Source organism: Hakea prostrata, chromosome 7 (assembly GCF_041222555.1).
Source record: "Hakea prostrata isolate BN-2017 chromosome 7, UWA_Hpros_2, whole genome shotgun sequence".
In the NCBI taxonomy this organism is placed as follows: domain Eukaryota; kingdom Viridiplantae; phylum Streptophyta; class Magnoliopsida; order Proteales; family Proteaceae; genus Hakea; species Hakea prostrata.
Window position 1 is genome coordinate 72,823,506 of NC_142606.1, and position 144,179 is coordinate 72,967,684.

The 144,179-nt window shown below is 38.9% G+C and overlaps 5 protein-coding genes and 1 pseudogene across 6 annotated transcripts; 4 read left to right on the top strand and 2 right to left on the bottom strand.

The window, feature by feature from the left end:
- Positions 1-3,959: 3,959 nt before the first annotated feature.
- Positions 3,960-25,659, bottom strand: LOC149012024 (alanine aminotransferase 2-like). 2 transcript variants are annotated; one of them, XM_089160487.1, is made up of 15 exons: positions 25,300-25,659; positions 24,421-24,471; positions 21,318-21,368; positions 20,508-20,573; positions 20,362-20,423; positions 8,563-8,641; positions 8,371-8,475; positions 8,137-8,247; positions 7,829-7,966; positions 7,608-7,682; positions 7,217-7,337; positions 6,891-7,045; positions 6,551-6,625; positions 5,135-5,338; positions 3,960-4,133 (listed from the first exon to the last, which is right to left on the bottom strand). In XM_089160487.1, the coding sequence occupies exons 1-15, from the start codon at positions 25,492-25,494 to the stop codon at positions 4,017-4,019; spliced, it is 1,605 nt and encodes a 534-aa protein (XP_089016613.1). In that variant the 5' UTR covers positions 25,495-25,659; the 3' UTR covers positions 3,960-4,016. The 2 variants fall into 2 exon arrangements, with proteins under 2 accessions (XP_089016613.1, XP_089016611.1); XM_089160485.1 differs by having other exon boundaries at positions 8,137-8,475.
- Positions 25,660-48,137: 22,478 nt separating this feature from the next.
- Positions 48,138-69,971, top strand: LOC149012025 (binding protein). Its single transcript, XM_089160526.1, has 10 exons — positions 48,138-48,286; positions 48,885-49,043; positions 53,934-54,059; positions 54,174-54,302; positions 60,199-60,314; positions 60,557-60,638; positions 63,809-63,868; positions 63,990-64,097; positions 68,089-68,134; positions 68,677-69,971. Exons 3-10 carry the CDS (start codon positions 53,988-53,990, stop codon positions 68,874-68,876), a joined length of 813 nt encoding a protein of 270 aa, XP_089016652.1. The 5' UTR covers positions 48,138-48,286; positions 48,885-49,043; positions 53,934-53,987; the 3' UTR covers positions 68,877-69,971.
- A 13,232-nt stretch (positions 69,972-83,203) lies between these two features.
- PME1 (pectin methylesterase 1) lies at positions 83,204-86,010 on the bottom strand. Its single transcript, XM_089164320.1, has 2 exons — positions 84,758-86,010; positions 83,204-84,159 (listed from the first exon to the last, which is right to left on the bottom strand). The coding sequence occupies exons 1-2, from the start codon at positions 85,818-85,820 to the stop codon at positions 83,477-83,479; spliced, it is 1,746 nt and encodes a 581-aa protein (XP_089020446.1). The 5' UTR covers positions 85,821-86,010; the 3' UTR covers positions 83,204-83,476.
- A 17,049-nt stretch (positions 86,011-103,059) lies between these two features.
- Positions 103,060-105,296, top strand: LOC149012027 (putative pectinesterase/pectinesterase inhibitor 46). The gene is made up of 2 exons (XM_089163187.1): positions 103,060-104,269; positions 104,383-105,296. Exons 1-2 carry the CDS (start codon positions 103,192-103,194, stop codon positions 105,060-105,062), a joined length of 1,758 nt encoding a protein of 585 aa, XP_089019313.1. The 5' UTR covers positions 103,060-103,191; the 3' UTR covers positions 105,063-105,296.
- Positions 105,297-111,794: 6,498 nt separating this feature from the next.
- Positions 111,795-114,258, top strand: LOC149012028 (putative pectinesterase/pectinesterase inhibitor 24). The gene is made up of 2 exons (XM_089162190.1): positions 111,795-113,037; positions 113,168-114,258. The coding sequence occupies exons 1-2, from the start codon at positions 111,963-111,965 to the stop codon at positions 113,845-113,847; spliced, it is 1,755 nt and encodes a 584-aa protein (XP_089018316.1). The 5' UTR covers positions 111,795-111,962; the 3' UTR covers positions 113,848-114,258.
- Positions 114,259-138,742: 24,484 nt separating this feature from the next.
- Positions 138,743-140,613, top strand: LOC149012029 (putative pectinesterase/pectinesterase inhibitor 24 pseudogene; annotated as a pseudogene).
- Positions 140,614-144,179: the final 3,566 nt, after the last annotated feature.

The following is a 144,179-nucleotide window of genomic DNA, read 5'->3' on the forward strand; positions in this document are numbered from 1 at the left end:
GGAGTGCTAACGCCATGACAAGTGAGCAAGACAATCTTATATGATCATTTATTAATTTATGTTCTATCTCATGTTATCATGCTTGATGTATCTTGTGTAATTGTTGTTGTAGGATATGCATGCATGGTTAGTAACATGAATTTATATTGTATTTGATACTTTGTTATTTACTTTTAGTTACAATTATGATTATGATATGATGGGAATTGGAGGATAATGCATATATGCATGGAAGTTAATATCAATTTCACCGAATTTTAGTGGTTTCGATTCATAGCAAACCAAAACTGTGAGCAAACTGCGAACTGCCAAGTTATCGGCGATTTTCCTACGGATGGCAAATTTTTGGCAAAATTTCAGCGAATTTTCAAGGATCGGTACATACTACAACACTCTAAAGTTCTTGCTTCCCACAATCTTTGATATCTTTCTTTGATCCTTTCTTCCTGTAACACCCACGCACACAAACTCTACCGGTGAGGAAAGTTTCATAAGGAGAATAATAGGATGGATTCCCCAACAGGTGATCAAACCTATCAGAACCAAGATTCGGCTCATACAAAATCTTGGGGACAACATTGAAGAATTAAAAAAGGTCAGCAAAGAAGCTAGATGGCAGGAGAAAAACCGAATGAGAAAGACTGGAAGATGCAAAGAAGAGGAAGGTGTTGGAGCATCTGCAGATGTAGAACGATGGTTGAGTCACGCCATACTGACCCATAAACTTCGCTGGAGCCATCGTCCCAAAACACTAAACTTCATCCTTGCAACAAAATGAAGAAAATGCAAAAATCTCAAAAATGTGTTTTGCCTTTTTCTTCTAATCCATCAGACGCAAGGTGTCTTTTCAATTTTCATCTCTCAACTATTAAATGCAGTTTCATCCATCCATTCGTTTTGTCCTATATTTCACGTGTTAGTTTCAGATTTAATATTTAATGTATAAAAAACCTTGGGAGCCGGACATTTCAGATTTCAAATATTTAATAGAAAAAATTACCTTAGGACTTGGGAGCCGAACCTGCTGGATAATATTAAATTATTAATCACATTCACATCAAGCGAACTTAACCATTTTTATCGGTGAAATTTGCCAAAATTTCGCACATTGCATATTTGTATATTCTACCCGGAATTGTGGGTTCGCTCTCTGCTCTCTTGGTACCTTGCACCTCATATAGATTTTATATGCACATGCTCTAAGTGTCTAAGCGCTATGGTTAAAAATTCATATCATGCCATCACCTTTTCGGCAAGGGTATTGAAGCCAGCTTGACCCGTGCAACGGTGCTAAGTTGTGGACGCCCAATATCCTATTGGAGTAAGTGAGGGGACATGAGGTAGCATGCATATTATACGTGAATGACCATAGGGTTAAGGGAGGCATAGATCGAGTTGGTTGGTGTCATAGGATGCGACTTTTCCTAGATAGATAAGGATATCAGGCTAAGTTGGTTGGTGTCATAGGAAGGAGATCCGAATCTAGCATGACATGAAGACATAGATGACCTCTTGCATTCGACTAGGAAGTTCCCTAGCACACGCCAAATCTCATGCCAATAGTCGTGGTGAGAGAGTGTGGCCTTAATCCCTAGCTATAACACCCAATTCGGTTGGTGTCATTGGTGTTGGTGTCGTGTTAGACTTCCCAAAGGAGGCTGGGGCTATGTCTTAATGCGTATCTACTTAGATAGATATTAGCATAGTTAGATTCATAGGAGCATACTCGCATTTATACTACATCTTTACATTTCATTTGCACTTCATAACCTTATACATGTGTTAAATACGTGCTATATAATATTGTTAATTTCAATAAGTTCATTGGAACTCATCCCTTGTGGAAACTCTTTTTAGATTCTTTGACAGGTTATGAGAACACCATATTCCCAGAGAGTTCAACGCCATTGGAGCTCTATGGGGGACTGATAGGAGAAGACACCGAGGCACATGGAGGAGAATGGATTGTTTCTATGGAGTTCAGCCATTTTGAGAGTCGGGTAAACTTGGTTGGAAACCTTATTGCCTTAGTTGGGATTATTTATATATCTTTTATTTGGTTGTTAGACAGTATCACTAATCACACACACTTAAAACTTAACTTTTTATGGATATGATAACTCTTTTAGACTTTCGCTGACTTTGAATTTATTTTGGATAACGGTAATAACATTATATTTAATGCATTTTTAAAAGGTTTGCTCTTTGATTATGTTATTGTATATGATGTGGTTATGGATTAACCGTAAACCAAGGTCCTTGTAGTTATTGATCACATCCACGGGTATTCGAGTAAGTCTGATACCATTTTGGTGGGGTGTTAACAACCCCACCCAATTGACCCCCCCCCCACCCCACCTCTATTTTTCACAAAGAAGGGATCTTTTGGGGGTGGTTTGTCCGTGGCACTTTCACACCACTTAGTACACCCTAAAAGAGGCTCTTACCCGGATTTGAGGACCTTCCAACCCCATCTTCCATGAGCTCTTAATCCATCTTCTCAGTCCATTTGGAGTCATGTCAGATCTACTTCCACAATTCAACAAAATGCTAGATTCATCATCAACACCATCCGTATCCTTAGGCTCTACTTCCAATCCAATGGTCTCCACCTGGATGGCCCACAACTGCTTTCTATTTGCATTTTGTGTTCTTGGACCTACAAGTAAAGTCTCGAGTTAAGATCCCAGGAGATTTTCACATAGAGTATTCACTCTATCATGAGTCTCTCATACCTCAAAGTTGATCCTTGGAAGATTTGGAATCCACCAGTCATTCCAAGGGTTGATGCTTCTTCCATTGCCTAGGAGTGTAAAAACCCCCTCCTCTTATAAAATTTCTAGCTGATAAAATAGCTATCATCCCCATGAAGCATTTGCTTTGATTTTCGAAGGATGCATGTTTTAAATGTTTTTCGGTGATTCAATTCTTCCAGAAAGATCGGAGTCTGTAGAATAAAATGCCCAGGCTTTACGAGATAATAGGGCCAAATGCATCCTGCGAAGGTTCTTATAGTTCAAACCACCGTTTCATTTTGAAGAGCGGATTGTATTCCAATCGACTGTGTAAACCGACTCAAAAGGAACTCTGATTTAGAGAATCCAGAAACTGTAGAGAAGGCGGCACTTTAAAAGCAGCTGAAAAAGTAATAAGCTATCGTGGTTCCAGCAGTACTCAAAAGCTTTGCTTTCCAACATTGTATTCTTGCTAAAACTTTGTATCAAATTCTTATAATGTTGCTTTCCAAACTCTCCACCGATCAATGGAATTCCCAAATTATGAAGAGGTGGTAGTAATGTCAAATTTGTTGGATAGTAATCTTTTCATCAGACCTTATGAAGAGGTACTAGTAATGTTGAATTTATAAATCTCAAATCTATAGTTCATAAAATTAACTGTTTAGTTAGCCTAAATCTTTAAAATGAAATCTATATATTCATCCTAAAAAAAAACATTTATGAAGTCATGGTTTAAATATTTAGCGCTTTTAGAGTAGGAATGAAATCTCTAGATTTCACCTCAATACCCATAAATCTACAGATTCGCATTTTTAGGTGTAAAAAGATGAATCTCTAAATTTCATGAATCTAAGGATTCACACAACCAAACAAGTATAAATCTCCCATTTGTAAATTCAGAGATTTAAAATCTCTTGATTCATGTAACCAAAAAGGCCCCTAGGTGGTTTAATTGATCCCAAATGGCAAAACGATCGCTTGAATAATCTACACTCCATTATCCAACTCAAAGTTAGGAAATCAATCATAGTTTCTTACCAACCAAAAAAAAAAAAAAAAAATCTTAGTTTTGCTCACCTTTCAACTCATCCCTGCCCTTATTTCACCTGCTAGCATGGTATCATTTGCAAAATTGCTAAAGTTATACAAGTTTTTCTCCATAAAAATAGAAAAACAAAACACAAAACACAAAATGCAAGTACCAAAAATCTGACATTATTGCTCCAGATTTCTATCAGCCATCTTCCCAGTTAAAAGAATTTCACTCGGAAGACCCACTCAATCACGGAACTCTCCCATGAACCCTTGGTGGAAGGCTGTCAAACGGGAAACAACTGCTGGAATCTTTTCTTCCTGCGGCAGAATTGTGCACCTAAAGTGCCATGTACCAGGAACCTGACAAAGCAGAACAAATGCATTGGTCAAAAATTCAAAGGCAGCCAACCTCTTAAAATAAACCCTAGGCTTCCTATAACACTTGTAAACTAAGATACTTTGAACAAAGAAACCATTAGGGACACCAAAAAAAATGTCACCCCAAATTAAAACCCTTTAACCTGGTAGGGCGTCTTATGATGCATGCTAATAAAGCTTGAAGATTTTATGCCCCACAAGCTGGCAAGTCTTTAGGCACCCATCAACAAAGAACAAACCCAGCAGTTTCACTTAACTTTAGGTGCTAAGCACAATTGAAGGACCCAGTCTGGGGCTGTTAAGGACATTTACATTTTATTATCCTTATCAGAAGCTGGGATGGGCCATAAAGAAATAAGAGAGATCCTTGATAGTGAAAAAAGCTCCATGGCCAACGCCCCCCATGTGACAAGTAATGTTTCCCTTAACCCAAAATAAATAAAAAACACAAGCAACATTTCCATAGGACAAATGAGCGATAATGGGGCTTGCCAGATTCGAACCCACAAAATGCCAACTTAGACTGGTGACTGGACAAAGGCTTCCTTCTATTATGCTACCAACTCCTTGGCTTAAAGCCATTAACCTATGCCTTGTGAGGCTTCACTAAGTGTTGCTGGTATAGACACACTACTTTCTATTTTGAATTACTTCACTTCTTGTAATAATAGTAGCTTTTGTCCCTTTTCTTTTGGGGGCTCAGACTTGCAATAAGATACAGCAATGAGACTGACTGGCATGTTTCAAGCATCAACATGATATTAAACAAACTAAATATGGTTTACCTCTAAACACCCTCCCACACACTAGAATAATGCCTTTTATCCAAATCACTAAACTCGGCAATCAACCAAACAAATTACGATGAAAAGTTTGGGGATTTCTTTTTGGGTTTTGCCAGGTGGGGTTTTGGGTGGGGAGGTCAAACAGCCATATGAGAAAGACAACAAACAAAACAATGATCAAGATTCAAAAATGTTCACCTGCCCAAAGCCAGATCCAGGAACAACAACAATTCCAGTAGCCTCAAGGAGACGGCGAGCATAGAACGCATCTGGAGCTGTTTTTGCTGCCTCAGCAGCTTCTATTGCTTTTCCAGGTAAATGCAGGCGAGGAAATAGATACATTGCACCTTCTGCTTTGTTGCATGAAATACCTTCTAAACTGTTGAGAGCATCTTCCAGAGTCTGCACCAGGGATAGAGGAAAGAAACTAAATATTAGATCATGAGATCACGGCATTAGATCATTCATCTGGCTTCCTACCATCCAAACAAACCATAATGGAGGGTTGCACAATGTTTTCAAGGAATGGCTAGGCCTATTGGTTTGACAGTTCGATCATTTACCACCACGGCTTGACTCATGCATTTTACATCACACTGTTGTCTGCAGATGGACTGTTGGAACTCATGGCTGGACCATTCAAAAGCTAGACAGTTGGGCCCCAAGTACTCTGAAGATAACCGCAAGGGTAAATATTGTGATGTGAGGGCCAAAAACTACTGCTCATTGTTCAAATGACTTGTTGGAGCTTAAACAGCAACTTGGTCTCTGGATGAACTTAAGCAACGGATCTTGGTGAAATAAAAATAAATAATGAAACATTATTTAACACATCTTGGGCCAAAAACTCATGCTCATTGTTGGTACCAAGAACCTTGAAACCTCTGTTGTCAACGTATGAAGAGTGATTTTTTAGTCTCCAAAATTTTTAAGAAAAAACAAGCAACCAACTGAAGGAAAGAAATAAACCAAAGCATCATCAGAACCAAAACAGAAACTAATAGAGCTGTTGATCTTTTTATTTTTCACATAGACACAAACGAGCATGAACTGAATGACATGTGAAACTTCTGAAATGAACAATCGATGTTCAGAATCACTATCTGAAAACACGTGTTTCAGTTTTTGGTAGAAGAAAATATCATAACCCTGGCAGGCAATTACATGGAACAGATAATGAAAGTTTATTTTACTCCATGCTTTATCATAACCCTGCAGGGATGTCTTGGTAAAGACACTTTCCAAGATAAAACCTAAGGGTAATACTGAATTATACAAAGTTTTGACCAACTTCAACCAAAATTCACACATTTTGGTTGGTTCAACCCATAAATACTGAATTTCAACTAGTTTGACAGTTTCAATCAGCCTAGTTTCAGTAGCTTTGAGGAAGTTTTGAATAGTTTCAACCAAATCACCCGTTGAGTTTCATGAAGGGAAAAATAAAAAGGAGAAACAGGTTTCAAACCAAGTTTAAGTCAAATACTCAGGGAATCTTGGTTTTGGCCAGGGTCAAAAACCAAGATTTGGACTCTTCCAGTTCAAAAATATTAAAATATGAACCCACATATTTTCCTCTGGGAATCTTTTATAAAATTTACTTGTTTAGCTAACCTTAGCACGTCTTGCTAACGATGAGAGAATTCCATCTTTCTCAGCAGAAAAAGATTCAAATGACTCGTCTCCAACCTGCAGAGGATGCTTTCTATTAGTGACACATCTAAAATGTAGTTAAAGTGCAAACTTGAGCATGGAAGAAGCTGATCCCTTAAGTAAGAAACTCAAACTTCCATAAATATGAGGAAACTTGACTAACTAGAAACCTCATCACATGGGAAAATTTGATGAACTGGAGTCTGCTATTCATTTACAACAATAAAGCTGGCACTATGGTAGCGATCATGGTAGTAACTTCCAAGCCTCTATATGCATGTATATATAAACAGAGTACTACCTTTGGAGGGTTCATGACAAGGCTTGCAAGAATCTGACCAGAGATGTTTGAGCATAGGTTTACAGATGCCACTTTGTAAATCTGTTCCCTTACATCAGTTCCAAAACCAGTGACCTCCATGTAACCTCCTCTCTTACCACACTCTCCATAAAATCCTGAAGTAGAAAATCAAATCAGGTAATTTAATTCTTAAGAGGGTGGAGAGAGAGAGAAAAAGAAACGAAAAAAAAAATCTTCCTTCAATTATTTAACCTTCTGATCAGTCTGAAAGATGGAGAGAGAGAGAGAGAGAGAGAGAGAGAGAGAGAGAGAGAGAGAGAACATACCTTTAGAAACTGACTGGAATGACACTAAAGAAAGATCTTCCTCACCATACCCCAATGACCTAGATATCTTCTTGAATGAGTGAAACTTCTTCTCAGGAACATAAACATTTTCTTGGTATACCTGTGAAAGTTGGAAGTCAATAATAAATGCTTTGTTCAGAACTCAAGTAAAAAGTACATTTCTTGCTGAGGCGACCAAGCAAAAAAATAACTCATTTATCAGCTTGATAAGACTGGTATAGTCCCAGAATCCGAACTTCAAGAACAATGTCAAAATGCAGTTTACAGAAGGTGGCAACCAAGCAAACAATCAACTCATCCATTAAAGGCAGCAAATAAGAACTGGAAATATAACTGTAAGGATTTGACACCCTTTGTAGCTACTACCCACCTCATCTGCAAGGAGAACAAGACCTTCTTTCTTGCAGAATTCCACAATTTCCCGCTGATTGTCCTCAGCAAGAACCTGAAGAATGAAACAAACAAGATAACTCAAAAACTGATTAAACAGGGAGAAACTATACAACTAAACAAAACCAAACGAAGCTTCTGTAAGGAAATTTTCTCCATGTTTTGCAGCATGAAAATAAATAGATAAATGTCATATCTTACCTGTCCTGTTGGGTTGCCTGGATTTATCACCACTAATGATCTAACAGTAATACCCTTGGACCTGGCACCTTCTAATTGGCGCTTAAGCTCTGGTATCTCCAAACCCCAGCCTGACGCTTCATCAAGATAGTAAGGCACCTAAGAAGACCAAAGCAAGTTTATCCTGTTATTTTCCTCCTTTAAGTAAATATAGAACTGATGTTACAGAAGGTTGTTTTCACAAACGGCTCAGTCTAGGGTTTGATATCAACCCAGCCAAACAAGAGTAATCTGACTAACAAATTCTATGCATTTCTGGAAAAACATACAAGAGTGCCACCATGAAGGGCAATTGAAGCAGAGTACAGAGGATACTGAGGGATGGGGCATAGAATGCCATCTTTCTCCGACCTTATCAATAACTGCATCATCATATGTACCTGAAAAGAAAAAGAAGAAAAAAAAAAAAAAAAGGAAGCAAGAAAGCAAGAAAATATTAAATAAAGTACCCTTGATGTGGTCCAAATGGCAGGAAACAAGAAGAGTGAAGATTTGAACTTTACTGCAGGGCTTGCACCATCAGTTAAGAAAATATCATTTGGATCAGCAGGAAAACCATCACGAGCCGCAATTCCAGCTGCAATTGAATCACGTAAGCCCTTGATACCCTGACATTGGAAGAGAAGGTTCCTTAGACTTTGTGTCATGAATAATTCATCAATAACTAATCATGCAGCCGGCTGTGATGTCAGTACCTGACTGTGGCTATATGCACCTGTTGCTCTTCCTGGAATTTGATCTAGAATCTGCCAAGCTCGCTCTATGGAATCCGCACTGCAACAATGCATATGAAAAAATGAAATTATGAAAGGTAGTAGACATAATATTTTTATTCAAACGAGAAAGTATGACCCTACATAGTTGCCAGAATATCACTTTACATTTATCAGATTACTATGGAAGCTTCTACATAGTGATCTAGAATCTAAATAATAGGGACTAGCAAAAGAGGGGATGTTACAATTGAAAGTTGGAATTGCAAATGGGATGGTCATTTATTTTTGGAGTTCCCAACTGGTTTTAATAACAAGCCACTCACCAGACTGCTAAAGAAACAGCCAGACCATCAGGAATGGATGTGGCATTTATCACTTATACCATGCAGACTTAACTTGGATCTAATGTATTTCAAACTCGTCTAGTCTTCTTTGAGAAATGACAACTCATACAGTTGCAATCTCAAAGTATCCATTCAACAACCCAACTCATGATTCTGACAAGATCTGCAAACTATGTGTAGAATCTTCTGCACACCCTCAAACAAAATGTATGGCCTCACAGATGCATCTATTTTTTACTTCATATATTCCTGAAATGTAAGTTCTACATGGATGATATCTTTTTGCGAACACTAATTTGTGTGGCATGCAAATTCCTTCCCATGATGGCAACATGGTAAACCCTCTCTCATAAAATATTTACAGATAGATTTTGAATAAATCTTGAGTGGCATTTGTTTGTCGGAATGTGTGACATCCTTTTAAGTTGAGCAGATAAACCAAGGCAAGGGGCCCCGGGGGCCGCCCCCCCCGGGCCTTTGGGGGGCCCCCCCCCCGCGGGGGAAGGACCCCCCCCCCCCCCCCCCCCCGGGGGAACAACGTTTGGCGAGAATGGCTTATTGATCCATGATCTCAAGCCCTTTATTTATAATAAAGTGGAAAGTAGACTATTACAAGGAATAGAAATTTACATGAATGCAAACTCTAATTTAACTCCTATACAAACTCTTATTAGACTCCTAATAGAATCCAACACTCCCCCTCAAGTTGAGGCATGGATATCACACATGTCCAACTTGACCAAAAAAGTATAAAACATCTGTCCAAGTAAACATCTGCAATTTGATCTTTAAACTTATAGATTATGTCTGCCTTATAGACTTCCATTTGATTTGTTCTCATCTTTACTGCAACTTTATGTCTCCAAGGAAGAACGCCCAAGTAAAAAGTAGAAACTTCAAATGTTGAGAAGACTAAATTTCCGCACAAATCGAGGAAAATATATTTTGGGGTAACAATAGCTAGGGTAAAACAGCCAAAGTGAAAGTTTTGATTTGTAGCAATGTTAGATCTTTAAAGGGAAAGTTTGCCAAGGGACAATCTCCAAAGGTAGGGGAAAATTTGTCAAGATAAGTGACAATCTCCAAAGGTAATAGAGATCAAGTTCTGCAAGGCCAAGCGACAAGTCTTTTGCAAGGTTAGATCTGCGAAGGGAAGATGTCAAGTTAAGGGGCAAATCTCCGGGGTTAACGAGAGATCAAGTTCCGCACGAGTCAAAAGATAGATCTATAGCAATGTTAGATCTCCAAAGTGGAAGATTGCGAGGGTAAGGGACAAACTTTCAAAGGGTAGAAGATTGCGAAGGTAAGGGACAAACTTTCAAAGGTAACAAAGATCAAATTCTGCATAAGGAAGTCTACATGAAAGGCTTTGAATTGTAGACATCTTCAATCTCCCCCTCACGTGTAGCGTTACACGTGGGAAGATAATAACAAAGGAAATTCCAACGGGGAAACTTGGAAAGGAAGAAATTGTAATGGTAAGATAAAAGTATCGGGAAAACAAATCTAGAGAAAATGACAAAATTTGAAAGGGGCTGACCAAGCCTACGGTGCCACTAATGAAGGTCGATATTACCGAATGGACCGGATTAGAAGATGTAGTCAAAGCATAAGTAGATCCTCCAATCGGCTCGAGCAAATAAAGTCCATTTACCACGACCAATCTCCTTCCCCAGATCCTGAAGTAGCTAGGTAGGAGTTGGTAGGGGTAGTAGAGGAAACGATGGGAGGGACGGGAGAGAAGCGAAAACGCGAGAGGAACCCCGCGAAAAACCAACGCGAGAGGGGTGGTGGAAAGCGACGAAAGATTAGCCGTTTCCGCTGTGATGCCAAAATCAGGAGGCTCCAGCAGTCAACAATTCCTTGGTATGATATGGTTTGTGAGGTGCTCAACTGAAATCTCAGCCGGATCAGATTTAGTGCGACAAGAAAGCGATTTCTCCATAATAGGAGTATGAAGCATGACTAACGACGACCCCACCGAACAAGAGCAAAGAGCAGGTAGGAAAGGAGAACGACAAGACGCACTGATCGACGACACGCAAACGCCAGAAGTCAATACGAACTTATCAATGATCAATGCGCCACACACGGATTAGTGGGGGAAATCCCATAATGATCCAACCGCCAAAGAGATCAACTCGGAAAAGTGGGAAGAGTGGGAGCCAGAAGCTGAGCCAAAAAGGAATAGCAATGTTTGGTAGTAGCCTTCAAATTTGGGCTGAGTATCAAGTAATAGGTAACCCGGGCAATATTTGGATGCATGGAACAAAAGGAAGACATAATAAGAGAGTCGGAAAATCGAAAACACGGAGGGGGATAGAGTGCGAATGATCCAATAGTCTGGAAAGGGAAGGGAGAGAGATCAAGTAATTTGTGCAGTCAAATCTTAGAAAGAGAATGAAAAGTGGAAAAAATCGGATCGTGGGAGCGATAGGATCATGAGATAGTTGTCATGTTGACAAAATTATCTGAGGACTTCACGAAGGAAAGGAGAAGAAAGAAAAACAAAGACACCCGAAGAAAAAGCCGAAAAAGGAAGCAAAAAACTGAACAACAAAACAAAAGCCGAAAGCAAAACAAAAAAAAAAAACAAAAAAAAAAAAGAAAAAAGAAAAAAGAAACAAAAAAAAAGAAAAAAAACAAAAAGAACAAAAAACAAAAACCGAGGCAGAGCAAGGAGAAAGCCCGGGAAGAACAAAGGGAACCAATCGAAGGTGGATGACTAACCAAGCTCAAAATCGCAGGCCGGATGAAGAATCAGACAGAAAAAATTGGGAGGAGAAGGGAAGGGGAAGGGAGGAAAAGAGAGAGAACGTCTTCTTTCCGGGGGCGACCAAGATGGGAAAACGCCTAGAACCGAAGATTGGCGATGGGTTGAAAAAAATCAGAAGAAGAAGAAGGAGGCGCCCCAAACAAAGGCCGAGCCAGGAAATAAATGGGAAGGATATCCAATCAGCCTTTATAAAAAGTGGAAAGTAGACATACAAGGAATAAGTTCGAATGCAAACAATCTAATCCTATACAAACTCTTATTAGCTCCTAGATATATTATTTGGGCTACAATTCCTTGGATTTACTTCATAATTGGCCTATTTGATGAGCCCAAAATATGGGTCGAAAGTAGAAAAACAGGATTTATTTAATTAGTTTAGCTAGAGTCTTGTTCTGAGTCTATTTCTTTTATTATTTCACTTTCCTAGTCAGTTCACACCTAGTAGGTTAACAATTGGATTAAACCTTTCCTCTTTCAGTATAGGAGTCTATATTGGAGTTAGTTTCCAATTTTGAGTTGTTTAGTACTATGACAGCTAATGTGGCTATAAATAGATGTAATTGCTCAGTTAAGGATGAATTAATGAATTAAATTTTGAATTTTGTATATTGCTGCCAGTAAGGTTTGATCACATGACATCTTTCCTCTCCCTCTCCGTCACATGCCGATTTCTTCTCCTCCTTGCTACTTGAACTTCTAACAAGATCATCAGCATTTAATCTATTGCTCTCTTTTGAAACTGTAAGTTGATCATCCCCATACATCATTATTAACTTCTCTCCAAGTTTCACCAATTCCAATAACTTTTCATTCCCATATCTCAAGAATCTAGACCATTCCATTACTCTAAATTTCTCCAGAGGTATTCAACCGCCATAACCTATGTTCTTATGTATCCTTATCAACTACACCAAAATCTTAAACCCTAGGCCCTTATTTTTTGAGTTGAAACCCTGGAAAGCTGGCCCTAATTGAACCCCTTCAATCTAAGGCTGCATCACTGCCTAGAATAATCTCCCAAGCTGCAACGAATTGGATGTTGGACTGTGGAGGTATTAAGTTTCTTGATTTTGGAGGGAAGTTGGTGATAAAAACAAGATTAACCAGATTTGGATATTGGCTAGTCTATTTGGGCTGAAAACAGGGTTGGGAGTAGTGTGTATGGAGTTGGATGCAATTTGGGGTGAAACTGATGGATAATCGTTGAGATATAGCTCTTTCTGATGTGAACAGTAAAGAAAGGCTTGAACCAGGGAATGGGGGTCCAAAAGAAAAAATAATAATAAAATAAATAAATAAAAAGAAGAAGAGAGAGAGGATGAGAAGGGGCATTTTGACCTGATTGGAGCCTTGTAAATGGACAAATACAGATGTATACTGAAGGTTGAACTCTAAACTTCAACCAGCTGCAACTGTCTGGGCTTGATTTCACTTAGAACCCTTCTCAGCCTTTGATGGATCTTCAACACTTGATTGACAGAACCAGAACTTACTAATTAACACAAGAGGAATTACTCGACGAGGAGCTTCTCTTATTCAATACTCAGTCCGATCTCTCCGCATTGAGTGGAGGGGACTTTTTATATGAACTAGGGGCTGGAATCCCTAATAGGACTTGAATTCCCAATTTGATTCGAACTTGACTTAATCTACTGATGATGCTGTCTCAATTGGAGACTTCCAACAAGGCAACACACTTTTAAAATCTTCAATAAAATCATCCCAAAAACAGATTTCAGAACTAGGTTGGATGGGGTATTTTGGATGCTATTTTAAGGATTGGTATGCAGGTCAGAAGGATGAATGGGGTGAAATTTGACTAAATCTAATGGCTGGTTTGAGTGTCCTAAATTTGATAAGAGTTTGAATCCTAGTAGGACTCCTATGGTAATTGGGTGTAAATGACTTGGACAGAGGTGACCTTGGAGGAATGTAGACTTAATAGGAAGGAAGGGTTCCTCCAAGCAAGGTTTGAAGTATCCCACGATACCATACGATACTAGCCGATACGTATCCATATTTGACCCAATCGATACGATACATCTCGATATGTCTCTCCATTGAATTACAGCAAAATACATTATTCAGAGCGATACAATACACGATACAAGACGATACGTCTCTTAAAATCACCTGACCGATACGATACTTTAAACCTTGCCTCCAAGTATGAGCAACTCCAATGGTTAGATTGACTCAGATCTCTGACATTGAAAATTGGGTGTGTTGAAAAATTCAAACAACAAGAAACCTTGTGATGTGAATAGAGAACCCCCCCCCCCGGGCTGAACCCTAATGTGAGCCCCAAGACCCACCAAAACATGCTGGCTGGACCCTATTCCAGGGATACTTTGGTCATTTTTCCAGCCCCTTTTAAGGCTCAAGAAGGGTCTGGTTAGAAATCCCTCAATCCAAGGGTTATGGATCTATTTTTTTTTTTTTTTAAATTTGGTAGTACTTTGTGAGTTATGAAAGAGTCCCAGTCCGTTTTGATTCTTATTTGAGTTGTATTTGAGTGGATTTCCACTAGTTAAGTTGTAGATAAGATAAGACTCTTTTAGAAGAAGGGTTCTTTTCTTTTAGGAGTTTGCCTTTAATTGGAACTTATCTTTGTTAAGTGGTTGTCGTTTATTTAGGTAGGGAGTCTTTTCCTACAGAGGACTCTTATAGATAAGTCAGTCTTTTATTTTAGTTGAGTTTGAGTCAAGTTCTTCTTTCTTTGTTAAGGCTATAAATAAGCTTCATTGCTCATTGTAATTCTTCAGTTTTGGAATGAATAAACTTTGAGAGTTTGTGGAACACAAGGTTGTGGTTCTCCTTAGAAGGGCCACTGAGGATTTTGAAGAATTCTCCATTACAACCAGCAGTCTACAAGCAGTCAACAAGCAACCATCAATCACTCACAGCAGCCCCAAGTATAGAATCATCCCCACCCCTCCCCTGCCTCCTCTTTCATTTGCACCCCTCCCTCCCCCTTTCCCCTCTTGCACAGGCCAAGAAAACCCACCTCTCCCCATTGCGTCCTTGCATCCTCTCTCCCCTTTCTCTCCAGTCCCAGCAAGACCCCAACCCTTCTTTCACCTCCTCCCACACCCGCAAGATACCCCTGCCCCTTCCCTGTTCTGCACAACAAAACCCCAATTCCCAGACCTCTGCAGGCCCTAGAACCCTTCCCCCTTAGGCATCCCCTCCACCTTCCTGCAACCCTACTACTCCCTTTCCCAAACCTGTCCAGCCCCTGTGAATCCCCCTAGAAACCCTCTCTCCATTTGATTCTCTGTTCTAACAGAAAACCAGAAACCCTTCAGGAATTCTCTGCAACTTATTCAAACTTCTGAAAACCCTAGACTACCGCAACTCAGATCATCACTAGCATTTCGGATCACTAAAACAAGGTCTGAAACACAAAGGCAGCAAAGTACAGCTATTCTCCCACCCTAGCCGAAATACCCTAAACCTAGTTTTCTGATTGTTGTTAAAAGTCAGATCTAAGTTCACATTACAGCAGGGTTTCAAAGTTCTAGGTAGGAAACCCATTCTCTTAACTGGAAATTCCCATGCAGCCTTAGATTTAGGAAAATTCTCATATTACCCTTAACCCTAAATCTGGGGTTCCATAACCTGTCCCAACTAAACTGGTCGGCCACATAGACCCTTGCCTTCCAATCAACTCTATTTGAAGCCATATTAGATACAAAACCTAAGCTATGCGTTCCTTTCTCACCACTTCTCTAAAGGTTATCTTAGGTGTACCCCTAGTTTTTTTAACTCCTTCAATCTAGATTAGATCACTTCTCTGTACAAAGGCAATTAAAAGGCCACCGTTGAAAGTGGTTGTACAACCTCATTTTTACGTAGCTTACCATTTATCGGAGCTACTTCCGATACCAGCTCTAGTATGATCATTCCTTAATCTTTATCTTATCTTTCCTAGTTTTTACATCATCCAACTTAGCATCCTCTTTTTTGCTGCACTAACAGCCCACCACTATGCATCATGCATTATAGCTGGTCGTATGATGGTCCTATAGAAATTTCTTTTGAGCTTTAAAGGAACATAGTCATCACACAAGACCCTAGATGCACCTCACCACTTCATTCACCCCATTTTAATTATTTGGGAAACGTGATCCTCTATATCATATTTTTTATTTATAATTGAGCCAAGGTACCTAAAATAATCGCTTTGTAGAATCTCCTTTTTACCAAGTTTCACCACCGCATATCCATCCAATCATGATTAAAGTAATAAACTAGATATTCCATCTTCATTCTACTTAGTTTACAACCTTTTCATTCTAAAGTTGCAATCCGTGATTCTAACTTGGTAGTAATCCCTACTTGTAATCCCTACTTGTTGGGAAATCCAAAAATTCAAGGGGGAAAAAACCAAAGAAAATGGGAAAAAATGTGATGTCAAAGGGGAATGGAGTGTGGGCTGCCACATACCAGGATGGTGGAGCCAGGATTGAACATGGGGGGATCAAATAATGAAAGCCCGGATCACCTCCCCGTCGAGCAAGCACTAACAACTTTTCACCACACATTGTGTGTGGCCCATGTAGGACCCACTGTGGATCCCAACTTTGAATTATTTTATCATATTCAGACGTGGAGCCCACATTAAAAATATAGGTAAATTATTAGGAAGACTAAAATATAGGTAACACAACTATAGGCAAATTATTAAAAATATATTGTAATAAAGCATGGGGGCTAAAATTGTACGATTAGATTTTTTTTAAACATTTAAAACTTTAAAAAATCCTAAATAGTGGTTACTAAATTTAGGAGTAAATTATTGAGAAAAACAATTTTAAGGAAAAAAGGAAGTAGGACAATTAAGGAGAACAAGATGTAGAAGTGGAGAAGAAAGAAAGAGAAAATACTCAAACAAGAGAAGAAAGAAAGAAGGCAAGGGAGAAATTGTGGGAGAATTTGCAGGAGAAAACTCCGGTTACTAAAAATGGGAAAAACAATCAATTTCCATAAATTAAAGGGGGGGAAATTCAATGGTCATGATTAGATTTGATGAAATCAATGGTTGAAATTCCAAAGGTCCAACTAATGTATTAACACACACATCCTGCTATCACCTTCCTAAGAATATTTTAGGTAGTTAAACTTAAGATTGAAATTGTTATTAGGAGGGATCAAAATTTTGGGAGAAAGTTTAGGGATTCATGAGTTAGTTTCTAATTAGGTTTTAAATTGGCAATTCCTTTAAAATAGGGTTTTAATTGTAACCCTTGGATAATTATTGAGAATGATCTTTACGACTTTACCCTTAAAATTCATTTCTAATATTTTTTTTTCCTTTTTTTTTTTTTTTTTGGTGGGGGGGACAAATAATGTATTTCACACATGGAAAAAGAAAATCAAGGGAAAACATAAAGAGAATATAAGAATTTTTAGAAAAATCGAGGGGGGCCAAGCAACCCCTCTGGGCCCTTGAAGAGCTCCGCCCTTGCTTGTGAAGCATTGGATTGAATGGAGATCGAGTTTTTAGGTTGTCAATTCAACCGTAGCAAGAATCTAAGCTTGGTTTCCCCGTAGACCTTTACTATTTTTCAAACTTGAACCTTTCAAGTTGGAAAACTTTATTAATAATCTCAATGGTTCCCCATTCTAATTGATGGATGGATACTCAATAATCTCACAAAAAGAAGTCCTACTGAAAATTAGGACTTAGAAACTGACTTAAACTGGAAGAACAGCTAACCCACCTCTACTTAACTAAGACTTGGATGCTTAAACTGAAATAAAAACATCAGAAAAGAAGATTAGGCCCTTATAACTTATGTTAGGCAAAATTACATAATTAAAGCAATTAATTGAACTATTTTCATACTTAGGCTAGGGATATAACTTTTAGGCCTATGGCCACATAACCTATTGGAAAAGAGCCCAAAACCCATTATATCAAACCTAGGTTGATTTCAAAGGAAACAGCCCACTTTGGTGCTGGACCTATATCAACTCTCTCTATCTTGAAAAATTCCATTCGAGACCTATTAAAAAAAGCCCAACACCCATACTATCAAACCTAGGTTGATTTCAAAGAAAAACGGCCTACGTTGGTGCTGGACCTATATCAACTCTCTCCATCTTGAAAAATTGCATCCTCAAATTTAGCTGGTCATGTGGAGGGAGTAACATACGCGTGACAGCCTTGAGTAGGCAAAAACTCTGGCAATGTAGGAACACTAGGAATGGAGTCTTTAACCCTAGGAGCTTTCTCTTAATGAAGCATAAGAGACTGCAAAAGCCAATGTGAGTATGTCCAAATCAGCACCCATTCTCTTGATATCATCATTCATCACAACTTCAATCGGTACTATAGCCTTGATCATGTCTTCGTGAACCCCTATAGTAATGTCTTAAGCTTTGTCCGCCTTACCTGCTTCAACTTGAGCTTCTTCACTAGTTTCTTCTATGAGCTGTAAGGGAGAGTTGTTACCCTTGCATGCACACTCTCCAAGACAGACAGTTGAACATCAACTTATGAGATTGCAGCTTCTTGTCCAGCTTGTAGTGCCATGCCTTGGCCATCTCCTTTTTGGGCTGTTCAAACATTAATATAATGGCTGATTCATCCATGCTCTTATACCACCACTTTGATGCCTCAATTGGGAATCCCGACAAGGCAGCAGATTTCCAAGACCATATATGCAACTGGCATTTTAAAGGGGTATTTTGGGTACTTCCAATGCTTGGATATAAAAGAACTTCATGGGATTGGTATGCATGTCCTAAGGATGATAGAGTATGAAATTTGGCTAAATCTAATGGCTGGTTTGAGAGTCCTAAATTTGATAGGAGTAGGACTCCTATGGTTAAAATATCTAGAGGACTTGGATGGAGGTGTAGCTCAGGGGCAGTGTAGACTTAATAGGGAGCAAGGATTTCTCAAGTTTAAGCCAATTCCAATGTTCAGATTGGCGTAGATTTGACCTTGAATTTGTGTGCATTGGGAAATCCAATTATTCAGAAAAATAATAAAAAATTAGGAAAAATGTGATATTGGAGGGAATGTAGTGTACGCTGCTCGATACCTAGATGGGGGAGCCTTGTGGAGCTTTAGATTGAATGCAGAAGGAATTTGTAAGACGTTAATTCAGCCATAGCAAGAATCTAGGCTCAACTTCACCATAGACCTTAATTGTTTTTCAATCTTGGACCTCCTGAGTTAAATAAACACAGCTGCAACAGTAACACTCCCTAACAGGACTCAAAACTGAGACTAACTTTATAATAATCTCGAATGTTCACCATTCTGACTGATGGGGGGCTATTTATAGCCGTAAATAAAAAAGTCCTACTGCAATTAGGACTTAGAAACAGACTTAAACCAGGACAGCAGCTAACATACTCTACATAACTAAGTCTCGGATGCTTAAAACTGAAATAAAGACAAAAGAAAAGACTATTCTGCCCTTATAATCTTAGTTAGGCAGAATTTAAATAATTAAAGCCCCTAACTTTTATGCCCATGGCCACACAAACTTATTGAACTAAGGCCCGACATCCATATCTATCAACCCTACGTTGAAATCAAAGGAAAATGACCCAATTCAGTGTTGGATCTACATTACTTGAGGTTTAGACCTGTACAAGGACTGAATTAAAATAAATAATACCACAAGTCTAAAAGGGAAAGAAAAAGAAAATTCAAATGTCCCAAGAAGACTTCTACTTTACTTAGGACTCTCATTTTACTAAGGACTCTTACTTGACTAATCCTAGGATGTTCAAATTACAAAACATGAGTAGGACTAGCCTTCTCGTAAAACTTGAGCTACAACAAAGGGAATCCCTCTCTAATTGGGACCCCTAACTGGACTAGGATTCTTTCATATCTTAATAACGACCAACTCAAGTAACATAACAACATTAGGACTAGAATCCTAATAAACATCTGGTCCTTCTTAGGTCAAGTTGGATTGTTCCAAGAGCACCAAATATGACCATAATCCCCCATGCTGACCGAACTTTCCTGAGCTACAAGCAGGGCCGCAGGGTATTAACCTCCCTGGCCCTTCTTTGTGTGGTTCTGGATCTGGTTACATCAATTACATAGCCAGTAAACCCTAGGTTCGGTTCAACTTTCATTGGATTTTGATATTCCAATGTTTCCCCAAACCTGTCTAAAGAAATGTACCCCATATCACACACACTCCCACCCCCCCCCCCCCCCAAAAAAAAATCCACCTAAACCATCCAATTTGGAACCATTTATCCCATCCATTCTTTCATCTGCATCTCTAACCACAGAAGTTGTCAAAGCAAACCCATAAGCCCACATTGCAAAACCCTCTCATAGGCATGGCCAAACCTACCCTAACCCCACATCCAGAATCAGAAAAAAGGGAGAAATTAGCCTCGAAAATCCACCTAAACCATTCCATTGAGAACAATTTATCCATCCATTCTGACATCTCCATTTCTAAGAATCTAAATACAAAACCATGAAGGCTAACCCATTAAAGCCCACATTGCAAAAACTCGCTCATATGCCATTACCAAAAATACCCTAAACCCTTAAAGTTTGCACCTAGAATTATTTCAGATACAAGATCTTGGCAGTTGATCCTCATTTGATTCATACTACATGACAACTAGTCCTAAGCATATCTCTGAGGAATTCTTTCAACATACCTGAACAAGCCTTGTGTTTCACTTTTGTCCAAAATGGCTGGGTGATCACACAACGCAAGAACCTGATAGACAAAGGATGCCTAATGTTAAGCATTGGTCAAAAAGGATCCACAAACAACAACTGCAATGAAATGCAATTAACTTACCTCACGGAAGAAGGTAATTGGCTGCTGACCAAGAGACTGTGGGTTCCCAATGTTGCAGTAAAGTATCTGCAAAAGAAAAATCTTAGTCAAGCAGAGAACAAATATACTTACATGTACCAGAAACAGAGTCCATGTACAATTTAATGCAATCTCCTTTAACTGGGGATGGCCTTTTCTTCCTGAAACGTAGCCAACTTATTCCCCATTTGGGCCAGGTACGGCCCCCTGTACAACCAGTTGGGCTGGTGGCAGGTCAACATGGTGGGTTCTCAAGGCAAGTATATGACACAAAGAAATGGTTTGTGGGCTGCATTAAGGTCACAAGGGAGTAAAAATGTTCAAGACTTGCTAACAAGTTACAATGTTTTCATTCACACCACAAACATTTGTAAAGAACACAAAAAAAGAGTAAGCATATTCCAGAACGTTCATAATCCAGCTTTCCAGGCCAGGCCATCAACTCAACCATCCTTGAATGGAGATTCCATTAACAAAGTGAATAGGCTTAATTGGAAGTGTGACATTAAGTTCACCATCACTTCTTGTAAAAAGTGTAAGTTGCACAGTTTAGAAAGTTCGGATGCCACAAATTCAGCCTTTGCTTCATCCGTCAGCAATTTGTTTCATCACTACTCATAAGAACATAATGCTGGATTCATTTTATAACCCCAGCACTGGAATTTGCCATAAAATTACCTAGAGGGTACATATATAATCTACAAGATCTTCAGGCTGAGATCTATCCAGTAAAAATTCCACTTGCATAAACCACTTTTGATGAAAAGTAATAAGGATAAAAAATGAACCCACCTCATCAAATGGATGAGAACCTGACTTTGTTTGTAATTCTTCTTGTAAACGCTGTAAAAAAGTAATTCAAGAGAGCTCTCTATAAGATGAACTTGATATTAAGAAACGTATCTCAGGTAACAGATCAGTACATCTAAAGTTAACATTGCAAATATGATATATCCAAACTTCAAGGGGATAAACAACCCTTTTCTCTATATACTTATAGCCATATCATTTAGCTAAACATGTGTAAAGCCTAGATAAAAATTCACACCTAAATTCAGAATGGACCCAGGAAGAAGTTCCATTTATTTTCAAGTGTTGGACACATAACTAGGTAAATACTTCTTAACTAATAGAAACAGTGAAACACTTAAATATACTAAATTTTTTTCCGTCACGAGTCACAACAGATGGATTTACCAAGATAATCTACTTGGGGTACCAATGAATCACAATTAGACCCACCAATCTGATGTCCAACATTGTGTATAGCACAACCATCCCTACAGTTCACCAGCTGGGAATATTTGCACATTTGTTTCCCTTGGTGACTATGGAATTGTAAAGACAAAATTACAAAACAAAAATAAAGTAGATCCCAGTTTGAGATTTAGAAGGCAGGTTTTTTACGCATGTTCTACAAGTTACCTAACCATTAATGCTATCACTTTATAACTGAAAGAAGAAAACTCAGCACAGGAAATGGCTTTTGTTCTAATCGATATGTCCTGATCTAGATTGATCCAACACCAAAACACCTTCCCATACAAAAGGATTTGGCCCATACCTACATGACTCTGGTAGAACATATAAAGCCAACAAAAATCATTCAATGGTTCAGGCTTCAGACTCTGCAGCCTTTCAAGGAGTGGGGTCAAGTGACTCAAACCTGCTAGTTTAAATAATGTCAAAGATACGGTATGTGCTCATACTTTCTGCAATGCACAATTCAATGAACAAGAACTGTAGGCCTTTTAGATCCCCAGGAAACTATTAATTAAAAGGGTCAGAGGTAATTGTTATCAGCAAACAAGGTTCATTATACAAAAGGCCTGTAAGAGAGCTGCATGTGAGTACTAAATCCCTGATTTATTCCGTATAGGAAAACAGAATCTTATCCTGCATGGATCAAGGAGGTGATACCATGCCACCAAGAACTGTTTGTCTTTTCTATCCCAATAAACTATAACTAAAAGATTCAGAAGAAAGAGATTTACTATAGAAGACCTAAAGAAAGAATTGCTACAAGTCCTAATCACCCATCTTACTCCATATAGGGAAAATGAACCTTATTCTTATCTGTTTAGTCAACCAAAATGCAGTTTCCCCATGTATTGGTTCCAATCACCAAAAACACACACACACAACCAAAAAAAAAAAACATGTTTTCACTAAATTAAAATTTCTTCAGAAGATCCATAGAAACAAGGGAAGGAAAAACACGAGATTCTACTTAAACAAAGTATCCACCATCATTTTCCTCATTTTTGGTATGTGTGGAGACAAAATTGCATTATATGGAAAAACTTCATATACCAGCAAACTAAAAAATCATTTTTCTCGAATCAGCTTATTCTTCTTACCATCAGCAACATCCTTGATTAGCAAATAGCCAACATTTTTGGAACCTGTCATCTAATGTTTTCCCCCAAAAAGGAAAAAAAACTAAAAATGGCCCCCGTCCGGGCCCAAAAACCCCCCCCCAAAACCCCCAAAAAAAAAAATTTCCCGCCCTTGGGGCAAAAAAAAAACAAAAAAAAGAATATTTGACCGAAACAGAAATTTCGACCTTGCAAAAGGCCGAAATTTCGACGTTTCGGTCGAAATTTCGATCGAAACTGGATACTTTTTCTGAAAATTAGAACTTCAATTTCGGGCCTCATATGGACTCAAAATGATTTGGATTCTTGTATACTACCTATTTCAAGCATAATAAACACAATGGAACTAGTATTTTGTAAAAAACAAAACTATTGAAAATTTATCATTCAAGTATACTAACAAATGACTGGTTCCGACAAGTGCAAACTGTATTGCATACATGCATAGAATCAACAACATACATGAATTGTTTGGTAGAATGGTTACATATACAACAAGTCAACAAAATAAAATGACCGGCTAGATCAAGTGATGGTGTCTCAAATATATAAAGCTAAAGCCTATATAACATATATACATAAAATAAAAATACATAATTTTAGAAAATAATTATTATAATAAAAAATGAAAAATGGTAGCAAATAATAAAAAGATAAGTTTAACAAAACACAATTATAGATCATAGTCCTAGGCTAAACAATATTAATTTCAAGGCAATACAAGATCATTTAAGGCATGAACAAAACAAAAATAAAAAAAGGGAAGTTTGGAACGTGGGTGTGGCTCATGCTTCACATTCTATTGTTGCTGGAGTTTCCTTTGTAGCTGTTGTGGCTTAGGAGGGTTTGGAGGCTAAAAATGAGCAAAGTGGGTTTGAAGGCGAAGGAGTAGTGAAAATTAGGTGAAAATGGGATAGAAATCAACAAAAACTAAGGAAAAACAAGTTGGAATGCTGATATGTCGAAATTTAGGTCGAAATGGTCGAAATTTCGGTCGAAATGGTCGAAATCTCCGAAATTTCGGTCGAAATTTGATACTTTTCCGAAATAATTGAAATTTCGTTTCGTTTTTTAAAAATGCAGACATTTCGACCGAAATTTCGACAATTTCGGTCGAATTTTCTTCTATGGAAACATCCATGCATACACTTTTTCATATTCAAGAATTCTTAATCACCGCTCCTACCCATTTTCCATTTTAACTTCTGAATTGTCCTCTCAATACTTGCCACCATAAATTCTTTACAGATACAGGAAATTTTATTATCTTTTCATTCATTTCTTTTAAAGTTTCTTCTTATAATAACATTTATAAGATCATGCAAACATCCATAGAATTTGTAAACCAATGTACCCATGGCATGGTTGCCATTGAGTTGCTGTATTGGACAACAAATGGCACTTGAACATATGCATACTTTTTTTGCGGAAATTCATACAAATGTACGTTTGAATATGATGGAAATAAACCTAAAAAGAAGCAACTCAGATAACTAGGTCTAGTAATAGCACGATACCTGGGCATGGGTGACAATCTCTCCACGGACAGCATACTCACATTTTAAAACCTGAAAGGCGGAACAAACTATCAAAAATATATATATAATTAAAAATTAAAAATTATGAATGTATTGGCTAAATCACCCCATACCAGGCTCACTAATCACAAGTTGTTCCAACAGAACTTGAGAAATGGACAGGTAGAGAAAACGAATCAGATTTGAAACTGAAACAAGCTCCACCATATCCAAAGCCAGCTCTCAAAATCCAATTCTTCAGGCGTTTACCTTTGTGAGAACTGACCACAGGATATTAGGATTCGATTGTGAAGCTCACTGGTACACTTAACTGTAATCAAGTAACTCACAAATTTTTTTTCTTCTTTTTCCCCTTAATATGTAAAGGGGGCTACAGTTGCAGCAGCACCGACAAACGCGGTGAAGCTAAGCACTTACAATCCATTAAAAATGAAGAAAAAAACTGAAATAAGCATCCAAAAGAAATAACCAAACGTCGCAAATAAACAAGGGAATCCGTCTCCCCGCACGCCAAAACAAACGAAAAAGAGTAATCTTGGGCCAATTAATATGGTCAGAGACTCAGATATCACGTCAATATATTCGAAACGAAAACCCCCAATCCAAGTACACACAAATGAATTACATGCGTAAATTCACAAGACGACCAGAGGATCTCGAACAAATGTAATCAAAATAAAAGGGGAAAATCTTTCAGAGACTTCCATATATTTGCAACCAGAAACAAGAACAATCTAAGCCTCTCAAGTCGAAGTTTGAAACACAACAAAAGGAACCAAATGAAGGATATAACGAAAATTTGCATTTAACCGGATTCCGCCCTGAACACCTGTAATAAAGCAATGGACATTTTAATACCTTCGGATTGATAGTCTGAGAAGTAACCGGAGTATTGGATTGAGTCGACGACATGACGGAGGAGGATGAGGAGGAAGAAGAAGACGAAGACGAGGAGGAATCAGGAGATGAAGAGAAGCGCTGCGAAGAGGAAAAGGACCGTCGACTGACAGATGCGACCAAACTTTTAGATCTCTCTGCCACGAATTTTCGCATCCTAGCTTATATAAAGAGACGGATATGATGGCAGTGATAAAAACAAGAGGATAGCCGAGTACGACTTCCGATAGCCTCGAAACGCCGCTAAGCGCCACCCACAGGAAGTTACTTTACGTTCCTACCTGCTTACCTTTCCAGTCCTACCCAACCTTTCCAGTCCTCCCCAACTCGGCAGACTATAAAATCTCAATTAATTAATTATTAATTATAAGAAAATAGGGTCAAAAAATTAAATTGAAGATAATAATAAAAAGAATAGGAAAATGACTAGATATGGATCTAACACGAAAAGCTCACCCGTGTGGGACATGTCTTTTTTTGTTTGGTGCGCATGTGGGACATGTCCATTACCGTCCAAATCGCCCAAGCCGACAGAACGGAATTGTAGGCATGCAACGTGACGTGAACCCACACGCTAATACAATACAATAAGTCAATAACTATACCTGGTGGTTCCCAAAAAAAAACCCCCCCCCCCCCCCCCTTTTTGCCGGGGCGTGCGGGGCGGGGGGCCCGGGCCCCGCCGCCCTGGCTTTCGTCGCCCCCCCCCCCCCAAAAAAAGAGGGGGTGGGGGGGGGGGGGGGGGGGGGGGGGGGAGAGGACCCCCCCCCCGCCCCCCCCCCCCCCCCCCCCCCCCCCCCCCCCCCCCTTTCTCTTTTTTTTTTTTTTTTTCCCGAGCGGCGGGGGGGGGGGGGGGGCCCCACCCCGCGGGCTTTTTTTTGAACAAAGCTGAAGTTATAATAAGCTCTCAAGCCGCAGACCTGAGGCAAGCAAAGAAGGATTTACAATGCAAGCTGGTGGGGATGTACACCAGGACCTATTAAGCTGAAAGACCCTAGAGCCCCTGGCAAGATAGTCTGCCTGGGCATTTAAAGATCTACTAATAAAACTAAACCTAATAAAGGAAAAAGCTGTTGATAGCTTTAAAATATCCAGAATAATACCGTTACTTGGCCAATCCAACGATTGCACCTGGCCATTTAAGGCCTTAACGGCAGGCAAGCAGTCAGAGAATATAACCACCTGGGAGATCCTAAGATCCAAAATACAAAAGATGGCGTCTCTAATCGCCTCAAGCTCCATGATAAGAGCGGAGAAACCAAAACAAAACAAAGTTTTTGCAACTACAAAATTGCCCGTAGGGCTCCACAAAATACAACTTCTCCCAGCATGCTTAGAAGAGGAGTCCCAAGCTGCATCAACGAACATGCTAAAGCTGGTTCGAGGGATTGGAGACTCTACATGAACATCACTCGGATTAGAAGAAGAAACCTGCACAACATCACCTTTGGCCAATTCCACATCGCAAAGCAATCTGTTACAAGAGTTCATAGAGTCAAGAAGAGAGAATGATTTACCATTAAACAAAATGTTATTTCTATTAATCCGGATCACTGACAAATGATGCTGCATAGAGTAAGAACATAACCCTTTTGATTTAATGATGCAAACCTAGCTTCCATGAAATCTAACCACTCATGTAAAGAATTGCCATTAAACTCAGAAGAATCAAGACGCAACATAGAAGCTCTCCAAATTTGCTTTGCAAAATCACAGAAAAATAAAACATGGTTAACAGATTCAATTTGTACTTTACCATGATATGAGCACAACAAACAAAGAGGAGATTGAGAGCAATTTCTATCAAACAGAGCTTTTTGAGTTGCAATACCTTCATGAGCAGCTCTCCACATAAAATTTTTTATTTTGGGCAAAGTATTGATGTTCCATATCCTACCCCAATTAACATTTGTAGAGGAGCTAGGGGAATTTAATTGCCCTTCGAGAGAGTTTCTAATCAGATAATATGCAGATTTTACTCTAAACCTACCATTTTTTTCTTCTTTCCAAACCCAGAAATCATCAACTTCCATATTTGATAACGGAATTGATAAGATAGCAATTTTCTCAGTGGAGGTGAAGAGAGCATTTAAAAGATCATGCTTCCAGCATTTTTCTCTCCAGTCTATGAGTTCTCCAACAAAGATAGGTCCCATATCAACCTGAGGTAGAGAGGGGAAAGGAGAAGACAAGTGAGGGATCCACGGGTCCCCAAAAATTCGGGTTGAAAAGCCATTACCAATACCCCTAAGTAATCCTCTCTTGAGAACATCTCTCCCAGCTAAGACGCTTTTCCAACCCCAAGATCCTCTTTTAGAAGACTGAGCATCCAGAAAATTTACATCCTTAAAATATTTACTTTTGAAAGTTTTGGCCCAAAGGGAATTTGGTTGGGTAAGCAATCTCCATCCTTGTTTCGCCAATAAGGCTTTGTTGAAAGAATGAAAATCCCTAAACCCAATTCCCCCTTGATTTTTGGAGCAGCATAACTTGTCCCACTTAATCCAGCAAATTCCAGTGTTTTCATTGTTTCTCCACCAGAATCTCCTGATAAGACTAGTTAACTTGTTGCTCAAATCTTTGGGAAGGAGGAAATTTGATAAAGTGTACGTGGGGAGGGCAGAAGCCACTGCTTTAATTAAGACTTCTTTCCCTGCCTGCGAAAGAAGCTTTTCCTTCCAACCATCAAGTTTTGACTGAAGCCTGTCATACACATATGCGAATACCTGGCTTTTGGATTTTCCGATGCTTGATGGTAAGCCCAGATATATCCCATGAGAAGACACTTCTTTTATATTAATGGTTTGAGTGATGTGTAATCTAGTAAGATGAGGAACTTTCTTACTAAACAAAATGGAAGATTTTGAACTGTTTATATGTTGTCCCGATGCTTCCTCATAATCATTGAGAATTTTTGCAAGGATGCACATATTCTCTGTTTTTGCAGGGGCAAAGATCATGCAGTCATCCGCGAAAAAAAGATGATTTATCTCAGGGGCAGATCGGGCAACTTTGAAGCCAGGGAAACGAGGTATCCCAGTAGAGCAAGACAACCTTCTAGAAAGAACTTCATGACACAAAATAAAAATATAAGGGCTCAGCGGACACCCTTGCCTAAGCCCTCTAAAAGGAGTTATCTTGTTCGAAAGCTGCCCATTAATTTTAATGTGATATTCAACAGTGGAGATGCACTGAAGAATCCAATGGACCCATTTGAAGTCAAAGCCTAAAAATCTCAAAGTGTCTCCAATGAAACACCATTCCATTTTATCATAAGCTTTGCATAGATCAAGTTTAAGTGCCATAAACCCTCCTTTTGAATTTGAATGCTTCATGAAGTGAAGGCACTCATGAGCCAAGTAAATATTGTCGGAGATAGCTCTACCAGGGACAAAAGCACTCTGAGTCTCACTAATAAGAGAAGAGAGGATCGGCTTTAGCCTGTTTGCTAGGCATTTAGCAATGATTTTATAAGGAACAGTGCAAAGGCTGATAGGTCGGAAATCACTCACCATCTGAGGATTCTTCTTCTTAGGAATAAGAGTTATGATGGTTTTGTTTAGGCTTTTTAGAAGAAAACCCTCTTTGAAAAAATGCTGGACAGCATGAATAAGATCTGACCCTACCGTGTCCCAGTTTCTATGATAAAACCTAGCTGGCATGCCATCATAGCCAGGAGCTTTGTTACCCTTCATTTGAAAAAGAGCATCTTTTATTTCTTCAGCCGAAAACTCCCTACAAAGCCTGTCATTTTCTGTGCTAGCTATGCAAGGCTGAATTATTGATGTGAAATTGTGAGGAGATTGGGGATTTGAAGAGGTGAAAAGATCCCTAAAGAAACCATTGATTTCTAGAGATATTTCACTTTCAGAATTTAACCATTGGCCACTTTGGGTTTTCAGCTTAAAGATCCCATTGCGATGTCTCCTGTGACTCGCAACCGAATGAAAAAAGGAGGTATTCTTGTCCCCCTCTTTAAGCCAATTAACTCTAGATCTTTGATGCCAGTACATTTCTTCTTCCTTCATCAGCAAAGCCATTTTGTTAGATAATTCCAATTCAGAAAGGGCTTGCTGACTTGAAGGATTGGATTTTTGGATTATTTCTAATTTCTCTTGGCATTTTTTGATTTCTCTAGAAGCAACAGAGACTGAGATTTTGCTCCAGGACATCAAAGTTTTTGAGCAGTGGTAAATTTTCTGTTGAAAAACATAAGCAGGGGATCCATGGAGATTTGTAGACCAACCCATGCTAATTTGATCTTGAAGATCACTATACCCTTCCCACTTGTTTTCATACATGAACCTCATGGGAACTCTTTTTTGTTTTTGAAGAGTGACATCCACAGGAGAATGATCAGATCCCACCATGGCTAACTTATGAGCACTGATATCCCTAAAGGCATTTAACAACAAAGAGTTGCAAAAAACTTTGTCCAAGTCTTCTTTAATAAGAGCTTTGCCTTTCCTTTTGTTAGACCACGAAAAAGGAGGCCCCGAACATTTAAGCTCGAAGAGATTACAATCAGAAATTGTGTTCCTAAACTTATCAATTTGTCTTAAGGGCCTAGGATTCCCACCCCATTTCTCCTCATTACTAAGAATTTCATTGAAATCACCTAGCACTAGCCAAGGAGTAGAGACAGTTCTACTAAGCTGAGCTAATTCATCCCAATTTCTAGATCTATTTTCCAATTTAGGATCCCCATAAACCAAAGTAATTCTAAATTCAACATTGATAGAATTAACATTAACAATCATGTCAACAAAATTAACTGAAGCTGAAAGAAGAGTTAAAGAGACCATACCATTCCAAAAGAGTGCAGTTCCACCTGATTTCCCAATAGGATCTAGCACAAAGCTATCAGAAAAGCCAATTGATGATGAAATTCTATTCATAACTGATTCAGGTTGCTTAGTTTCCAGTAGGAGCACTAGGCAAGGTCGAGAAGATTTGCAAATGTTTTGCAAGTATTGTTTTGTCAGGGGTCGACCACTCCCTTGACAATTCCAGCAGATTAGCTTCATTTATCACCTGGGGGCTGATTAAGGGCAGCCTTCCTCACCCTGTTTGCCGAGGTCTCTTGGTTTATTGTTGCTTTTTGGAGCAGAGAGGAGTTTGCAAGAAAAACTTGTGTAGTGTTGCGAGCCTGCCTAGCCTGGTTCTTCATTTTCCGGGGAACAAAGGAACTAGAAGAATTCTGCAAATTAGCCCTAACTACCATATCAGAAATTCTGAGTTTTTTAAAATGAGATGATATTTGCAATTCCTCTGCCTGTTTCCTTTTATTTTTACCATCAAAATGATCACCACCAAAGCCTGTAGAGGGTAACTCTTCAATGGTAACACCTGAATGGGGAAGACACTGCTCACTATGCTCAGTTGTAACAATCACAATTTTTTGGGCTACTGTTATGGAGTTTGAAAGATCAGGGATATCAGACAAGGATTCCTTTGACTCAGTATGTGAGATTAACTGAGAATTCTCAGAAGTACGAGCCAAACAATTATAAGACGAAGAACCTGCAGAGGACTCCTCATTTAACTCTTGCGCAGAAACATCTTCCATCACATTAGGATCCAAAGAACCCGAAGAACGAAAACCTGAAATACTATCTAAAATCTTCTTAATGCTAGAAGCCAAAGAGCTATTGTAAGACAAAGCCAGAAAGCATACAGGAGGAAAGTCGGGAAAATCCGATCCTGGGGTACCTTCACCCCAATAGGAGCAAGATAGGTTTAAATTTTTATTAAAGTCCATTACAGCCTCAAGAATTTTAAGAGCCCATGGGCCATAAAACAGATGGGCTTTGTCCAAAACAAGTATAGAAGAGCTTGTAAAGTAACTTGGGCCCAAATGGGCCACACTAGAGTTATCAAAATTGTTAAACATACCTGGAAGCTGACAAGGATCAGGCCCACTTATTAGGGCAACACTGGCTTGCTGAGTCATAAGCTGATGTGGAAGTGATAAGGTGTTAACCACGCTAACCAGCGGCGCCGGAGGAAGATTGCGGATAACTCTGAAAGTCCCAGGGATTGATAGCACCGGAGAAGAGACCTCAACCAAGTCAGAAATGAGAGTCTGTATTCGAGGTGGGAGCAAGATCTGCCGCTCTCCCACAGATAGAGGGACCAGGAGATTTGATTCAATAAGAATGACTTTTGCCAACAGGTATTGAAGATCTTTTAGAGGCAAACGACAAGCTTTACTACCAACCCTCATCCAATCACCAAATTCAGAGTTGCAAACCTGAAGAGTTAGCTCATCAGGGATAGACGAGAAAATGGGTAGGCCTCTATCAATAATTTGTTGTTTCAACTTGCAGAGACGGGCCTCATGACCAATGATTCCACAAAAAAAACAAAATTGAGGCATTTTCACAAACTGAAGATCAATCCAGAATCTTTCTCCATCCTGAATACCAGCCCTAAATCCTGGACGGAAAGGCTGCAAAACATTTCTCTCAACCTTCATACACATCGGTTTCCATAAGGTTCTCAGATTAATAGTCATATTAACAGATTTGAAACGCCCAGCTTTACTCCCTATCTGAGAAGCATATTCCTTCTTATACAGATGAGGAGGAACATTTAGAGCTTGCACTTCAACTTCAAAACTATCAAACGAGTATCTCTCTGTAGGCACCTGCGGGTTCCATTTCTTGAGCAGCAAAAGATTATTTTTCACCAGCCACGGCCCTCTGTTAAGAGCAAGATGTACCTCAGCTGAAGACGCAAGCTTGATTAGGAAGATATTTTCCATAGGTTGAGTGACTTCTATGTGGTGGTTTAGACTCCAAGCTGCTATCATTGATTTAGCCACAGTAGCCTCCGAGACACTTCTAGAGGTGAACAGTTTTCCTATAACAACCGTGGACCAAACATCCCTACACAAAGCATTTTGCGAATTTTCCGGAGGGTCAGGGGGTAAAATGAGGTCAGGCAAAATCAACTCATCCATATCTTGCGGTAGCTCCACTTCCATCTGTAGAAAACTTTTTGCACAAATCCAAGAAGAAGTCAACAGAAGATAAAGGTATTAAAGATGAAATCAGGTAGTTGGATAAAGTAAATGGGAAGAAGACAAAAAGATAAAGTTCCTTGTTAAAGCCAAGGTCATGTGATCCCTTGGAGAAGTTTCCAAGAACCTAAATACATAATTTACTCCTGAGCACAAAGAAGGTAATATTTTAAGAGATTGAAGAAGCACAAAAACCAGTGAATATCTTAATGTATAAGGCCTAAGTGACTGGACGGAGGCTTTTCTTTACCCCTCACAGGAGGGATTTACCCTCACAGACTAGCTGGAGGGAGAGATATAGTGCCAAGGTTTGGCCGGACGATCACTTATTCCAGTGAAAATTGCTTACCAGTATGTAAGAGAATCGAACCTCACACAGAGAAATGAGGAAAACGATCGGAAACCTTAACGAGAGGAAGCGGCGGATCCGGGGGGGGGGGGGGGGGGGGGGGGGGGGGGAAAAGGATTCTTTTACCCAATAAAGAGAGGAAAAAAAAACTAATATATGGCAATCCATTTCATTTTTAGGTTTTTGTTAGTGACTATGTGGATATCCTCAATCCGGTGACACATGTAAGACACCAATCCAATGGTAATAAAAAAAGATAGTATTTTAATATACTCGATCAATTAAAGAAAGTCCTAAAATTCACAAAGAAACACCTCAGTAACAATAGAATTCACAACATAAAACCCAAAAACCCCGTCAACAAATAAGATTTTGCGATTCAGAAACCCTAGCCGACTACACCACCTTGTACATCCAGGTTGCAGCAGTTAGATCTTCAATTACTCTGTATTTAATTTGGTGTTTGGTTTTCCATGGACTCACAATCTGTAGGTTAAATTAAAGTTCTATTATAAATATGTTTAAAACTTATATTATATAAATATCTGTTTTAATTGTGTCTTTTATCCATGGTTTTATTTAGTCCCACATCGGATTGAGATGATCTGATTATATGGTTTATATATAGTAAGGGCCCATGTATTATTAATTTGTGCGACACGAACCGAGCCTGAATCCTGTTGTGACCCTACCATAATTATATATATATATATATATATATATATATATATATATAATATATATATATATATATATATATATATATATATATATATATATATATATATATGACTTGGGCTTTGATGCCCATTTTGTCATGGGCCCTATTCTGGAAAGCCCGCTGCTGGGTGATTACCCTTTCACCCACAACCTTCTTGGAGGGAGTTGAGCTGAAAGGTACCCTCACAAAGAGAGGTGATCTTACCCTTTCACCCACAGCCTTTGGAGCTCTATATAAACCCATTTCCGAGTTCATTCTAAGAACTTAATTACCTCCTCCTCTTTCTTTCTCCTAGTTGTTCTATCAAACACTGAACATTACTTGATACACCTTAAGTAACCTTTATGAGGTGCAACCTTAAAGGTTGGGCTGACTAATCTTGGGGTGAAGACACTGTAGAACCCGTATTGCACAAATCGGGGTGTCTAAATACCTTAAAGAAAGCACATTTGGTACGTTTCAGCTCTCAAATAGAATTGTAAGATCAAGTGTATTTGCAGATTCCTCAACAACGTTTCAACAAGTTCATGTACAAGTTTCATTGTCAAGTCATCATGTTCATAAATTCAGGAGGGATAATTAGAAAATCAATGTGTAGACAGCATGTTAATGGACAATCTCAGAGCTAATAATAGAATTGGCAACAATATAGATTAAATGATTATGCATTGTTTTTTACCACATAATCGTTAACACTTCTTTTCAGGAGAGGGTGTGACCTTCAAAATCCTAGAAACAACTAAAGAAAAATAAGACAAAAATACCCGAAATAAATAGAGGGTTGCATGTTTGATGCCACCAATTTGCAACCTTTGTTGCATCACACAGGAGACAAGCACAAGAAACCCCTGATCAACCATTTTGGTAATTCACATTGAGAAATTAGAGGGGTTTAGTTTCGTTCGTTAGATTAGGGTTTCGAGTCTTCTTACAGATAAAGACAAGTTCTTTTTAAATATACAAACAAACCATTGCAAGGAATGATGACTTCAAAGTTTATGATTTCGTTTTATCGAAGTTAAAGGTTTTGGTTGATGTGGTGAAAAATGGATTGATTTTGTGAATTTGAAAAATATCAAGGATGGAAAGTTGTAATACCGAAAAACATTAAAATATACGAAAATCCCACCAAACAAATATGGATTGTTCTTACTTCCTTGGACAAGTGTCATACTCTAGACTGCGCAGACAGATATCGGCATAGCTGCGACTAAATCCCATTTCATATATGTTTGAGTGTGTTTTGGTTGGATTTTTATTAGCATTGTTGTAGCCAATGGTGTAGATTATGCCACGTAGTCAAAATAATATCTAAATTCTAACAGTACAGAATAAAGTGGTGAGGTTTAGTTGTAAATACAATATTTTATCTTTATATTTTAATTTACTAATTTACAAAATTAAACCACTCCATTTACCCGACTATCACATCTCTGTTTCGGTAAGTTTGTCTTCCTCGAGCGAATGTGTTTGTAGTGGTAACTGTGACTGGCTCTGAACGACGTCACCGGCATGTCTCTCACTCCGAAGTTTTTATTTTTTTCTTCTTCTACCTAGTTTTGTACTTGACCACCGGAATCTGATCGACATAGAAGCCAAAGGATTTTTTTTTTTTTCTATATTTGATGGGTGTTTACATTTGACTCCAGATGTCCAATTTTCTAGTATGATGCACTTTCTTACAGATGTTCCAAAATCTGCAATAGGCTATTCCATTAATTTGTTTTATTACTTTTTCTATTAGAAGATATATGACGCAATTGAAATATCTCACTGGGTTTTAAAATTAGGGCAAGGCAAGAAAAATGTAACACTTCGTGGGTGTGAGAGTGATGTAAGGTTTTTGAAATAGTGGATTTTTTTTTCTCTCTAGTGGATATAGGCAAGGTTTTAGCGAACCACGTTAATTCCTATTATGTATTTTGTTTGTGTTTCTTCTTTATTCATGGTTATGCATACGTATCCCTAACAAGTGGTATTAGAGCAAGGTTCAATGGATCGTTGCCAAAGGTGTGCGAAGATCCAGAAAATAGAGGATAGGTACCAAGAGAACAGGAAGGCTTCGACGGATTGATCGAAGATACGACTAGAATCATGAGGGTTTTTTTTTTCTTGTGCTTTGATCGGATTGGATCGGTGGAAAAAAAAAAAAGGGAAGGACGATCTTAATCAAGATCATGGAAAGACGATTGTCGGTGGTTAATCGGATTAGCGATTGGCCGTCGATTGGTTTTTTTAAGTTTTTTAACTTTTTCTTTATGGCTTTGATGTAATGATTATTACATTGTTTGTGAATATTAATTTGATTAAAAAAAGCCCAAGGCAAATGAAACCAGGGGCAAAGGTATATAGGACCACCGAGAGGAGACAGCGGCGACCAGCGCCCACCCCCCCCGAACGCAGGTGGAAATCCTTCCTAGTTTGCTCTCCATTAATCCCGATTGGGTGTAGATATTATCCCCCCGGATGTGATCCGGTAAATTTGGTGGTGGCGGCGGGTCAGACTTCCTGCTAATACTCAAGTAAGGGAAGGCGAATCCGTAATGATTTTCCCATCAATTAATTGAATTGAATTACTTTTGATGTATTACCAACAGTTTTGAAGAAGAAGGGGGGGGGAAGTTGAAAAAGTGGAACATAAGAAGAAGAAAAAAACAAAGAAAGTTCGGTTAGAGAAAAGATAAAAAAGTTGTTTCCATAGGATTTTGTGTGAAGGTATTTTGTATAGAGTTAAGTGTTCCTAAGGTTTTTGGGCGTTCTAAACACAGTGGAAGTGACGGATCGAGGAGATTTTGCTCCATTGGTATTGATTTTGTAAGTTTATATGGAGCTCAACGGACAGGTCTTTTAGGTTGATGACGAGTATGAAGGGTACAAATCAGATGGCGGTGAAGAGTTCTAATTTCTCCATAGAACTTTTTAATGGCCATAACGATTTCACCTTGTGGCAACAACGGGTGAAGAACATCTTTACGCGGGAATGGACTATTAAGGCTCTCGAAACAAAATCCAGAAAAGCCAGAGGCGATGAAGGAAGATGAGTGGCAAGAGTTGAGGGATCTAGCAAATAATACGATCCAATTGTATCTTGCGGATAATGATATTCGTGAAGTCATCGGAGTGGCGGATCCGAAGGAAGTCTGGGAAAAACTGGAGAGCAAGTACAAGTCCAAGTCGTTGACAAATCGGTTGTTTTAAAAAAAACAGTTATATGGCATTCGATTGTCAGATGGAGCAATTTTTGACAAGCACCTGGATGAGTTCAATAGGATTTTGACATAGTTGTCGGCTTTTGATGAGGAGATCAAGGAGGAAGACAAGGCGTTACTCTTGTTGGCATCATTGTTTCAGTCATTTGATCACATTGTGACCACATTACTTTTTGGTAAGGACACTTTGAAACTTGATGATGTTATTACTGCATTGCTAATGAATGAAACACGGTGGAAAAATAGCGGTGATAAGGAGTCGGATGAAAGTAGTGCCTTAGTTGTAAGGGGTGGTCATAGTAGAGGAAGATCAAATGGGAGAATGGAGGGGTCTAACAAGTCAAGGGGTTGCTCAAAGTTTGTTGATCACAAAGTAAACTTGTTACTATTACAAAGAGGAAGGTCATATAAATAAAGATTGTTAAAGGCGTAAGGAGGATAGGAAAAGGAAGTATGGGGAGAGTGATGAATCATGTATTGTTGTCTTATGGAGCGATGATGGAGGAGATGATGTCCTTATGACTTCATCATTAAGTTTGGATATTTCACATTGGATTTTAGACTTTGGGTGTTCTTTTCACAGGTACAGTCAGGAATCAGTTTGCTACATATCATGCATGTGAAGGGGGTATTGTCAAGATGGCAAATAATGCGGAAAGCCGGGGTTGTCGGAGTTGGAACTCTGCGGATTTGTATGTTTGATGGGATTGTGCGAACTTTGACTGGGGTTAGACATGTGCCAGATCTAAGGAAGAATCTGATTTCATTGAGTATTCTAGATTCTAAAGGTTTCAAATGGTCATCTAAAGGTGGAGTTCTCAAGGTTTAAAGGGGATCCATGGTTGTGATGCGAGGAAAGATGATTAGTAAGTTGTACAGGCTTGCAGCTTGCAGGGAATGTTAAAACAGGTGGAGCTCCAGATGACACTTTGGCAAGGGGTACAGGTAGATAGAATTTGCAGGTTGTTCAGGGCCAAAACAAGGGCAAATGTTAAAAAAAGCAATTGACTTTTGCTTTGTATTTGATGAGTGGAAGTGATCTCTCAGAGTTGGCTGTGACAGAAGGACAGGTGGAGCCACATCACGTCGTATAGTGGCGATGAGCTATACAAGACACCCCAAGAGGAGGGTGTGCGTCGTGCTGGTATAGTGATGGCGGTAACAAAAGCATCCCTGGAGGGGATGTGGGCCATGCGGTAAGGTGTGGTGGATACACAGAGACTAGTGATTGCAGAGAGACATCATCAACAATTTTCTTTAAGGTGGTTTGCAGAATTCAAGCCAAGGTGGAGATTGTTGGGTTCGAATGTCTTGTATTATGTGAGTCTATGTAATTGTAGTTTTAGTTGTATTTGTAATTGGAATAGAGTTTTGGTCAATTACTAGTATTGGGTTAAAGTTGTAATTATATTGGGATTAGGGTTTTAGGCTTTCCTATAAATAATCTTTGTGGGATAACCTATATGTATCAATCCCTATAGGGGATTGAGGAACCCATCCAGGTGATAGGGATTGGGGCAAGGCAAGCAAATGATAGCACTTTGTGGGTGTGAAAGTGGTGTAAGGTTTTTGAAATAGTGATTTTTTTGATCTCTCTGGTGGACGTAGGCAATGTTTTGCCGAACCACGTTAAATTTTTCTTATGTATTTTGCTTGTGTTTCTTCTTTGTTCATGGTTGTGCATCTGTATCCCTAACAAAAATTTCTCCCATGGGCTTCAGTAATCTGATTAAGCTTGCTTTCTTGTTAGATCAATCTCAATGCTTCGGTGGGCAAATTTCAAGTGATAGTTTTTTTTTGAGTAAATATCAATTACCTCCCCTTTTAGCTGGACAAATAGCACTTACACCCCCTCTTAGTTGGATAATATCACTTACCTCCCCTCTTACCTAGCAAATATATCAAACACCTCCCCTCTGTTAACTTTCTCGGTTAAATTTAACTTTTAGCATTAAATATTTTTCTAAAACTATTTTTTATTTCAGACCATTAAATACCCTTGGTTAAAAACAACTCCCCTCTTAACTACCCTTGGTTAAAAATATTTTTTTATTTCAAACATTAAATTATCAAAATCACCCTAACAGTGAAAATACTAAATTACCCTCAATTAAAATAATTGTTAAAAAACCAAAGCAGCATAATTAAAACCCAAATTATCTTTAATTATTAAAAGTCCAACATACTTTTTTTTTTTAAATTTATCAAACAATTAAAAAAACCCAAAATAGTAGTATGTGTTTAATTTTATCAACATACCTTTTTTTTTTTTCAATTGCATTTCTAATTTACTTGATAATAGTATGCCTTTTTTTTTAATTGTTTCATCAAATTAAAAAAAAAAAAAAGTATGTTGGGCTTTTAATAATTAAAGATAATTTGGTTTTTAATTATGGTGTTTTGGTTTATAATAATTATTTTAATTGAGGGTAATTTAGTATTTTAACTGTTATGGTGATTACGGTAATTTAGGATTTAAAATAAAAAATATTTTCAGCAAGGGTAGTTTGGGGTTTAGAAAAATATTTAACGGTAAAAGTTAAATTTACCAAAAAAATTAACAGAGGGGAGGTGTTTGATATATTTGCTAGGTAAGAGGGGAGGTAAGTGATATTTAACCTTTTTTTTTTATCGATTGGTTGTTAGCGTTAAGTATTTTTTGCCCCCTCTTATTTGCAAGCATGCTTTAATTTCTTTGATTTAGTAGAAAGAACTACATAACTAAGTAGATCTGCAAACCCGAGAGATAAACTGAACGACGATTCTTGAAGAAGATGAATCACCAAGGCCTAACCATCGACTAGGGTATGGAAGAAGTTGATGGTTATGGAAGAAACGTCAATTATGAAGAATCAAACTCTAGAGATTTGAGAGGGGTAAATGGAGGGGAGGGGTTTCATTTTGTAAATTAATAAACTATCAAACCTTTAAAATGTAAATATTTTGTATTTATAACTAAACTTCACCACTTGATTTTGCACCATTCGATTTTATTTTGATTACGTGGCATAATCTACATCATTGGCTGCATGTTGCAGCAGTTGCTGCTGCAAATAAAATTCCGTCTTGGTTTCTACCATAAATTTTTTTTGGGTGTTCTGGTTGAGGTTGGTGGACGGTCAGCAACCGTCACGACTTACAACCTTCTCAATAAAACACACTTAGGTCTGTCGAGGATTTGACCGACTTGATAATGACATATACCAATGGAAGAGCCATAGTTATTTGATTCCAACCTTTTGGTTGCCTTCGATTTTGAAGTTCTCATTGATCTATGTCGTTTACACCTACTCACATATCAACAAAGCTATCATAATTTTGAAATGATACTAAGAATCCAATTCTGTCGATAAATGCCATAATACATGCACCTTTTCACTATCTTCTTTTAATGGTGCATGTCTATTTATACTGTTGTTGTTGTTCATCAGTTGAATAACAAAATTGCTACTACTTTTTGCTCTATCATCTCTCTCCCAAAATTCAAATCAAATGGCCAGCTTCAGAGGAGCTCGAATTAAGATATGAGCATGCACTAACCCAATATAGGAGGGGTGGTAACCTTTGACAATGTTACATTTTCAATTTTTTAGTTTTTTTTTTTGGTGGACACAATGTTACATTTCTGTTGAATCTTGCACACTATTGGCCTTGGAAAATATACATCATCATTTGACAAGAGTCCAAGAAACAAAATTATGTTAAGACCCCCTAACAAGTTTTGATATATTCAATTTCATTTCTATCCTCTCGAGTTTCCAGAGATGGGTGAAGCATATATATGGGAAGGCTCCTAATGTGGTGGAGTTCAAACTTTATTTGATGGTTTGTAGTATTTTGGAAGAAAAAAATCGGCCGTTATTTAGGTAGCTACCAAAGGTAGAGCTATGACTTAATATCTGGAGGGGCTAAATAAATATTAAAGAGTTCCTCCCAAAAATATTCTAAAAATAAAATATAAAAAGAAAAAACTACTAGGCATCAATTCAAACCCAGCATTAGTTTCTGATGAAAACAAGGATAAGTGAAAAGCCACAAAAACACAATGACCTTTATACCCACCATCTTAATTGTTAAAAATTTTATACACTAGGCACTAGGAGATGGGGGGGGGGGGCAAGTAGTGATTTTCCACACATGAAAAGAGGGTTAGAAGAATAATTTCAAAAAATATAAAGAGCAAATGAAATTTTCAAAAAATTGGGGAGGGGGAGGAGAGCCACGGCCCCCTTGGCCCCAAGGGATCTCTGTCCTTGGTAGCTACTTTTGTTTATGGCTGATGGAATGACTATTTCCCTCCGTTCATTTTTAGTTTGTTGGGGTTCTGTATTTTCAAGGATTCTATTTGATTGATTGCCAACAAGGATTCCTGCTTAGGTCAACCAAGTTTCTTTGGATGTTAACTTTATGTTGTATTTTCTTTAAGTTGTGAAGGGGATCTTTTTTTCTAGGCACTACTTAATATGCTCTTATAATTTTTGTTGTTCAATTAACAATTTGAATTTGATTATCTAATACATGGCATTCCATAAGAATACCTAAATAATACCAAAAAGAGTTTTTTACATGTGGGACTTTCTAGTAGAGGATAAATTAATGTTGGGTCTCCTTAGTGCAATAAATTATGTATGAATGTTTTTTCAAATTTCAAACCTGGATGGAGCAAAATATCCCTCAGGTTATTTAATACATAAAATACTCCCAATACATTATTGTTTTCAACCATGGTGAATGAATCACCCATCATCTTCTTTCACCCTGCCTGAACCATTGTGGGAACCATAATCGAAAAGCACCCTACAACAAAAGAAAATAATGTAGACTTGGTAGATTCTGAAGGTCGATGCCATATTAGTTTATAGACTTTGAACAATTGATTTTTAATGTTGAAAAAAAATGAAAGAGAGCCAAAACTAACATTATTCATAGGGGAGATTGTAATGCCCCACATCTCATTATACAATTATTTTAAGGTTGTACTAGTATGTTCTAAATCCCCTAAATTACGTAAATAATTAGTAATATTTGAACCACCAATCCATAACCAAGTCGTATACATTTCCATCCATTGGTCTCTTATACGGCGAAGTTAGACTGAACTGATGACACACAAAAAAAATCAACGCAATTTTTTGAACTTAGGAATATTAATATTCGCATCCCTGAGTGGGCTCTGCGTAAGAAATCAGAGTGGGACCAACAAGCCCATGAGGAGGCCATTAATTAGTTAATTAAACATATACGTAGATATATTATATATACATATTAATGATATTTTAAAGGTGACAGAATTTGGTAAAGGAAGGAGAAGGTGGCACATCCTACGATCCCCTTCTGTCTTCACCTTCCACCTGCATAGGTAATGTGGGATGTTGGAAAAAGAGATAGAGAGAGAGAAAGAGGAAAGCAACCCTGTAGGCTTTCAAATAAAAGAGGAGAGAGAGAGAGAGAGAGAGAGAGAGAGAGAGAGAGAGAGGAAAGCAACTCTGTAGGCTTTCAAATAAAAGATGAGAGAGAACAAAGAGAGAAAGAGAGGGGAAGCCTTGTTTGGTTCCCCCATATTCTAAAATAGCTGATAATCATTTAGAGTGCATGAAAAGGGCGTGCTCTAATTGATCCGGGATCAAGAAATGTGCCCGGAACAAGAACATGTAAGTAAACGGGTAATATTCACTTGTTAATATGAAACCTATCTTATTTATTTCACTTATGCGATCTATGTGTGCGATATGTTGCTTTCAAATAAAATAGAAGTGCATGGAATTGAATGATAGTTGAAGTACCTGATTGAAACATTTGAATCGAAATGCTAGTAACATTCCTAAACCGTTAAACTAGGAATAAGAAATGATGTTTATGCTTGTTATATTCAAATTTGCATGTTTCTTTATTTAAAGGATGATATTGTATTGATAATTGTATGAATTGTGACATGCCTTTGTTTGATAATGTTAAGTGATAATTAAAGTGAAAGAGGTACAATGAAATGGAAGAGATATAGTAATGCAAGGTTGAAATTGAACATAAAAAAATAAAAGAAAGGGGATGAAATAATAAGAACAATAAATAAATAAAATGTTAATGGCTTCTGTAAGACTTAGTTCCTAGTGTACCCAAATGGGAAGGTATGATGCGAGACTAAAAAGTGGAAAAAGATAATGATAGCCTTGTGCCAAGAGACCGAAAAGATAATCTCCTAATGAGAACCTCTAAGACTGAGGTCACTTGTGTGGTTTAGACTGAGGGTGTTATCTCTTCAGGTAGAGCTTAGGTTTGGGTTACTAAAGAAAAAAAAAAAAAAAAGGAACATGAAATAAAAACTTAAATGCAGTCATGACACTTTGGTGTGGTAAATGGACGCATGTGGATTTATCTGGTTTGCTTACGTGGTTGACTATATCGCTTATTGGGCTCATAAAGTTCATTATTGTAAATGATAACAAATCCCCAGATAATGAAAAGGGCAACAGTGCTACTATCCAATAACACAATTAAAGCATAGGATGGGAATTTCTTTTTGCAATTGACGTTTTATTAAACTAAATTGTGGGATGTGTGTGAATATGTATATATATATATTGAAGTTGTATGTGTTTAACAAGGCAATATGTGAAAACTTATATGTATAAAACTAGACTATGGATTGTATAAACTTGTTAGGAATCAAACTATCAAATATGTTAGTCAATTTGGACCTCTATTATGCTTAGTTTATCATTATTTATTGTGGCTCTTTAACAGGTTGATACTAAAGGGAACTATCACATGCCTTGATTAGGTACTTGTAATGACCCCACCAAGTCTTAAGTACCGAGGTCATGATAGAAATGGTTGGTTTCTAGTTTATGCACTGCTCAATTGAAAGCAATAATTCTTATGTTGACCCAACAAAAATCTTTCTCTGTCCAAACTCATTTGACCTTTTTCCAAGAGGATCCAAATAACTCCTAATTCTTGAGCTAAAGTCCTTGATATTGATCCTTGCTCTTTTGACTTCTTTGGTGGCAATAGTTGCTGAATGAAGATGAACTAAGAATCCGGATCTTCTCCCCGTCGGGGGAGTACTCTGTGCTCCCCCATGGCTTCCTGACCACAAAACCCAGTGGGTCCCACTGGTGGAGAAAAAGTTTTTTTTAAATTTTTTTTCCAAAAAGTGTTTTTCATCGTGGGCCCCACTGATATTTGTGGTCAGGAAGCGTCGAGGGAGCACTTTGTGCTCCCCTGTCGAGGTCGCTGATCCAGACTCATGAACTAATGTTTTGCCCATCTCAGTTGTCTTTCTCTCTGCAAACATAACTCAAATTTTAGAAGTAAAAGAACCCAAAAGAAGCCCATCTTAGAAAGAGCAAAATATTTCATTTCATGGAAACCCAGATGCTACGCACCTCGATTTTCTTTCTCTCTTCTAATTGAACTCGCAATTTCATAAATAGAAGAACCTAGAAGAAGCACATCTCTGGAAGAGTAAAAAACTTCAATCGATGGAAACCCAACAACCAACAAGTTGTTTGATGACTTCCCAAGCGATACATCACCAATGGTAATAGTGGTGGAAGTGGCAGTGTACTATTGAAACGATTTGAGAACATCATAGGAGGTCAGAGTTCGAATCCCCTCGGGGTCAGGGGCGAAGCTCCGCCTATATTAATTATATAAAAAGCGCCTTGAGGATGTAGTCGTGGTGCACGCAAGCTGGCCCGGATGAACCTCATTCCAAAAAAAAACGATTTGAGAACGTCAGTGCAATAGACAAACGCTTGTGCTTCATTTCTTATGAATAGCATAGGAGTAAACGGGCACCAAGACCTAGTGGATTCCAAAAGACGATGCCATATTATTTTGTTTTCGTCAATTTACTACTATTTTATTTCTTCTCTTCTAATTTCTATTATTGCATTTGGTTAGTTTACATGTCTCCAATTGGTCTGTTGCATCAAATGTGAAGGATATTAGAATCGCAACTTCTATCGATGTCACTATTAGGTTTTGATCCCTCTATTGAGCCCCCTATAACGGTCATCCATCTTGCGCAATCTTCTGCTTTGGTTCGTCCTCTCCAGACGTGAAACCCTTTACTTTAGGAGCACATCGACCTGGGGCTGGGCCGGTGGTGGTGGTGGTCCATTTTCTTCCTTTTATCGGGGGGTGGGGGTGGGGGTGGTTGTTTCAGTAGGGTGGTTTTTGGTGATGGTTCCATCCAAGCAATGGGTCAGGTAGGGGGAAGGAATAATAAGGTATTGGGGGTATCTTGGTCATATGATATGTATTAAACAATCCGAAGGGGTATTTTAGTCCATAAGGCTTGAAATTTTAAAATATATATATATATATATATATATTTAACGGCAGGAGACAATATTTGTTACTTTGAAACCCAAACATAATTTATTGCACTAAGAGTACCTAACATTAATTTATCCTCTGTTGAGAAGACCACACGTGAAAACCTCTATCAACATTTATAGAGACAAAACAAATAACCATGTTAGAAATGGGAAAAGCTAAATAATATCAAAGTTTTTCTTTCATTTCCTTCTCTATCCCCTTACACGGGGTTAGTATCCCAACTTTTTCTCATAAATGGTAGGAGTTAATGAGGGTCTAAGATGGAATTTTCTGTTGTAAGTAAGGTTCGACATTTTGCCAAAATTTTGGGGGTGTTTGGGCCAAATTTGGGGGGGGGTGTGTTTGGGTCTATTGGATGTCTCTTTTCGTCATATCTTGTGATTCCAATTACAATAGTCAATCAATCTTTAGTTACCATATGCATTTTCATCATATCTTGTGATTTCAATTACGAGAGTCAATTAATTTTCTCTTACCACATGCATTCCTATTATATCTTGTGATTCCAACTATAGGAGTCATTGATATAATAGGAACTCAAATCTGGGGAGCAGCAAAGAGTGGTGTGTTTTCAGTAAAGAGTGCTTACCATGCCATCTGCAACAAGGAGGAAACTAAACAGAGGCAACAAGGCTCTACATCTCATATACCGAAATGGAGGCTGGTGGAAAAGAAAACTTGGAAAGCTATTTGGAAATGCATCACTCTGCCTAAAATACTCCACTTTGTTTGGAGAGCGTGTGCTGATGGTTTACCAACTGGAATAGCTTTACAGCGTAGAAATATCTTCACATAATCAACATGTACTAGGTGCTGCACACATCCAGAGGATACAGAACATGTTCTGTTAGGTTGCTCCTTTGCTCGTGCAGTGTGGTTCGCTAGTAGTGTTAGCTTTATCCCTCCCAGCGATCAAGAACTAAAATTTGGACAATGGGTATCTAGTTTATGGGAGCTTATGAAACCAGAGAAAGAACAGACTAGAACATTCACTAGTCTCGCTTTTTTCATCTGCTGGGAAATATGGTTGGCGAGAAATGATTTCATTTTTGGGAGAAGCTGTTGGAAACCGGAAGATGTGGCAGCCCATGCTAAGCAAGCTCATAAAGAATTATGGGACACAAGAAAGCCAAAAACACAACAGCAACAACAGCTCCACAACAATGCAGCACAACAATGGCTAAATCCTCAAAATGGGTGGTACAAATTGAACTGTGATGCGTCATTTGCTGAACAATGGGACAACATGGGTTTGGGCTTTGTACTGTGTAACTCTAATGGTGAAGTGATCTTTGCAACATCTGAACCTGCAAGATTTCAATTGGCAGAAATGGGAGAAGCACTTGCAATCAGATCAGGTATGTTACATACCCTAGGTGAAGGCATAAACAAAATCATCGTGGAATCTGATTGCAAAAGTATCATCAATGTCCTCACAAACACACAGAGGAGTAGGAATAAGGATATGGCTCCAATTATTGCTGATATACACCAGCTGATCTCTTATTTTGAATCTTGTAAGTTGTGTTATATTCCTAGGCAGATTAACCAGTTGGCTAATCACCTAGCTTGGATGGCCAAGTCATTGTCCGGACTGACTATTTGGCCTTTATCCACTCCCTGGCTGAAGGATTTTGATGCTTCAGCTCAGGTGTCTCCGGATTAGTTTGAATGAAAAGTCTGTTTAAAAAAAAAAAAAAAAAAACGATTGCTTGGTTTCTATAATTGGAAAAAAATGGAAAACACTAAAAAAAATCAAAACAAAATTTGCCCAAAATGGACAAAAATTAGCTGGAAAATCAATTATAAAAGACCAGAAATTATTGAATTTATCTTGATATTTTAATAAATTAGCGATATCCTCATGCAAGTGTAATATTGCGACACGTATACTTGAATAAATCCACAGATTGAGATAAAATTGATTTATTTTTAAGTTTAAATAATTTGTAACTACACACCTTTAATTGCAGTCAAATTTTCAAAAGAAGGCCAATATAAAGATGAACCAAATCGAGACTAAGAAACTGTGAACCCTAGGCATTCCTTGATCCTGTTTTCCCATCTCCGATGACTCGCCCAGTCTTCCCAGTTTTTTTTTTTTTTTTTGGTCAACAATATGAAAATTTCATTAAGAAAACAAGTTAAGTGACAAAGGACACGAAGACATAAGGGAGGGGGAGATAACAAAACAAGGTGGGATACCCCACCACTGTCGAAAAAGTTTAAACCGATTTGCTCCTCTAGCCAAGCAATCAGCTAAAAGGTTGCAAGACCTAGAAATATAAGAGAACTTAACAGAATGAAAGTCTAAAACAAGATGAGAAATCTCAGAGATGAGACTTAAACACATCCGCCAAGCGAGTTATAACTCCATGTGGGACAGAGGCAAGAAATCGAGTGAACATGGATTTTGGAGACCCCCAAAGCTCGCAGAAAGAGGCCGTCCCAAAAGCTTCCAATTCCATAAGCGCAACGAAGCACCTTCACTACCCACACACCGGCAAGCCACAAAAACACCTGAGTCCCAAAGGATACATCCTCTCCCGCCATAATCCGTTCTAGTATCCCAAGAACCATCTACAAATAAATTAAAAAAATCAGTTTCATTATCAGTTCTCTCCACTCGAATAGAGGGCCGCTCATCCTTGGAAGAAGTAGTGCCACAATATTCTTGAATCTCTGCACATAAAGCATTAAAAGTAGTGAGAGTATGCACCATGGAAGGATTAGTCCTGTTAAAGATAAATGAGTTCCTATTCTTCCGGATACACCACATGAGGGAACTCCAAATCTGATCCAAATGTTTCAGATTTCCATAAGCTTGAAACCTAATAGATATAAAACCAACAAAAGTGAGCACCAGAAAAAAACACCAACTAAAGGGAAACCAACACACAGAGAACAATGAAAAAGGCAGCCAACACCAACACCCACCACAAAGAACAAAGGAGAGACCAGAAAAGAGAGCCAAGAAAGCTCATGGAGGCTCCCAAAGAAATGTATTGGGAAAGTGGGATATTCCAAATAAGTGTCCAACAAAAGAAGGAGAGGAAGAAGAAGAAAACCGGGAATCAAAATAAACATTGATAATAAGCTGATTTAACAGTGAAGTTCCCCTGTGAAGTTCCCCAGTTATTCATCTTCAAAGAATCGACTGTAGCTGTTTTTAAAAACCTCCGTTCTTTCCATGAAAAATCCAAAGAAAAAAGAAAAGAAAACAAATCTATTTTTCGCTTAAAGATAAAAACCAACTCACCTCCATTCATCTGTCCCTGTTTCTAGAACATGAGAAATGGGTAAGGAATTTGACAAATTTTTGTGTAACTTTAAAGCAATTTCTTCAATTTGAGATGTTCTACTTTCTCCATTTTATTTTTTTACTCTACTCTAATGCGCTGAAGCTCTTTGAATGTGTTCTATCAATGTAATGGGGTTTTATTTATTTTATTAAAAAATGAAAATTTTCTGTGCGACATCAATGATTGCTGATGGGCTTGGTTCTTTAATTTCTCTAACATCTAACGAGACCTATATGTACTCCTTGTACAAGAACTATATAGTTCGAATTGGGGTTTTAACTTTTAGGTCTTCTTGTCCACCATTTCTCCTTCAATTTTCTCTCCTGGTCGAGTTTTCGAGCTTGAAGGCCACCAGATCTTATCCATATTTTAGCATTGGGGTTTTTGGTATCGATTGGTAGTTTCCTAATTCGATGGATTTGCAAGACTTCAACCATGGCAGCTAGGGTATTTTCAATTGTTTTTCAGCGACATGGTTTAAGAGACACTTTTGTAAATTTAAATTAAGATGGGTGGATTTTTGTAATTTAACAAAATTTCTAAACCTCAGAGACGTAATTACCATATAACTAACCGTAAATGTTTTTAATGACAGGTGTCGTCATCTTGGGCTTGCGCGGAGGACATCTGCGCAGGCGCTAACAAAAATCCAGCAAAATGCCATGGCACGTCGAAACCCACGAGATAGGAATTTGAGGGAAACCCAGGAAAGCTTGGAAAGGCAAAACATTCACTTGGCGGGGGTTCTGCAACGGTGAGTTTTCTTCATCTTCGACTCTATTTTCTCTTTACCAAATCGATTCTTATTTTTCTTCATCTTCCACCCCATTTTCTCTTTCCCAGGTCGATTCTTATTTTTCAATATCTTCGGCTCCATCTTTTGGCCACTCCAGTTAATGTGCCAGAGATTCTTTTCCCCATTTTTGTTTTGGACATGGTTTTTCATTTTTTGCAAACTTAGGTCCTGAGAATGCTGAGAACCTAGTGTTCAAAGGTCTGGGCAACTTGTCTCTTTACCAGTCGTTCCATTTGATTCAGTCACTAACTGTCGTTTTGATTTAATCGAAATGGTTTAGATCTTTCATTTATTTTCACCCATTGGATCTTATATTGTAATCGGTTCATGTTGCAAAGAGTTTTTCTTTCTGTTGGCTAGTGAATAGTAATGGAAGTTCAGAGATTCAGACTTGGGTTTTTGCTAATTTTCTGAGGGAAGGAGAGATATGCAGTGATTAGTTTATTTGCGGTGATCTCCGTTCAAAGTGATTTTCAGATTCAAACTTTGTATTCTCTGTGCAGTGATTAGTACTATGGTTTCAGGACTGACTTCTTCACTGCAGAATTCAACTTTTTATTTACCCAATCTTCTTATACAATATTATAATATTTTGATACTGAACAGAGTCAATGGAAATTGGTTGTACAACATCCTTTATGTTGTGTTTCCTTTATTTGCTAAAGACATTGTCATATAAATCTTAAATACAGGGGACCCAAGTAAAAAGTAATGATTCTAACGAGGAATTGGTGAGTTGTAGCACCAAGAAATCTCTAAATTTCTGATTTGAATGGTCATAAGCTGATCTTATGCAACATGTTAACCAGGTGAATCCAATTTCTAGTTAATAAATCATTTTACTTTCTTGGAAGTTCTTGTCTGCTTCAATATTTTCCAAGGGAGCAGTTAAGATTGTCTAACTTAGATTAAACCAATATATTGATTAAATGGATCTGTAATGTAAGATGAAGCAATCCCATATCACACCCTTATAAGAAGAGGGTATCTTTATAGGTTAACTCAAAAATGGAACCAAGTAATCCTTCCAGACTAGGTCCATAAGAAGCAACTAAGAATGGATCACATAGCCACTGCCATTTTTGCGAAGCCACTGCTGCTGTTCCCTCACTGTGAACCCTTTCTCCAGTCCCCTATGCTACTTAGTCTACTAGCAGCAGTAGTGTGGTAGTAGTAGTAGGCCAGTAGTACAGCTGCTTCTGCTACTTCATGCATCTGAATTCTTGCTTCTGCCTGCCTTTGGATTCTTCTAACCTTCTTCAATATTGTTTAAGCTTGATATAGGCAAGATATCATGCTACAAGTTGCAAGTGTTTTTGATATATCATTCAGAATCGTTACTTTACCCAATTGTCCTTAGAAAGAGTATTCCTACACCATGCATGCTGCTGCTATGGGGGTGGGGATTTCAAAGAAGAGGTTTTAGCAGTTAATAATCTCATGACCAAGGGGAGGGGTATGAATGGTGGTTCTACAATAACCGATTGGTTCTTTTAGAATTCTTACACTACCCCAGCCTCACAAAGGAAAGGGGGACCCTGTCAATAAAGATATTATTCTTTTCCTTCTTTTGTTCCAACTTTCCCCCCGAAGGTCTGATTTGATCTATTTTATTAGTTGGTGAAAGAGAGATTGAAAGGGTCAGTTAGTTATAGTTTTCCTCAATGTATATTTCTGTCTTCTTCTTCCTTTTCTCTTCTTTCTTTTTTTCCAGTTCCAAAGATTTAGGAAGATTTCTGTCTATGCTATTTATGGTTGAAGATGCAATAATGAAATTCAGGTTTAAAGTAATAGTCTCTAAACTGTATGTGTGTGTGTGTGTGTGTGTGTGTGTGTGTATATATATATATATTTTTTTTTTTAATTCTCTCCTTCTTACAATCCACCTAGTGCAAGAAGTTGTGGCCCATCAATAATAGGTCCTACTGTTCATGTTTGTTTGCCTTGATGGCATAGATAATGTATTCAGGTTGGTTGGTGTGAAATGACTTGCTTTGTATGTGCACAATGTGCAACAGCTATACTCTTCTCTTTCTCTATTAATATTTTCACTTTACCTAGTTCTTCTAATGGGTCTGTGCTTGGTTATGCTGCACTGTGTTGAAGACTTGAAGTGAAATGATGCAAATGGATTTTCTGTTGCTTGTTTGAGTTTACTGTTGTTTGGAACTTCTATTTTCTTGAGGGCATTCTATGTATATGTGATACTGTCTGCAGTTATTTTGTACATCCATATTTGGGTGGCCTTATTCAGTCTTGGGACACCCATAACCATTTCCTTCATATTCAAAGTTGGATGACGGGGATGTTTCTGTACATTGTATTAAGTCATGCTATTTCTTGTATTTCTAGTGATTACATGTGTATAATCAAATGTTAGTAGATGTAAACAAGGTGCAAATGGCAAGTCCTTCCAAACAAGGTACATAAGAAACAACTAAGAATGAATCACATAGATCAGAACTGCAAAAAGTTTTTCTTTCTGTTGGCTTGTCAATAGTAATGAAAGTTCTGAGATTCAGGCTTGGGTTTTTGCTAATTTGCTGAGTGAGGAAGAGATTTGCAGTTATTAGTTCATTTTCAGATTAATTGCCACTTGAAGGCACTCCTAGGACAGTCAAGTCTTATCTCAAAAGATGTGAACCAGTTGGCTAGACATGGGACTCACTGGAGAATACAATTTGTTTATGGGTTTTTTTTTATAAGAAACCGTTTCAACATTTGTGGAATGTGGACTCCCTTAAAAGGGTAATAGTAAAAAGTGAGAAGACTTGATGATGGTGAGATGTGTCTTTTTCAACCCCAGGACTGGCCGTAGTTTTAAAAATTTTCTTGGCCAAATCAGAGAATTGTTGAGGCCTTTGTGCTATTTCTCATAGTTTTAATTTTTATGAGTAATTTTGGGATCTATTGCAACTAGGCTCATTAAAGAGTCCATTTTATTGGAGAACTTGCTATAGTGATTCTTAAAATGTTTTTGAGGTCCATGGAAAAGATAGATGATGTCAAGCTCAGGCTGAAGAACTCATAAAAAGAAAAAGATTTTTGAAGTTCCACAAAGCTGTATTGTATCTTTAACTCCTAGAAACATTAACTTGTCTTATTTGAAAAGGAGCTTGGTCGAGAAGAGAAGGGAAAAGGAGAAAATAAAAGATGGGATAGATGGATCAGCTCTCAACAGCATAGAGTTCTTCAACCCTGTGATTTAGCAGTTGACAGCAAATCCTCTTAAGCCCTGGGTATTTGGCTTTCTCAGCAAGGCCCTAGCCCTTTCTATCACTCAACTAGGACACAAGAATAGTAGCAGCAAAGGAAAGCTTCTTCATTAACTTCATTCTTCTCAGCTGTAAGCAGCCAATTACATATTTAGATCGAGATATCTTGATTCGACTTGACAAGATAGTGTGGGGTGGGGGGGGGGTGTTTCGACCGAATGTCTGCTGAGAAGAACCACTCCTTCAACAAAAGTAAGTTGAATTATCGCAAACCCCAATTCTTCTTTATCTACCCCCATCTTTCTATTTTCTTTTCGCTTAAACCTTAGCCATGAAAACCTATCTCCAGCACAAACTAACCTTTAGAATCCATTAGAAATCCATCCCATAGCCTGTGGCTATCATCTCCTTCCAATGGAGAGTATACATCAAAATGCCATCCAAAATTCAAGGTTATACCCCCTTTCTTGAATTTTTGCCCTCCCTAAAAAACCCAAAGTTCAAACTTAGAACTACAACAACCTAATTATTAAAATATTCCCAAACTTTAGGGATAATCCCTATATGTCATTACCTAAGCTTTCTCCAAGTTTCACCATATTCGGATAACTTTTTATCACACATCTCAAGAACCTAGGCATCCATCTATTCACCACATTATCTAAATCTCTCCAAAAATATCTAACCACTATAGCCTATGTTCTTATGTATCCAAATCAAATTGGAAAGTTGCCCGGTTGATCCACCCTAGTTAAACCTCTTCAATTTAGGGCTGCATCTGGAATCAACTAAGGATGGTTTCTAATCTTCAACTTGAGTTCTTAAAGAGTTGTTGCAGACACAAACAGTAGCAGCAGCAACTAATATCTAGTAGAGTAGGGAAAGATAAAGGAAATAGGTAGAAGGAGAAAGAAGGCTGTAGGGGATGGGCTATCTCAGTCCCGGTTATCTCACCCACAGCTAGCTCAACTACATGAATTAGTCCATAAGCAATGGCCACTTGGCCTGCAATTTCAGTTTTCTTACAGTTTAATCTTCTATTGCAATGAAAGGGTCTGTTTATAGCTTGGCTAAAGTTTTACAATGAGTAGATTTTTTTTTACTGAAAATAGAAACTATTAACCTAGTAACTAGTGACAGTATCTTGTGAGAAAATAGCAATTAACTAGAATCAGAAACTGCTATGCTTTATAATTCAGCCACATGCATGAATAATCAAAATAGATTTTAAACTGAACATCTAAACCTCCCAAGAATAAAGTCTTCTTATTAATGTTGGGCCACACAAATCCTATATGAATATTCCTACTATGCTGAATAATGGGCTATAACGATGTCATGCTGTTCACGTGAATGGTGACCTGACCAGTGTTTTGGCCTCGTATCTTCATGTTTTGTCCTATTGCTGCAATCCAAGTTGACTGGTCAAATTTTGTGGAGCAAGGAACTTCTATTTGGACCAGCTGGACTCCAGTGGTGGTTCAAAGAGGTCCTACATGGTTCATTTTGTTGTCTGATTCCAATCGGTCTAGGTTCTAATTTACTCGAGTTTTAAAGAGAAAAATATTTTTTCCTTTTAATATTTTCCTTCCTTTATGCTCCTGGTTTTTCCTAATATTGCTAAATTTTGTAGGTTTGTAGCTGCTCCCTTTGCCCGGATTCTCTTGTACTCGAGACACGAGTGAAAATGCTGAGATCTTTCATGTTGAGAGCAAGCAAACGCCAAAGCAATCATCTTCTTCATCAAGTCAATCTTCACGTACTCTCTTCAGTTTTCCCAAAGATTGCTTTTGTTCACTTATTTATGTGTGACGTTTATTCAGTTATTGGGTTGTTAATTGAGTGCTTTTTACAGTAACTTATTTATGTGCAGAGACGGTTGCATAGTAGAAATAAAAAGGCTTTGGAGCTCATTGCAAGAGGATTCAGTGCTTTGCAAGAAGTTGACAGGGTCATAGATCACACTGAAGCAAATGATCCTCGTCTTTTCCCTCTTCTCAGGGTAAGGAACATGTAAAATGTTTCGACTTCTAACTTTCACATCTTCAAAAATGGGTGAACTGGGTGTTGTAGGCTTTTGCACAAGCCAAGTCCAGGGGGGCATTTTCCTAGTCTGCCTTACCCCAAATTTTTTTTGCTGAGAAGACTTTCTATATCCTTGACTTCAGGCTACAACTGTGGTCCACCAACCATTGTGCCAAGGCCCACCCCTAACTTTCACATCCTCAATCATTGGTTATTTTCACTTCTCCTGTAGTATTTAAAAAAAGTCCTGAATGCTTCCAATTTCGTTTTCATGAGCAATAACAAAAAATATTTCATTAGGATTGAATAGCTTATGACTGGATTAGGTATATGTGGGAAAATATGAAGAGTTCTTAATTTCCATTGCTGAAATTTTAATTTGCTCTGACATTGTTCAGTTAGATGGTGGTGCTTGGTGCGTTGGTCAAGTGCTCACTTTCTGAACTGATAGAAGAATATTCAGGGATTAGTGCTGGAGATCTCTTGGGATCTCTTTTTGGGTTTTCTGTGGTAGGGATTTCCCTATATATTTGTAGCTCTGGTTCATACTTACAATCAGTAAACCCAGCCTCTCGTCTGACTGCATTCTTCTCTTCTCCTTTCTCTCTTCCTCTATTCTCTGTCATTTGATTTACATGAAAACTTGGTCATGGGTTCACATCCTGCAAAGTGGGGCAAGGCTGTGTATGTTTGACCTCCCAGACCTTGCTAGTCATGACTCATGAGAGCCTTGTGCACTGGGTATGGCCCACCCTTTTTTTCCTTTGAGTTTGTCCAGTTCTTTATTGGATGATTGAGCTGGTTTATTTTTAGCTCTTTTTTTGTGTCCATCAAGTATCATATTTGTGCCCGAGAATGAAAAACCCTGTACTGAATTTTTTTTTTAATAAAAGAATAGATGAAAACCCATTGGATCAATGGCCTAACATGTATACCCCAGCCCCAGGCTTATTTCCCAAAAGATGAAACCCTTTAGGTGACTTATCTGCATCTGGATGGCGGAGTTATGGCCAAGGCTTCTCTCTATGGCCTTGGTCAGTCTCTTACCAATCCTGATGGCATCAGTCTCTCATAGCAACTGGGAAAGCCAAAGCAATTTTCTTTTTCAACTTAAGAGTTGGTGGATATATGCCCTTCTTGTATTCAAAAGCTTTAGCTAAAAGTTTGATAAACTGGTAACTCTCCAACTAGACAGCAATAGAAACTCCTAAGAGAACTGAAAATGGAAACTACATGGAATGATGGAAATAAAAAATAATGAAAATGTAACTTTATATTGAGAAACTCAAGGATACTCCTTCTATGCAAGCTTGGCTGGTAAATGGGTTAAAATGTGTACCCAATGCACAAGGCTTCCGCTGCTGATGGGTCTGGGAAGGTCATAATGCATGCAGCCTTACCCTGGGTTTTGCAGAGAGGTTGTTTGCAAACTCGAACCTGCTTCCACCTTGCTACCACTTGATCACATTGGAGCAAACCTTAATGTTGTGCTAAGACCTGACATAGGGGCAGAGTGTTGGCTTCAATATGGATTTAAGAATGTGTGTCAAAGCACGGGCCGGGTGATGACTTAAGCTGATGGATGGAAAATAGCTTAATTTGTGGCTGCTTATAACTTAATCCAGCTAGACTTCTAGGGGCCTGTTTGTGCTGTCTTTGTTCTGCTTCAAAAAGCTTTAGTGGTTAGCAAGGATTGTCGAATGGTTTGCCGCATTGACTTTAGATATTCAAGTATGACTTTTGGGAAGAGCTTAATGTGTGTCACTAGACTCACTAGTGGGACAAGCTTATGGGAGCTTATGGATTGTGTTTTGTTTTTTCTGCTTACTTGCCTTTACTAATGGTGTGTTCTTAATGAACTATTTGTTTCTTCTGCTTACTTGCCTTTACTAATGGTGCGTTCTTAATGAACTATGTGAATAGAGGGTGTTTGATATATTTAATATATCATATGTTATAATTTCAGGTGCCTTTTTTAATCGATGCTTTATGTAGGAGCCCATGGGTATTGGTTTAATTTGTTTTGTTATGAAAAAACGTTTGCAGCTCTTGTAACCTATTGGAGTAATTAATGTTAGCTTGGACAAGTTCAGCTAAATTATTGATGTAGGATGAAACCCTAGAAACTATGCTTTCCTGCAAGGGCAAAACTTCTAGCCTAAGCTAGGTCCCAGATACACCTATGGTTGTCTAGTTAAATGGACAGCAACATACATGATGCACTTACGTGATACCATGTTGAATGGTATAAGAACTTCTGACTTGTGTTAGAGAGACACAGTCAGTTTTTATTTATAATAATAGCAGAGAACAAAAAGTAAGATATTTCCGATGTGGGAATTGGGATTATTACAAATAATATACTAGTGACAAATCTATCCTTTATTCTTAGAGTTACAACACTCCCCCTCAAGTTGGTGCATTGGTGTCTATCATGCCCAACTTACTAGTTACTACTAATGTAGCCAAAAACCTGATGCATCCATTGGTTTAAGAAATATTGCCATCCCATTCACAGTATACCATAAAGTTGATGATGGGCTTTCTTGTTACGTCCGTCCATCCATCACACATTATCGTTACCACGTAGCTTTCCCAGAAAGGTCTCATCTTTGCAGTCTGCTCATAAACCTCAGCTTTCAGCTGTGGTAGATAAACATTCACGATCTTATAAGGTGTGGGCCCCTTATGACTTGGTCTAGCCTTTGCAATGGTGTCATAGTCTGATAGTATGGGCCTTGTGCAATATTAGTTGGGATGGTGTTATAGAGTATTCATTTGCAATTGATTCCTTAACTAACCCCTTCATGTTCTTCTAGGCCTCTTAGACCTTGGGCTGCTTTACCCCCTTCTTTCTGGAACACTGTGGATCCTTCTCTAGTACAAGATCAACTCGTAGAGGCATTGACGAAGGTGGAGCTTTGTGACTGTGGTCTCTTGAACAAGCCACCAAGCGTGCCACCTAACCTAGATGGTCTAGTTGTTGTAGCTCTAGAGATGCTAGTTCCTACACTACCTTTGTCTCTCTTTTGCTCCTCCACCAATGATGCCCACTCCTCCCCATTACAATGCAAATCCCTAGCCTCTACAGCTTTTTCCATGTCAGTAGGTAAAAACATAGGACTGTCATCACCAAAGCCATTTGAAGGCTTCACTGTCTTCTCTAGTGCGACCCTCTCTTGCTCTTTCTTTGTCTTCCTCTTGGTCCCTACCTTCATATAATCCCTAATAGCCTATGGTACATTAATGATTAATAGGAACAATATGACATGCTAAAACATTTTTAGAAGTGCCAGCTAGATGTTGTTTGAGTCTAGTGGCTCCACCTCCTATAAACCTTTGGTGACAAAAGTTGCATTCGGTTCTTTTTTTGTCCTTATCGATTAGTGTACCATATTGCTGTGCAATGTCACCTCTACTAGTACCAAGACCCCTAGATGACCTTTGGCTTTGCTCCTCCTACCTTTGTAAACTCCTATCCCCTTGCCTTTGGGAACTCCCCTTCCCCTACCTATGTAAGTATCATTTTTCATTGTTGCATACATAAAGCTCTTTCCTGAACAACATTAGTTGATCTCCTTTAGACAAAGAAAACAAGGTTTTACTTATCTAGTATTTTCCCCCTTGCCCATGTATCCTTATCATATATAAAACCATTTTTTTAAAATTTTTTCGGCCATAAAATTGATTGCCCATAATAAATTCGAGTACTAAATGACATGCGCAGGACTTCAAAAATATGTAGAAAGTCGTTCCATTTTGTTCTATAATTTTCAAAACCATATCAGGTATTTTTGTCCTATGTTCCCTATATTTTATGGTTTTCATATAAATTTTTCGAAAAATATTATAATTTATTATGGGGTGGAAATTTTTTTCGACTTTGTGAGACCATAGGTCGGCCTATGGAGTTCAACATATATTTATTCCATCACCATATAATACATGGATCATATATTTTTTTCTTCTTTTACACTTGTACATTTTTCAAATTAGAAAAATAAAAAAATATATAATTTGTGAATTTTTTTTGACACTTTGTGTTCATAGGTGGGCCCATGGTGTTTATATGTATATATTAGTTTCATCATGATTGAACAAGTATTGGACATGCATTTTCAAAAATACTAGTTTAGAGAAAAATAGGATACCTAAAACTGGAGAAAAAACCTAAAAATCTTGCTATTGAAAGGCTCAGTCTACCTCAACCACGCATTTTCCAGCGAGGATGTCACGTTTCTCCCTAATTTGAGCAAGAAATCAATGAAAATAGTGAAAAAATGGTTGTCGGATTCGAAAGTGGCTGTTGAAACTCCCGGTGAAAATTCCACACAAAATGTATGAAATTTCGTCAAGTTCTAGTCTTTAATGGGTTGAAATTACACTCGGGCCTATCGATTTTCCGAAATTTCAAAAATATACAGAATTGCCGAAATTTCATCAAAATTCCTCGTCAAATTTCTACTAGATTTTAAACCATGCCGTTGGTACACCTAATGGTGCTGGTGCCTATGGCTGTTTTTAGGCAGCCAAACTGCATCAGACTAAGAAGTATGAGGGGTGGGGATATGGGATTTGTGGAGAGGAAAAAGTAGGAACAGAGAAAACAACAATACAAAAATTGGGGAAGCAGGGTCGAGGAGAAGAATAAGTAGATGAAAAGGGGCAGAAATTGAGATGTGAAGAGAAGGAATGCTCTAGTCATCATTTAATTAATTCTGCATTATTTACACAGTAGTACCAAAGACAGGCACCATAAGGGGGAAACAAACCAAAACATGGGCTGGGTGGGGGTTACAGTGAGTAGTTGTAAATTGTAATAATCTAAAATACAACAAAACTAAAATTAGAAAAAAAGAGGGGAAAAGGCTTGACTCCTTGGGCGGGGTGAATTGGGCTAATTACAAGTTACAACATACTACTAAAGCTGGGAAAAAAAGCGACATCTATTCTCCCAACTAATAAACAAAAGCTGAAGAAAAGAAACAAATAGAAACAGAAATAAATATGTATATAAAAAAAGAAACAAGCTAGTAATAAAATCTGCCTCAAGTGGGATCCACAGGCTGTGCTCCAGCAGTAAGATATCTGTGAAAATCATCATCAATTCGCAAAGAAACAGTGGATGGTTTATCTCTATGATATCTCTTGTGGTAAACTTAGATTCCTTGATTGAGTGGACTGATTTCCTCATTAGTTATCTTGGTTCTTCAGTATGATATTCGATCTGTCCTTTTTAGTCTTTGCTGATGACTTGTATTTCTTATAATGAGCTTGGGGAGGCCTGACATGACTTTAGGAGAAATGATAAGGACAGACCTGCGTAGCTCAGGAGTAGTACTAAGTATGACTTTGGAAAGAGCTGATGGGGGAAAAAAAGGATACCTTAGCCGAGTCCTATTAGTTTGGATAAGGCTGAATAGTTGTTTTAGATTAGATGCAGAAGATACTAACATTTGCCATTACTTGTAGGAATTCGTTTTTGGATTTATCATTACTGGTTGGTGTATTTGGTTTTTAGATTTTGAAATTTGTAAATTTATATTTTCCAACTAGTTGTATATTCACAAATGTCCTTTTTACCATTATACTATATTCTCTAATTTGCATGAGCCAGGTTCACTTGATGCTTAATTATTTGAATTCACATAAAATGATTGCACTTAAACTTGGTGATTGAGGCTTTGGTACCAATTATCAGCAATTTCCTTATTGCCCTTTTGGATTGCTATTGGTTGTTGAATGATGAGAGTGCATTCCGTTATTGTTTTCCATACTCTTGGGTCTTGATGAATGTTTCTTCTTCCTTTTTTGGGGCGCCTTTTTTTTTTTTTTTTGGGGGGGGGGGGGGTTGTCTTTGGTTCTTGTCACAGACTGCAAAGGAGAACTTTGAATTGGCACTGGAGGCTGACAATGGGAACACACATGCAAGATACTGGTTGTCCAGGTTGCATTTGAAGTATCAGGTTCCTGGGGCCTGTAAAGCAATGTGAGTATGTTTAGTTGCCAATTTAATTGTCATTATCCGTTGACAACAATTAAAATTTTGTTAGTGTACATCGTAATTTTTTATGTTTTGGATATGGTTCATTACATATACATGTAACATGCTTATGTGTTCTGGCTTTTGGCTCTGCAAAGTATTTCTTTTGCATCTTGTTGTATAATGTTTGTTTGGTGGTGCTGACTCACTCTTTTTCATCTTTTTTTTCACTTATGTTTCTTTGATAGAGGAGCTGCTTTGCTGGTGGAAGCTGCAAACATGGGTGACCCCGATTCACAATATGAATTAGGTTGTCGTCTAAGAGTTGAGGTGCTCATCGATGGTGCTTGATTGTGCAATTAATTTCTGCTGTATTCTGTAAAACTGTGAGCCTGTGATCTTATTTTTGTGATAAAAATTGGTTTCCAAGCCTCAAACTGGAATTTTGACTTAGAAATAAAGTTAATGTCTACAAGTTGGACCACCAGGGGAAGTTTTTTATGACAGCCCTAGCATAAATGCTATGGGCATGACAGATGGGGCCAAAAATTTGTTAACGAGTAGACCCTGGAATCCCCTGTTCACATGTGAAGTTTCACCCAAAAAGAGTTTGCCAAGTGGAAAAACAAGGATTTGAAAAATCAGAATCCCATAAGGGCGAGGCGCATAGCAGGGGTTTTGAGTACCGTAGGCATACATCAACATACATGGGGGTGCATACTGCATCAACATACATGGAGGGGAATTTGTTAAGTTTTTGTCTAAATATTTGACATAACCAGTGAACCTTAATGTGGAATAACTTGGTGGACTTTCATGGAAGGCTTCTCTTGATGGGTGTTGTGGCATTTTTAATTTTTACCATATTAAACTGCTACAGGCGGACACTGAGACTGAAAGGAGGCTTCCCTTGATGCATGTTGTGGCATTTGCTCCTTTTTTCCCCCTAATAGTTGTTGTATTATTTTATCAGACCATTACAATGGAGGGTTAGAATAAATAAGAACACTCCTGCAGTACTAGTTGGCAAATAGCACATGATGACTATCTATCAAGATTCAACCCCTTTCTCCAAGTCGGAGTAAGTTTCCATGTACATGTTGGAAAAAAGTTATGATGTGAAGCATGATCTAGGGTTTAATTGGTTGATGCAAATCCTAGGTCTAGGTCCAACTTTCGGGTCGTCTTCAGCTGAATCAGCAGTCTTCTTGTGTTTGTGATACCCTATGGTTATGGAATTTGGGCTGGAAAGGGATTTTTAGGGTTGGGAATGGGGTAGTGTTTGGTTTGGCTAGGGTTTAGAGTGCTAAGTATGAAACCTTGCTGTGTTTTTAAGTTCAGAACTGAATCTAGAGTTTAGAAAATTAGGGTTTCTTAAATTCAGGGTTTTAGAATAGGTTGGCTGGCAATGATTAAGGTAGGGCTAGGACTCAGGGTTTGATGAGATTCTATCCAAGACCATGCTGTAAGTTTAATTTCAGAATTGAACCTTCAAGTTTAGGGTTTTATAGGAATTAGGGTTTCTAAGGGAATTACTGGGGCTAAGGTCATAATTGAAGGTCAAGGAGGGGTTTGGGAAGGTAATCCTAATTGGAACTAGGGTTTGGATGAGTGGTTTGAAAGTTATGAATGAAAGTAGGGTTAGGGCTTCTAGGGTTTTGGATATTTAGGGCTGGAAAGGAATTTGGGTTAGACTAGGTGATGTAACCCCCCAATCAAGGGCCAGTCTTTAGGATCAATCAAGTGAACCAGCAGTAAAATTAGGGATTTATAGCCCTGCAGTTCAAGTATGATGCTGTCTTAAGGGGTTCTAGGGTTTAGTAACTGGGCCTACCAGGTTTGGCTAAGCTCAGGGTCTAGGGGTTATTGATTTCCAGATCTGAACTTTGCTGTGAATTAAAATTCAGAATTGAATCTTAGGTTTAAGGTTTAGGAAAATTAGGGTTTATTAAGAATTAGGGTTTCAAGGAGGTGGCTAGGATTAGGGTTAAGGTCAATGGCAAAGGAAAGGTTGCGGTAATGATTCTAAAAGGAAATAGGATTTGGATGAAGGGTTTGAAAGATTTAAGTAAAAGAAGGCTAGGGGTTTTTAGGGTCTTTGGGAATTTAGGTAAGCAATGGAAATTAAGGTTTAGACTGAGGTTTGATCAGTTCGATTGTGCTGAAATTGAAAGGGATGGTCACTAGGGTTGGGGGATGAGGTTCCTAAACTTCAGAACAGATCTGACGGTTAGGATGCTGTAGATCTGACCTTGAATTCCAGGTCTTAGTTTAAGAAGGAATTCTATTTTCAAATTGAATTCCCAGTTGAGTCCTAATTAGTCTTCTTTTGTTTTATTGAGTCCTAATTTAAGATTCCTTCTTGTAAGAGAATTCAATATGGCATCAACCAAAATTTTCAGAATAGGAAAATTCAACAAACTAGGGGCAGCAGTAATATAACTTGTAGTTGAACTTATAGCATTAAAAAATAGATTATAATTGTATCTTTTGGAATCCAAATAGTGGGCATACCTCAGCAGAGATCAAGAGGAATCCTCGCGCAAAAAGCAGGGTAATAGCAGCCTCGGTTTGAATCAAATAGGTAGGTATATTTCCAGAACTCCTGGGCTTTTCTTGTTGTATTAATGTGTAGATACTTGATCCTTCATAAGTCGAAGGAGGACAATCATTCACATAATTACAGCAGCAAAGGTTTGTACTACTTCAGATAAGAAAAAAAGGGGAAAAACTGAGCATTCGAGGGAGAAGTTGTAAGCTGATTAAACTTGCTGTGATACCGTGTAATTAGCCTAGGGACTGAAAGAAAATTTAGACAGAAGAAGAATAATGAAGAAGACTGAAGTAGAAGAAGAAGAGGAGAAGGTGAAAGGGAGAAAGAGAAAGAAATTTTGCCTGTATTTGAGTCTCCCCTATGAGTCTTTATTTATAAATTAGAAACTAATCTTAGTTTAGGAAAACTTTCCTAAAATGAGTTGCAGCAGAAAGAAAAAGTAGCTGTTGCATATATTACATAAGATCTCCCAAATCTGCTGAACAGAAAACTATGCTAGGTAGATTATTTGTTGACCAAGCAACCAGGAAAATAGAAAGTCATCTATACTAGGCAACTGCTGAACTACACATGGCCAAGATTATTTGTCCATGATATCTTGGCCATGCTAAGATGTAATCATCAACAAACTGCTCTACTGATCTCTACACAAGTGATCCTGCAACCTTAAATCTGATTTGATATTTTCCCTTTCAAATGTTATTCTTTATCTGAAGTAAGTTAAAGAAAATAAATAAATAAATATATAAAAGCAAGAAATTTTTTTATCCTTCGTCTAAGCATAATCTCCTGAAGTTTCTGTTTGGATTAATGGTTATCAATTGCAATTTTTCCAGGGCTTGTTCTTTTAAAATACAATCTGGTTTCTTTTATTCCATTTCCCCTCCTAATTCCTTGTATATCTTCACGTTTCATAATACTATCTTACTTTTTTCTTTTTTGATAGAATGAAAATGTCCAATCAGATCAGCAAGCTTTTTATTACTTGGAGAAAGCAGTTGACCAGGTAGGTTTTCTTACTGGAAAATGTGTATCAAGTCAGCATGGTTTTCATCTATGATGCTGACAAGAATAAATAACTAGTTTTTTATGGATTTGCCAACTTACTGAAGCTTACTATGTTCTAGCTGCATCCAGGTGCTTTATACCTCCTTGGTGCTGTATACTTGACGGGGGACTGTGTTAAGAAAGATATTGCCTCTGCATTGTGGTGTTTCCATAGAGCATCCGAAAAGGTAAAGAAGCTTGGCAACCTTAATGCATTTTTCTTGAGTGTAGGCAATAATCATCGGGCTTGGAAGTTTTAAGCTCTTTATTTTGTTATTTTTTTGTTTTAGTTGCTGGGCATCCAAGTCAGTTTGAGTCATTATTTCAGGCCTCTAATCTTGAACTAGGCTTAGTACTGGGATACTTCCCAGTTACCAATAAGATGTAACAATTTTGTTTAGGGATAATTACTGTTGCCTCCCTGTACTTTAGCTTAATTACTACTTTATCCCCTATAATATTTGAAATTGCTAATCCAACCTTAGACTTTGCCTATAATTACTGATGTCCCCTATCGTTAAATACTGTCAGTTAAGTGATGACATGGCATTTTTTATTTATTTAAAAATCCCAAAATAACCTTAAGGTTTTATATTACTTATTCGACTTTATATTAAACTACATTACTACCCTTAGTAATTAGGAAAAACTTAACCCTAATTAAGTGATCTTCTTCTCTATTCAAAATAAAGGGTAGGGAGGAGGGGGGGGGGGAGAGAGAGGGAGAGAGAGAGAGAGAGACCTCATCTTCTTCTCTCTCCATGCCCCCTCCTCCCAAAAAAAAAGAAACGTTTTCTTTCTTCTTCCTCTCAATTATCCTCATCCTACTCCTTCCTCTTTTTAGACAAAATCCAAAACCGAGATTCAAAATATAAAGTAATAAAAAAAGGGCAACTCCTTACTTTTTAGCTTTTTGATATTTACTTTCCAATTCGGTGTTATTTCTTAGTTTTTGTTAGGGATAATTATTGTTGCCCCTTTGGACTTTAATTTTATTACTACTTTATCCCCTATACTTTTTAAAATTATTAATCCAACCTTTAACTTTGTCTACAATTACTAATGCCCCCTACTGTTAAGCTCCGTTAGTTTACTGATGATGTGGCATCTATATATTTTTCAAAATCCAAAAAATAACCCTGGAGTTATCTCTTTACTTATTTACCTTTTTGTCAAGTTAATACTACCCTTAATTAACTATGGGAAAAAAATTAACCTTAAATCCATTTTCTTCTCTAAAAAGAAATCACCAAATAAAGGAAAGATGTGATTTTTCTTCTCTAAAAAGAAACCACCGAATGAAGGAAAGACGTGATTAAATAAAAGTCAAAATAGAAACTAATATGAGGAAAGATAAAATTTAATTCAAAGTTGGAAATTGAAAATCACCTATTATGCTAACCATTGTGCATGTTACCAAATTTCTTATCAATTAACATTTTGTATGCTAATTTGTTTCTAAAACTTCCATGATTGTGATTGTGGAAAATTTTAGTGGAATTTGAGAGTTTCAATAACCATAAGCGTATGGTCCCACCAATCCTTGAATTAAATTCTTAGAAAAAAAAAACATTTTTAGGATAACGCTTCCATTGAAGATGAACCTTACTTGAAAATCTATATGATTTATATTTTTTAGTGCAATAGTAAGACCCTCATTAACAAGTATAACGTTGCAACAGAGATTGTTGTTTTGTTCTTTTGTATAAATTCCAAGAATTACAACACACATACACACAGATTTATTTCTTTTCTCCTAGATCACTGCTCCTACTGTTAGAACTTAAATTTATCCTGCGAAACAGTTCATCTCTACCATGATGCACATTTTGATGGTGTTAGAGACGAAGAAGCAAGATCTTAAGAGGTATTTCATTCACAAACTTTCTTGATCTGGGTCTTCATCACATTTTAAATGGAGACGACGATACTCTTTCAAATCCAAAATTGATTCTAAAATATAAGATTTTAAGGAGATAATTGGCATTCAATATAGTTTCTATAAATGAAGATAATGTTATATTTTTGACTTCTTAATTTTAATGAAGGACAAAATAGACATTTCACATTCAATGTTAACAACTACTTAATGTTGTTAGAAGTGAGGGGGGCAATGGTAGTTTTATAAAAGAGGTTTGATTAGTAATAAAACCAAAGTATAGAGGGGCAATAGTAATTATCCTTTTTTGTTATTAGTTTCTAATTTTTTTTTTGGTAAGCAGATGTTTAATTAAAAGAGGGAGAAGAGCCCAAGGCATTCTGAATACAAGCTTCTAATTTGATGTTATCAACTTTAGGAAGTTTCTATTTTCAAAAGGTTTTTATTTATTTACTTTCTAATTTGACATTATCAATTTTAGGAAGTTCCTACTTCCAATAGGTTTTTATTTATTTACTTTCTAATTTGACGTTATCAATTTTAGGAAGTTCCTACTGCCTATAGGATTTTGTTTTTTCTCTTGGAATCCGAAATGATAAGAATACAGGTGCAAAATTGGTATTTCATATGGTTTTCTCTAAATGAGGATTATATTTTCTTCTGACTTCTTAATTATATTTGGGCAAATAGACATTAAACATCCAACCATAACGGTCTTTAAATGCCGTCAGAACTGAGAGAAGAGGGAGGGCGACAATAATTTGATAAAGAACAAGGTCCTTAGTAATTAAGCTATAGTACAGAGAGGTAATAGTAATTATCCCTTTCATTTATGATTGTCAAAAGTTAAATTGTTGGTAGACCTTGGCGCAACGGTTGGTGGATTACAGTTGTAACCCCAAGGTACAGTACAACACGACCTGACCCTATGGGTCGACCCGTTTACCTGATTGGAGTCTATATATATGTATCTTATGTTCGCCTTCCACATTATTAAGAGATTTGGAATTTTCATTTAGGGTTTTGGGTGAGAGTTTTTGTAGCACTGTTCTTGGCGGTTGGTTGTGAGATATCATTTTGTTCTTCTTCTACATAGTGGAAAAACTTTTCTTCTTCGCCTGTTGACTTAGCATACCACATCGGTGTGTGAACCACGTTAAGTCTGTGTGTTTTCATTTTTGTTTCCTTTTCGATTTGCTATTTTGTAGCATTTGTTTTAACAGTTTTTTATGAGAATTTGAACACGGTCCTTCATCTTGGCCATCACCTTCTTCAACTCAAGTGCCAACAGCAGTTCTTCTAAACCAGTAAGTACATCCCTGCCCCCTCCCCTCCCATTCCAGCCCTTCTTTCTTCTTCCCTAGCCCATAGAAGTACTCTCCCACCCCTCCCCCTTCATTGCAGGCCTTTTCCCCCTTAAATAGATCTTGTGGCAGCAAGTTTTCACCTCTCCCACCCTCCCAGTCCATGCGGCAGTAAGCCTTCATTCCCCCCTCTTCTCTTTCCTCCGCCGCCTCTTCTTTCTCCTTTCTTGATTCTTGCAGAAGATCTGAAAAACAGAAAAGAAAAGAAAAAAAGAAAGGAGAAAAGAGAAACTGAAAAGATAGAAAGATCAAGAATTAGAGAGAAGCATTCAAGAATCAATCAAGAAAGCTCCAAGCCTAGCCGCGAGTTCCCAAGAACCTTTCATCCCTAACCGCAAGCCTCTCGAGTCCTTTCACCCTTTCTCTAATTGTTAAACCACGTACCCCATCTCATTTGAATCAATCCGATAAGCTGAACTGTTTCCTCTCCAAAGTTCCCACCCATTTGGGTTTGTTAAAACCCTAAACCTACCTAACCGTACCCATACCCAAGGTATAATTTCTCAAACAAACCCATCCCACCTAGGGGACTTTGTTATCCTAAATTATCCTTTACTTAAATCCACAATCATCCCATATCAGGTACAAGTGAAACCCATAATATCTCAATCTTCCCATAACCCAAGATTATCCCTTCCCTTACTCAAGGCCAACCCATAAATAAAACCTAACCTTATAGACGACTCATTTATTAGCTGGTTCTAAGTAAAGAAAGATCCTGAAGACTAACCCAGAACCTGGGTTACATCACTGTAAAAGAGGGGCTGGCGTTTATAATGGACCAGAATCCATACACAAGATCAAATCACCAGTGGTGAAGGGATTATTTCTTCTCCAAGGGTGAAGGAAAACTTTCATCTATGTGACAATATCATTGTATTTTTCTGACATGCATTATTTGTAAAAATCTCATTTTTCACATAAAAATATCTGCAGGGACATGCAGGTGCAGCAATAGCATATGGATCACTTCTTTTAAAAGGTAAGGTGATCAATAAGGGAAAAGAGGATCTATCTTTATTGCTTGTGTGCATACAGATTCACATAAGAAGCCGTAGTCAAAGTTGTTTCTTTTGAGTCTTTGGATTTAAGGAATTACGTAGCACTTTGTTTGGTTGCAAGATAAATTAAATGGTAGGGAAGTCAAATCTTCAGACTAAAGACAGACACTTCTATAATCACAAGTCTATCTGACCATGTGACTTGACTCCAAATCATTCCATATTTGGTTGTCTTTTTTTTTTTTTGGGTTAAAATTCCATGTTTGGTTGTCATAGAGCACTTTACATTGCATGCAATTCCCTTTTCTTAAAGGAGTTGATAAAAATTACAGGTAAAATGTATTTTACTAAATACGAATTGAAATTTAAGTAGTTTATACAATCACATGGGATGTTATTATAGAAGTTTGTCCTGTTTTATCTGTTGCCAGCATTTAATGTTCAGCATGAAGATATGCATCGCATTGTTTTCTTCCCATGCATATGGTTGTCATTTGCGTACTTGTATATCATTTTATTTCAGGTGCTGAAGTCCCCGAAGCCATAACAACGTTTAGTTCGAAAGGGAATCTGTCAAAAACAGGAAGATTAGAAAAGCCTGCAATTGACTCAATTGAGTTGGCCATCCAACAATTTCAAAAAGCTGCAAAGGCAGGATGTGATCTTGGATTTCAATGGTTAAAAAGGCTAGAGGATGAAGAGAAAGCGCAGGCCACTGAGTAAGTCATGTTGATAAGGTACGGGTATTATTTACCGTGCATAAGCTGCTTTTTGAATGACCAAACGAAAGCACAGGCACACTGAACCTTGAAAGGGGATTGGTACTGGACAACTAGGACATATAATGTGGTACGGGTATTATTTACCATGCATAAGCTGCTTTTTATTTTTATAAAACAATTGTCGAGGCCTGTTGTGGTCCAATTATACTTGCGGGTTCATATCCTACAACCCTATGGACCAGATTGTGCCTTAACTGTTTTGGGCTGAAGGCAGCTCGACAAACCCTTGATCCTAACCCTCGGATGGTTCAGTTACAGCTGGAAAGTCTAACAGAAGGTATCAAAATGGGCATGGAGTTGCTTTGATGTTATTGCTTGGGTGTGATATTTTTTCTGTCTTCACATTCATGTCTATGTAATATTGTAATTGTAGTAATGGTATACCAAAGGGGATAGCTCAGTTGGCAAGGAAGAAAGGTCATGCTTATGTGGGATTTTGCTTAAGAATGACTTTGCCGTACTTTTTCTCAGAAGAGAAATGGAACTTTAAAGATTGGAGCATTGCCATGATGGCCATGGATTTCAAGTTTTAGATTTGACCAATCTCCATACCACTGGTACTTGAATAAAATGCCTCCCAAACTCCAATTTGGCCTTTGTCCACTCCCAAGTTGGGAGTCCCTCTACTCCTTTGGCGCTTTTGCTCTCTGAATAAATCTCTTTAGTACGGAAAAAAATTCTAGTCCAACTGATAAAATTTCGAAGCACCTGGTCGCGTTCTTACTGGTTCGTTGCCCTCTCTATGTTTTTAATCCAGGTGTTGAACGATCATACCTGCAGAGCTACAGCTACAGAGCTTTGGGTTCTTGCGTATGGTTTTGTATTGGAGTTAGGTAGAGAACTATGCTTCTCCTTGCAACTTTCAACCACATATTTGAGAGGAAGGTTTATTTTTGATATACATTATCAATGATAAGAGATGGATTTCATTTCTTAAATGTGTGATGGAAAGGATGTAAAATGAGATGGATTTTATTTTTTAAATGTGTGGTGGAAGCATGTAAGATGAGAAGAGCACAATCTTTTATCCTAAATCTGGCAGATCTGACTGAGGGTCCAGCAAGAAAGCGGCGCCAAAGGCCAACACCAGCGCCGGTTAGCAGCCTGGGAGGAAAAAAGCTTCAAGCCCCAAAAAAGGAGCCAACCATCTAGGAGATGGGCCTTGAAAATGTGCTGAGCACTATGATTTAAATTGTTCATAAACCTGAGCATGTATTTTGAGTTGTGAAGCGTTACAACATCTTGCATCTGTATAACCGGGTTCTTTACTTTGGTTAAGACATAACTGGTTTTGTAAGTTACTAGAAAGGGGAGTTGTGGGTGCCACCTTACCATTTAATGCATATATATGTTCAGTTGGAATCTTCCTATAATATGGTAGATGTGGTAAGGTTGCACCCGGTACTGAATTAATTTAGTGTCGGATGTCGTGGCTAATTGTCCAGAAATTCTTTCAGTGCTACATCGGAGAACGCTTTTAAGAGCTCTAATATACACTCAATGTCCATTTTTTTCTTTCTATTTTGCATTTTTGTCATCCAACAATAGCATATGCCATAGAACTGTTTGCTTTTCAAATTTGTTCTAAACATTTTAAAGATAAAAAATTTTGTTTTTCATCTTTTGTACCTCGAGGAATGACATGTTTTTAATGGAGTCAACATATATTTCATCTTAAACAAGACAAATAAATATATATTCTTTTCCCATTAAGATTAACTTCCCTATCAAATTACCAATGTCTACAAAGTAAAACATGATAAGCATCTCTTGGCAACACATCACATCAAACTTGGACTAATAGAGAATCTAATCAAACGCCATTATCTAATTGGAACTTCACCTCTCCTTTTAATCTAAGAGATGTGATGAGGGTTGGGACATTTACCACAAGTCAAATCTAATTTTTCAACCATTTATGTAGAAATCATATTTTTACAATTTTCAAAATCAATTAATACTAGGCATTTCTTTTTTTATAAGTGGCGCAATAAGTGTAAAGATATTATATTTTAGTCTGTTATTTTCTAAATACTTATGTGTGGTTAAAACATGCCTAATGACAAGGCTGTTTTTGGCCTCACAAATAGGATCACAATATTCTTGAGGGATGACATCTTCTTGGCTATTTTCATAACCAATTCATTACTATGATCCTCAAGCAAATTAATTTGATTTTCTTTCTTTTTAGTAGGACAAGAGAATGACAAATGACCCACGATCCCACACCAATAACACAAATTAGAATTTTCTTATACTTATTCTAGTCTTTGGCAATGGGTTTTGGCCATTCATCGCTTTTGGGCTTTGAATTGTCTTTTGCAACAGCTTAATCTCACATAGGAATATTGAAGCCCTCTCAAACCACCTATCAATTTTTCTTTGGCTTTGATGGATAATTGGTGAGCTTCATCAAACGTGTTTAAATGATGTAAAGTAATTTTATATTGAATAGAAAGCTTTAGACCTCTAATGTGTCTAGCCACTAATTAGTCATCATTTTCTTGTAAATCAAGATGACATAAACATTTGAAAAATTCTTCGATATAATCACTCACACTTTGATCATTTTCTTGCCCAAGAAGGTGAAAAATTTTATATAAAGTTTGAGAGAAATCAAGAAGGAGAAATTTTCATCTAGTTTTTCTTTCATATCATCCAAATTGTTAATTGGACAGTGTCCTCTCATTTGTTAACTTTATTAAAATTGCCGCGCCAAATCAAGGCATAACCCTTAAGTTTTGTGGCTACAAAATCAACCATTCTCTCTTTTGATAATTTTTTCCATTTAAAAAAAAATGTTTCAATAGAACCAATCCAACCAACATAGAGTTTGAGATTATCATCAATGTCGTTCACATCTACCCGTATGCCTTTATCGGATTGCTCCAAAGCTTGTGCTAGCTGCTCAGTTGCCAAAGTGCTTGTGGATGGAGCTTGTTGGGATTGAATAGATGTAGAACTTAAAGAGCAATCATGATCATCACTTTGGCGCTCCTCCAGAATGTGAAATGTTGGGTCCACATCTAGTGTAGAAGCTCTTTTCTTGAGTGTTAGAAGTCATTGTAGGAAGTCAACACAAAACCTCTTGGATTATTTGTTGGAGGTTTTGATTTGCTTCCTTTAATTGATTTGCCTTATCTCGTAATGCAATTTCTTGCATTGTTGATATACGAACACTCACCCTTCTTAGCATGATGTTCTTGATTGATCCTTGCTCTGATGCCAATTGATGTAGCCAAAGGGTCAAATATTGAAAGAAACACAAAGTTGTCGATAATAGGTTCGGCCAAGACAACAACAAGTTTCCCAATGCTCCAAGAAGGAGGATCGATGTTTAGCTCATAAAAAATCTCAGCATTGCAAACCTCTTGATGAGGTGCAGTGTCGAAGTTAGGGTTATTCAAGATTGATCCACATACTTCATTCTGACCAGCCTAGTAAGCCATTGTGTTATATTGAACCATAATAGCAATGAAAGGCTTGCTATTCAAATATTTTGAAACACACGCCTATTGAACATCCATTGGAACTTGGTCGGGGCTTGAAGTAGTGCTCACCATTAGGCGATCTTAAAGATCATCCTTTTCTTTGATCAGCTCCTTGACCTTAGCTCTTGAGGCCAACAATGCTATCTCTAGGTTGATCTTCTTTCCCTTGAGCTCCCCAATCTCAAGTAGGGCTGTGAGGCGGGCTGGGCCAGGCTTTTGCAATCCCAAGCCAACCCTATATATTCCAATCTAAGCCCATTCCCGCCCTGACCTTAATTCAAGGCCAAGTCAAGCCCATTCCCTCCTTGATTGGCCTTGTCCCTGGCTCTAATTGGCCCTATCCCTATCCCTAATTGGCCTTATCCTTGGCCATAGCCCTAATTGGCCCTATAATTGGCCTTGTCCTTGGCCCTGATTGGCCTTGTCCATGGCCCTGATTGGCCCTATACTTGGCCTTGGCCTTGATTGACCCTGTCCTTTTCCATATTCCTAATTCATTGAGATCAAGCATCAGGGACAAAATTAGGGCTAGGATTAGGGCCAGAATTAGGGCCAGGGTCAGGGCAAAAAATTAGGGACTGGTCGGGACAAGGCTGGAGGGCCAAAGAGTAATCCTAGGGTTGCCCTTGTCCCTAGTTAGGGCAATAATATTTTGGAAATGGCCAAAATCTTGAGCCCAAGTCCTATTCGGACTCACGGTGGGCTTAGGGTAGGTCAGGGCCGTCAGGGCCAAACTTGCACCCCTTAATCTCAAGTTTGGCAGACTTAAGTTCAACCTCGACCTGGAGAAGCTTGGAGTTCTCCCCCTGAAGGCAATCAACCTCCCTCTCTTTCTTCTTCATTTCCTATTCGTGAATTTTTGACCAAACACTGAGCCTACCTATGCGAAGAACTACTTCCATTTGCATGTGGAAGTTATCAATGAGGACCTTGTAGTAACAAACAAACAAAGGTCAAGCTTCATGACCTAAAATCACTATAAATGAGGTTAAGATTCGAGACTCACTTAATTGAGGAATTGATAAATTCCTCATTAGGCGTGACATCCAAAAGATCATGATCCCGTGGCATTCGAGCGCCAAATAGGGTCTTTAGAGACCAGATCATTAACAAACTTCTAGGGAGGGATGTAGATTTCCCCCTAGTTGGTCCTAGCTCTCTTGGAAGGAGCATCATCAAGCAAATCATGCCTTCTTTTTGCTAGGTTCAAATCATCATGGGTAGATTCGACAATGTCAATGGGCGTTTTGCCTTTGTTTTCCGTTTCCTCACGAATTTTCAGGATGCCTTTAGGAGGGTGAGAAGATGTTCTCAGGAGATTACCCTCGGTCTCAGGCTCTTTCCTCTTAGCCCTTGGCCCCCGTTCTTCAATAGCTTCAAAACCCTGGGTCGCAGCAGCCTTGATAGCACAGAGATTATACTTAGAAGCCACTGACAATGAAACAAAAGCATCAACAAAAAAAAAATAAACATAGTCTCACTTAGGAATATTGGCAATAAATAAACGATCGGGAGCTCACCAAGGGCCAAACCCCACCATTGAAGAACCCCCTCATATTTCATAACATATCCATGAATCTCTCGACACTCAGGAATGGATTCAATAGTACGCACAACATCACGCTCTTCAGTTGTTAATGGTAGAGGGTGATTGACTTGAGCATATGAATCCCGAGGGTTCCATGTGATAGGGACGTTAAGATCCTCGGGAGGCGCTCGAAAAAAAGGAATTGGTGGCGCCGCTTCTTATGGTGGGACATGTGCCCTCGGCAACAATGTTCCCTCGCCAACCCAAATTGCCAAGGACGTTTGGAAAAGAAACTACATTTGGGAGGGTTGGACTTACTCAAGTAGTAGAAATGGGAAAACAAAGCTAAGGAGGGAGAAATATTCCACTCAAGCACAAACCTAAGAATCCGATTATATGATGCCAACTATTGGGCAAAAGCTTCCTAGAACACATATCCCAATGGTTTAAAATGGCAGCGAATGGGGGGGGGGGGGAAGGGGGAAAACCTAACTCCACTTTTAAGGGTGTCGGCATAGATGGAAAAATTTTCAAGAGGATCGGAGTTAAGTCATGCATCACAGTCGGGAACCCAAAGAAGATAGTCGGGTGGAATTGAATATTTTTCATATATCTCTTCCAGCTCTGAAGGACGAAATATGAGAAACAAAGTACCTAGGGGCTCCCGAGGGTCTAACAACAGGGCGAGAACCTCCATGTCTTGCCCCCTGTGGGCGGGAAGCTGGAAGAGGTACAATTGCACCTTCCTTAGCTCCATTCTCTGGCGGCCCCTGACGGGTCAAATGTGTAGAGGGATCGAACCAACGGTCGGTGACCCTAATGTTCTAATCACTAGATAACTCAATAGAGGTTGAGGGCTCGCAATGCTGGGCAGACTCTTCCACTTCAACTAGACAACCAATAGAATCACCCTAAGACTCGTCAACAACAACCCTATCATTACCCATAGCTAGAAGATTGAAGAAAAAAGAGGCCCTAAAACAAGGGGATACAAACCAAAGAAAGCCCTAGGATATAAGAAGAATGTAGAGAGAGAGAGAGAGAGAAAGAAGAAAAAAAAAAAAAAGGAAAGAGAAGAGAGGACCCAAAGAAGGGAAGAAAGAATGTTCTAAGCGAATGAGCAGAGAGAAAGGAAGTACTTACTTGCTCAAAGAGCTTGCCTATAACGAAAGAGAACCCTGAAGCTTGAAGATTGAAGATAGCTCAGAGCTCACTGAAACTTTCAAAAGCGAGAGAATTCGCAAATAGAAAAGTGAAAATGAACAAAGAGTGCGAATGGGTTTAAATACCTTCAGAAGGTCAAATATCAACAAACAAGATTGATCTAGATCAACGCTCGTGGATGAGCGACGGTTCGAGAAGCAGGATGCCATGATGGCGCTTGTTCCCAATAAACATGTGGCAAGTTTGGCATATTTCGCACTAAACTAATGAGGTTCAAGAGGACGTAATGACTCTGACAATAAATGCAACCTTTGGATGATGTTTGAGAATCTGGAATCATTTAATCTTTAGTGGTGCTCTTATTGACTTAACCATTGGAGGTGGCTTCCCAATCGACGATTTGACCCATGTCTGAAGTTTGTTTTGCAGGTCTTCGACGGTTGGACAATTTTCAGACGCATCATTGCCTAACCAACAAAGGCTCGACTACAGTTAATCAGTGGGTCATGTTCACTTGCAACATTCTTATGTTAGTAAATTTTAACAAGGTGAAGCATTGGAATCTTAATTATCTTCTTTTTACTGAACAACTTCAGGAGGCTGCTCCTCGTTTTCCTTTTTATATATGTCGAAAGGTTTTCCTTATTGAATCTCCTACGAAAAGGGATGAGCCGAGAGCTACCGGTTTTTCAAAAACGCTGGTCATTTGTTCAAATAGGAATTCTCAATTATGGTGATATCATGATGAAAGCAAAGAAGGGAAAATAAAGTTGAATAAGTGTATAGAGAGAGAGAGAGAGAGAGAGAGAGAGAGAGAGAGAGAGAGAGAGAGAGAGAGAGAGAGAGAGAGAGAGAGAGAGAGAGAGAGAGAGAGAGAGAGAGAGAGAGAAGCTCTGCAACTAGGGTTTCCCTTGTTGATGTTCTTGCATGTTGGTGAAGACGATGGAATTTCTCTATTACTTGAGCCTAAATCCATTATACTTCTATTGATCTATTATTTTCACCACTCAGCTTCACCAAAATGAGCAAATCTCTCTCTTCTCAACATATGAGTTATTGGCCATCAAGGTCTATACATCTTTTCATGGTTATATGGTATTATTTGGGCAATAGCAACTGGATACCTCCTCTTGAAACACTGATCTACTATCATCATTTCTGAAGGTGGGGGTCATTTGGAGTGACCGTATTTCAAGGAGATTTGTTTCTGTTGCATGCAGGGCACTAGTATCCCACTGGCTGCTCTACTCCTTTACTATTTCTTATTTAAATCTGATGGGCTTTTACTCTTCGTTGGCTTTAGAGATGGGTGGTGCGTAACACTATTCCTCTCTAATGTTCTCATCTTGGAAGCTGTTCTTTCTGATCTCTATGATATGATCTATGTTACTATGACCTTGCGGTTACAAATATGACATATTTTTCTAGTCAATCGATGCATGTGGGGTGCTATTATCTTTGGCAGCTTCGCGCATGGTTTATTTATCTTATAGTATGGGCTAGACGAATGCATGCAAGAGTATTGACAGCTTCAATTTCTTCCTGTTTGATGGTTGCGACCCTATACTGGTTCAGATTCAGGGCTATGTTACGAGAGGGTGACCTATTTCTCAGAGCACTTATTTCCTCTCTCCATTTAGGGTTTTTGGCTTGCATGTTACCACCATACCGTGAAGTGACGGATTATTTTGTTGTAATGCTGCATGTTCATCCTAGTCAATTTGACCTGCAACTTGATTCAGGTTACTGCAAGTGGTGCGTCGGCAGCAAAAATTGGTCTCTGCTGCGGGCTATACAGAGATGTGTTCAAATCTCTTCATGCTATATATTTTCAGATACAAGTCTTAGAAACACTACATTGGGCTGTCTGTAGGAGTGTGGTTCTTTTGTCTAAAGCAACCATAGTGCTCTATTGTTTCAAATATGGCTATGTATTATGCTTCCTGTCCTTCTTCTTCTCACAAATCCACATCTTTTGAATGCTTAGCTGCAGAATTTGCAAAGCTGGAGCTACCAATGCGACCTCATGCTAAGGTGATTCTTTCAGATGAAAAGAGGGAGGATCTTTGCAGCAAAATTCAATTCACTGTGGTGGGGTGGGTTCCGGATGGTATTGTAATTACAACGTATGACTTAAATATGTTTGTAACCAAAGCTCTGAAAGAAGCACACATTGAGATTGATGGCTATCATAAAGTCGAAGGAGCACACTTTAAAGGGCACTTAGTTAACTTTCAACAGTGGGATAGCTCTATTCTTGCAGCGGTGGTACCATTTCAGTATATGGTGGTTTGTGTGCATATTTTAAAAGCTCCATTGGCGCTTTTTTGACTCGGAAGTGCTAGCTCAACTCTTTAGTAAGGTGGGTTTAGTTCTTGAACTGGAGATCCCAAAAGGAGATGGTGCTCATCCATACACCCCAGCAGCTCGTGTGGTCATTCCTTTGAATCAAGATCTTGTATCTACAGTATTTTTCCAAATCTCCAGATCGGAATTCATGGAGGTGCAGTTCGCATATGAACACAGGCCTTCGGTTATATGTTCTTGCTGCATTCGGGTAGGACATACCAGCAAGGTATGCTTATACAAAAGACCTGAGAGCTCCTCCTCTTCAAACCTTTAGTTCAACATCCCCCTGGTGGCTATTCCGGCCAAACATCAGGGGCTGGTAACTAAGGTTAAGGACCTATATAACTCAGTGTTCATGGGCTCGACCCATTTGGACATATCTCTTTTTAATTGTCCTTTGCCCAGTGATTGTGATGATGTGCTTAAGAGGAGCTTCGTGAAATTGGGTATTCTTTTTCACATCAATTTTCATTCTTTTCTGGAGGATAAGATATCATCTAGCTGTTGCTATTAGTGCTGGACTTAATACGGAGACAAGAAATATGGGTCATACTTCTGGTGGGAATATAAATATACATCACGTTAATCCCCCCATACTTTACTGGAGTATACTACTACACGTTCTCCTTCTTCTACAATGGATCCAATGATGGTCTATTAGCCAACACCTACCCCTCCTCCTTCTCCAGCTGAGGAGATAGGTTATTCAAAATCATGTGTCTCAGCTGAAGACCTTCATTCATTGATTCTAGCACACTTCCCTTCTGCAAGACCTTCGGCAGAGAAACTCAAAGGTAAAAAAATTTGTACTCCTATAGAGCTGCCTTGTAAACGTAAACTGGAGTTGCATGAAGTTCCTTGTGCTAGCATGCGGGATTTTGAAAACCAAGAATGGACAAAAGCTAAAATGGAGGAGCCGCATGCCTTAAAATGTTCTGAGGCTTTGATGACCAGCCGGGAAGGGTCATCTAAGGGAAAATGAATGGACTTTTTCCGAACTGCCGAGGACTTGGATGATCCTCGATTTAGTATGAAATTAAAGCTCTAGTTCTTAAAAATAGGCCCTCTTTTGTGTTTTTGTTTGGACTGAAGTCCGCTCGTGTGAATGTTAGCTTGTTTTGTAGTCATCTTGGTTTTCCTAAATGTATTTCAGTCCCTCCGGAAGGTCGTGCTGGTGGCCTTCTCTTTTGTTGGCGTGACAATGTAAAAGTGGAGGTGGTGTGGTACTCAGACTGGTGTATTCATCTGTTAGTGGGTGAATCAAATGAAGTTTGGTATTTGACTTGTGTGTATCTCAGCTCTCTTCTCCATATCCAAAAATATCAATGGTTAACTTTGCACAATATGGGATCTTTTAATGACAAACCATGGGAACTTGGTGGAGATTGGAATGCATATTTATTTGGTGAGGATAAGAAAGGTGGGTGATCCCTATTACAGTCAGATCTTCAACCATTTCAACCATTTATGCAAGAATTTGGTTTACTCACAATTCCAGTGGCAGGCCCTCAATTTACTTGGTCAAACAAGCAAAATCATCCTCATCGCATTGAAGGCATCCTTGATCGAGTTGTGTGTAATTTGGATTGGCTTTCACTATTCCCTGAATCTCATATTTCACACTTAGTAGTGGCTAATTCTGATCATAACGCCTTGTTTTTACAAGTGGAAACAAAAGCAATTAGTCAAAAGCGTCCATTCAGGTTTGAAGCTTTCTGGACTCATGAAGCATCCTTTTCCCTTCTTCTCCAGAATTCTTGGATTGAGCCAATTAAGGGCTTGTCATCTTTCTCTTTGGCCAAAAAGCTTAATAGATTATCTTCGGTTTTACAATGATGGAACAAAACTACGGTGAATTGACTTGAGCTTAAGGAGACAGCTATTCGTAAATCCATTACTTGTCATGAATCTGTAGCACTTGATGATAGATATCAATGAGCTGGTATGTGGAGGAAAAGCGAAGGATAGCAATGCTGAAATTGAACTTACTTCAACAACATGACAAATGGCGGCAAAAGTCTAAGTCTGATTGGTTGCTCAAAGGGGATCGGAACACACTTTTTTCATCAAAGTACTATGGTTCGTCGGGCGAGAAATAAAATTCGCCAACTGAAGCATAATGGCATTATTTTTGATGATCCAAGTGATGTTGCCACGATTTTTCAACAGCACTTTCAGTAGGTATTTACTTCATCTAAGCCAATTATTGAGGATGATTATTTCTTGCCAATTGCGAACATAATTTCAGAAACAGATAAAGCTGGTTTAATGGCTCCTTTTACTGCGGAGGAAATTCATGCGGCTGTATTTGGGATGAATGGACTTAAATCTCCAGGGCCTGATAGTCTTTCTGGCATTTTCTATCAACATTCTTGGGAATCTATTAAATATGATGTGGAAGCCATGGTGCATTAGTTCTTTCGCACAGGTACTTTCACCTCGACTCTAAACTCCACTTTCATAACTCTCATTCCTAAGATGGAACATCCTCAAGAAGTAGGGCACTATCGACCGATTAGCTTATGCAATGTTTGCTGTAAAATTATAGCTAAACTTTTGGTCAATCGTCTCAAAAATATTATCCCCCATATAATATCTTTTCAACAGAGTGGTTTTGTTAAAGGGCGCCATATTTAGGACAACATTTTGATAGCTCATGAGATTCTCTCAAAAATCCATCGGCACAACAAAAAGCAAAAAATTGGACTTATGGCGGTCAAACTGGATATGAGTAAGGCATATGACCGATTGGAATGGGGTTTCTTACAACGAGCTCTCCAAGCATATGGTTTCCCAAAACAATGGATTGAATGGATTATGTTCTGTGTGCGTACTGTGAAATACTCCATCTTGGTGAATGGTACTATTGCGGGAAGTGTCACTCCAACTCGAGGTCTTCGCTAGGGGGATCATCGCCATATCTGTTCATTTTTTATGTGCTGAGCTCCTAACGTCTCATCTTGAAACTGCTGTAAACCAGAAAAACTAAAAGGCATTGCTTTATCTTAGGGCAGCGAGAAAATATCCCACCTTGCTTTTGCTGATGATCTGATTCTATTCGGCCAAGCACGGAAATCTGAAGTGCGGATGTTTGCTCACATTATTCAACATTATTGCTCCTTATCGCGCCAAGAATTAAATATTCAGAAAACAAGAGCTCATTATAGCAAGAGTATCCCTGCAAGCACCAAGAGAACTTTATCTTCTCATTTTCATATTATTCCCAATTCGGAAATGGATATATATTTGGGAATCCCTCTTTTTGCTGGAAAGATGAAGAAGAAACATTGCCAAACTCTTATTGAAAGAGTCACTACACGTCTAAAAGGGTGGAAAGCCAAACTTCTCTCATCCCCAGGTAAAACAGTTCTTCTTTAGTCTACTTTGGCTGCCATGCCATCTCACTTTATGTCTTGCTTTAAATTACCGGCTTCAATCCTTTTGGATACAGAGCGTACTATGAGATCATTTTTTGGGTCTACTGGTAAACGGAAGCTTATTCATACTGTGGATTGGAAAACCATATGTTCTCATAAATCTGAAGGTGGATTAAATATCCGCAATCTTCATGCATACAACCTAGCTCTTCTGTCTCGGAAGGCATGGGAACTTCTTCAGTCTCCATCATCTTGGTGGGGAAGACTGATGTTGCAGAAATACTGCAAAAACAAATCTTTTATGGAAGTGGAACCTAAAGCTTCTGATTCTTGGGGTTGGAAATCGATTCTACTTGGCCGCGATCTTCTTCATAAGGGTATAATCATGCAAGTAGGCAATGGTGAACTCATTCATCCTTGGACAGACAGATGGATCTCGAATGCTCTCCCTGACAAGGGATGTTTCCCTTTTGCTTTGACAGGTCCGCACAAAGTTGCTCAGTTGACCAACCCACATACTCACTCTTGGAATCGAGACCTTTTATATGAATGGTGACCTAGTCATATGGTGGAAAAAATCCTTGCCATTCAAATTCCTCACTTGGATCTGGAAGATCACATTATTTGGTCCAGCACAGCCTCAGGATAGTTCACTGTGAAATTTGCCTATAGGTTGGCTTGTGATCCGCCATCTGATCATAGAAACAGTTCAAATGTTCAATGGAGATCCCTATGGGATTGCCGCTGCCACCTCGAGCGATCCATTTTCTATGGAATTTGTTACATAACAAGCTCCCAACAACTGATCTTCTAACAGCTCGAGGTTGTTCAGTCCCATATTCATGCTTATTCTGTGGGGAACAATCGTCTTCTGCTGATCATATTTTCCTACAATGTCGCTATGTGATAGAAATTTGGAATGGGTTGCAATGGGGGCTTTACTACGTGTAGATTCCATCGCAGCGGGAGTCCAGCAGTGTATCTCTCTCACCCCCAAAAAGGGAGGACACGGATAAACTCTTCAACACTCTCACTACCCTATGGCTCATATGGAAATCATATTCAAGCCTTATTGGTTCTACTACAGCTGTTATTCCTGCACAATTCAAATTCCAAGTCTAGAAGGGTTTGCAATTCTATTTACCGGCTCAATCCAGCAAGCAGGTGTCAGCTGATACTATGGTCTCATCAAATGGATCCACTTGATAACAAATTCACAAAAATTAACACTGATGGATCATTCATAAAAGAGAAGGGACTTGCAGGCTATGGCGGCATTGTTAGAAATCAACATGGCAAAATGATCTATGCTTTTGGCTATGGAACAACTTCCCATGATATCCTCACACTTGAAGCACTAGCATTGCGTCAGGCATTACTATGGGCCCTTGAATTTAAGCTGTCTCACATAGAGCTTGAATGTGACAATCAAACCTTAATTACTATTCTTCACAAATCCCCATGTGAAGTACTTTGGAAACTATACCCCCTCATTTCAGACATCAGACATCTGGCAATTTTTTTTGCTTGTGCTACTTTCACTTATGTTCCTCGGGAAGCAAATTTCGTAGCAAATGCATTGGCAAAAGAGGGCGTAGGTTGTTTTATATGTTCACACTCCACCCACTCATATTTTGTCTTTTATGATTTTTAATATGCTTTGTTAAGTTGTACGCGTCATTTTTCTAAGAAAGTTAGGCATGAATGTGTGACTATTGACAATCGATTGGAATGACGTAACAAGGACAACTACCCATTATTCTTTAGAAAGAAGATATGATTATATGAATAGGGCCCAAGCTCGATGTGACAAAAGGTACAGACATTATTATTGATAATTTTCTCGCTTCATGAATGGGGAAAGGACATGCTAGATGAATTACTTTTTGCTTTAATTGAGGGCACACAGATTTTCCAAGTTTCTCACTTCATGGATAGGGAAAGATAAATTACTTTTTGCTTTAATTGAGGCAGACGGATCCTCTGCATCTGGGCGGCGTATGTGCATCCAGCTGCTAGAAGTCTGGGAATCCTAATTGAGGATTACAAAATCCCAACCGCTAGCCTACTTTGGGCCGCTCATTTGTCATGCCTTGCAGTTGGTTCTCCTTATGTGCAAGTGTAGAACCGGAGCTCGTCGAGAAGGATTCTCAGCAAGTGTTGCTGGGTATTTAACTATTTCCATGATAAGATTTCATATAAATTTTGTTTAGTTATCGTTGTGCTGCTCATTTGATTCTACTATGTCAAGAAGTGGAAGCTAAAGAGACATATAAATCATCATATTCACTTTGGTAATTTCAAGTCAAATAGTATCCAACTAATTCTTCGGGAAGCAAGCTCAAATCTACTGGGTGTAAATACATGTAATTCGAATAGAAAATGCTTAACTAGAGGTGTAGCTCAAAAGTAAATAAACAAGGTAAAAATTATCCTAATGAATTAAATCTCTGTTTCTTTTCTTTTCTTTTTTTTTTTCGTTTTTTTTCTTCTTTTCGGTACCCAACTAAACTAAATCTCTGTTGAATCTATGATTTTCATGTGTTGATGGATGTTGGAGTTGCCTGTGTCTGTCCATCCATCCAGGTCCAGGGCTTGGAATTAAGTGTTTTTGGACTTGGGAGTTGAGAAATCATTGTAAGGAGGCGTTATAAGCGACAGTGGTTTGGGGCAACCACTCAGAGCCACGGAGGAAGGTAGCGACGGTGAACTTGGAAGCCTCCACTTCTGTGATGTTGGACCTGTAGCCCTCCCATGTAACCCGCTTGTCCAGGGCCGAACCGGGTCCTGTGTTGCTGTATTCAGCGTAGAATATTGTGGAGGGAGGAATTATGCCGGGGAGCCAAGGGGTCCATCCAGTAGGATCAACGATAGAAGCGATATTTGACTGCATGACGATTGTGGTGGAGTGATTCTTCCAGGGCCGCCCCAAGTAAGTGTGTGCTGTGACGTTGTCCAAGGGGTAGATGTTAGAGAACTGGATGGAGATGCCTGTTTCCTGGTTATCGTCAAATCTGCCCTGTGCTGTAATGGTGTTGAACTGGTTGGCCATGGGTTGTCTGGGCATGATGTTGCAGCCCTGGAAGAGAGAGGCAGCGTTGCCGAAGATGAAATCAATAGTCCCGGTGATGTCGCAGTCTCTATAGAACTGACGATTGGAGTGAGCGTAGAGGGTGTCCTGGAAAGCGTCAAAGGAACAGTTGTAGAACACCGACAAGTCCGATCCTGATCGCATGGCCACGGCCTGATGGTTTTCTGGCCCGGCCGTGTTGCGAATTCCCATATCCTTCATGAAGAATCCCTTTCCAACCGCAACTGCAAATCAGTAATAATCAGTTGTCATCATCGATATCCAAAAGAAGAATCACTAATTTAAAAATTTATTGGCTATATGATATGATCACGCCGCGTTTATCGGATTCCTGAAGCCCACATTAGGTCCACCTGCATGTTTTTTTCTTTCTTCTCTGGAGAAGGCCCACCTTCATGGGGTTTTATATTTTTCTTCCCCCTCTCCTTCTCAATAAGTCGGAATCCTATATAATCAGATTCCTTTCTTTTGGAATTTCTCACCCAGTCCCAGATGTCTAAGGTTTATTCATTCGGGATTAACATAATAAATCCCTGGACCCACCTGCATGTTACACATGCTTCTGCTGTAATGCATATGAATTTCTAAAGTCACTACTAAATCCTTTTTAAAAGAAAAAAAAAAAAGGGACAAAAAATCTCTGTAAATTAGTTAAAAATTTAAAAAGAGAGTTAATTATCCTCCGATAAGGTTTTCACATTGGAGGAATCTAGTGACTGGCAAAGACAGCAGCTAGATGGGTCCATCATTTCACATGGTAACGTGAAACAGGATATATGATAGCCAGGACAGTGGCATATTCTGTAAAATAACGGGACTTACCTAAAGTTGCGGTGGCGAAAGTGGGGGTGCCTCCGATAAAGCTGCGGTTGCCGGTGATAATTGTTTTAGTCTTCCCGTCACCGTACATCATCACGTTCCACATCGTCTTGTTGATCATAACGTTCTCCTCGTAAGTCCCTTCCTTGACGTAAATGAGGTATTTGAAAACGTTCTTCATGGGAACGGTCGCAACTGCTTCCCTGATGGTAGTGAAGTTCCCTGTGCCGTCCTTAGCCACAGTTACATTGGGTTCCCTGGCCCCGACCACGACCCCCGCTTGTTCTTGGAGTAGCTTGCGCTCAGCCGGCACAACCCACTCGGGGAATTCGAGGAGCTTCCGGTGGTGGTGGATTGTTAAGTCCATGTCTTGCAGAACGGATAAGATCTTGGAGACAATGGCGAGACTGTTGCTGGTGAGTTCAGTGGGGTTCTTCATCGCACTCCTCACCTCCGTCAGTGCCGTCGAGTTGGTCTCCTCCAGCCCATCCAGACATGTCTGCAGGTTCGTCAGGGCTGCGCTCAGCCACGATTTCAAGTCGGCGATGATCGACCCCGTGCTACTTTCACCTGATTGTATGCTGGAAATGGAGGTGTTGAGATGGTCGATGGTTTCGTCGTAGAGGCTCCCGCAATCGAGGATCGCCGCCTTGTTTCGCTCGTCATTGGTCTGGGCTGCCAGTTTATCCGGCAACGTCGACAGCTTCGAGACCTCTTTCATCGAGGCTTCCATGGACAGCTTGAACAACTGTTTCGGATTTGAGGTTGCCTGGGTCGCCGTGGAAGAGAGGTAAGAGAAGCAGGAATCGGGGTAGTGGGTGACGCTGCACACGGCTTTGATGGAACTGTCTAAGCTCGTTGAGGGTGATGACGATGAGTTCCCCTTCCCCTCGTCATGGTTATTGCGTACGACGATACCGACCATGGCTGCGACGACGAGACTAGCCAAGACGATGACCGAGAGGGAAATGATGATCATCCGCTTCCGTGTGTTACGTTGGAACGACTGATCCTCCGTCGGATCCACCTTGCCGTAGCCCTTGAAGGATTTGACTGTTTCCATCATTTATCACCCTTCAAAATGCGCTTCTGCTTCTTCTTCTTCTTCTTCTTCTTTGTGGTATGGGTAACTGCTTAATGTTCAGAAACGCTTTCTTCCTCTAATCCTTGGGAGTGAATGAGTTGTAGATGACAGTTTCAATTCCACTCCTTAATTTATAGCTAGAGACAGAGGCAATTGGGTCAACACTGTTACGCTGTTAACACCGCTTAGAACTGAATCTTTTTAATGGTTGTATATTTTAATACTAGAAAACTAACTCTGAATGGGAAATGGGACTGGGTCGGTGAGACGATGCTTCTTCCTTAAGATTAATAATTAGTTCACAATCATTAGACTTACTAAATAATCGGCTAAGGGCGTGCATGGTCGTGGTTCGTTGTGGAATGTGGACCTTAAGGTGAAAAACAAAATCTGGATTCAGAAATACCGTTTGGTTGTAGTTCTGAAATCCGTCCTTTTGAGGGTGAATCGGTTTCTCAGCCCAATCAGCGATCAAATAAATTTTAGGATGAATATAGATTTCTTCCACAACCAAACACTAATTTTATAAATTATAACCCTAGATTTGAAGTCTATAGATTGGGGATCTCTAGGGGGGGGGGGTGAAACGGGATATCAGGTTAAGATGGACTCATGTTTCATTGGAAACGTTGAATTCCTATTTTATCTCTTCATTTGAGATTTCTGAGTTTCGTTTGAAGCATTTGGTTGTGCGGCCTTATCCCTCTACAACTTCCACCCCTGCAGTTTCCCCGTTGGTTACATGAGTCTGGAGATTTCAAATATCTAGAGGTTTCAAATCTATAAATCAAACATGGAGTTATAATTTATAAAATTAGATGTTTGGTTGTGGAATGAAATCGGGATTCATCCAAAAAACAGACGCGGATTTTGTGAATGGCAAATGAAGCTGAAATCCGGACCACCATTAAAAGGTGTTCAGATCATGAATCTAGAGATTTACAACCACGGATAATTGTTCATGAATCCGGAGATTTGAAATCGGTTCTGTAACTACGCCCCAATCCCATTCTTTTGACGCGTGATAATTAGTTATCAACTTATCATTCATAATAAATATATTAAGTCTTTTTGTCAATAAATATGAAAAAAAAAAAAGAAAATTTAAAACGCCCTTATCTATGTATGAAAATGACATGTCAATAAATTTTGGAAAACATTACATAAAATAGTCAATAAATGCCAAATAATACAAAATTTTTGATTAAATTAACCATTTTTAACCTATAAAACATATTGATTTATGTAAGCATTCATAAAAAAATCAATGAATTTGTTATACTTTTTCTATTCTTCTTCCTTAAATTTCTCATTTCCTCTTTAGTTTCTCATGTAACTAACTACTCATCATTTTCCAAACGTATAAACTTCTTCCCCTCCTTTTCTTTTTGAGAAACTGTTTAGCTAACTCCAATCATTTCTCATATTTTATAAAAAAAAAAATAATAAAATTACTTCCACCCTTAAGATCATTTGGATTCCACGTCAAGAAACTGTTTCCAAAATATTCTTTTTTACTTCAGAATAAAATGAGAAAAATAAAATTACATCCCACTCTCTTCGTTTGGATTCCACCCCAAGAAAACTGTTTTCAATTGTCTTTTCGTCCTCCAAAGTCTCCACAACCTTCTCCTTATTTAAAATTTTGGCTTCTCTCTCACTTTCCAAAAAAAAAAACTTCATCAATTTAGGAAAAAAATCATTAAAATCATTTTACTATTATACAAACATAAACTCAAGAGATACGTACATTTCTAATTCTTTTTTCTTTGGGTACAAAATGAGGTCAAAGGACTTAGTAAACAAAACCAAACAAGATCAAACTAAAGCACCATGGTAAAGAAAATCCTCTTTGAGGAAGTCCGTCATTTCCTGTGGAGGATCATTAAAAAGGACTAGACCCTCTCTTACATTTAGCCCCTTCTTAGATAGCCAATTAGCAACCATGTTATTTTGAAGCCTTATATGATTGAATCTGTCATGGCCTCAAGAAGAATAGAGGCTATGGATTTCATCAATTAATCTTCCCATCGATTATTGCTCTTTAACTCCTGGGTCTAATAGCCTAACGGCCTGCAGTGAATCTAACTCTATTTGGAGTGGCCATGCTCCCATATCTAGCACTACATTCACCCCTTCTTTGATTACATGCATTTCCGCCTCTACCACATGGCATGGAGGAATCTTGATAGCAAAACCTCCATTGAACATGCCTGCTTGATCCCGAATCACCCTGGCTAATTGAGTGTAACGCTTATTCACATTCACAACAACATCTGTGTTACATTTAAACCATCCTCTTCTAGGGCATTTCTACCCTAAAACTTCCAACTCTTTACCTGGATCTTGAACAGGGCTTCGGCATGTTGTCCAAGCTGCTTTAATGGGGCTATAAATTCCTCAATAATAAGCACCATTCCCTGGTCTGAAGAAGTCTACTTCATGGGTATCCTGGTTTTGCCATCCCCACAGAAGCTGTAGGGCACACACAAATTGCTTAAACCAATCATCGCTCCATTTGGTAGCAAACTCGCAAATATTGGCATAGATCCATTCCTCCTTTTCGCACCTAAAAAACCATAGTTGATTACTTGGTTTGTCATACGTTCCCCAAAGCTTCTCGGAAAGTAACAATCCTTGAACACATGTAAGATATCTTCCACCTCTAGCATGCAAAGAATGCAAGATCATTATCTTGAAGTTGCAAGTTGTGCTTCCTAGCATTAGTCATCAACTGATTTTTTACAAGTAGCTAGAAGAAGCTGCAAAGTCAGTTTGGGCGATGAAGTTTCCAAGTTCTATCCCAAAATTCTTCATCAAAGAGGCCGGTATCTATAGTTGGTTTGTTCTTTATCAACGTCTCATACGCAGAGCATATCGAAAAAATGCCTTCAAGTGACGGGATCCAATACATGACGTCCGATCCATTATCACTAGAGGGAAGGGGAAATCTTTAAGTCTGTTGCATATTTCCGCAAGGAGGTATACCTCAATTTTTGTTATCCATTCCATACAACTACTTTCCAAGTAATGATTAACAACTTCCCACTACCACTGACTGGGTGCTGGAGATGTCGTATGGACTTCCAAATTATCTTCTATGTCGAACCAGTTGTCCCTCTAGAAATAGGTGTTCTTACCGTCTCCAATGGTTATTTTGCAGTATTCTTTCATTTTACCTTCAATTCTCCAGATAATTCGCCACAATGGATAGTCAGTTTTAGTACATTTAAAGGGATGTTTATGCCTTTTCGATCCATATTTATCTTGCAGGAGTGCAGACCACAATGATTTCTACTTCTTAACCCCCCCCCCCCCAAAAAAAAAATCAGTTTTATGATAAAGGCTTCATTAATCACCTTAAGCTTCTAAGCTTCCTAAAGCTTAATCTGCCTTCTACCATTGGTCTACAAATCTTGTTCTTGCACACAAGATGTGCCTTTTTTTTTTTTTTTTTTTTTTCCGGTTTCAAGTGGATAGTCGATCTGATACCTTGTTAATAATATATTGATAACTACCTTTCCTTTCTCCTTTATAGTTGATAGGTACCCCTAGATATCTACCCATGTCATCTGTCATGGTGAATCCGTTTCTCTGTGCAATTTCCTTTGCCTTCTAGCTCCCTACATTTTTGGAGAAAAAAAATACAGGTTTTCTCTATGCTCACTTTGCTGCCTAATGCCTCACAAAATTTATCCAAGTATTCCTTAACAATGGAAATTTTAGATAGGGAAGCTTTTGCAAAAAGAAGTACGTCATCAATGAACATTACCCCCTTTACAAGTATGACCAAGGATCCACTTCCCTGCAGGCAGTGCATCTTGGATACAATGGGTCAATCTTTCTATGCAAATGACAAATAAATAGGGTGACAAGGGATCCTCATGTTGAATTCCTCTAGAAGGTTTAAATTCTTCCGTAACTTCCCTATTCCAAAGAATTCTAAAGGTTGAACCTATAACACACATCATAATCACATTGATTAGATTGGATGGTACTTCTGCTTTCAAAAGTGAATCACCAATAAGTTCCCACCGGATCCTATCAAATGCCTTTTCCAAGTCGATTTTAATAGCCATATGATGGATTTTTTTCCTCCTTTTCTCTTCATGGAGTGAAAAATTTCTTGTGCAACAATGATATTATCCTGAATGTTACTTCCAAGGACAAAGCTGACCTGATTGGGTGCAACAAGGCTAGGCATAAACTCTTTCAGTCTCTTAGTTATTAACTTACTCAGAGTTTTGAAACTGACATTACAGAGAGATATAAGACTGAATTTTGTAACCTTTTCAGGTTTGTCTATTTTGGGAATCAATACTAATAAAGTCTCATTGATCTTATTCTCTAACTCCACATTAAAGGCTCTGCCCACAAACATCCTTACCCGTGATACTCCAAGTCTTTTGATAGAAAGTAGCTTGGAAACCATCTGGTCCCAGAGTCTTCCATGGACCAATTTGCTATATCGAGCTATAAATATCCTTATCAGTAAGTTTATTACCAAGAATAGATAACCAATCATGATCTAAAGTTGGAAAGCTATGATCCGTTTGGAGAGGGTTTGGATCAATAATGTCTTCAATAAAGAGACCTTTGAAAAAATTAACATGACTTTTTAGATTTGCATCCTCAAAAATCCATTGATTATCTTCTCCCTTGAGGCCTTCAATTTTATTTCTCTTCCTTCTGTTTAGAGTAGATATGTGAAAATACCTCATATTACTGTCACGTTATAAAGTCCAATTTTCCTAGATTTTTGGGCCCATAGAATTTCCTTTCTCTGCAAAACTTTTTCAAGTTCAACTCTAAGTTCCTCTTCCAGTCTCCCTAAAATAGGGTTATACGGTCTTACTGCAAGTTTTCTCTAAATTCCCCCTAGACAAGCATACAACCTTTTTTTTTTTCGCAACTTCAATGTTCCTGAAAGTTTGTTTATTCCAGGTAGAAAATTCTTCTTCCAAATGATGTAAGGCAACAGGCAAGGGATGGTTTGTTTTCCATCCATGCCTCATAGTATCAGCAAAATTGCATGGGTGAACCAAATCTAATCCAAATAGTTTTTTTTGTAGGGACTTCTAATTGAGTTTGTTTCAACCAGTAAAGGAGGATGATCGGATTTGAGTCTGGGAAGCACTCTAACTACAAAATCCGACCACAAGACACGTCACTCCCTTGAATAGAGTGCACGGTCCAACCTTCTATAGATTCTTCGATAACTGTTCCACTTGGGTCCTATCCAGGTAAATTTTGGTCCCGCAAATCCCAAGTCTAGAAGATTACATTTAACTTTTCTATAAACTTTGTACATTTTTTGATCGACATAAAACTTCCACCTCTAATTGGTCTAGTACATCATTTAGGTCTCCAACTACTAAATACAGGTGTTGGAAAAAACTCAATATGGTAGCCAAGTCCTCCCAACCTTCATTGCAATTGGATTCAATGGGGCTAGGATACATAGCCACAAACCCCCACCTATTAGTATTGATAGTATCTAAAATTTCAATTAAAAAAAACTGGGCATGTGCATGAATAAGAGATACCTGGTAGCTTGTATTGAATAAAATAATCCATATGCCTTCTGATAGCCCAATTGCATCACTTTTAACATGAAGCACCCTTGAGTTTAGTTATAAAATGCTGTGCTTATTCGAAGTTCCATGATGATAGCACAATTAGGCATACTCACATCTATAATGCTTTAGAGCAGTGGCAAAAGTTTTGCTGCCCGCTCCCCTTGAATTCCATGCAAAAACCTTCATAAAGAAACTAAATTTGAATTTTGGGTACCATCATTCATCTCCATATGATTACCAAGGGAATGGTTCTGTCCTTCATTGAGCATCGGTGTTTCGACAACCAGTTCGTTCGTATCGTGAACTTCATCTGGAGGTTTACAATGTTTCGGTAAGAGTGCCAGAGAGCACATTGAGTGGGTACTCCCTTCAAAGCAATCTCCACTCCTCTCAACTGTTAGATTAGAATCAATATTATCTACATCCTCCTTTTTCCCCAGCTGGTTTTGCATTTGAAGGTCCTTGTCAATTACAACTTTCATTAGTCCAATTTGTTATCATATTCTGTGCCATCTATAATTCTATTGGTAATGAGTAGTTGATCACATGTAAACCACTTGATGGAGGGGAGGCCCTGAATTGTTTTGATTCTCTTCATTCTCTTGTCTAGTTTTCTAACACACCTCTTCGAAGATTATGATTTTAAGGAGCAATCACGTTTCTACCCTCCCTTTGATGTGTGATAGGTTGCCAGGTGGCCGATACATGAGACATGTTAGTTTCCATGTTGGGTACTGCTGTCTGATCTTATTGGGAAACCATGGGAAACCATTGCTACAAACCTAGAGCCCAATCCCACTCCATTAACAATATTACTGTCTTGTGTACAACTTTGACCTCCTCCTTCCGGTCCGCCGCTATTCCTCCGGCTTTATCAGTAGGGTTCCGCAATTGTCTTTTTTGAATTTTGTTTTCTACACATTTATCCACGGACCATGTGTCAGCTGGTACCCTCTTTGCCTCAATATTTTTAGTGGTCACAATCACTCTTTGTTCAACCTCTTCGGGATCAGTCGTTACTATATCTTCCTCACCTAAATTGTTAAGCATTGTTCTTTATGATGGCCATATTTTCTGCAATCATAGCGCAGCAAATTTGTTGCATAGAGAGTATGGTGAACACAACCTTTGCATCTAAACTCTTTTTAAGGGCCTTATCCTTTCGGTTTGGCAAGTAATGGGCCTTTTTCATGTGCAGGTATCTGAAATTCAGCAGCTGGCTTTACAGCCCACGGAGTCACAACCATTGCAGGATCCGGTTCCAGATTTCAGCATTGATGAAGAGGACAGCTTCTTATGTTACAACGATGGAGCATGGGAAGCCAATAGCCAAAAAGGGGGTAGAGCGGTTGTTTTATGGGATCAAGCAGGAAGCATTGTAGCTGCCCAGATGAAGCACTGTAGAGGACTATCTGCAATAGCAGTAGAGCTAGAAGCAGTAAGGGATGCATGTCTTCTTGCACAGTCCTTGCATGTTCGAAAGATGGTATTTCTCTCGGATTGCCTGGCCATCATATCTGCATAACAGGGACGCATCCATTCTCTGGACTGGACCTCCACAATAGTTAATGAGATTCACAGAATTAGCAGCACCTTTGGTTTTGTTGCTTTTCGTTAGTCAATAGGGTCTTATATTCTCAAGCAGACTATTTAGCAAAAGCTGCAAAACAATTTGGTTTTGATAGGGTCTGGTGAAACTTTCCCCCATTGTTCTTTGTAGAAAAAAAAGTTGACTCCGTCTTAGTTGATCTAATGATACTTCAATCCCCTCTTAGTCGGGTAATGACAGTTTCACCCCCTCTTACCTGGCAGAGGTTACAAATCCTTCTCTTCCATTAACTCACTGAATTACATAGTACATCTACTCTTAAACATTTCCCTAAAACCCTAAAATGTTGTAATAGATGTGAGTGACGGAATTCCCCCTTCACCCATCTCCAAGCTTTGGTATAGAAGTACTGAATTCTTGATAATTTCCAGAGTTGTCCCATCAATTTGTTCATATGGGTCCTGATCATATATTCTTATAGTGAGCCAAATACCAGGTCGCTTATTGAATAGAGGGAGCATCTCAACAATCCAAAACTCTTGAAAACCTCCATTTCACTTCCCATGGAGGCAAGTTTGTTCATCCAAGCAAATGCTTGTAACTTGTGGTCGCCAAACCCGTTCACTTTGTTAGTAGTAAGTTCTCCTAAAGTCGGCATTTTTCCCAAGTTAACAACTAGGGTCAGCATAATATTAGCTCTAAAATAATGGAATCAGTTAAGCCCTGTTCATGCAAAATCTCAATGAATGGACCATTAGCCTAGGAAACCCCTTCAGAAACTTTAAGAGACACATAATGACAATCATATTTTCATCTCTCTAAATAAAGTTCTTAAGAAATTTGAACAAGAGAAGACATGGTGTTCCAAGCAGCTATTATCCTCAACACTGGGTCTAGAAATTTTTTTGCAAGATTGGAGCTTCGAACCACCAAGTTTGAGTAAAATTAAATTTGGGTAGTAAGATATGGACATCATGATGAAATCTGAGATTTGGGTTTTGAGAATTCATAAGTGTCAAAGAGTGCAACAACTGATTTAGGTTTGTTGGAGCAAGTGACACTTCTAAAACAAGGCAATAAATGTCTTTAGAAAGGGAAGAAGGAAAAAAACTACATTTTCTTTGCCCAATATTTAAGCTATAATTAGAAAACAAATATACAAAACCTACGTGCAATTTGCACGTAGTATTGTACTAATACATAGAATAATCAAAGACAATAGCCACTAATATTCTGATTATCCATATAGATTTTGTATGATTATTTATTGTTCTCAATTATGCATATTGTATTTCTTTAAAAAAGAAATGAAAAATTTCAAAGACACCCTAAGATAATTGGCAAAAAGCACAGTCACCCAAAAAGTATATCAACTTAGCAAAGACACCCTAAAATGTTTCTTAAAATTTCATAATGGTATAGTACTCCTGTTAGCAAATTCCGTTAAGTCATGGTTAGGTAACGTTATAATTCTTATACTATTTTTATTCTCTTGTAACTTTACAAATTTTCACCTAGAAAAATGAATTCCTTCTTCTTCCTCAATTTGCTAATTTGTATTAGGAAAAATTTCAGGACACCCCAAAATATATAGCAAAAATCATGGACACTCAAAAAAATAAAAATAAAATTGGCAGAGATACCCCAAAATATATACTAATCCTGCAGTTGTTGGAAACGACAGCTCTTTTATGCGTATCCTCATCCTTGATGGGAGATAAATGTTTCTTTTTTTATTATTATTTTTTAATTTTGAAGGAAGAAGATGCTATTAGTTGGATTAACTGATTTAGGATTAAAATTCCAATAAGGGCAATGTCATAGTATTGTAAAGAAAAATTAGAGGCAAGTGATTAAGAGTAATATTGTAAAGTCACAAGACATTAAGGGGAGTTTAGGAATTATAAATTATTTGACCATGACTTAAGGGTATCTGCTCGTGCAGTATACTGTTTTGCCATTTTAACAAACTTTTTTTCCGGGGGTTGGGGTGGGGGATGTGATCTCTGCTAAATTTGATATATTTTTGGGATGTTTGTGATTTTTGCTATACATTTTGTTGTGTTGCTGAAATTTTCTCCTTATATTATAAGATATAGAATAATATAATTAAGGGTATATTTGCCATTTTTTTAATTGATTAATATTTTAACAAAGAAAGGGGTGATTGCCAATTTAACATAGTTCTAGGGTATCTCTGCTTTTTGCCAATTATCTTGGGTGTCCTTGAAAATTTTTCAAAAAATTTTTATTCATAATGTATCAACAAAGTAGTTCTAAATTATCAAGAAAATATAAAAAAGAAATGAAGTGCTCTTAAAATATTTTATGTGATTAACATTTTTAATAAACATCACAATCTTAAACATTTCTTTGTGTTCACTTAATTCACTTGTATTACTTGTATTAACTACTTCTGATTATATAGTTTGAAATACTATTTGTCTTTATAATACATCTAACAACCTTATAAGTAATAGTCACTTTACTTAGGATGCATTTACTTGGTTCAGAGCTAACCCAAGCTAATTACAAGTTTTATCAAATGTTTGAACTGCATGAATAGAGTATAATGAGATCTATTAGTAATTTTGCACACAAATCTTAAATTAAATAAATTACCATTGTTTTTAAGAAATTAATACCATGCCATATATATGAGAATATTACTCCTCTCCTCTATTTGATATTTTTCTATACTTTGGTATATGGCTACTTGTGCATATGCTCGTAGAAGTTTATAAGTGGTATAAAGTAATGAAATCCCTTTAGCACAAGTAATCAGACAAATTTAGTTCTCACTTCTCACGTTTAGGGTAACCAAACGGTTTTTACATTATGGACTGAACTCAACAAAGTTGGGTACTTGGGCTTGGGTTAGGGTTGAGGTTTTTTCAACCCTAACTCAGGGTTAAGATGTGTCTACGCTGAGCTCTAGAGTGCCAATACTTGGTTAGAAGTTTGAAAAAAAGAAAAAAGAAAAGCCACTGATTGAAAATCTAGAGTGCCAATAAATGGGTTGAGATTTCATGTCAGGCCCTACCCACCGATTGAAAATCTAAGTGTCTAGAGAAACTTGGGCCCCAGATTCATTTCAGTAATCCATTTATTCTATAATGGGCCTTAATAAGAAAGCCATGGTCATTACTTAAACCAATATTTATACAATAGAGTGACAAGTGTTCTCTCAAGAATAGGGTCTTGGTGACACAAGTCTATCCCCATGTCAAACAGCTGACAATGATACGTGAGGGAATCAACAAATATAAATTCTTTGTCAATACACACAACTATATGCATTTTTTACTTTCATACCCTAATCCCACTGTGACGATGCTTACCTAATTCAACAATCATATGACAATAGCAACCCAACACCAAATCCTAGTTGTAACTACCTTTCTAGGTAAGATACAAGTATACTTTGCTCAAAAGTTAAATTAAATAATAACTAAATGTTCTATTAATAAATAAAATGGATTGAATAATGGACCTGCCCTCACAAACGAGTTAGTTGCCGGTTGACCTTGGTTGGCTAAGGAACCGCCTTCAACTATCAAGTCAGTAGGGGGACAACAATAACTAATCCGAGCAATGTTTTCCTCAGAGAATACAAGAGCTGGGTGACATTGTTCATACCTCCTGGCTGAATCACTTTTTGCTTATATATGACTTACCATCCTAATCCTCACTGTTCGATTGGCCCGCGCTCATAATGGTCCTGATGATCTCGACTGTAGTTTAGGTTCCTTTCCTTGGGGAGAATGTTTTTCACTTAGGCAGTTGGTTGATTGGCTCCACTAGAGTTGTTAGTCCTTGGATTAGCGCCCCATATTCTGGTTGTTCCCTTACTTGACCAGACTTGGCCAGCGCACACAATTTTGTCCTCGGCCTAGATAAAGCCACTTTCCATCTAGTCCAATTTGACCCAACCAGGGGTTGGCCCATTATAAGTGGACACATTTCTATCAACGTCACCCATCTCCTTATGGATAGTGTCGAGCTCCAAGAGCATGGTTTAACAGGCTTAGTCAATTTCTACTTGATCTTGGGATGGGCTTTCTTCGTATAATGATCTACCACCTTGCACATGTGGTCTTCTACAGAAGCATTCTGATCTTATTCATAGAGATTAGCTTCTTGAATTTTTGATGGGACTTAATGATTCCTATGGCTCACTTCATAGCCAATTACTTTTGATGGACCCTTTGCCGACGGTGAATCGTGCTTATTCTCTCTTACTTTAAGAGGAGCATCATTGCACAATTCATGAGGCCATTGCTCCCGCTCTCACGCACTTTGCCTTGGTTGCCACATCTCCTCGATATAGTTCAAAAAATGGTACCTAGAAACACTATCATTGTGACTTTTGTGGCTTGGATGGCCATTCGGAATCCCGTTGTTTTAAAAAACATGAGTATCCTCCCAAACGTGCCACGAAGTCCACCACACAACCATCTCCAACAGTTCACTCTCTTGCTGCAACTGTGGTCCCTTCTGTTGTTGCACCATCTTTCACCACAGATCAGTACCATAAACTCCTATCTCTGTTGGAATCTGCTAACATTACACCATTGGCAAATGCTGTAGCTAAAGTATATTCTCTATGGGTTATTGATTCTGGCGCCAGTCTTCATATGGTTTCAGATTTATCTTTATTTCATTCGGATAGTCTTGTTCCCCACACCCAATCCATTTGTCTTCCAAATGGTGGTTTTGCTCTTGTTACACATATTGGGAATTGCAGCCCCATACCCACTTTACCTCTCACAAACGTCTTACATGTTCTTTCATTTGGTTTTAATTTGTTATCTGTTACCAACTTACCCAACAACTTCATTGTTTCCTAACTTTCTACCCTAATCATTGTGTAATACAGGACCTACGCAAGAAAGACAGGATTGGGTTGGGTAAGGCGTGCGATGGATTTTATTATTTGGAGTTGGATCATCCCGTTGCTGCTGTTGTTTTTCCCACCAAGGACCTTTGGCATTCTCGTTTAGGCCATCAATCTTTAAAAGTTTCTAGTTATATTGCACGTTTGGATCCGACTATTTCTTTTTATAAAAATTGTGTTTGCTCTATTTGTCCTTTGGCTAAGCAAACTCGACTTCCTTTTCTATCTAGTACAATTTCTACCACTTCTTGTTTTGAATTGATACATTGTGACATATGGGGACCTTACTTTGTTTCCTTAATTTGTGGTTCAAAATATTTTTTAACTATTGTGGAATATTTTTCATGATGCGCCTGGGTGTTTTTGTTAAATCATAAATCTGATGCTTGGTCCCGCTAAAGGGAATTTTTTGCTATGATCAAAACTCAATTTGGATACCAAATTAAACAACTCCGAATTGATAATGGTCGTGAGTTTTTTAATTCCCATTCGAATGAATTTTTTACAACCCGTGATATTGTTCATCAACATAGTTGTGTTGATTGATACACCCCAACAAAATGGGGTTGTTGAACGCAAATATCGCTACCTTCTTAATGTGGCACGTGCTTTATCTTTTCAAGCAAGTCTACATCATACGTTTTGGGGTCATTGTGTTTTGACAGTCACTTACCTAATTAACCATTTACCCACCCTGCTACTACATGGTAAGTCACCACTTCAAGTTTTATTTGGCAGGATCCCTTCATATTCCCATCTTCGAACTTTTGGATGCCTTTGTTATGGTCATAATCATTCATCCATTCATCATAAATTTGATCCCTGAGCATCTCTAGGTGTTTATATTGGGTATCCATATGCACAAAAAGGGTATAAGATTTATGATTTACAAACACATAAGATTTGCATTAGTCGTGATATCACATTTGTTGAAGATTCTTTTCCTTTTTCAAAATTGCCATCTTCATTAATGCCTGTTTTACCCATTGCTGCTTCAGATATTGATAGTTTACCCATCTTGTCAGATCTACCCTTATCAACCACACCCTCTCCCCAGCCGGTGGATGAACCTTTTTCACCCAACTTCCCATCCACCACCATCTCCCGGCCATCTCGGGTTCATCGACCGCCACCCCATCTTAAAGACTATCATTGTTATGCCATGGATGCCCAAGCTCCTCCTTCCTGCATAGGTACTCTCACTCCTGCTAATTGTTTTTTAGCCTATCATAGATTATCCTCACCCCATTTCAGGTATCTCAAGGCCCTCAATGTTACAATTGAAGCTACAAGCTTTGATAAGGCTATTGTTTCACCTGATTGGAAGGAGGCAATGGATAGTGAAATTGCAGCACTTGACCTTAACAAGACTTGGTCTCTTGTACCTTTGCCCCCATACAAGAAACCCATAGGTTGTGTTGCGTCTAGAACTTCTTCGAGGGCCGGATATTGAGATGACCACCTTAAGAGCTCTCCAGCCAAGTTGGAATAACTGGGATGCCTGCACACATAAAGAAATCAAGAACGGTCCGACCAAGTTTTGGCCGGGGAACTGCCTCCGATGCCCAAGTCAGCCTAGGCAACAATAAGAGTTCTTGAGAGAGTTCTCAAGAACGTAATGAGTAATTACTCAGATGAAGTTCTCGTCCCTTTCTCCATGTGGGAGATGGGTTTATATAGAAGTTACCTGGAGGCGGCGCTTCCTTGAGTTTCGGATCGACGGTTGGAGAGTGAGTGGAGTATCCTTGAAATAACGGCTCCTTCTTTGTTTCACCAGATAGAGCCGTTATCTGATGACTCGTCTCCCCAATTCTCGGAACAGCCTCATTGAATAGTTATCTGTAACTAACTCTTCTGACTTGGCCATCCGTAACGTCACTCTTGGACTTAGTCCAAGTGGGCTTCTTGAGCTTATTCTGTGCATGTTCCCTCAAGGGAGAACACTATTCCTCCCAAGTCTTCAGAATAATCATGTCCCGAGGGGGTTTTTTCTGCCTCTTAAGGGAGACCACTATTCCTCCCGAGTCTTCAGAATAATCATGTCCCGAGGGGGTTTTCTGTGCCTCTCAAGGGAGAACACTATTCCTCCCGAGTCTTCAGAATAATCATATCCCGAGGGGAGGTGTACGTTCTTCTCGGGGGGCCCCTTAGGCTATATTTTCTCCACAACAGAGCCCCCCATTCCGTGCGATCGGTCTCCCGAGTGTATGGAATGCTTTTCTCACACCTCTTTGAAGGTTTTTTCTTTTGAAGAAATTCTAATGCGTCGTCTTGAATGATAGCCATCATTTCTCTAAAGTCTCGTCGAGTCGAGAAGCCCCCAGCCGGGTTCTCCGAGAGATGCCATTGCCTCTATTAAGGGTGTCATGCTCTTCAAGCCGTTCCGCTCACTTGACCCTTGACTGTACAGAGCCTCTTGAAGAAAAAGAAACTAGAGATAGCTTCGAGAAGAAGACTTCAATAGTTCGGGAAACTCCAAAAATTGAGCAAGAAGCAAACATGGTTGAGGTGATCCTTTGTCCTCCCGAGAAACAAGATCGATCTCTTTTATTGTCTCTTGAAGAAAAAAAAACTTGTTTTGCTTCCTTGCTTTCTGTAATATTTTGCAGAAAATTAGCTTGTAATCATCTGCGTATTATTGAGGCATTAAGCTTTTATATCTCTCGATTATCTTCCTGGTTCACTCCCCTAGCGGAATGCCTTAAAGGTAATTGATACGTTGAAAACCTTGATGCCTTATTTCTGGCTGTGAGACTTCTCAAGAGTGTTCTCCTTTTATATGTCCCGAGTGTAACACTTCTGTATGGAATTTCTCTTATGTGACTCTTCCAAGTGCTTCATAGAAGCTCGTGAAGTTTCCCCGAATGTCCACCCGAGTAAGTATTCGAGTGTGACGCCTCTGAGAGATCTTATCTCATGAAAGTCTTCCTTGAGCTTCATAAGAAGATACTGAGTTTCCTCCCGAATGGCTACCAGAGTGAGTACCCGAGTGTGACACCTTTGAGAAATTCCATCTCATGAGAGCCTTCCTTGGGCTTTCATAAGAGGTGGGGAAATTCTCCCGAGTGGCTACCCGAGTGAGATCCCGAGTGTGACGCCTTTGAGAAATTCCATCTCATGAGAGCCTTCCTTGGGCTTTCATAAGAGGTGGGGAAATTCTTCTGAGTGGCTACCCGAGTGAGGTCCCGAGTGTGGCGCCTTTGAGACATTCCATCTCATGAGAGCCTTCCTGTACATTCTTCATTGTTGTTTGCTAAAGTGGTGCAAATGCTATTCTTTTATAGGTTTTTGGACGTTTTCAAAGATTAGTTGGACATCTAATCTATCTCACTATACCAGACCTAACATCAGCTATGTAGTCAGTTATGTAAGTCAATTAATGTATTCCCCTATTAAAGTTCATATGGTCCTTGTAGATGAAATACCAAGGTACCTGAAACTTTGTCTTGAACGTGGCATTTTGATGAAGAAGAACCACATTGAAATCATTGGCTATGCCAATGTAGATTGGGCTGGAAAATCCTATACATAGAAGATAGAGCCTTGGCTTGCACATGTTTTTAGGGGAGAATCTCGTCTCCTAGAAGAGAAAAAAACAAAGTATTGTGGCAAGGTCAAGTGCAAAAGCAGAATACTAGGCAATTGCCTCTGCTACCAATAAACTGGTATGGCTATGACTATTGCTACTTGAATTAGGTTTTGAAGTTGTTTTGCCGTAATTAGGTAGCCTCTCATATTGCTTCGGATCCAATCTTCCATGAAATAACTAAACATATAGAGGTGGATTGTCAATTTGTTCATGCGAAAGTTTAGGACAAGACCATTGAGACTCCCTATATACGTTCAAAGTGAAGACCAACTTATTGATATTTTTGCAAAGGCGTTATCTAAAACTATTTTTTAGTGCATGATGTTCAAATTGACCTCCAACAACGTCTTTTGTCTAACTTAGAGGGGGAGTGTTGGAGATGAAAACAATGTGTCAAAGACATTTTAGTCTATCTAAAAGTGCTAGGATAAAAGAGTCCAATTATGCATGTAACAAAGAAGTTGAATTTGTACAGGACTCTACCCTGTATCCTTTATCTAAAGATAACCCGTATCTCTCATCAGCGTAACTTGATGAGATGAGGGTTTCATACCATGGATGTAGGTTCTCTCCACTGGAGGTTGAACCATGTAAACCTTATCTATCTTTCTTCTTCTCGTTCTCTTTATTCTTCATTGCGTGAGAGGATGAGTCCTTACACGTATGAGGTCAAGGGAAAAGCCTCCTCATATATTAAATAATTACATAAAACTACTCTTGAGTATGTAATCGAAGTGTGCATAAATGGTCCAGGCAAACCTCATTAAAGAAGAAAATGCACATCTAAGTAGAAACCACACCAAACAATCAAAACTATATTGTCTGACACCCTATTAATTCTATTCCTGATGCGATCCAGAGAGATCCAATCCCAGCCTTGCTAAGAGTTAGTAAAAGCCTTGCTATATTTATATTGAATATAAAAAATATTTTCTAAGGATGTAGTCAAAGCACGCGTAACTGGCCAATGTGAACCTCAGTTCCAAAATATATATAAAAAAATATAAAAATAAATAAAAAAACGAAAGGCAGGTCATATACTAGCTTAATTAGTTTAGTTCAATCCTTGTAGAATAATATTGAGACAACTAATAACCAACCCCATCGGAATCCAACCAATCTAAGCTCATTGACTTCTAGTGGAGACATCCATATAATTTTCTTGAATTTATTTTACCATATATATATATAAAGAAAAAAAGAGACACTTCATGTAGTAACAGTAATTTTCTGAGTTGAATAATACAGCTACTCACATTCATGTATAGTCAGTAAGACCTATAATTATTAATGGGATTTTGCCACAACGGAAAGCTGCTTTCAGAATCTTTATAAATGCCTGTCCAACTATAATTACATGCGATGCACTCCCAATTAAGACTTCCAAAATCCCCTTTACATTTCTATATTTAGGGATAACGAATTTATAAAGAAATATAATTAACTAAGATTTTCATGCTGAAGAAACTAATGGAAGTGCAATACACGTTGTGTAAACAATAGCAATTATATGTCGTTCTTTTTTTTTTTTGGGGTAACGCGCGGCAATTATATATAATTCATTCCATAGATTTTCTGAGAATGAACCAGCTGTGTTCGTTGTTTATATAAGAAGACCAAGATCTTCTCTCTCTGCCATTGCCTGCCAAATCCTCCTCCTCCCCCACCTAGGAGGCAGGCTAATCAAACCAAATTTGTAGAAGCAGCTAGGAGGGCCAGCAGCTAGCAATCTATCAATCATGTATTCATCTTCCTGGAATTCATACGGGAATCTAGATGAAGCCGAACAAGCAAGGCTTGTTGTTCGCCGGAAAACAAGAAAGAGAATAACAATCATAGTCTTGTCCTCTATCGTCCTCGTCGCCATTATTGTTGGAGCTGTAGTGGGAACTTTGAGCTCTCGTGGTGGCAATGATTCCTCTTCTTCGTCCAACGGTGGAGCTGCTCAATCGGTTTCTAATTCTATAAAGGCAGTATGTAAGGTAACATTATATCCAGACTCTTGTTACACCAGCCTCTATGCCATGGTAAGCAATTCCAGTAACATCGATGCCCAAGAACTGGCCAAGTTGTCCGTCCAAGTCGCCATGACAGAACTATCCAAAGTGTCGGACAAAGTGTCACTCTTGAAATCCCAAGGCAAACTCGACGGTCGATCCGCAGCTGCATTGCAGGACTGTGTGAATCTCCTAGATCTGGCCATGGACCACCTAAACGACACGCTCTACTCCACTAAGCTCACGGCGTTGGAGGCAGCGGACGATCTCAGAACCTGGCTAAGTGCAGCTGGGACTTGCCAAGAGACCTGTCTTGATGGCCTCCAGAACTCCTCCTCGCCAGCTTTTCAGAACCAAATGGGAGAATATACAAAGAACTCCACTGAGTTGATCAGCAACAGCCTCGCATTGGTAACCGCAATATCCAACGTCGCATCCTCTATCAAGATGGCCGGAAGACGACGTTTAATGGGTAGCAGCAACGACGAATTCGAATACACAGGCGACAATGAATTCCCCCATTGGCTGAGTGCCGCAGACCGGAAGCTACTATCAGGAAACCAGATCAAGCCGGATTTGGTGGTCGCACAAGACGGGTCGAGCAAGTACAAGACGATCGGTGCAGCACTGATGGCGGTTCCTAGCAAGAGCAAGAAGAGGACTGTCATTTACGTGAAGAAGGGAGTTTACACAGAGACAGTTATGGTAGATTCCAGCAAATGGAATATCATGATGATCGGTGATGGCATGGGCCACACCATCGTCACCGGTCACCTCAACTTCGTCGATGGAACCCAAACTTTTCAGAGTGCCACGTTCGGTAATCAAACATTTTACTGCGTTCAATCAATCCATTCATTCATTCTCACAGTTATAATGTTCCCTGTATTAATTAAGTGAACATTTTTTTGATAAATGGTGATGATGATGCAGCTGTGTTTGGGAAAGGATTCATGGCTCGGGGGATTGAAATTCGCAACACTGCAGGGGCAGCGAAGCACCAAGCGGTGGCACTGATGACGCATTCTGACCAATGTGTTTTCTATCAGTGTCGGATAAGTGCATACCAGGACACTCTCTACACCCATTCCCTGCGGCAGTTCTTCAGGAATTGTGACATCTTGGGTACTGTCGACTTCATATTTGGTAACGCAGCGGTAGTGTTTCAGAATTGCAACATTTTTCCAAGGCTCCCACTGCCAGGCCAAGAGAACACTATCACGGCTCAGGGAAGGTTCGACCCCAACCAGAACACAGGCACCTCGATCCAGAACTGCAACATTGTAGCTGCAGAGAACCTGGGGATCACACAGACATACCTGGGGAGGCCGTGGAAGAATTATTCCACCACCATATTCATGGGGTCCTGGCTAGGAGGACTTATCAACCATGCTGGATGGCTCCCATGGATGGGTACCACCGGTCCCGACACCATCTTCTATGCAGAATACTACAACTCAGGACCCGGTTCCTCCACAAAGTATAGGGTTAAGTGGAAGGGAGTGAAGACCTGGCTCACCAACTCTCAGGCCAGTAAATTTACTGTCAATTCCTTTATCGGTGGGGGTAAATGGATCTACAGTGCCGGTGTGCCCTTCAAAGCAGGCTTGTGATTAGTACTACACAACCAAGTACTGTTACGTAGCCGATGACCAAGACAGACGCATGCAGGTGCATGGCTGGCTAATAGCCTAGCCTTCTTCTTCTTCATTATTCTATTTTGCTCTGGATTTTCAATTTAATTTTGTTTCATCCAATCCTTCTGTTTCCTCATTTTCTCGGTGTTTTTGTGGTGGGTAATTTCCTGTTTAATTTTCCCATTTCCCCCCTACATCTATGAGATACAAGGGAAAAAAAAAAACGGAAAACTCTTCGTAACTGAGGAGAAATTGTTGTTCTGTCATAGTTAAAATTTTAATTCTTTTTTTTCCTTTTGCCAAAAAGAAAATTTAATTCTTACTATAGGGTTTGGCCCTGGAAATCAAACCTACACCTGTTCAATCATGCAAAAGGTGAGAGCAATACCCATTTAAAGACTCAGAACTAGAAAGTTGCAAAGCCAAAGAAGAAGAAGATGAATCTATGTGGTACTAGAGTGGTAGAATTCAGTCAGTTTCAGTTGAGATTGGGCTACGGTTAATTTATATAGATTAATCTGTCGAAAGGTTATCTATTGGATTTTCTATGATTTTTTCCTTGCTTGACACATCAAAGTCCCAGAAGGAGTAATTCTTGGCCTTTTATCTAGTTCCATTAAATGATTGATATTCACCCTAGTCCACGCGTCATCCATGTTGGCCTTATCCCGAGAATTGTAATTCAGTATAGCGTGATTCTTGCCCCTGTTTCCTTTCCTATTACAACATTAATGCTTCGGGACTTTGGCCATTCGAATCCCAACTGGTTCATTTTCGACCTCGTGCCATCTTTTCCTGAGGACAAGTGGTCAAGCTCCCTAGTTGATTCACTTGGTTAATCCAGTGGGCCCGCTGATTTGGGACCGAACAAATATTTAATAATCATATATGGACTTATGAAGTCGGACAAACTAGATTATTCTCCCCCTTTCGAGAAAAACCAAGTGGCAAAGTCATGTAAACGTCATTATCTAGATCACCTTGAAGAAAAACATTATTAACATCCATTTGAAAAATAGGTCAACGTTTGATTGAAGCAATAGCAATGAGACATCACACAATGACTAATTTCGCAACAGGGGAGTTTCTTGGTAGTCAACACCTTCAGCTTAAGTAAATCCTTTTGCAACCAAGCAAGCCTTGTAGCATTCAATAAAATCATCAGCTTGATATTTAATTTTGTATACCCATTTACATTGGATGGTACCTTCCCAGGGGGAAGAGGTTGCAAGTTCCAAGTATGATTGGGCCAAAGAGCCTTAATCTCATCATCCATGGCAGCACAACATTTGGGATTTTAGGAAGCCTCAACAAAGGTATGGGGTCAAAATTAGTAGAAATACGAGAAAGGAAAGCACGCTGAGCAGGAGAAAAACCCAAATAAGAAAGGCAATTATTGAGAGGATAAGGACAAGACGGGAGAGAAGCAATATATCATTGACAGTTTTGGAGGTGAGGAGGAGGTTGAGTAGGATGAGTACTATGACGAATAGGGACTTTAGGATCATCAGAGCGTGATTCTACTAAAGAGGGTGATGGAGAAGGATGAGGAGGTGATATAGGATCATCAAGTGTAGGACAAGGAATGACAGGTGGAGAAGAGGGGTGGGGAGATGGAATGGGTTGAGAAAAGATAGCATGCTGGAATAGAAATATCGTCTCATGAAATATGACATCCCTAGTAGTGAATATTTTACGAGTGCCTTTTACCCATATGGATACCCAACAACAATGCTTGGAATGGCACAAGGAGAAAACTTAGATGGATTAGGGGTTAAATTTGTTCGCATAATATAAACAATAAAAAACACGAAGATGGGAATACTTTGGTGAAACACCAGTCACAAGCTCATTTGGGGGCTTACCCTTTAATAAGAGGGGTTAGGAAGATGATTAATGAGATAAATTTGAGTCTGAACACATTACCCCCAAAAAGTTAAAGGTAAATGTGCTTGAAATGTAAAGTTCGAGCAACCTCAAGAATATGCCGATGTTTACGCTTAGCAACTCCATTTTGATGAGGTGTGTTGAGAGAGAGAGAGAGAGAGAGAGAGAGAGAGAGAGAGAGAGAGAGAGAGAGAGAGAGAGAGAGAGAGAGAGAGAGAGAGAGAGAGAGAGAGAGAGAGAGAGAGAGAGAGACTCAAGATCATTATCATTACGAATTTTCTTAACAAGGTAATTGAATTGTGTTTTATCATGGCAATAAAATTTTTAAGAAGACATGGAGTTTCATTCTTATGACACATAAGGAAAACCAAGTACATTGAGAATAATCATCAACAATGGTAAGAAAGTAATGAGCATAAAAAATAGAAGCAATAGAAAAATCACCCCAAGTATCACAATGTAAATGAGAAAAGGGATAATTACTCCGTTCAACATGCATTGTAAAGGGTAAACGTGATTGTTTAGCAAGAGGACAAATGTCATAATGTCTAGGCGAAATAGTGACATCAGAAACATTATGAGATAAAAAATTGTGAGGAAAATGAGAAGATGCCCTAATCGCCAATGCCACGTGTCAAAATTATGTGCAATGTGTGAAACAAAGGGAGCAAAATGATCATAAGTACTATAAAAGTAAAGACCAGCATGCTTTGTTTCGTGGTGTGGTCCTAAAAAACACAAAAATTTGGAAAGAAAGTAACAACACAATGCATAGATTTGGTGAGTTGACTGATAGACAATAAATTATAATGAAAATCAGGAACATATAACACATCATGAAGATGCATAGAGGAAGATAAGTGAGTAGTCCCTTTGTGAGTCACTAGGACAGATGTATCATTGGGTAGTCGAATAGGTCTAGAATGAGCATAAGGTAAATCATTATTTAAAAAGATGCAAAGAGTGGGTTATATGATTAGTAATACCTGTATCGATAATCCAACGAGAAGAAATAAATGGAGGAACAACAAATAGACTCACCAGATAGATTGGTAGAAGGTTGAGGGCTTCTAGTATTGACAAACTGCATAAACTGCTGGTACTATTCGGCGGTGAGAGATGGGCCAAACTTGGGAGCCATAGAAGTTGTAGTAGTGATGAGAAGGAACTTGAATCTGTCACTTCAGAAGGAAAACTGTGAAGTTTAAAACACCGAGCCTTTAAGTCCCCTCACGTCCACAATGATCACATTTAGGACATGATCAATGAGTGCCAGAAGAACGACTCATACGACTAGAATTATTGCGAGTAGCCACAAGGGCAACGACATCAGGATGAGTAGGTACAGAATGAGTAATCCATAATTCTCGTTGTCGCTCTTCTTGAAGAACCATAGAAAATACTTTATTGATATGTGGAAGAGGTTCAACAACCAAAATCTGGTTGCTAATTGTTAGGAAGGGCAATTTGGGAAAGGATAGTTTCATCTCTAACTCTCGATTGGTTGATACTCTCCGATTTTGATTCTCCTTTGTTTCCTATATAGAATAGACTTGTAAATTAGCATATAAATAGGGAACTCACGAGATCTATCTGAACCTCCACAACTCAGTGGTCACTTCCATCTTCTCTTCTCCATTGTTCTTCACCTTATTCTTTCTCAAATTAACATGGTATCAGAGCTATAGGTCCTCTTATTCCTTTCGGTTCTAAGAGGTACTAGTACAAATAGTTGATTCTTTAGAAAGGAAAGAAATTGTACCTGGTGTGATCGAGAGTCGTTTCCTAAAAATAAAGGGGATGTAGCACCTTATGCTACACTTGTTGGTGGTTTTTGTTTGAAGATTGATGTAGCTCCTTACACTCCATTATTTTGGTGTCTCTATTGAAGATCGGTGCAAGAGAATGCCCTAACTAAGTTGTGCGATGACCTCTTCTCAAGATTGTTGCCACGATTGATGCTGGAATTTACTTTTTTTAGGTACGAATAACTACGATTGATTGAGATATTTTTTGTTCTGTGATTTGGGGCTGAGGAAGAGTGACTGTAGTCCTCCTCACTCTTGATCTGTTTAGGGTTGAGAGAATCACGATTCTTAGGAGAAGAAGCAGCCGCCGGAGTAGTCACTAGTGTTGACTGTGGGGTGAGAAACAGTCGGAGATTTCGAGAGAGAGAGAGAGAGAGAGAGAGAGAGAGAGAGAGAGAGAGAGAGAGAGAGAGAGAGAGAGAGAGAGAGAGAGAGAGAGAGAGAGAGAGAGAGAGAGAGAGAGAGAGAGAGTTGGGTGACCTGCAATCATTTGAAATGCATCTGCGATCAGGTTTTCTGGTTTTAAGTTTATTTTCTTGGTTCGATTTTCTGGTTCGGTTTTATCTTTTGGTTCAAGTGGTCCAAGTTGGTTCAATTATGGTTATGAGATTAATCTGGGAATAATTCTGATTCTAGGATTAATTTGATTTGATTTATGAGATTAATCTGATTTATTGATTCGGGGATGTCGACTCGAGGTTCATTGGTTCGAGTTGGTTTGTTAATTGAAAAAAAATCATAAGATCAGATTAGACCGAAATTTTGGGTGTCACAATAAGTGTGTTAAATGTGTAATATATGTGTTGTGGGGAACTAAAGTCCCGAGTCCCCCCCCTCGGGAGAGATACACCTCCCTCGGGCTGGTGCATCTCTTCCCTCATAAAGGGTCCTGAGTGCCTCACTCGGGACAGATGCACCCCCTTGGGCTGGCTGATCTCTTCGTTGGAGAAGGGTCCCGAGTGCCTCACTCGGGAAGTATATATATCCAACTCAAGCATTTCTCAGAAGACTCTCTTGACCAAGTCAAGAAGAGTTAGTTACACATAAACACCCAGCATATCTATTCCGAGAATTGGGGAGGTGAGTCAGCATAACGGCACTATCTGGTGCGACAAAGAAGCTGTTATTCCACTACTCCACTCACTCCTCAACTATGGATCCGAAACTTAAGGAATCGCCGCCTCCAGATAACCTCTATATAAACCCACCTCCTACATGGAGAAAGGTACGAGAACTTTCATCTGAGTAATTACTCATTACGTTTTTGAGAACTCTCTCAAGAACTCTTATTGTTGCCTAGGCTGACTTGAGCGTCGGAGGCGGTTCCCCGGCCAAAACTAGGCCGGACCGTTCTTGCTTTCTTTGTGTGTGCAGGCATCCCAGTTATTCCAACTTGGCTGGAGAGCTCTTAAGGTGGTCATCTCAATATCCGGCCCTCGAAGAAGTTCTAGACGCAACAATATGATATTGTTGACTTCATTGAGTTCGTCAGAACTTATCCCATGTGGAAAATCTTTCTTTAGATTCTATGACAGGTTATGAGGACATCATATTCCAGGAGAGTTTGCTGCCGGTAGAACCCTATGAGGGACCGATAGGAGAGGACACCGATGCACAAGGAGATACACGCCCCTGCATGGACTGCTCCTATGGAGTCTTGCCTTTAGCCAAGGAAACTTAGTTGGAAATGTGGATGCCTTGATTGGGATCATTTATATCTTTTATCTTCTCGTTAGGCTATTCCATTAATCACACTTTAAACTTTTCTTGATAACACTATGAGATTTCTGCTGATTTAACTTTGAATTTGCATTTCCATAGTTGTAATAACACTAAATTTGATACCTTTTAAATGTTTGCTCTTTTGATTATGCCATTGTGTAGTGTGTGGTTATGGATTAGCCATAAACCGAGGTCCTTGTGGTTATGGATCACATCTACAGGCATTCAGGCAAGTTTGATACCTGTTGAGTGGGGTGTGATAGTGAGGAAGGTTCTAAGATGATAATTCCTTTTCCTCGCACCATTGTTCAATGATGGAGGTAATCATCACACATGAAATGTGAGAAGACAAGACACGCTTTTCAGTGGAGAACAAAACATGCTTTAGTGGCGTAAACATGTGAATTGAATATGATCATATCTATCCAATAGTATAGTTTCAATATTTGTTCATATGTACTCCTTTATATGGATATCGGGGTGGTCGGACACTAAGATGAAGTAGTCCAGCAAATTAAACCAGATAGTTTTGCTCAACGACACGTAGTCAGGTCCATGTATTTGTTCTTCGGAGCTAATACCCATCTATAGAATGAAATGATGGTTTGGTGAGCCTAGGGTGACAAACTTAGCTCTTCAGTGCCTATACCCTTCTCTTAGTCACTCAAAGAGGTAATGTACCCATCATAATAAAGCTTGCCTTAGCCCTATACAGAACGGATTCACTTCTTCTACAGTTTTCACTCCCTGCAATTTTCTATGGTTTGTATCTAGAATTATGACATGTGGTTGTTAATTATCCAACAATCAAAATTAAAACTCAACTAAAAACTGAATCTTCCAACAAAGATCTAGAGTTGCGGCAGAAGCTAAGAAAACGGACCAAACCACCTCGGTGCTAAGCTCAATGTGAATAATATCGCATGGCCATGCTCCATAATTGGAAAACCGAAAACCATAGAAATGCAAATAACCTCCTTAAGGCATCAAGACGGAAATAAAAAATTCCAAGATCAATGTAAATTAGGTTACATACATAGGTGGAAAATGTAACGTGGTTGCGTATAAGCAGACAGACACAAAATAATAATAATATTAATAATAAATAAAAGTAAGACTTTTTCCTTGATTAACTGATGTAATGCTGAAGGACTAATGGAAGTGCAACGCACGTTGTTTAAACAATGGCATCATCTTACCAAATAAAATAAAAAACAATGGCGTTCTACAGATTTTGAGAATGAACCAGCTGTGTTGGTTTTCCTGTATATAACGAGACCAAGATCTTCTCCCTCTACTCGTCTATGAACCATCAGCTTCTCTTCGGTTGTCCGCCAAATCCTTCCCAGCTAGGAGGCAGGTTAGTATAACTTTCTGTTTAATTTGTTGCAGCCATTAGATCTCCAAGAGGGATTGATCAATTTGTGGAAGCAGCAGGAGCAGCTTCCACCTATCAAATATGTCATCTTCCTGGAATTCATACGGGAAGCTAGATGAAGCCGAACAAGCAAGGCTTGATGCTCGCCGGAAAACAAGAAAGAGAATAACAATCATTGTCTTGTCGTCTATCGTCCTCGTTGCCATTATTGTTGGAGCTGTAGTGGGAACTGTGAGCTCTCGTGGTGGCGATAATTCCTCTTCTTCGTCCAACGGTGGAGCTGCTCAATCGGTTTCCAATTCTATAAAGGCAGCATGTAAGGTAACATTGTATCCAGATTCCTGTTACACCAGTCTCTATGCCATGGTGACCAATTCCAGTAGCATCGATGCCCAAGAACTGGCAAAGCTGTCCGTCCAAGTCGCCATGACAGAACTATCAAAAGTGTCGGACAAAGTGTTACTCTTGAAATCCCAAGGCAAACTCGACGGTCGATCCGCAACTGCATTGCAGGACTGTGTGAATCTCCTAGATCTGGCCATGGACCACCTAAACGACACGCTCTACTCCACTAAGCTCACGGCGTTGGAGGCAGCGGACGATCTCAGAACCTGGCTAAGTGCAGCTGGGACTAGCCAAGACACCTGTCTTGAAGGCCTCCAGAACTCCTCCTCGCCAGCTGTTCAGAACCAAATGGGAGAATATACAAAGAACTCCACTGAGTTGATCAGCAACAGCCTCGCATTGGTAACCGCAATATCCAACGTCGCATCCTCTATCAAGATGGCCGGAAGACGACGTTTGATGGGTAGCAGCAACGACGAATTCGAATACACAGGCGACAATGAATTCCCCCATTGGCTGAGTGCCGCAGACCGGAAGCTACTTTCAGCAAAGCAGATCAAGCCGGATTTGGTGGTCGCACAAGACGGGTCGAGTAAGTACAAGACGATCGGTGCAGCACTGAAGGCGGTTCCTAAGAAGAGCAAGAAGAGGACTATCATTTACGTGAAGAAGGGAGTTTACACAGAGACAGTTATGGTAGAAACCAGCCAATGGAATATCATGATGATCGGCGATGGCAAGGGAGTCACCGTCGTCACCGGTCACATCAATGTCGTCGACGGGTCCACCACTTTTAAAAGCGCCACATTCGGTAATCAAAGATTCTGCTCTGCTATCGTATTAATTTGGTTCAACGATTCATTCATCCATTCATTCTCACAATTAATTATAATATTCCCTTAATTTATTAAATAATCAACTTTTTATCGATGATGATGCAGCTGTGTTTGGGAAAGGATTCATGGCTCGGGGGATGGAATTTCGCAACACTGCAGGGGCAGCGAAGCACCAGGCGGTGGCCCTGATGACGCATTCCGATCAGTGCGTCTTCTATGACTGTCGTATAATGGCATACCAGGACACTCTCTACACCCATTCCCTCAGGCAGTTCTTCAGGAAATGTGACATCTTAGGCACTGTCGATTTCATATTTGGAAACGCAGCGGTGATTTTACAGAGCTGTAACATTCTGCCAAGGCGCCCAATGCCAGGCCAAGAGAACACCATCACGGCTCAGGGAAGGTTCGACCCCAACCAGAACACAGGCACCTCCATCCAGAACTGCAATATTGTACCTGCAGAGAATCTGGGAGCCACACAGACATACCTGGGGAGGCCATGGAAGAATTATTCCACCACCATATTCATGGAATCCTGGCTAGGAGGGCTCATCAACCCTGCTGGATGGCTCCCATGGGTGGGTACCAAAGGTCCCGACACCATCTTCTATGCTGAATACAGAAACGCTGGACCCGGTTCTTCCACAAAGAATAGGGTCAAGTGGAAGGGGGTGAAGACCTCGCTTACCACCTCTCAGGCCAGCAAATATACTGTCAATTCCTTTCTCGGTGGGGGAAGATGGATCTATGGTGCAGGTGTGCCTTTCAAAGCAGGCCTGTGAGTACTGCAACACAACCAAATATTACCCCCAGGTTCATGGCTGGCCTAGTCTTCCTCATTCTATTTTGCCCCTCCCTTCTATTTGTTTCCTTATTTACTTGCAGGTGATCAACTGTTTATCAAATTTTTTTTCCATACATCTATAAGATGCGAACCCAAAAATAGAAAAAAAGTATTTGTGATGAGAAGAATTTATTATTGTAACAGTTAAGTTTTTAATCTTCCTTTACCAAAAAACAAAAAATTGATCTTTACCATCAGAAATGAAATGAGTCGTTAAAATCAACTATTAGGATTGTGATGTCTTTCATTCCTTTCTGTTTGATATTGCATGAGAATTTTTTTGATACGTCGGAAAGGAAAATGAGGAATTTGTAACTCTTTACGTATAAATAATGGTTTTCTATTTTACATTCTGGGATTTTAATATTTAAAATTATAATTTCAAACCCAATCATACGTTATTCAATCGAAAGGTACCCCATCGCACATGGGAAAGAACCCTAGCATGATCTCCATTGCACAAATACTTCTTCTTGGGCTCTCCATTGCTTAGACACTTCTAGTTCAGCTCTCCAACCTGTGTTGCATTACCTCACCTCTGGTATTGTCTCTTTCTTTCTTTCTTTTTCTTCTTCTTTTCGTTCTTTTCGTTCTTTTTCATTTTTTTTTGGGGGGTGTGGGGGGGGGAAAGGGGTGGGGGTATTAAATAAATGCGCTGGGGATGGGGATATTAAATATGGGAAGGGACCCTAGCATGATCTCCATTGCACAAATACTTCTTCTTGGGCTCTCCATTGCTCAAGACACTTCTTTCGCCCCCCTGGTTGCCCTCCCCCGGCGCGCCTTCCTTCCTCCCTCCTCCTCCCTTCTTTCGTTCTTTCTCTTCCCGTCAGCTCATCCGAGCATGAACCCCCCCCCCATCTCTCTTCTTACCCTTTCAGCCCCCTTCCGAAAATCACCACTAAAAAATTGAAGAAATAGTTTTTTTTTTTTGGGAGGGGGGGGGGGGGGTGAGATTCAAAAGTTAAGATTAGAGTAGATTTATAGTTTTTCATAGAAACTAAAACAAAACATTGACACCTCCTAGTTAATTGAGTTATCTTTTTTTTTTTTTTTTTTTTTTTTGGGGGGGGGGGGGTGGTGGTGGCAACAAATGCGCTTTATAAATAGGAATATATTATTAAATATGCCAATTGTAAGGATTGAACCCACAATTTCTCCACTGAGAGGTGAGGTTTCTCAACCACTCCACTAACCCTTCATTTTCATATTTACTATACTTCTAATCAAATAATTAGCATGTTTGCTACCTTCCTATTTAATTAGTTAACATATTAGCTACCCATAATTGAACCACTAGTATATTTTTTTTATTATCCTAAATGAGAAGGTTGTTTTATTATGTTAGTTAAGATGTAATGTTTCTTTGCCTTTATATGTAAGCCCTTATGGCCACTTATTAAAGAATGGAATGGAAGAATGATTTGAATTCATATTTGAGTTGATTTGGACCTTGAAGAGTAATTTATCTATATCCTTGCAAAGCTACTCGTCATCTTGAACAATGATGCCCTATCCTTATCTTTTATTTTCTATTTTGTTTATCCTTCATACTGATCCTAACTCCTAGGATTGCATCATTTGGCATCAGAGCCTGTTCAAATCAACTCAAACATGAGTTCAAATAATTCTTCCATTGCGTTCTATTTATAAGTGGCCACAAGGACTCACATATAAGGGCAAAGAAAAATTACATCTTAGGTAACAGAATAAAGCAACCTTCTCATTTAGGATTAAGAAAATATACTAGTGACTTAATTAGATAGATAGCTAATATGCTAGTCATTTAAATAAGAAGGTACCAAACATACTATTTGTTTGAGTAGAAGAGGAGTAAATATACGAGTTATGGCTGGTTGTGAAGACTGATGGTTCGGTGAAGAGTTATAGAGCAGCATATGGTGCTATCAGAAGATTGGGGAATGGTCAGGTGGTGTTTGCCATAGGAGGTGGTGTTGCTGACAGCAACATTCTATCATGTGAATTGAGAGGCATTAGGTGTGGTATTCTAGAAGCCAAGAAGCATAACTTCTCGGCTGTAGAGATTCGTTGCGATTCTTTGAATGTCGTGCAGGCCATTTAGGGATAAGTTGTTGCTCCTTGGATCATTGTTGAACTAATGGAAGTCCATAATGTCTGCGAGACCAACCGATGTGCGGATTGGTTGGCGTCAATGATGCTGTTGATCGGTGAGCTTAACCTTGATGTTGAGGCGCTCCCTAGTCCGTTGTAGTCATTTGTTAGGGAGGAGCGGTTTGGTAGCCGTTTTTTTTAGAAATTAGCTTGATATAGTCCTTTTCTCTTATTATATTATGTCATTCTCGCCCTTGTTTAAAAAAGAAGAAGTAAATATACGAGTTACTTAAATGGAGGAATAGTAAATATACTAATAATTTAAATAGGTAAGAATCATCATATTTGTCCAAGGCTTTCCTAGTTGACTTGCTTTTCTTTCCAAGGTTGAATAATGTCAATGCAAGATTGCATTAGCTTGTGTCCCACCCCACTCAACGATATTAGATCCACTTTGACTACTCATGAATGTGGTCCATAGTCACAAGATATGCTTACAACCATAGTAATAAATATCGCACAAAACTCCATAATCATGAGCAAAGAACAAGTATAAGAGATATTAATAATGAATGAATGTCAACTATCAACAAACTAGAAAGAATGGAAAAAATAAGTGGAAGCATTCAAAACTAATAAGGTTTCATTTGATTCAACTCAGTGTCTAAAAAAGTAACTAGTAACTAGTAACTATAAGTTTAGTATCTATGTTCCTAAATGGACTAATTAAGTAAGCTCTATGTCCTCCACAAAGCACCATATATAGTGCACTCTATGCAGACACACAAATTTTCATGTGCCTCATAGTTATCAGCCATAGTCACCTCATTTGCTTCTGGCACAACATAGTATTCCTAGGCCAATACCTCATTGTAACCTGTAAAATAATCTGAAGGAAAATGAATAATCCACAAGGATGAGTTCCAAAGAACTCCATAAGGTAAACAATCCATATATACCAGGATGATATAAGATGTATAATGCAATGATGCCCTAGTATGCAGCTAGTATGCTAAACATGCCAGTCTCTACCTAGGTAGACATGCATTAAGACAGACACCAGCCTCCTCTAGGTAGTCGAATTTACAGACCCCTTAAGGCCTCTAACACTTCTAGGCGTCACAATCGAGGTATAGGGATACAAGTCTAGTCAAACCATGGTATGGGTTATTGAGCCGCACTCTCTCACCACAACCATTGGTATGAGAACTAGGCATGTCAAGGATATCCTACCCCAACGCAAAGTCATACATGTCATATACTACATGTGGTTCAAACACCTTCCCTCATGCCTAATGCCCTTTTGGTCCAATATCCTTCTCCACCTTGGAATATTAATCCTCATAGGATGACTTCCGACTATTGGATTATCCCATTGTAATAACTCCCATATTCCTAAGCCGAAACCCTTATAGGTCTAAGTACTCGAGCATCGAATCAGGGGAAGTGTGGGCCATCCTAATTGAAGCCGATAGTTTGGGTTCAGAACCTATGGAACTAGATGAAGTTGGTGAGAACCTGCTATACTTGGAAACGAAAGAAGATCCAGTCAAAACCCGGATGTTTTTGGCAGGCGGATATCTAGTGCAAGAAAGGTTGAGTTGGAAGATGTCCATGAGCAAGGTAATAGGCATGTTGATTGAGGTTGTAATGGTATTGGGGATCAACTGGGAAAGCAAGGCACCCAAGTACTGAAAGTACTAGTTAATTACTAGGGGGCGGTTGCTGGTGCAGGTCGATTGACCAACCGACCAGTAACCCGGGCAGTTGATTAGATCAGTACGGGAAGAATGCCTGTTTGGCCCTCCGACACCCTATTTAATGCCTTCTACAACATAATTCCGTATTGTTTTATTCCTGGAGGCTGCCGTGGAGTAAGAGGAGTCAGAGAAAACATGGTTGGTGTAAGAGAGCCTCTGCGGAGAATCTTTCGAGTTTTCCTTGACTTTCGGATCCTAAGTGAAGGTAAGATTAATCACTCTCTTAATCTATTAAATTTCACTTTATTAAAGAGAAGTTATTCTTATTTTAGCTTCATTATAGTAGTTTGGATAGATTTATTTCTTTTTCATCAATGATCTTGATTAGAATGTGCTAAGAAGAATGGATTTTATATCTGATTTAATGGTAGATCTTTTGAAGAAGATGTTGTAAATCTAGATCTTTCCTTTTGTGTTGTATTTTTGAGTGGCTTCTCTAGTGTTCTAAGGACGTGATTTAGACTTAGATTATCCCACATATAGATCGAAGTTGGGTGATCAAAAATTTAAATATTGGACTTGGAGTTCTCCGTGGGAGTGGGGGGGGGGGGGGGGGGGGGGGGGGGGGGGGGGGCCCCGGGCCACCCGCCCCCCCCCGCCCGCCCCCCCCCCCCCCCCTTTTTTTGGTGGTCCGCTCCGTCCCGCCCCCCCCCCCAAACCTAAATAAATATAAATAAACGGGGGGCTGCCCCCGGCCCCCCCGGGGGGGGGGGGGGGGCGGGGCCACCTTTTCTCTCTCTTCCCCCCCTCCCCCCCCCAGGGCCGGAGGGTGTTATAATTATAATTTTTTTTTTTTTTTTTTTTTTTTCTCTTCTTTTCTTTTCTTTTTTTAAAAAAAAAAAAAAAAAAAAAAAAAAAAAAAGTGGAATTACCCCTTGCTCACCCGAGACTTAGGTCTAGTCTGCAAAATAAGGGTTGAGGAGGTTGCTTGAGGTGGTCCCTTAGAGCAACTAGCTTAACTTCGCAGCGACACCGATTGGCTCTAGAAACCTTTTTCTTGTTACTACTTTTTTGTTGTTTCGGACACCCAGAACCTGTCGATTCCTAAACTCTAATGTAACTATATGAATATAAATACTCAGGGCGAATTCTAATAATTCTCGGGTCCTACCAATGAACACTCCAAAGTAGGGTTCAATTTGCAGAGGACTTAACATTGAAATTCAGAGTGAACCACTTTTTTGGTCCCGCTAGGAATTCCCCAAAGGAAGTTTACCAATTGGTTAAAACACGCATCTAAGGAATTTTGAATTGGATATATAATTAGAATTGTTTGATATATTGATTTGCTTTCTATTCTAAGCATGTCAATATTTTACATTTTATTGTGATTATTTTTATTCATGCTTATAGGTTAATTGTGAATCATGATTGATGTTTATTATACTTTGCTTCTTTCATATTATGGGATGTGATTGTTTGGAGCAACTATGACCTAGGGAATATCCGATTGGGTACTTTAGCTTGGAATATCAAGGGTTGTGGCATGGGACACTGACTCTAGTGCTCTCAGCACTCTTCATAGTTGTTGTACTTCATAACCTAGGATGTCTAGATGCATGGTTAGGTTACCCTCAAATGCTATTAACCTTTCAACAGGGGTATTGAAGCCAAGTGACCCGTAATGGAAATGATTGGGCGTCCAAAAGATGGCTTGAGTGTTTTAAGGAGACACAGGGTGTTGTGAGGATTATCATTTCTAGGTTGAAAAGGATATTGGACCAAAGGGCACTAGGAAAGAGGAGAGGTATTTAGTCCCCATGTAATGTTACTTTATGACTTTGCATTGGGTTTAGAATCCCTGACATGCACTAGTATTGTGAAATCCCTCACAAACCCTAATCCGAAAATCTATGTCGTAGGTCCGAAGATCCAAAGTCAAGGTAGAAGACAGCTATAGACCCTCTTAATTGAATCCATTGGCTCTGACCTAGAACCAATGGAGACTGATAGTGAAGATTCTATTATGGAAACCCTAAGTGACTTTGAGAGAAGATGGACTTGGGAAATGGACTTTGAGCACGGTGTTGACACCTTCGGAAGATCCAACACAATTAGGTAAGACCTTTTCTTAAGTTGGATGAGGACCCAAGTGGTGGATTTGGATTTTGGGACCATAATTTAGCAATTTGACCTAAGGCACTACCTTGGTCGATTGCTTTCGTAGCCCCAGGAGACCAAACCAAGCGACCAAAGTAGTCCAGGGGCAGAGTTGTCTATTTTGGGGAAATTAGGTTTTTGGAGCCCTATATATTCAAAGTTTGATCTAATTCGTACCACTTTGCCTCAAAGCTGTTAGAGAACGTGAGAAGAACCCTAGAGCTTCCTCCTCAAGCCCAAGGTTGATCCCACGCATCCGTGAGAGATTCCTCCATTGAATATTCTTCTACAATGTTAGTATTCACATCTATACTCTATTGATCTACTCTCTCTACTATTTCTACTATTCGTTTTTATTGTGAGGAAGGTCTTACAATACTGTAATGGCCTAGTCTCTAATCCTCATAGTCTTAGAGTGAATTACCATTCACTCTATTCTTTCTGTGGACAATACGGAGTGATTGTGTGTTTAACCTAGCATGAAGACCATGATCTACTCTTACTTGAGTTGTTTGATTTCTAATCTATGTTAGATATGTTCCTAGATGTTTTATAACCATGATCTACTGTTTTCTTAGCTCTAGAATGAATTTGCAGATCAAGCCTACTATGTGATTTATTAGATTTCTACTCCAATGACCTTGTTTGATGTTTAGATCATCATAGATAGTCTTAGTATGTTATTTTAGAATTTTTCTATTAATTTAGGAGTGCTCCGATGTCAAACGATGAGTTTCCAACCTAATCTGGAGTTTGTTGTTCGTACACGTAGGCTTGGTCGCCCTGCTTTGGTTGCCCCAAGCGACCAAAGGAGCCTGTGGTAGCAACTTTGCTCTGTTTTGACTCCGTTTCATCTCCGATCATTAGGGTTTGATCCTTATACTCTATACTTGTTTGTATAGGGTTGTTTTGGTGATTTTGGACTTACCTTTGATCTCATTCTTTGAATTTTAGAAATCTAATACGAGGTGAGTATGTTCACTCATGATTAACACGATTACATGCTTTGATATGCTAGAACTTGTATGCCAATGTTAGCTATTGTAGTTATATTTTTTCTATAATGTTATACTTATGTAATTCTAGAATATGTTGCATTATGTAAATTGCATACTTGTATGAATGTGATTGATTTAATTATGAGTTGGACTTTATTGTGATATTGATGGAATCATGATGTATTGTGTTTGCCTAAGTGTGGTTGTGGATTGGGGAATGCCTTTTGGCGTTTTTGTCATTGGACACTAGTGGAGGTGGTATGGGAGGCATTCTTATGGTGCCCTTTGGTGCTTTCCTCAACTATTGAATGGCATACCTAGGATTGGGTTGGATGAGTTTGGCTAGGGAAAACCTTGTCATATTTGACCCTATCGGAACGGGTATTAAGACCGAGTGACACGTGGCAGCAATGGGGATTGGTGGGCGCTCAAGACCGGTAACCAACCCGTGAGAGGACACAATCACATTGTGGGGACCATTCATTGGTAGGGTCGCACATAATAAGCCTGGACTCATGGACGCTCAAGACCAATAACCAACCTATGAGAGGACATAAGAGCTTCCTGTTAATTTTGTGTGGATGACCAATAGGGTTAAGAGTCTACATAGCAGAGAAGGAGATGGTGACTCTAGGGAGGTAGATACGAGAACAGGCTGCCTAGGCATGGAAGGCGCCTCATATCGGAACAGACTGTCTAGTGCACGGAAGGGAGATATCCTACTCCGAGTAGATGTGACTTCGTAGATGACTTGCATTGGGCTAGGTATAACCCTGACACACTCCAATACTCATACCAATGGTGGTGAGCGATAGTGATGACCTAAACCCCAGCCATGGAATGTCCGAGAGGGATGCCCTAACCCAATTACCATGGAGAACCCAAAAGACGTGCATTAGAGCCGTGAGGGAAGATTGACCGAGACTACCTAGAGGAATATTGTGTTTTATCTTAATGTGTGTCTGCCACTAGAGATCAACATATATAGAGTTAAAAGCATACGTGCATTCATTTTTTTTTCATATCATTTGCATCATGCTTGTTTTGAACTGCTTGTAGTTGTTTATTGTGATTGAACTACTTGCTGAGTTCTGTTGAGCTCACCCTTCGGGGGATATGTTTTTAGATTCTATTACAGGTACTTATGACTGCAAGAGCCAGGACTACAAGGCCACGGCAAGTGACTCATATTACATGTAAGATCTTGGCGGTTACCAGCATAATGGTGAAGATTTCTTGTGTGACCATGGAGGGTATTAGGATTAGCCCTATCTTGGAGCTAGTGCAACCATGCCTGGATACATAAGTCTTTGAGTTTTCGAAGTTGTATGACTAGACGTAGTCTTATTCTTGTTCTTGGTTTATTTCAGTTGTAATAGCTTTAGGTGGCGTTTGGTTCTGCAATTTCTTGGAATCAGATTCTAGGGAATCATGACTCCAATTAAATAATTCGTTTGGTTGACAAATTGAGTCGGAATCTAGGTGAATCCAAGAATCACCTGGATTCCACATTTTACACTAAGTATTAGAATCACCTGGAAACCACCTCCAAACAGACTCATCTTTCTCAACCTAGGGTATAAATATGGGTGATTTTACGGAATCACTCATATCATGAAATTTTCTCTAGGGCTGAGCTGTCTGCTACTCTTCCGTTTCGTCGTTGTCGTCGTCTTTGTTGAGCTCCAGCTTCTGCTAGTCTTCCATTTCGTCGTTGTCGTCTTCGTTGAGCTCTCGTCATCGTCTTTGTTGAGCTCCAGCAGCTTCGATTTGGCTTCCTATTTTGCAAACTGTCGTCGTCGTCTTCGTTGAGCTCCAGCTTCGATTTGGCTTCCTAATTTGTAGACCGTCGTTGTCGAGCACTAGTTGTTCGTTGAGCTTCGATTTCACTTCACACCCATTTCTGCAAAAAAGGTAACATCTCTACTCGATGCCTTCACTGCAATAGTTCCAGGTCTCTCTCACTTGTCTATCGTTTCCTAGGTATAAGGGAATTCCCTGGATCAAGTGAATGAGCTTAATTTCTAATTCTTGAAGCATTTTCCTAGGTATGAGACCTCTGGTTCTGAAACTGGGGGTTTCTGTTTTCTTTTCTAACTTTCTTTATTCCTAACTGAAAACCAGAAAAATCCACTCTTCCTCTGTTCCGTTGTTGGCCTCTCCTCCTTCACGTCTTCCTATTTATTAATTTTTCTGCTCATCTTCTTTTATTTTAATTAGGATATGCATTTCTTATTATTTACTTGTTGCATTGATCATCCATAGGATGACTTGAAGTTTGATAAACATGGAAGAACAGGCCTCAAAGATGACCTCTGTTATATATAGACAAATACAAATTCTGCCTTACTTGAATAATGAACCTATAAGTTTAGTAAGTTTACTTGATTATGTGTTGATTGATATTAAATTTTTAAAAACTTTATGAATGATCTACGATTCATCGGTTTATCAACTTGGCTGTTATTAGTCCTTTTAAGATGGATTTTTTGCTACATTGGTTTATCTACTTGGCTACATTCATTGTATACTGTATAGTTCTAGCCATAGATGTTTTTACTACTTCAAGGCCTCTCTATATACATGTTACCATATGATCCTAGATATTAAATAAGTAATTGATCAAACCATTTCTTATGCAGCAAATAAAAAATCATCCAAAACACTTTTTCCCATCAATGACATTTTAATATGGCATGTATACTGTATAGTCCTAGATATTTATTGATGGGGAATGGATGGATGGTTTTATCATCAATGCTGTGGGCAATATGAGTTTATCATTGGTGGATTGGTTGATCTTGATCGAATGGTTTAATCTGTATGTTTTGCTATTAATAATCTAACGACAAATCTATTAAGGCTTTTATAAGGTATTCAATCTTATATGATACTAGTGTCATCATATGATTGTTGTGGGCAATATGAGTTTATCATTGGTGGAATTGCAGTTGATCATGAATACTAGTGTCATCATATGATTGCTACAATTATGTTTGTACCATATGTATTTTTATTGATCATAACTAGCAGTGCATCATATGTATTTACTTTTATCATTGAAGTATGATTTTACCAGATGGACTCTCAAAATGCATCATAGTCAAGAGGAAGAGACATAGCCTCATGGCCTACAGAGGTGTCTCTTTCTCTATTAGAGTTTTTCCTATAATTCCATGCTAGTGCGAGGGTAGGAGACAACGGACGAAGAAAAGAGCATTGGTTGGGAATTAGTAAACAAATCTACGAAAAGCATGGGTCCAATTATGATTGGGGGCAATGCCGTAACCATTTTAGGATTTGGAAAAGTAGGTTGCGTGCGCTATCAGACTTGCAAAAACAAAGTGGACTTGGATGGAATCCAAGTGAAAAGAGGGTTGATGTTGACCCCCATCTTTGGTCTAAAGTAAAGGTAACAACTAATCTTCACAAACCATCATTTTATAGATTAAAACACTTTCCTCGCTGCTGCACATTAGCAGAAAAAAGTGAGTGAATATCAGCCCCTATACTTGATTCAAAGTTGAAAATTTATATTTTGAATTTGTAGAAGAAGGAGAAAAAAAATATTGGAAGGACCATTCGGTGCGTCCCATTCACTTAGAGGTTGCTTCAACCCTAGGTAATGAGATTGCAACTGGCACTGAAGTTGGAATTGCTGGAGACTACATGAATGACTCCCAACTGAATTCACTTGAAGCCTATGAGTTCAACATCCAATTGGATGACAATGAGATTGGCAACTCTAGTTTTCAGCCTCAGACTACTACACCTGACATGTCGTGTACCCAATCTACACCACATGAAAGTAGTCGATCTCGAGGTAGGCCAAGAAGTGATGAGCAGTCTCATGATTCCCACAAGAAGAAGAAACGAGTTGATAAAGTAGTGGCTCCCTTGGAGAATATCTCTATTGCTTTGATAGATATAGTGAAGCTTTGACATGAGAAGGCTGCTGCTAAGAAGGTGGTTGATGTTGTTGTTCTGAGAAAGCTCAAGACAAGGATGAACTTCTACAAAATGCCATTAATTCAGCCACGGAGCTTGACTTGAGGACTCGGTTGCATGCAAAAGACCTCTTTAGAAATCACATCCGGCTTAGGAATGCACTACTTTCGGAGAAAGAGGAGGATAGGGCAACGTCATCAAGTTCTTCTTAGATAAATATGGCTGATGTTTAGTGCTGTTGAATCACCCAAAAAATGAGGAGTTCTACTGTGTAACATCCAAAACCATATTGTTCTTTACATGTTTAGAGTATTGGTTGCAACTGAGTTTGCCCTTGTACTGATGTATTGTGTTGGATCTTGGTCATTACTTTGGGATTTGAACTCAATCGAGTTTTCGAATGGTTGTTAGTTAGCTATTGTGATGGTTGCAGATCTGCAGATGAATGTTGTTTTAATGTGCTAATATATGTTGTTTTCTGCACACTTAATATTTTTTATGTTGTTTTTTGTTGCTTGGCCCATGAAGGTTCAAGGTTGGAACAAAAATCTTATGCCCTGAATCAGGGTTAGGGCAGGAATGAATTTATTTAAGAGCATTCGGGGTTGGGATTGGGTTTGGAAAAGGCTGGACCAGCCCATCCTTGTTGCAGCTGTACTTCTGGATTTAGGCTTGCTAAGATGGATGGGTGGCAAAACTAAGATGGATAAGATAAGAAATGATCATATTAGAGTTGGTTTGGGAGTTGCTCCCATAAGTGATAAGCTTAGAGAAAGTTGTTTGAGGTGGCACGGCCACGTTCAACGGAGACTATAAATGCTCCTGTTCGGAGAAGTGATATAATCCATATTGAAGGAATTAGAAGAGCTAGGGGTAGACCTAAGATAACCTTAGGAGAAGTGGTGAGAAAGGATATGTATAGCTTATGCCTTGTATCTAGCATGGCCTTGAACATAACTGATTGAAGGGCAAGAATCCATGTAGCCGACCCCATTTAGTTGGGACAAGGCTTATTGTTGTTGTTGTTTGTTGTTGTTGGACATGATCTAGTAGAACTAGGATTGAACCTGAAGTTTTTGTTCTGATTGCAACCTTTGGCTTTAGAGATCCTAACATCGGATGGTGATTAATAATAATAAGTAGGTATTGTCAAATTGGTGCAGAAATTAGTATTATTTTTTAATTTTCTGTTGTTTAACAGAGCAAAACAGAAATTAGTATTATTAGGCTTGGCACCTATTTTGAAGTTCCTCTTTTGTTTGTTGCCTTTTAGCTATATTGTTCACATGGTTCATAAAAGGGAAAATGTTAAAAAGCATAGTCTGTAGTATGTTTAATGGATCATTCATAGTTCTAGATGATTTTTATATTACATGAATTAATGGGTTATTATGTACTGAATCCAGTTTAATGACATAATGCATTCAGTTTGGGGCAACCCTAACAACCATCTAACCTAACCATAAGTGATTATTGCAATCAACCACTTCCATTCAATATGTGAATGAAGGTATTTGTTAGGTTTTTATTAAAATCTATATTATTTATATTTTAAGCTTCAAAATTAGTTTTTGCATTCTTTTATTTAATTGTTTTGTTTGAGTGTGGGACCCATGAGGTAAGGGTGGTAATGAGGCACCATGAGTAAAGGAGGCACTTCATGACCTTGATTATGAGACTCCTCATGACATTGGTCATGGGTCTTAAAGGTCTTGAAATTCTACTCTTGACATTCATTTCTCATTTCAACTTCATGACCATTCATGGCCATTACCATGAGTGGGGTTAAGGTCTTTGAATGGATTAAATCCAATTCATTCCAAAGAAGTGAATATGAGAGTTACTTCCCCAAGTAGTGGGGAGGTTAGGTCAAGGGGGTTTATTCACATTAGTGGAGGAGGGACAAGCCATTGATTCTCCATTAGTGGAGAATTGATTCTCCCCCTTGTGAGGATGTGTGGTTTGGGCCTATATAAACCCAACCCTTCCTTGCATGTTGTGTGAAAATAGAGACACTCCTCACACTCACATTACTTGTTTTACAAAGTTCATTTCTTTCTTTGAGTTGTCTAAGTGTTGTGCTCTAGCTTTTGTCTCCTTGAAAGGACTAGAAGAACTACCTCATCTTCTAGTTGGAGGTTGCTTTATCTTGGAGGTGGTGGTGCGAAGAACCCTTGGTAGTAGGGTGCATCAATTACCTTAAAGACAACACTCAAGGTGTGACTCAACCTCTTTGATCGGTGGTTCGTTCGGTTGCAACTTCAAGCGCTCCGGATTGGCTAAAGATCTTCTTCTCTCAATTGTATTGCAATTTCATTTTTGTGTGTTTGAAGAATTGTAATACAATTACCTCAACAATATTCCTTGTGAGCCCTCCATTATGAGTGATTTGCAACCATACCTCTATTGTTAAACAGAGATGCCATATGGCACATGTTATGTTGCAGGTTAAGGTGGAATCAATTGCTTTCAGTTCTACTCCCAATGGCCACTGCTTTGGGCTCTTAGTGCGCCTGCAGTCTCTATACCGCATGGGTCTTATTTGTCCATATGAAGAAGTGGGTCTCCTTTAACCAAATGTGGTTCTTTTATATAAGTTGTACACTTCAAGCCACAAAAGAAGAACAGGGAATAAAACGTGCTTCTCTATTCTTTCTTGGAAGGAGCTCCTTAGTGCCTTGATGGACAGAATTAGTTTTGTTTGAAGATAAAATCTAATTTCTTATTGAGGAGAGACAAGTTGGAAAAAGAATTCAAGAAACCTTTTTAGATGAATTTTTTCATACTGCCAAACTTTTCATGATTGAAAACTAATTGGTATTATTAGGCACGTTGGGGATTCTAATCGAAAGCTGGCACAAGGGATTACTCTAATGCATCTGCAGTTGGCTATTAGGGAGATGAAGAGTTTCATACACTGATTAACGGCACAACTGCAGAAAGCCCCCGCCAATACTCAGCCATTGAACTATTATAATGCACTTTGAAACAGGGATATGAAAGAGTTTGGTAGAGCTAAGGTTGGAATCAAGCAGAATCTGATAAGATTCAGTTTTGGAATCGAGGATTTTGAAGATTTGAAGGCTGATATACTCCATGCTCTATAGGCCATATAGGTTGTGTGTTAAACTTTCATTATTTGTTCTGGTGGACTAAATCTAAAATTTATTGTTGTTTTGTAATGTTGGTTCAAGTCATTAAGTCAAGCTGAGAATAAGAATTCTTCCATGTAATTGCCTGCTAGGGTTATGATATTTTCTTCTACCAAAAACTAAAACACGTGTTTTCAAGATAGTGATTCGAACATCAATTGTTCATTTCAGAAGTTTCACATGTCATTCAGTTCATGCTCGTTTGTGTCTATGTGAAAAATAAAAAGATCAACAGCTCTATTAGTTTCTGTTTTGGATTCTGATGCATGCTTTGGAAATTTATTTCTTTCCTTCAGTTAGGTTAAACGCTTGTTTTTTCATAAAAAATTTGGAGACTAAAAAATCACTCTTCATACGTTGACAACAAAGGTTTCAAGGTTCTTGGTTAACACATTGTTTTGTAGCATTACTTGCCATTTGGGGAATCTGACCTAAATATTGAGGAAGTCAACACATTGTTGGACTCTTCCACTTCTTTGGAACAATCACCATTTACATTTGATTTGAGCCCCCCCCCCCTCCATTGGCTGCATCTCCCCAACCCTCATCCCTCATGTTTCCCCCTAAGTTGGATCTTAAACCTCTCCCTTCCAATATAAAGTACGCATTCTTAGGATACAATGAAACCTTGCCTGTCATTGTTTTTTCAATTCTATCACCTAGGCAAGAGGACCAACTTTTAGGAGTGGTTTCTAAATTCAAGGCAGCCATTGGCTGGTCCTTAGCTGATCTTAAAGGCATAGACCCTTCTATATGTATGCCTAGGAGAAATTCTGAGGATGGAATGAAACTCTGTAGGGATCCCCAGTGTCGTCTAAATCCTAACATGAGAAAGGTAGTGGAAAATGTGTTAATTAACTAGTTAGATGATAGAGTTGTCTACCCAGTCTCTAATAGTGAATGGGTCAGCCCTACCCAAGTTGTCCCTATAAAATTCAGCATCAATGTGGTTTCAAATGACAACGATGATCTTGTCTCAATTTGTTCCGCTATGGGTTGGCATGTCTGCATTAGTTACCGAAGGTTGAATAATGTTACCAAGAATCATCACTTCCCCTTTCCATTTATTGACTAGATTTGAAACTCACATATTGGACATGCTTGTCAAGTTAATGGTCAACGGTTTAAGCTTTATGTGGATGGCCTAATTGATGGCCAACTTATTGAGGAGTTGGACATAGAAGACTTACCTCAAGACTCTTTATGAGTCTCTCACTGAGTCTGGCTGAAGACTTTAAACTTAGCGCTTTATGGGAGGCAACCCATTTGTTTAGATGTTATTTCTTGTTCTTTTCTTTGTTGGTTTGTTAGGTTTTACTATTGCATGCTCTATCGCAATTTCAAGCATCGGGTACACTCTTTCCTCTATTTGCTTCTATTATGTTCTCCTTTTCCCTTCTATCTTGCATGCACTGAGGTCACTGCATAATTTTAGTGTGGGGGGTGTCAACTTGAGTAAGACTCATTGATAGTTGGTAGAGCATTGTTACAAAGATGAAAAGTGCCCAATTTTTTATGGCTTTGGTAAGATAAATGTTTTCATTCTAGCTTGGAATGCGAAATGAGAGTCTAAGGGTTTTAGAAATTCCATCTGATGTGATGATCAATTGCCAGAGAGAATAGTAATGGGTTTTACATTTTGAGCTTGATGTTGAATCGAAAAATAGGAACTCCAGATAGTTCAAGAGGTTTGACCATCTAGTTGTCTTGTATTGCCTTGTGCTTATGGTGACAAGTTGAGACCGATTTTAGACAGTTTAAATGTTAAGTGAATTGCTAGTATAATGTGAAGGAAAAAAAATCACTGAAGTTTAAAGTTTAGACCTCCTTCTTAGTAACCGGGTCTCGCTATCACTAACATTGTGCTTTGCATCAAACAGTTGGGGTGTCTTTGGTCCAGTCTTGGCCTGTAGCCTGGTTGGCTTGAGTAAGTAAGTTCGAGGGGAGTATTCTACACCTAGTCCCTTAAGGCCATCTGGCTTGAGAGCGGCTGACCCAACACTTGTTACATAGGCCATCTAGAAAGCTTAAGTGGAAAGACATTGCACATACTAGAATAGTGTGCATTAAAGAAATAAGTGAATTAATGTGCTTATAAAGGTGAAATGTCTAAGAAGGTCAATATTGTTTAGATCTTGAGTTCTTGGTATTATTTGGTACCTAGATTAGTCTTATCTGAGGGTGAACTGGTGGGCTGAAGATAAGAGGAGACTTCTCGATTGAATTGTTTGCCTAGAGCTAGACTCAAGAGACGGTGTAAAGAGCATAAGTGTGGGAATGCATATATTCCCTTCAATTTTTAGTGGATTGTCATTGTCTTGGAATCTATCTTTTTACACTTACTAGTGCCTAAATGATTAGAAAAGCACTTAAGAATTTTGTGAGTATATTCTCTACAAACACTCATGAGACACATCTTGTCCATTAGGGTAACCTAGGTATTTAAAAGCTTGTTGCACATGCTAAGTGCAACCGTGATTCCTACGAAAGTGAGTTAGGTTTTTTTTTTTAATTATTTATTTATTTATTTTCGGTATTGCTTTTATTGTTTGGTTTTGCTTGAGGACTAGCAAAGACTTAAGTGTGCGGATATTTGATAAGCATGCATTTATCATTGTTTTATTTGATTTAATTTCTCATACTTAGTTAATTAAAAGAGAGCTAATTGAGTATTTTTTGTGTCTTTTTTAGGAAGAAGGTGATTTTAGTTATTAGAGATAATGTGGAGCAAAGTTGACAAATATATTAGATATTGGTGGATTTTAAATCATGTGAATCAATCTTGCTACCCAAGACATCATAAATGCTGAAATCCAACTTAATTAATGCAAAGAGAGCATGAATCTTACCCAAATTTGAAACAAGTGGAGGTCCAAGGAGCAAAATTGGTAATAAGATCTGAAAATCGGGTAAACAGATCCACTTTGCGTATTTTGGTCATATCTCTCATATAAACTCAGATTATGGTGATTCAAGTTGCTATGGAAAAATAACAACAATATCTACAACTTTCTAGTTTTGAGATTTTCTAGAATTTGAACAAATAAAGGTCTAATTGATGGGTAAAGAGAAGGAATTCATTGTGTGTAGGATATATAAAAGAGAAGCCAGCCACAAACGGCGAATGTAGATCTTGGCTCTCATATCTCTCATTGCTCAAGAAGAAGACCACATCTCTCTCTCTCTCTCTAAATTCATCTTTATTTGTTTGATGATATTGGTTATAATGGGTAGCTAGTTATTTTTCTTTGGGATGTAGATGAACCTTTGCTTATTTCATTAATTTGATTGTTCTATATCTTCTAGTTGATTGTGTTTGAGTCTGACCAAAGATGTTCTATAACTAAGCAAACTAAGCATGCCAAACTTTGGTGAAGGACGATAGTCTTGTGAAGATAAGGCATATCTAGGAAGACCATCCTTAATTTGCTTTGAAGTGTAGAGTTATATCAGTTAGTGAAAAGCATTGGGGATTCGAAATCCTAAAGATCTTCATATATTCATAGTTAAAGTTTTTGCATTAATTATAGATTTAATTTAAATTTAGTTTTGTTGAATTCAATCTTAATATTTAGCCTTTTAGTTCCCCATAGTTCGACTTTGTACTTTCTACTAGCTAGATTTGTCACATCCACCCAGTCGGTACCTTATTTGGAATACCCAAGTGTGTGATCCATAGCTCCGAAGATCAAGTTTATGAACAATCATATCCATTTAGCACAATAACATAATCAAAAGCAAGAACAAATTATAATATTCAAGTAAATTATTAATGAAAGTCAAGAAAGAATCTCAGAAGGATCACAAAAGAATATCAGAGTGTGGAACAATAAGATACCAATCAAAGACAACTGTAGAGTATAGCGGAAATATATTCCACAAACATATGCAGAAGGTAGATCGAAATCTAAAACAAAGCTCTAAGCTAATACAAGTAAAAATAAAAGTCTAGAAGAAATAAGAGAATCTAATCAACATCTTCATTCAGCTCTTCTTCACCCTTGGGTTATGCTCTTGAAGTTTCAGATCAGCATCCAGCTCACGATCCCATCGGCGAATAAGGTGATGCCGGCTGCCGTCAATAGGAGCCATCAATGCAGTCCAAACTTGAGTGTTGGCTGCCTCGCTGGTCATAACCGTCTCCAGAGACTTCCAGACCTGCAATGTCATCTAAAAACAAGTCCCCCGAAGGGTTAGCTCAAAAGAACTTAGCAAGTATATCCAATCACAATGAGCATCTTTACATGCAATCATAGGCAAACATATATGCAATGATATGAAACAATATATGCAAGTATGTTTCTAACTCTATATATGTATGCTGGTCTCTATTGGCAGACACACTTTAAGTTATAGCACCATACTCCTTTGGGTAGGGTCTCAAATCACTCTCCCTCAACCATCTTGGTATCTTGGGTTCTGCCAGTTGGTAATGGGTCTTGAAACCTTCTTGGACAACCTTGGCTGGGGTTTAGGTCAGCACTCTCTCACATCATCGTGTGGTCTGAGTAGTGGCATGTGTATAAGGATAATCTTAGCCCAATGCAAGTCATCTACTGAGTCATATCCACTTAGGGTTAAATACGTCCATTCTTCGCTTCCCACGATCCTTTCCGGTACCTTTCCCACTAGAGTCATCGTCTCCTTCTTGGCTATGTAGACTCTTAACTCTATTGGTCATCCACACATAGTAAACGGGAAGCTCTTGTGTCCTCTCATGCATCCCGCAATCTTGAGCGCCCACGAGCCCAAATCCACTATGTGCAACCCTATCAATGAATGACCCCCACAATGTGATCCATGTCCTCTCACGAGTTGGTTACCGGTCTTGAGTGCCCACTTCTCCCCATTGCTTCCACGGGTCACTCGGTCTCAATTCCCCTTCTGAAGGGGTCAGATATGACAAGGGTTTCCTAGCCAAACACTTCTAGACATGCCCTAGGTATGTCAACCAGTAGTCAGGGAAAGAGTCAATGGGCACCATAGGAAAGCGTCCCATACCACTTCCACTGGTGTCCTAAAGACAGAAACGCCAAAAGGGCATTCCCCATTCCACAACTATGACCTAGGCATTCACATCAGATCATGATTCCATACAAACACATTCACACTCATATCCACATCATAGTCCATATCACATTCTCATAATCAATAATCAATTCTAATATGCAATTCACAATATGGACAAGCTACGTAACTACAGCCATATCATGATGTAAAGAAATTGAAACAGCAGTAGCTAGGTCATTCATTCACGTCATAATACAAGAAGACATGTAAATAGGCATATTGTGAGTTGGAATACTCACCTTGTTATCCGAACTTATAATCTTCAAGTAGGAGATTAGATAACAGATCCAAAATCACCTAAACAAGCTTGAGAAAACATGTATAGGTCATAAGAAGTAAATCCAAGAGATAGGAGTTGAAACGGAGCAAGATAGAGTTGCTGTCAGCCTTGGTTGATTGGTTGGCCTATTAGCCCAATCGACCACCCAGTCGACCAGTGTGAATAGTACACGAGAGCAACACTAAATCGGTCATAACTTCTTTGTTTGAAGTTTGATTACTCTGAAATTTGAAGGGGAGCTCCACATAAATATACTAAGACTACCTAGCATGGATTAGACACCATCCACGATCAAAATCAATGACTTTCTAATTTGGAAACATGACTTTCTATTTTGATAAAAAAAAAAACATGGTTTTCAATGAAAACAACCATGGCTACAAAGGAGAATTAAGGATTCACTCAAGAGGATCATTAGCAATAGATCAGAGATGAATACTAACATGAACTCAGATCTAATATGCTAGAGAAATCAGATTAAAGGAATGATCATGAAGATATCATATAATCATGGCTAGGAATTCAAGCATGAAGATCATAGCATCAATGGAATGAATGGAGAATAATTCAAAAGGAATAGAATACAATAAATCATGCTTAGAAATTGATAAGAAACAAATCTACAATAGTTTAGGACAACAACTTACAGGGATAATGAATTATGTTAACAAAACCAATCCAAAAACATGGAGGATTGCCATATGGCTTCAAGGAATGCATAGAGTGATTGGGGATTCACTCTAAGACACAAGGAGATCAGAGAATAGGTAGTTACAGTAGTGTAACACCTTCTCCACAATCAAAACAATAAACTAGAACAGTACAGAGAAGAGATTAGAGAAGAAAGAGGTAGAATATCAACCTTGTTGAAGAGAAATCAAATTAGAAACTAGGAGGAATGCTTGAGGATCTTCCACAACACCAAGAGAGGCTTCCCATGTTTTCTAAGGGTTCTAGCAACAAAGGAGGCTAAGAAACACGAAGTCTAAATATATAGAGCATCAAAAACCTTAAACATAAGATTTTCTTAGATTTTGTCCCTGTTGGTTGACTGGCCTAGTCGACCAAGCATGAAAAACAAGGCCAAAATAGGTACTTCAAGGCCCAATCCACTTCAAACCCAGGTGGGCTTCTCCCAACTCATCAAATGACCTTCCTAGCATCGAGAAGTACCTTCCAACCATGTCCAAATAGGTTTTAGGTCCATCAACCAAGTTCTTAAACATCAAGGTGCAGTTCATCTCCAATTCATATAAGGTTTCCAGAAGGAGAACTCCATCATCAATCTCCATGGGTTTTGGGCCAAACACCATGTCTTCTATTGAGATGACCCGCAAGGTCTTCTTCCTTCACTTTGGGTCTTCGGATCTACACTAAGGAAGAGGTCTGACTTGACTTCTTAGGACCTTCTAAACATATCCACACTGAACTTAGGGTCTAACTTCAAGGTCAAATATCAAATAAGCTCCACTTCATCCAAAACAAATAGGGTGTCCAAGTTAGGTTTTAGGTTGGATTTCACAAGGTTAGTATAGGATTTTATTTTTGATTGGTTAGCGACGCGATCAAGATCCAACAGAAAACAAAACAAAGAAAAAACTAATTTGGCCCAACCAACATATCAGCCTGAAGAAATTCTTCTAATTCCGGAGGTGGCTTTTGTAAGATTTTCAGGATTTCCATTTCATCATAGAACATCCTTGAACATCAATCGGCTACTTGGTTTCGTTCCCGTCTAATGTGGGCGAAACGGACATGTCCATTTGATATGAATCTTTGACAGATGTCATTATTAATGTTCCTAAACTTTCCTTGGATCTTTGAATAAGGATGAAGAAGCAAGATAGCTTGGCGGGAGTCGCATTCAATTTCAATAGGCCATGCCCCCATATTGAGAACAATATCCAATTCTTCCTTCAATGCCAAAAGTTCAGTTTCTGGAACATCAATACATCACAACTTTCTTGTGAATCTTCCTCGAAAAGCTCCACTATGATCTCTAATAACTCCTCTCACTTGAGCAATTTGACCTTGTTTGATAATGGAGGCATCAATATTGCATTTAAACCAACCCTTTTGTGGTTTAGACCAGTTACACTTTTTTGTAATACTTGGTGGTTTCTATACTTTCACATTTGCAGGATTCCCATGCTTCCTTTACTATGGTGAAGTAGTCCTCAATTATTAACTTCCCATTTCAAGGTTGGACATAATCATTATCATGCACATCTTTATCAATCACACAGACAAATTTATCTAGCAATCCTAAATACCATTTAGAAGCTTTTCCACAAATGTTAAGTTCATACCAAGAGGTTCGATCACAAGTATAAAATAAACTTCGACGAGTCGGGTGGATTAGCTAATTCCATATATCCGTAGCAGAACCACAGTCTCGGAAGACATGCATATTGTCTTCCACCCCAGCACTACAAAAATTGCATCATCTTCATCCTGAAGTTTCAAATTTTTTTGCGAGCATTCGTTAAGAGGCGATCTTTGCTTGCAAGCTAGGCAAACAAGCACAATCTACTCGGTAGTTTTAGATTCCAAACAACGTCCTAGAAGGTTGTTGTGTACGAATCAGGAGCCGACATTATTAATCATTTGAAATAGCTTCATAGCTCAAGAAAATTGCTAACCCTTGTTTTCTATATTGTCCAAATCAAGAATTTATTTATTTAGTTTAATTAGATTGTATGTGTCCCAATTAAGTTTTTAATTGCATGGGCCTTTTTCACTCCGGCAGCCAAATTTGGTCAGGATGGAGATCCTACGCCACACACCAGAAAGAAAAAGGTTAAAACGGGTCACGGGTATGGACGTGCCTCTGTTTTAGGACTATAATATATATATAAAAAAATGCTGGTATATAGAATATATACAAATTAGGTTTACTAAAAAAAATTAGGTATGGACGGGAGACAGCCATACACTTACATATGCAACACTCCGGTGGTGGCCAAATAACAAATAATAATCGTTTAATTGTTCCTAAATATAATATTTCATATAATAAAAAATAGGTAATTAATCATGATTTTTTTTTTTAAGAATAATCAATAATGATAATATATTACAAATAACAAATAATAATCGTTTGATTGTTACTAAACATAATATTTCATATAATAAAAAATAGGTTTGCCATATCCACAGTTGGATATATAATCTATTATGCATCATTAATTTGGTTTTGGATTGATTTTAGATTATCTTGTATATATGTATATTGACTTTGATTTAAGTTTTGATTCTCTTCTACTAGTTTGAACTAGTTTTAATATTCCATGATATTATTGCAGTTGATATGTGAATAAGCTAGAGGTTGGAGATTCGGAGAGAATGACACCTTGAATTTGGGAAAGATGCTGAACCATGTAGCAGGTTTTCTCCAATCTTTACTTTTGTTGGATATTGTTGTTTGGCTTTATACTTATTAACCTTATGCGTGCAGTTGACCAAGTTGACCAAAAAAAATTAACCTATGCATGCAAGTTTGGTTGGGATCCACATCCTCTGTAATTCCTTTCCCTATAATTCCCTGTAATTCCCTCATTGGATTGTGCCATGTGGCATTTAAGTAATCCAATGGTTATCTAACAAAAAAGAGTTTAAATAAAATTCAAATTTATGGGTGGGTTTAAATAAAATTTAAATTTAGTTTAAATTAGATAACCATTGGATTACTTAAATGCCACATGGCACAATCCAATGAGGGAATTACAAGGAATTGTAGGGAAAGGAATTATAGAGGATGTGAATCCGTTTGGTTGACCCTTTATGTATTGTGGTCACAATTTTCTTTCCAAGTTTTCAAGGTTTATCACATCCTCTGTAATTCATTTCTCTACAATTCCCTGCAATTCCCTCATAGGATTGTGCCATGTGGCATTTAAGTAATCTAATGGTTATCCAATTTAAACTAAATTTGAATTTTATTTAAACCCACTCATAAATTTGAATTTTATTTAAACTCTAGTTTGTTGGGTCATCCATACCCTAGCTTAGAAGGCCCTATCTAACATAAAATTGGTGAAATTCTTCTTTCCATGATATTGGATATATGCGTTCCCACCTGATGCTAACATGTTATTAACTTTTTTGGAAGAAGTAGCTGATAATATTAATAAAAGAAGAGACTATACATGAGATTACAGACAGTAATAAATTCTGCCAGAGGCGTCACTATAAACAAGCTTAGCCAACTTGGGCGGAAGAAGGTTACAATCAAAGTCCACCTCCCCCAGCACGGAAAGAAATCCAGCCAAAAAATCAGCACAAGTATTGACCTCCCGAAAATTATGCTTGAATAAACACCCTTGAAATTGCGATGCCATCACTCTTGATGTCTTCCACACCGTCTACCGCCTTCCACGGAATTGAGGACTTCCTCAACACCATCACCACTGCTGTAGCAGAGTCTGAACAGATAATCTCACGGGGAATGTGTAGTTGGATAGCTTGTAGAAGCCCCTTTCTGATAGCTTGCAGCTCCATCAAAAGAATATTGCCCTCCACCAAGCACTTGGAAATAGTAAAAATACATCGATATTGCGAATCCCTGCCTATAGTGCCATAGCCGCCCATCTCATTCCTCATGTGATTAACTTTGTTTTTGCCGTTTAGTTTTTAACTAATGATGCTTGTTTTACCCAAAATAAATATTTAGTAATAAATAACTCCGTTAATTATAGAAGGCTCGTCACGGATTCACATCCTCTGTAATTCCCTTCCCTACAATTCCATGTAATTCCCTCATAAGAATGTGCCATGTGGCATTTAAGTAATCCAACGGTTATCTAATTTTAAGCAAATTTGAATTTTATTTAAATCCACCCATAAATTTGAATTTTATTTAAACTCTAGTTTGTTGGGTAACCTTTGGATTACTTAAATGCCACATGGCACAATCTAGAATTTAAAGGTGGGAACCTTGAATTAGGGAAGGGCCAATCCTAGAGGAGGATGTGAATCAGAGGATGTGAATCAGCTGGTCACGGCCTTAGGATATATATAAATTTTTTTTTTTTTTTGGTAGAATGATATATATAAATCAAAACCATAAGAAGAAGATAAAATCAGACTAGATAGCTCGTCGTTTTGATACGCGTATCCAACTGATTCACCAACATGGAACGCACTTCATATTTTCTCAAGAATTCTGTAATTCTCATCTGGAGAAACAGCTACCAGGCAGGTTCAATTTGATGGCAAAGGCATGGGTTAGTGTTCGTGGATTGCATGTTGTACCACGCGGCATTCGTTGTAAAAATTTAAAACCAACGCAATTCCCACGTTCATTTGCGTATCTGTTAATCATACAAGGAATCAATGGATACTACGATAGAAAAGAATTAAAAAATTGAAAGATACTCCATGCGCATATATAAACTGGAGAACTCGAGACTCATTTCTTTCGTATACCGAGACGAAGCAGGAATCCAAGACGATGTCGATATGTACAGGAGGTACATGTTTATGGAAAGCCTACGGGAAGATAGATGAAGCGGAACAAGAGAGACTGGAAGCTCGTCGGAGATCCAGAAATAGAATTGTCATCATAAGCTTGTCATCCATCCTACTCGTAGCTATCATCGTTGGGGCAGTGGTTGGAACTGCTTCGTCTCGTGCTGGTGTCCACGCCGAAAACTCTGGCAGCAGTGGAGCTGGTCAATCGATATCGGGTGCCATCAGGGCGGCATGTAAAGTAACCTTGTACCCAGATTCATGTTACTCCAGCCTCATTGCCATCGTCAACTCCAGTCACTTGGACAGTCGAAATCTGGCCAAGTTATCCGTTCAGGTCGCCATGATCGAATTATCCAAAGTGTCGGACAAAGTGTCCCAGCTCCCATCCCAAGGCAAACTTGACAAGGTTTCCGCAGCTGCGCTTCATGACTGCGTCTATCTCGTGGATCTGGCCTTCAGTCACCTCAATGACACATTGTACAGCTCTAACTGGGGTCAGCTCACGATGCTTGAAGCGGCAGACGATATGAGGACATGGCTCAGTGCAGCTGGTACCTCCCAGCAGACCTGCCTTGACGGCTTGGAGAATTCGTCGCCGGAGCTGCAGGCCACTATGGCACACTATACCCAAAACTCCACCGAGTTCGTCAGCAACAGCCTCGCCCTCGTTACCGCAATATCTAACGTCGCCAGCTCCATCAATCTGCGAAGACGTCGTTTGATGAGTAGCGATGAGCTCCCGGCAATACTGCCGCTGTGGCTCACTTCCAAAGACCGGAAGCTACTCCAAAGTAATAGCAGCACGGCAGCTAATGCTAACGTGGTGCTAGTTGTGGCCAAAGATGGCTCGGGTAACTACACCACGATTAGCGCTGCACTTGAGGCGGTGCCGGTTCAGAGCAGCAAGAGGGTTATCATACATGTAAAGAAAGGTGTCTACACAGAGAAAGTCGTTGTTGACAAGAACAAATGGAACGTCATGATTATGGGTGATGGCATGAGCGTCACCATCGTCTCCGGTAGCCTCAACGTTGTCGATGGCACTCCCACATTCTCTAGTGCTACCATCGGTAAGTTACTGTATAAATATTTTTCAATCCCAGAGATAAAAAGGTGCTAAAAGAAAACAAAACCTTAATCTAATCTACCTAGTATGCATGGATCTTGCTTGCAGCCGTGTTCGGTAAAGGATTCATAGCAAGAGACATAGGATTCCGCAATACAGCCGGTGCAATCAAGCAACAAGCAGTTGCCCTATTGTCATCAGCAGACGAGTCTGTATTCTACAGGTGCCGCGTAGACGCATTCCAAGACACTCTCTATGCTCATTCCCTTCGCCAGTTCTATCGTGAATGCGAAATTTATGGGACTGTAGACTTTATCTTCGGAAATGCAGCAGTGGTGTTCCAGAACTGCAATATATGGGCGAGAGTACCATTATCAGGCCAACAGAACACCATTACAGCCCAAGGCAAGATTGATCCAAATCAAAACACTGGAATTTCCATACACAACTGCACACTATCCGCAGCAGGAAACTTGGCATCCGTTAACAGCTATCTTGGAAGGCCTTGGAAGAATTACTCAACCACCGTATTCATGGGTTCAAGAATGGGAAGCTTCATTAATCCTGCTGGATGGCTGTCATGGATGGGGAATTCACCTCCCAATACTATCTTCTACGGTGAGTTTAACAACTCTGGCCGCGGATCCGTAACAAAGAATAGGGTTAAGTGGAGGGGATTGAGATTCCTCACGGTTCGTCAAGCGAGAAAATTCACTGTTGGATCACTTATTCAAGGGAACAGTTGGCTCCCGCAGGTCGGTGTGACGTACCAATCTGGTTTGTGAATGTATAATTCAAGCATTCATGTGCCATGATCAGGCATTTTCTTATTCTTTCTTTGGGTTTGTATCCTTCATTCTTTGTACGTAGGTCCTTTTTTCCTTTTTCTTTTCCTTCTCAGATTTCTTTTCTTTACGCACTTCAACCGTAATTAAGCTGAATAGTAATTTTCCGTTGACTATGGAGTGAAACTGTTATATCAAACCACTTCTAAGACTTTGGAACTGGTGCGAATCATATGAATTAGGGTCAACTAGGTTCAACTTAGTCCTCTGTCCAGCTGCTCGGCTCTCCTTGGAATTCAATCTTCGGACTGGCCCCTTAGCTCTCCTCAGAATCCAAATTTCGGACTAGCCTCTTGGCTCCGGACTGATCTCTCGGCACTCCTTGGAAAAGGGTTACTGACCCAACCATACGGCGGCAGATATTTTTTAGACACGCCACTTGACGCATCTCTCAGCCATTACACTTCAACGAGATCTATTCAAATAAGAAGCTATCCTAATACAGTTGTAGGCATGTTGATGCAACATTTAATGCGTCGCACCTATGCATTTAATGATCTGCGCTTATCAAGGGATAAGCTAGCAAGTCAAAATTCCTCTTGGGAATTATTTTCATCCATTTTGGATCAAAGGGAAATGTGTCACATTTGAAGTCAGTCTTTAGCAGAGATATTTTCAAGATCCTTAAGAAGTGCCTGAATCCAATTGCTTAGCACACAAGCAATCAGAACCTTCACCTGGTTTGTCCCATTTGGAATCGGATAAAGCCATCCAACGTTTGGCATCCATCCACTCTATGGTATCTTCTTTAACTATAAAAAGGGTCAAACAAGACCCTGTTTGGCAAGCCAAGGGTAAACCAGCATTAACTCCAGAACCTACCTAAGAGAACTTCACATCTTCGGGCATTTACTCCTCTCTACGAGGAACTATGTTGTCCATAATTTGAGTTCTCACAAGTTTCCTTTTGATTCACAGGTCCCATATTCAATACACTTCTTGGTTGAACAGGAGCTGACATATTTTGAAGCAACAGAAATAAAACTACATGGTTTAAAGGGGTTTTGTGAGTTTTTTAACCTAGGTGACTTGAATACTTCTCTATGGAAGCTAAAAGGTAGAGTTTTGTTTGAATGTATACCATGTTTTTCTTCTTTTTTTTTTTTGGGAAAATTTTCAGGGACACCCAAAAATATATAAAATCATAGACAACCCCCAAAAATATATCAAATTGGTAGAGACATCCACTATGTCTCTTAAAAAGACAACCGCTCCTTTTTCCTTTGGAATGGTAAATTGAATTAGAGGAAAAGACAAGTATATCCTAGTACTATTTTTGTACCAAAATTAAAATTACAATTTTACCTATATAACTTAGAAAAATCAATATACCCTTTGTCTTCTCTTCTTCATCGAGCTTCATCTGCATTGACCAGTAAAAACTCGAATGGGCTGAGCATATGGATTTCCAGCATGAGACAAGTCGAGTTTAAAGATGTCCGAGATCAAGGTAAGAGCCCTCCACATATTGGTTTAAGTTAAATTGGTATTAGGGATCAACCAGAAGAGCAAAGCACCTAAGTATTGAAAAGTACTAGAGACGGTTGCTTAAGGTGGTTGATTGACCCAACCAACCACCCCAAGCAACCGGTCGGTCTGGTTGCAGGTTTTAAACCTGTTTTCCCCCTGGTTCCCTATAAATAGCCATCCACTACCTAATTTTGCATATTATGTTTGGGGAGGCTGCTATGGATTGAATAGAGGCTATGTACACGTGGTTGGTGGTGAAGAACCCTCTATTCACGAAGAAGGTTTCGATCTTGCTTTGACTTTCAGATCTTTTACAGGTTAGTTAAGCACTCTCTTATTTTACTTGAATTTCCTATTGTTAGAGAGTAGTTCCTCCCTTTAAAATTTTGTAGTGGTGAGTTGGAGTGATTAGATCATTTTCCATCAATGATCTCGATTGGATCATGCCAGGAGACGGATTTCGTATTTGAATCAATGGCTGATCTTATCAAAGAAGATGATGTGGATTCAAATCATTTTTCTTCTATGATTTGATATGTGGCCCTCTCTGGAGTTCTAAGAATGAAGTTCGGACTTGAATCAATCCAAAATCAAATTGAGGATGGGTGATCAAAAGTCTGAATTTTGGACTTGAAAAACTGCCTGAAAAGCATGTGGTTGCTTAAGGTCGCTTGAAACAACCAGCTCAAGCAACCAGCCCACTTCTAGAGGCTGTTTTGATGTTGTTTTCGCTTTGTTTGGATCTTAGACTTTAATGAAACTTCTTAACCCTAATCTAGGTCATCTCTGAGGTCTGTTAGGGTGGTTATGATGACATGTTATGCAAATCATATGATTGACATGATGTTATGATGATTTTCGTATCACTATGAACATGTATATAGCCTTATAACTGCTGTTGTAACAATAGCTAAATATGCTTGATGATGACATGTTATGGATTATGTTAGATGCATTTAATTTATTACCTAATGTGAAATGATGTGTTCAGATTGAGGATTATCCTTGTAGGATATTTCTAGCTTGGGATATCAAGGACTGTGGTATGAGACACTGCTCTCTTGATGCCCCTAGCACTATCATGGTTGTTGGTTACATACCTAAGAGTTTTAGACTGCATGGCTAGGTACCCTCACATGCTACTACCCTTTTGGTAGGGGTATTGAAGCCAAATGACCCGTGATAACAATGATGTGATTCTTTTCATCTAACAACGGTAGCCAGTCCGTGATGAGGAGATTCAGTGGTCCATTGTTGATCATGCAATGGTAGGATTGCATAAGTTAGGGTTGGGCTCATGGGCGCCCAATAGGCGGGGCTTGGGAGTCATGAGGGGACATGAAAGCATCTGCCCCAACAATATGTGGATAACCATAGGGTTAGGGAATGGAGTCCAACATTAGGTAATCAATCTATAATGATTCTCATTCCTAGGTGGATAAGGATACTGAACCAAGTTGGTTGGTGCCATAGGGAAGTATCTGGACCACATGTAGTATGTTACCGTAGGACCTTGCATTGGGTTAGAATCCCCGACATGTGCCAATACTTGCGCTAATGGTCGTGGTGAGAGAGTGGTACACCTAAACCCAAACCAAGGTTGATTAACTAGGACCATAGCCCTTTGCCCGGGATCCCAACAAAGGTAGCTAGTTCGTGAGGGATCAGAGTGACGAGACCTACCAGAGGAGGGCAGTTGTTATATCTTAAAGCATGTCTGCTTATTAGAGACTTGTATGGTTAGCTGCTATACACATCCATACTTTGGCTTATCACCTTTCATTTTTACTCATGATGTGTTTGTGATGTCAATGTGTATATGGGATTGTTGCCTTACTAAGTTCGTCAGAACTCATCCTTGTGGATTGTCTCTATTTTTCTTCAGATGACTATACAAACACGAAAAAAGTTCTATATGTATGGGAGAACTCCAATGAAGAAACTGTAGAGACGTCAATGGAAATTGGTGCTGCACAACATGAAAGCCTCTTGCAAGTTCTTGGAGTGCTCTTTATGCACCTATTGACGGAAAAATG

Coding starts and splice junctions, on each gene's coding strand:
- LOC149012024 (XM_089160485.1), bottom strand. CDS start 25,494: ATGCGAAAATTCGTGGCAGAGAGATCTAAAAGTTTGGTCGCATCTGTC. Junction 21,369..24,420: donor AGATTGTCACCCATGCCCAG/GTATCGTGCTAT, acceptor ACTTTTTTACAG/CGTTTACAAGAAGAATTACA. Junction 6,626..6,890: donor TTGTCATGAACCCTCCAAAG/GTAGTACTCTGT, acceptor CATCCTCTGCAG/GTTGGAGACGAGTCATTTGA.
- LOC149012027 (XM_089163187.1), top strand. CDS start 103,192: ATGTATTCATCTTCCTGGAATTCATACGGGAATCTAGATGAAGCCGAA. Junction 104,270..104,382: donor TTTTCAGAGTGCCACGTTCG/GTAATCAAACAT, acceptor ATGATGATGCAG/CTGTGTTTGGGAAAGGATTC.
- LOC149012025 (XM_089160526.1), top strand. CDS start 53,988: ATGCTGAGATCTTTCATGTTGAGAGCAAGCAAACGCCAAAGCAATCAT. Junction 54,303..60,198: donor GTCTTTTCCCTCTTCTCAGG/GTAAGGAACATG, acceptor TTCTTGTCACAG/ACTGCAAAGGAGAACTTTGA. Junction 60,639..63,808: donor GTTGTCGTCTAAGAGTTGAG/GTGCTCATCGAT, acceptor CTTTTTTGATAG/AATGAAAATGTCCAATCAGA.
- LOC149012028 (XM_089162190.1), top strand. CDS start 111,963: ATGTCATCTTCCTGGAATTCATACGGGAAGCTAGATGAAGCCGAACAA. Junction 113,038..113,167: donor TTTTAAAAGCGCCACATTCG/GTAATCAAAGAT, acceptor ATGATGATGCAG/CTGTGTTTGGGAAAGGATTC.
- PME1 (XM_089164320.1), bottom strand. CDS start 85,820: ATGATGGAAACAGTCAAATCCTTCAAGGGCTACGGCAAGGTGGATCCG. Junction 84,160..84,757: donor TTTCGCCACCGCAACTTTAG/GTAAGTCCCGTT, acceptor ACTGATTTGCAG/TTGCGGTTGGAAAGGGATTC.